The 144,179-nt window shown below is 42.9% G+C and overlaps 3 protein-coding genes across 13 annotated transcripts in view; 1 reads left to right on the forward strand and 2 right to left on the reverse strand.

Annotated features, from left to right (window-relative positions):
* The first annotated feature begins 8,168 nt into the window (after positions 1–8,168).
* TCERG1 (transcription elongation regulator 1) lies at positions 8,169–67,247 on the forward strand. 5 transcript variants are annotated; one of them, XR_004900497.1, is made up of 24 exons: positions 8,235–8,293; positions 14,250–14,475; positions 16,657–16,809; positions 17,803–18,214; positions 23,269–23,511; positions 28,590–28,652; positions 29,801–30,001; positions 30,738–30,850; positions 31,557–31,645; positions 38,616–38,776; positions 39,950–40,006; positions 40,161–40,227; positions 41,299–41,349; positions 42,733–42,868; positions 43,679–43,768; positions 51,497–51,615; positions 56,125–56,275; positions 59,735–59,899; positions 60,191–60,373; positions 62,663–62,842; positions 63,503–63,586; positions 64,897–64,997; positions 65,819–65,912; positions 66,180–66,227. XR_004900497.1 is itself a non-coding variant. In XM_036014335.1 (23 exons), exons 1-23 carry the CDS (start codon positions 8,235–8,237, stop codon positions 66,379–66,381), a joined length of 3,306 nt encoding a protein of 1,101 aa, XP_035870228.1. In that variant the 3' UTR covers positions 66,382–66,490. The 5 variants fall into 5 exon arrangements, 4 of the variants coding, with proteins under 4 accessions (XP_028382959.1, XP_028382958.1, XP_028382960.1 ...); XM_036014335.1 differs by lacking the exon at positions 65,819–65,912 and having other exon boundaries at positions 66,180–66,490; XM_028527158.2 differs by lacking the exons at positions 28,590–28,652; positions 65,819–65,912 and having other exon boundaries at positions 8,169–8,293; positions 66,180–66,490.
* GPR151 (G protein-coupled receptor 151) lies at positions 66,691–72,001 on the reverse strand. Its single transcript, XM_028527160.2, has one exon. The coding sequence runs from the start codon at positions 71,700–71,702 to the stop codon at positions 70,461–70,463; it is 1,242 nt and encodes a 413-aa protein (XP_028382961.1). The 5' UTR covers positions 71,703–72,001; the 3' UTR covers positions 66,691–70,460.
* Positions 72,002–128,871: 56,870 nt separating this feature from the next.
* The window catches only part of PPP2R2B (protein phosphatase 2 regulatory subunit Bbeta), a 484,254-nt gene continuing 468,946 nt past the window's right edge, over positions 128,872–144,179 (reverse strand). For all 7 annotated transcript variants that reach the window (XM_028527613.2, XM_028527615.2, XM_028527612.2 and 4 more), the window contains 3 exons: positions 139,780–139,949; positions 132,086–132,177; positions 128,872–129,596 (listed from right to left, as the gene is read on the reverse strand). In XM_028527613.2, coding sequence (XP_028383414.1) covers positions 129,317–129,596; positions 132,086–132,177; positions 139,780–139,949 — 542 coding nt within the window. In that variant the 3' untranslated portion in view covers positions 128,872–129,316. The remainder of the gene's footprint in view (positions 129,597–132,085; positions 132,178–139,779; positions 139,950–144,179) is intronic.

The raw sequence follows: 144,179 nt of genomic DNA on the forward strand, positions 1-144,179 counted from the left end.
GGAACAATAAATTGACATTTCTCTCTCTCTCAAATCAGTCAATAAATACAAATTTTAAAAAGATTATTCTTTTAAAAACTACCTATTCACTATAGGAGAGCAACACAAAATTTCCTAGGAATACCAGGGAGTTTAAAAAGGCGCATACCTTAAGGAAATAAGTAAACATCTAGAGGGTTACGTTGTCTCCTGTGTGGGTAATGGGAGGTAGGTCCCAGGACGGGAGCAGGACACAGATGGGGCTGTGTGGGAGTCAGGCTGGGCCAGGGCAATGCCATGGTGATGCACAGAAATGGGCGGGTTTGAGGTGCCTCTGGGAGGTGCTCTTTCAGCACCTGCTGATGGTGTGGATGTCGGAGACAGGGAGAGACAACGGGCTGCCAAGGCTCCAAGGGTGAGAAAATCAGCTCTGACATGGGGCTGAGGAGCGTCGGCAGCTGTGGGCTCTGTTCCCGGCCCCTCGCAGGCCAGCGGGTGAGGGCCATGCACTACCTGTGGGCCCGTGCTCACTCCCTCTCTGTGCAGTCTGGGTGATTACATCTGGCAGGTCTCAGGGAGGCATCCCTCATAAAAATGGCTGTAAAGCCTTTTGCTAATATGAAGCCTCCCATAAATGTCAAGTGGTGAGAATTACGGCCCCGCAGGCTCATAAAAGAGAGAGTGTGTCGTGGCCTGAGGAAGCCACAGTGACTGTGAGGGCACTGAGCTGTCTTTCCAAGCTGTATTTTAGTTTCAGGGAAGACGTGACCAGAGGAAGCAGAGGGCCCCCTGAGGCCAGAGTGGCTCAGAGCCTTTGTCGAAAGGCTCAGTTATCAAACCTGTCAGCAACGCTTCCCCTCACCTGGCCCAGGGCCGCTTCAAGGTGAAGTGGAACATATTCTCCATCTGCACTAACTCAGCCAGGAGGGGAGGAGTGGGGGTGTTAGGGAACCTGGCCTCCGGCAGCCGCTGAGTTCAGAGAATCAACAACAGGCTGTTTGCCACCTTTCGCCAGCCTTGACCCCACCTGCCAGCTAATTAGTACACAGCACCCAGGTGTGCTTCCCTGCTCACCATCTGCCTGGCAATCCTTTGATGTACCCCATATGTCTAACAGACTTGACCCCCAACTCCTTTTCTTTTTCCCCTTTCATCTCTCTCTAGTACGTATTCAACATACAAGTAAAAACCACTGGGATCGTATGACAAGTACGGCCTTGTGCTGGGGGTCCTGGAAACAGGGCTGAGGGACAGAGAAATAGGATATGAAGACCCTACTCAGAAAAAGCGACCCATCTAGCTGATGGTCAGCAGGATGGAAACTTCGGGGAGCACAGAGACGCTAGAAAAGTAGAACAATGACAGATGAAGGTGGCTTCAAGCCAGGCACCTATCAAGGCCGTGATCACAGGTGGCCTCCTGATAGCCTAAGGAGGTGAGAACTATTGCCATTCTCATTCTCAGAGGAGGAAGCTGAGGCTCAAGGAGGCCGTGACTTTTGCAGGGTGACACAGCTAGTGAGTGGTAGGGCCCTTTTGAAAACCAAGTCTGCCTGGCCCTGATCCTGCCTTCGCACGTCTCTGTCTCTTGCCTATCGGTGAGGATACGTGATTTCTCAAAGTAGGGAGTAGGGGTTTTTTTGCTCTCCTGTTTTGAGGCCATGCTGTCTTTTGTTTTTCTAAGTTCCTCTTTCCCTCCCTCTCTCTGTCTCCCTCTGTCCCTCTGTCCCTCTCTCTGTTTCTCACACGCACACACACACACACACACACACACAAATTGATCCATTACTCCCATCCTGATGCTTTGGACCTGCATGGCGCTTCAACATTGAGTAAAATGATGCCAATATTGTTACCTGTTCATTGAGAAAGCATTTTCAGGAGCAAATGCCAATAACCCAAACAACCTCCAATAAACCCCAATACTTGCTTAACCCCCTAAAACACCAATAAATTTCTGGATCAATTTTCCTTTTTATTATTGAATTTATTGGCATTTCATTGATTAATAAAACTAGATAGGTTTCAAGGGTAATTTTCTATATTATAATTGTTTCATGTTTGCTATTAATTTTTTTTATTTATTAAAATTATTTCTGACCAAATTAATTCTTCACTTAAATTTCAGGGTGAAGATGTGAGTCATCCAGAAGGTCTGTTTGCATCACATTTTACTGAGCTTTATGCTGTGTGAATTTCCTTTAGTGACTGTTATTGCTACCAAATCCCACTTTCCTGGGTCAAATTTTGCAGATTTGCATTTCAAAGTTTGATCTTCAGTCCATTTTTAGTGAATAACACATTTTACCACATGCAATCACAGCCATTTTCAGGTTTAACTTGCATTGGTTGTTTTTCCCAGAAATATTCATTGTGAGTTGGACCGCAAATTGATAGTTTGTTTCTTAGCTAACCAGTGAGAAAATGGAGAGCGTTTTGTGCAAAAGAGAGGGCTATGTAAAACACAGACAAAGATTCAGGTGTGGAGAGGTAAGAACAGCAAAAGGAGATCAAATAATGAGACGAAAAGTTATATTCACTGTAATGGGAACAGCTAATGTATATTGAGCACTTAACCTGAGTCCTGTTCTAAACACTACAAATGGGTTTATATTCATTTAACCCTCACAACAATTCTTTGCAGAGATATAATCATTATTTCCACTTTAAGATGGGAAACTGGCACAAAGGCTGGAAATAAATGGTTCCAAACACACGGTTGGTAAAGGCAGACCCAGGATTCAAACCCAGGGAGCCCGAGACCGAGAAGCTGCAGCTGTTTGTGTCTGTTGACAGGCAGTGCTGCCAAAGCGTCCTCTGGAACGAGGTGGTGAGGTGAGTCATAATGTCCTTCCTCTGTCCCGTGACTTGCTGCCACCTGAAATGCCCTCCCAGGCCAACTGTGCCTAACACCATGGTATGCGCCCTCTAGGGAGCCAGCCTGACCTCCAGGAGGTGCCTCCCCCCAACCCAGGCTGGATCTCTTGTCCCTGGGCTGGGCTTCTACCCATCAGAGCTAATCGTGGTTGGACATCTTATCATCTGAGCCTCAGTTTTTGCTTCCTAGTCTTCTGCATGAGATCACGAGCTCCTTCAGGGCACGAGCTGGGTGTTACAGGTCTACAAAAATTCTTGAATGATTATGTGTCATTTCACTAATAATGAATTCCATTAACAGCAATTTACTTTATCACGTGCTTTGGCCTAACAAGTTTTTCTGCATAAGGGGATTTGTGACCTTTCCTGGCAGCTCTAGAAACTTCCTAATTCAAAGCTCATTAAGTTTTGACGTTCGAAGGTGAGTGACTGGGATGTGGATTAGATCATTCTTCCGTTTCCATTTTGTCCTAAAAGTCCTATAGTAGCTGGTGATATGGAGTTAATTAGCAATGGGATCTGAATATGATAAGGGTAAATCAAAGTCCAAAAGCAGAATAAGTCTATCTAGAATACATGTCTGTGGTTATAGCTATAAACTTGATCTGTAATGTTAATAAATGATCCTTATGCTATTAACCCAAGCTGCCCAAGTCAAATTTTAGTGTTGCCTAAAACTCCCACCTGCTCTACACTTAAGTCCAATCAATCACTTAGTTTTGTTGATTCCGCCTTTTAGCTCCTGAACTGCCTCCTCTTCGCCAGTCTCACTGTCATTGTCTCAGCTCAAGGTCCCATTGGGGTCAGTCTTAATAGCGCTCTATTCTTTCCCTAAGTAAGCATCATTTTCACTGTAGTTAGAGAGATTGTTTGAAAAAGCAAAGCTGATCCTGTCACTCCCCACTTGAAATCCTTAAATAATAACGTATCACCTGGAGAATAAAATATAGCCCCATCCATTTTTCTGGGACCATCTCCTGCCTCTCCCCTGTACCTTAGTTGTAGAGTTCCTAATATGACTTCCAAAACAGCATCCCTAGTGCATCCTTTCCTGGCCCTTGTTTGCTTCCTCGGTTTCTACCTCCGCATTGGAGTCTCCTTTCAAATACGTTCATGCCTGCGTTTCTGCCTGAACTTCAAGCAGTATGGCACAAAGACTCAGAGTAAACGCTGTATTGTGGACCTGCCTGCCTACCATTTAGGTGGTAGGAGTTCAGGCAACTTGCTTTAGATTTCTAATCCCCAGTTACTTCATCTGTGAAGTGGGGATAATTAGTAGCTACCGTATATAACTGCCATGCATTAGATGAGAAGTTTCATGTAATTTGCCTGCTAATCACTTAGTAAATAAGTCTTGGCTAAGGTTTGGTTTGTCTACTTCCTCTTCTAGACTATGGACGCCATGACAGTGACTTTCGTGTCTTTAGCAACTCTGACATTTCCTGGCATGAAATGGGTGCTCATTTACTCTTTACTGGATGGACAAGGAAATGGATTTGCCAAATGAACAAATGAGTGATCTCTGAGCTCAAAATTAGAACACTTGGTCCGATACGTTTGTACAATGGAGAAGAGTTCAAGTAACTTCTAAAATGATGAGTTATTGCTATAGCAAGAAAAATGCATTACCTCACTCCAAGTCCTGAGACTGGTGTGGTGCTTTATGCCACACTGCAGGTGAGGAGTCTTGTAAATTTTAAGGACAGAGCTTTCCATTAAATTTAGCTGAGGTTCTAGTCCTGTCTCTGTCACTAGCTACATGTGTGGATTTTTATGAATTAATTGGAGACAAACTGATGACAGTTGCCAGAAAGCAGAATCTCAATGGATTGAGAAAAAGCCTCCAGAGAATGGCAGTTTTGCAGTTTATTTCACGCATCACAATCAAAGGAGGAGACCCAGGAGGGTCACTTGAAATCCAATGGTGGTAGATTAAGGGGGGCAGGAAATAGCAAAGTGGGGACATCTCTGGGGATAAAAAGGAAAGTGGAGAGATACATACTTCCGTTACACTGGTGGGCACGGGGCCACTAACGGTGAGCATAAAATATAACCCCATCCATTTTTCTAGGACCATCTCCTGCCTTTCCCCTGTACATTAGTTGTATAGTTCCTAGTATGAATTCCCAAATATCATCCCTAGTGCATCCTTTCCTCGTCCTTATTTGCTTCCTTGGTTTCTACCTCCACATTGGAGTCTCCTTCCAAATACATTCACGCCTGCCTTTCTGCCTGAATTTCAAGCAGTATGGCACAAAGACTCAAAGTAAATGCTGTATTGTGGGCCTGCCTGCCTACCATTTAGGTGGTAGAAGTGGTAGGAACGGCTGGTGGGGATGTTCCATGGAGAACAAGAGGGCAGCAAGGGGCTCCGTGGTCTGTACAGGGCCGGGAGGCTGTGCCCTGAGGGGTCTGGACCAAGGGAATGACCCTGACATCCCAAAGGCATGTTACCATTACTGTAGATGCAAAAAGTAGACAGGCTCATGTAAGGTAAAGATTGACCTTGGTCAAGAAAGATACCTGCTTAGGAAATCCCTGCTCGCCATGACCTGCTTGTAGTTAAGACATTTTAATTGGAAGCCATCCTCTGTGGTTACATTAGGTCTCTGAGATTGTAAGGCCCACCATGTGACTTCCCCCAAGCTGGTCGGGTTTAGAATGTGGCCCCAGGGTAGGAACTGTCAGAATTGAGTTGACTGCCCCGATGCCCTGCTAGTGCCTGAGGGTTGTCTGTTTGTGCGCCTCTGTCCCCTCCCACCACACACACAGGGGACATTAGATCTCAGGGCACCAATTTAAACTCCTACTCAAGGAGCGGGAAATTAAGCTCTACCATTTGGGGGAAAGAATACCAAAGAATTCATGAACATCTATTGAGGCCACCACAGTATTTTGTAGTTTTGGGTGGGGGGATTTTGAGACTATGCAATCTCCTGCTTCTCCTTCAAGTTTCACCCACTGAATTTAGCGTGCATCAGCAGACTTTGCTGCCCGAATAATCACGGTGATGTTTTCAGGGTGATTTTCTGTTTTCCTCACTCCTTCTACATTTATTCAAAACGGTATTTTTAGTGGGTATCTGTTTGTACCCCAGTGGGTTTTGTGACCTGGCTCCTCAACTTGGCTGACTTGGATAAGTCCTGTTCAGAGTATCTTTTCTTCTAGAATATACAGTCACAGGTTTCTTTTCTCTTTCCTTTTGTAGTCATCAGGTTTTCTATAAGTTTTGGCATTTAAGTACCATCATTGTCAGCTCTCCAACATAAGGTTGAACATGAAGTTTCGATTGTCAAGTCTGTTCTTTGTCCCAAGGGCAATGAGGAGCCATTGAAAGAATTTAAGTGGAGGGCATTTTAGAAGCTTCATTTCGATGCGTCACAGGCAGTGGAATAGGGTGGGCAGTGGTGGAAGCTAATCTGGGGGAAGGGCTGAATCACCCAGGTGTGGTTAGAGAAAACAGATGCTGTTGCCTTTCTCAACTGAGACTCTGAAAAGGTCAGCACTACTCTGTGACTTTACTCTGGTTACACAAAACTGGTGCAGGGATGGACATATGAATCCACACCAGCTAATGTGCTGGGCAGCCAGGGACCAATCAGATTTTCTTTCTGAAGAATTTGAACCTACAGGCAACCAGAGACTTGACAGTGATGTTGGGATACCACCAGGCAGGGAGGTGAGCCAGGGTGTTGAATTTGTATGTGTGGTGACTAGAGTGGGTGAGGGGAGGAAGCAGGTTTGCAGAAAGAAGAGGCTAGAGCAAATGGGCAAAGATACTCGGAAAGAAGATGGAGTGGAACAGGGAGGGCAGCTCCTTGGGTTCTTGAAGGTTTTCAGTCCCTGGAAAGTCAGGGCAATGAGCCTTCCTGTCCATAGATTAGTAGAATTATTTCCCTTGCAACCCCAAACATATCTTGACTAGAACCGATTTTCCGATTGCATGGATGATTGAATGGATGATTTCATCTCTATAAGTTAAAAAAAATGTGTGTGTCGGGGGTAGAGAATATTAATACTCTGTCTTCTGCTGTTCTGAACATGTGCACAATTACTGAGGACACATCTTTGGACATAATATATTCAAAAAGATGCACTTGCTTCTTCTCAGGCATTCTCAGCCTCGTCCTGACAGCCCAGATGCTGATATTACATAATGATTGACTATACAACAATGATTTCTGAGTTTCTTGTATCTTGAGATCCAATGGAGACGAGAACCTTTTGTGTAAATCAGGTCACAGGATGATGAAGTAACGGTTAAAAGGTAGATGAAATTGAGATGCTGGAAGAGCATTGCCTGCTGCCCTGAGATGTCTACATAGGGTATCAGGAGCATCGGGGAGACTTTACCCTCTAACTGTTGGTTTTGAGTAGAGCATAGTGGTTCCGAACATGGATTCTGCAGCCTGAGAGCATGGGTTTGGATTCCAGCTTTCCCACTGAATAGCCGTGTCAATCAGGGTGCATTACTTCAACTCAGTGTGCCTTTGTTACCTGTGACATAGAAATAATAACAATGCTTACTTCATAGGTTTTTTATAAAGGTTCAAATGTTTTAAGACACTTAACGTGCTTAAAACAGTGTCTTACAAATCAGAAAGAATCAATAAACGTTCCTTAATAAATGGGATGCTTATGTAGTATGTTCAGTGTACTAGGAACCCAACAAATTAGTTGCTAATATTTTCTAGAAACTGAAGAACAGATGCTTTAAACTTTAGGTTGTGAAGAGACTTGCCTTCCCCGATTTTATGCAGCAACTTATAACACTCACCAGCCTGACACTAATTATTTAATACAATTTGGAATATATTTTTTAGTTGATAATATATTATTTAATAACATGGCTATAATCTGGTGATGGTTCAAGACTCCTGATTCTGAAAAGCTGGAAAATAACTCTGTTCCACAGAAACTCTGTGATTGGTTGTAGCTCTACTCAGGTCGATTTTTGATTGGCTTATGCAATGGAAGTCTCTGACTAAGCTCATACCGCCAGCCTGTGGCCAACATGGCTTCACAATTGACCTTCCTAGAGGCTGGCAGACACGTGGCTACCACAGGCCAGGCAGTACGTGGGAGGACCTAGTTTTGCTTACCACAAGAGGGCGCCAGCGGTTCCTTGTTGCTGAAGTCTCATTTCCCATAAAGCCTCCGAGCGACCAATCAACTGGCTGTCTCCATACCGCTTTCAAAGTCGGCGGGCCCTTTCACCAATAGTAAGGCAGATGCCTCCCTCAGCTCGCGGATTGATGGAAAGCTTCACCATTCCTGTCACAGATCTCTGCTGTCTCCGCCTCTCTCGCACGAGATTGATGATCTGTCTGGCCAATAGAAGACGCCCGGTCGGCGGGTGGATGAACGCGGTTTTCTGTAATGGCGGAGCGTGGCGGGGACGGGGCCGACGGTGAGCGATTCAACCCAGGGGAGCTCAGGTAAAGGGCGCTGGTCTTCATTACTTCTCGGCATGCTGGACCCCCGGGGGTAGGCCTGTGGCGGAAATGCGGGGTGGAGGGTGGGTAGAGGAGCCGCGGCGGCTTGGGTCCAAGACCTCATGGGTTTGGAGAAGGGGGAAGGGGAAGGTGGCTTGAATGGGAGAGCCGGGCTAGGGTAGGGCCGCGGCCTCCTGTCCGTTTTCGGGGTACTTCTAGCGGTTTTGGAGGACCCAGCGCCGCTCGAGCCTGCAGCCCCTAGGCCGGACCGGGCGTTCCCGCCTTGGGGCCCCGCCTGGGCCGCATGCCGCCTCCGCCCCGGCCGACACGGCTGCGCGTCGCTACGGGCCCAGTTTTCCTCTAGGACGCCCCTCCACTCCGCAGTTAACTCCCCGGAACCCCTCGCCGCTCCTGGGGCAGCTCCACGCCCGCGCGGCCCTTTAGGGTCTTCACGTTTTCCCGGTTCCTTCTTCCCCGTATTGCTTGCTTTGCTTAACTTCTCGTGGCCTTTCTTTATTTCTCTTATCTTTTTATTCCCTTATCCTGTATTTGTGAATAATAACCATAGCAGAGGCCGTTAGTTGTGTACTTCCGTGTGCCAGTAAGCTCTTAGAGTTGTCTCGTTTAATCCTCACAACCGCCCTTTGGAGTAGTTACTTTTCCCAATTTGCAGGTTACAGGCCAGAGGCATTTTTTTTAGTTAAGTTACTTGCCCATGTAACAGGTGAGGAAACTGAGCCAGGTAGAGGTCGAGGAGGTAGACCAAGGTCGCAAAGGTGGAATGGGAGGTTTAGGAAGTGACTTGAACCCAGACAGACGGGCTCCTGAGCCCGCAATCGCTATTACGCCTTTGCCTTTCCTTTCTTCTTCTCCTGTCTCATTGCCTATGAATTTGTAACTAAGATTTGGTAAAGTAAAAGTGATGGAGAAATCTTTAGTCAAGTGGTTTTTGAGGAAAAAGAGGTACTAAGCTTTATTTGTATTTGATACATTCCCCCCCCCCCCGCCCTCCATTTGGAAAAATGTCATTTCAGTTGTTTAGCTCCCATTCTGAATTGTGCCACTGTCAGCATTAGAAAATGAAAAAGAGCAGTGTAGGTTATGAGCAGTCTATTACTGTCTAGAGTTCAGGATGAAATTGTGTTAGGAAATGGGTATTGCTTTTCAAAGTTTTAGAGTAAAAAATACGTCTTAGATTTTGAATTGTCACACACAAAGATCCTTACTTTGGCAGGAATAAAATCTTGTCTTATTTCAGAGATCATCTCAAATACTTTAAACCAAATATATATATTCACTTTGATAATGAGTGATCAAATGCATTGTCAAGGTTTTTCAATATTAGTGATGGAAGGTTTATTCCTGATTCTGATCTCAAGAGATGGTTACTTAATCTCTCATGGATTTATTTGGGAACATTACTTTGCATTTAAGAAAGTATCTTCAGCTTTACAATGAGTTTAAATTTTATTAACAGTTAATATGTTGATGCAAAACTGACTTGAATAGGGCTTTAAATTAGGTGATGTGTTGGAAAAAAATTTTATACCTAGCCCCTCGGGTTGGAAGTTGCTTTCAGATCATATTGTACAGACCTTTATTTTGGCACTTTTCATGATTTGAGATACATTGGCTGTTTATATGGTCTCTTTGATGGCAGAAATTGGGGCTTAGTTTTTGCATATGTATCCTGAAGATATTTGGTGGTGTGTCTGTCATTGTCCGACAAGTAAGGTTTTTGGTGGATATATGGTAATACACGAATATGGGCAACTTAAAGATGGTTCACTTATTAGACCCACATTTATTGGGTGCTATGTGACAGTCATTGACCTAGGTGCTGTCAGTAGAGCCTTGAACCAGACCAAAATCCTTTGTCCTCAAGGAACATCCATGCTAATTAAGACTCATCTAAGTTCTGAACTAAACTGACCTCATAAAAATGAGGAAATCAACCTGCAAGTGTGAAGTGACTATACAAGATCACTGAGTAATTGGCACAGTCTGGATTTGCCTCCCATGTATCAAATAGCTTCTTCCCATTTTGTTTCTCTTATTAAAGTATTTGCAGGCTTGTCTTCACCTTTGGGGGGGTGCATATCTGGATAGAGTACCTCTAGAGAAATAAATTTTGTTCTTGTAAAAAAAGAATTTGTGTTTCTATTTTTGCAAGCAGTCTTCTGTTTTCTGAAAAGGTCGAAAGTGGCAGGAATGCAAATAACCTGCAATAGACAATTTATTTGGAGATCCAAATGTCATTCATCCCTTTATGGTTGAGGGTCATTAAGATACTTTCTAGAATCCTGTTTGTATAGATCTTTTACTCAGTTTACCAGTACTGTCTTATGATGAGGTACTTGCAGTATAAATTTCCTCAACTGTGATACAAGAGAAAGTGTACTCTGGTGTTACCACTGACTAGATAACTTAAATTATTTTTCTGTGCTTTAGTTTCCTCTGTAAAATTGATTCTAAACCTACCTCATTATGTTGCTGTGAGGATTAAAATAGTACAAATAGTATCCATGTAACTGTGCTTGGTTTATAGGAAGTGCCAGTGTTCACTGTCATTACCCATCATCTTAGGCACTGGTATGCATCAGTGTATTAAGGGAAAACTACATACTAGTGGGTATAATACAAAAGTAAATAAGTGAGAGATTTCTTCATAGCATTTATCATAATTGAAAACTCAAATTGGGTAATGAGCCAGAGAGGGTCTGGGAGAAGGTGGAGGCAGGAAAGGAGGTAAGGTGCCATTTGAACTGAGACTGATGATAAAAAGGGGCCAGTTACATGAAGATCTGGGGGAAAGTATTCCAGGCAGAGCAAACAAGCTCAGAGGCTTGAAGGTAATGAATTTGAAGTATTTGATTAAAAAAAAGAAGAGTGGAATCTATAGAAAGTTCAACAAGAGGCAGGTTATGTAGAGCCTAATAATAATAATAATTATAGTCATGAGAATAATAGCTAATAGTATTACTAATACAATTAGCATGAATACCACTACTATAGTAACGTTATAGCAACAGTAGTAAAAGCTATACTTAGAGAGCACTAATGTGCTAAATGCTGTCCCAAGTGTTTTATTAGTTCATTTTTTTAAAAGATTTTATTTATTTTTAGACAGAGGGGAAGGGTGGGAGAAAGAGGGAGAAAAACATCAATGTGTGGCTGCCTCTCGTGTGCGCCCCTTACTGGGGAGCTGGACTGCAACCCAGGCATGTGCTCTGACTGGGAATGAACTGGCGACCCTTTGGTTCACAGGCTGGCACTCAATCCACTGAGCCACACCAGCCAGGGCAGCTTTGTTAGTTCATTTGATCCTTGCTGCAGCTCTGGTAGGTTGGTTGTGATGAGGTAGTGCGTATGAACAGCTCAGCACAGGTGCTGTACTATGTGGCATCGGAAGATGGCAATTTAAGTTGCTGACAGGAAATTACTTGCATTTTGTCGCTATTTTAGTGGCAGATTTTGAAAGCTATCTAGTCAAATTGACAACGAAGTGCCTTTTATAGGCAGGCACAGTGCTAGGTTTCTGAAAGTAGTGACTGTTAAAGTGGCTTACTGTGTGCCAGGTACTATCCGAAATGTTTTCACAGGGGTTCTGTCATTGAACAGGGATATGGGCTAGGTTTTATTTCTATTCCTCAGCTCATTTACATCTGAGCATACTCAGGCTCAGATTATGTAACCAGTCTGACAGCAAAAGGCAGAGCCCTGATGTGACTTTTTCATGATTTAGAGTGTACATGCTTAACTTCAAGCTATTAGTTAGGAAGTGTGGAGATTCGAAAGAGAAATACTGTAGATTTTTTGAAAGGGGAGAGGCAGACTCAAGAAATGTTAAGACTAAGTACATTGTTAACTCAAGGCTGAAACAGAGTATCTTCCCTTGCTAGGTAACTTTGTTTCTTCAGTAACAGTAGCCATGTGTCTTGGGAGTACATACAATTTGGAAAAGACAGAGTATTCTGACATAGCCCATATTCCTCTTTGCAGTGATTGTTTTTAACTCATACTTTCTAATTTTGTAGGGTTTTTTGCAAATTTGGTTAAATACAGTTGGTATATACAGTTCTAGATGTGTTTACAGCCCTATTCTAAAGGAAAATTGGATTTTATTAGGGTTTTTTTGTGTGTGTGTGTCTGAGAATTGAACTGTGATGTGGAAAATTTAGAACAAGTTAAAGAATAATCTGAAACAGAGGGTTGAAAATGTAGGAAAGTTGGAAGAGCCTGATGAGAAGAGAATATAAGAATGATTATCTTCAAACGTACATGAGGAACATAATTGTTAATCACTTCTTGAGACATGTAAACTTCATATAAAGGAGCGATTTGTAGTAGCTGCCAGGAAGACTGATAGGTGCTCAGTAAATTGACTGTGGCAAATTATAGTAAAAATAAGCTTTATAAGATTCTACCTACCCTATTTGTGAGTAGCATAGCTATCACCTCCATGAGTATTCGTTTGTTCATTCAACAAATACTTGCTGTGGCCTTCTCTGTGCAGACCTAACTATGTGCTGGAGATTTAAGGGAGAACAGGACGGACAGAATTCCTGCTCCAAAGGGGCTTGCTTATGTAGACAGCATGATGCAGTGTTTAAGAGCTGTAAGAGCTATTTGCCTGTGTTTGAATACTGGCTTTTCCACCGAACCAGCTTGGTGGCCTTGGGCAAGTTATTTGATTTCTGAGTGCCTTTAGTGTCTGTCATCTGTAAAACAAGGTTGATAATAGTGTCTCTCTCATAGGGTTGTTATGATGATTAAATGACTTAAAGAGAGCTCAGAGCACTGCCTTACACATAGTAATTACTGTTAAGACTGAACAGTTTTAATTTTTTTAGAAAGCACTTGTGAGAGGAGACAGATAAAAAATAACATGCGATATTACATATCTGCTTAAAGACCATGGAGAACATAAACTAGGGTATTTAACTAGAGATTAGAGGATGGGGTGGGGTGCTGTGAGAAAAAAACCTTTCTCTTTAGATAGAGAAATATAGTGATTTCTTAAGTTGCTAACTCCATCCCTGTAAAAACTTTGTATTTGGAAGTAATGTCAAACTTACAGAAAGTTGCAAAAAATAAAGATAGTACACTTAGTGTTAATGTTTTACCTTTTTTGCTTTATTATTTGCACGCACGCATGCTCTCTGTTACACTGAACTGTTTGAGGGTAAGATGCATATACCAAGGCCCTTTACTTTTAAATACTTAAGTATGTATTTTGCTTAATTACAGCGCAGTTACCAACTTGATAAGTTTACAGTGGTGCAGTGCTTTAACCTGTTGTTCATGTACCAGTGCTGTCCATCAATCCAGTATTTTTTCATAGCATTTCTTCCCTCTAGTACAGGATTTGGTCTAGAATTAATGTTGTATTGCCATGTCTCTTCAGCTCCTTTAATGTAGAACATTTCCACAGCTTGCCTTTGTCTTTTATGTATAACTTCTGTATTTCTGAACAACATAGCCTCTGCTCCCCCCTTTTCAATAGAACATTTCGTATTTTGTGTTTGTCTAATATTTTCTCATTATTAATTCGAGGTTACACATTCTTGCCTGAAATAGGTGATGTTGTGTCCCTCCCATTCAGATGATGTCCATCTATCTTTTTTAGATGGTGTTAATTTAGATCCCCTGGTCAAGGTGCTGCGCGATTTCCCTGTTACATAGGGGTTTTTTCCATCTTCCCTTGCAAATCATAACCAGCATGAGGGGAGACAGATTTTAAGACCATCCAGATATCCTCTTCATCCAGATTTCCTTCTAGATCTAGTGTCTATTGAGCATTCTTACTGATGCACTTTTTACCATGATGATTGCAAAAGAATGACTTTCCAACTATACTTGCTCCTAAGGGCCTATTAAATTTGATGTGATTAGAGATCAGTAGCTATATTTTTGTAATTTTGGGAAAGAAAAATTTATTCATTGTTTTCCACATTAGGATGGCTCAACAGCAGGCCTTGAGGTTTCGAGGCCCAGCTCCCCCACCAAATGCAGTGATGCGAGGCCCACCACCTCTCATGAGACCTCCTCCTCCGTTTGGCATGATGCGAGGCCCTCCCCCACCGCCGCGGCCCCCCTTTGGACGTCCTCCTTTTGATCCTAACATGCCGCCAATGCCTCCTCCGGGAGGGATTCCTCCACCCATGGGCCCACCACACCTTCAGGTAAAGGATGGAGAGGTTGCTCTACTTCATTGTTGTTAGTAACACTATTATATATCAGTTTTGCCTTAAAAACTGTGTTCTTAGTTTCACTTGATAGAAAAATGTAATCCATACATTAACGTGTTGCTCCAAAAGTAGTGGTAACCGTAATTTGAATAGGAATTTAGAATGGGAATTTAGATAGAAAAAGATAATACACAGGAAGGTAGTATTAAATAGAGTAATTCTTACCTGTCTTTATCCCTGGGAATTGTCTTTAGTAATTCATCTTCTCTATGGGAAATGAAATTTGAAATTTATTACTCTTTTAGTTATTGCTATTTATTTTCAATGATACATTTTGTCATTAAGTATAAATATATACGTGTATATATATTCTGAGTGATTCTTGCCACAAATGAAGCCTAGAATGGAACCTAGAACAACAAACACATTTTGTAAGAACATTGTTGGGGGGGGGTGTTTTCTAATTTTAGAAATAGAATTATTGTGAGATTTCTTTAAATAAAAACATGTCTGGCATTTTAACCTGAGGCATATACCCCTTTCTAGTGTAGAGTCAGTTCGGGTCTGAAATGAAGTCATGAAGGTGTCATCTTGCAGACGCCCCCTTCTGAGATTGTGATTTGGGGTGGGGGGTGGTTTAGGTGTGTACCTCAGTTTTCTCAGTTTATCCAGCCTTTACAATTCTGAAACCAAATAAATATACTGGCATTTGCTGCCTTTCATTAGCATAGTCAAGAAAACTTACTAAAAATGGCAAAAGATAATAAAGTACTACTTGAGTAATGTTAATTCTATTTAGATAGGGTAGTATTTATGGAAGAGACAGCGGTTTTAATACTTTGTTTAATAAATTTATTGACTTCCTTGTATAGCCCCTATCCCCTTAAACAGATTGTTTAAAAGTTTTATATTTTCTTGAAGCTTAGAATAAGAAATAGATTTTTGACCTGTTGACTCTGGTATAACTTGTTGCATATGAATTGATTCTAATTCGTACCTTTAAGAGTTAGAGCTACTTGCAGAATATTATAAAAATGCAGTGGACTAATGTAACCCTCTAATAGAAATATAACAGATGTGATGCTTTTCTGGTCTTGATAGATAATCGTGTGGCTTTACATTAAGTCCAAGAGATTTCCAGCTAATGTGCACAAGATGTGTTTGAGGGGATGTTTTAGAGAATGTGAGTCTGTGTGCTGATGCTTGAAAGATACTGAACTGACAAAAAACCTGAGTATGAGGAAGAAAATATTTTTAAGAAAATGAAGTACAGTTTCACATTATTAGCATAGTGTCAATTCTGTTATCCAGATTAAGGTGCTTTGGATAATTGAATTTTATTTTTACTTATATATTATAAAGGACATCTTTTAATTCCTGTTCAAAATCTGTTGTTACAATGTTAAACCACGTGTCTGCTTTAGTAAGTGAGGTGTAGCAGTTACAGTTGGATTGTGTGGCTCAGGGTCGTAGGTTGTGTCAGCAGTCACTAAAGAATGACTGAAGAGTTATCAGAGATAGGATTGAGTTAGTAATGACACCAGGAAAAAAAATTTTTAGGTAATATACACCATTTAAATTCTTATATTCCACTAAAAGTAAAATGGATAACTATTTTACTGTATCTTCTAAATTTAAGTGGTGCTTATGTCATTGCTGAACTATATATTATTGTTACTTGAAAAATAGAAAATTATGAATATTTTTCTATGTAACATGTTGTTTCTTGTAGGAACAGGAAGGATTAGGTATATCTGATTTTTTTTCTATGTTACTTGTCAAATTATGTTTCTTCTTTGGTTGGTTCCTATTGTAAGTGAAGTGTGGAGGCATTGGTGTGCCTGGTATTAAAAGGTACAAAAATCAATTTCTCTTGAAAGTAATCTAGTGCTTAGAATATGAAAATTCCCTTTGAAGTATAAAGAATGAAGCAAAATTCACCTGTAATGCTATTACCCAGAACTAACTACTGTAAGCTAATGTATTTCTTTTCAGTCTGTTTAGTAACCATTTTTACAGAGAAACTTCGCTTACACATAGTAGATGAATATATTTGAATGAACTAGCAGGCTAGTTCAGTTTCTCTTACAGTGCTTTACTTTTGGGTAGAATTTAGTAATTTGAAGGGGAAAAGATAAATGCAAGTTGACCTTGACTGTTCTTGTGAATTAACAGAGACCACCTTTCATGCCTCCACCCATGGGAACCATGCCTCCTCCTCCGGGCATGATGTTTCCACCCGGAATGCCGCCTGTGACTGCTCCTGGTACTCCAGCTCTGCCTCCGACTGAAGAGATATGGGTGGAAAACAAAACTCCAGATGGGAAGGTAAATTAGAAGATGTATTCAGGTTGTTATCTTCTTGGCAACAGAAGAGTAAGACTTAGAGAGTTCTGGCAGATTGAGATTAATGACTGACGGTATTCTTGCTGCCAATTATAATAAGAATGAGCCTGGGGTGAGCAGGGCGTGGGGTAGGACTTCAGGAAAGGCTCACTGGATTGGACTTCTGTGCAGAATGGAGTGCCTACGTATGTTTACCTGTGGTTTGGAAGCTTGTGCTTTAAATATGTGCCATGGGTCCCCAAACAACTCCTAGGTTTAGTGTTCACTAGGAGGACCCACAGGACTCAGCATGTTCGTTGTACCCACAGCTAAGACTGATTACAGTGAAAGGGTACAAAGCAAAGCCAGCCAAGAGGAAAAGGGGCATGGGGCGAAACCTGGAGGAAATGAAGCACAAGCTTCCAAGAATCCACTCCGGAGCATGTAGAGTGTGTATATTTTCTCCAGCTTGGAATTGTGACAAAATACATGGAGGACTGTCTACCAGAGAAGCTAGCCTCAGCTGGAGAGTCAGGAGTTGTCACTGGGGACTGGTGCCATCTGCCCAGCACATAACCAAAATTCTAAACTCCCAACGGGAAAGCAGATGTTTAGCATAAACTGCATTATCGTGTAAGCAGTTTGGGCACAGCAAGCTGTTCTTAACCAGTTAGGGAATGGTGGTAACCTTCCCAAAATCCAAGTTTCCAGGTGCCAGCCAAGAGTCAACTTTGCAAGCAGGGCTTTCTAAGGTTTGCAGTCAGACCTGCTATGTAACTTCTTTGCACAAAAATAATCTTGGTTTTCCTTTTTTTTTTGGTTTTCCTTTTTATGTGTGTGTTACCTACTGTCTCAGAATATCCGAACAGCCAATTTTGATGTGTTTTCTCTTAAGTTTCTTTTTCAATAACTTTTAAGACAAAATGTAGTTGCATTACTGTTTTTTAATGATAGTTGACAGATTCTATGATACCAGTGATTTTGCTTCCTCTACAGGTTTATTATTATAATGCTCGGACACGTGAATCTGCATGGAGCAAGCCAGATGGAGTTAAGGTTATTCAGCAGTCAGAACTGACACCTATGCTTGCAGCCCAGGCACAGGTTCAGGCCCAGGCCCAGGCCCAGGCTCAGGCTCAGGCCCAGGCTCAGGCTCAGGCCCAGGCCCAGGCACAGGCACAGGCTCAGGCACAGGCCCAGGCCCAGGCCCAGGCTCAGGCTCAGGCTCAGGCACAGGCTCAGGCACAGGCCCAGGCGCAAGTGCAGGTGCAAGCACAAGCAGTAGGAGCTTCCACCCCTACAACCAGTAGCCCAGCACCTGCAGTATCCACTTCAGCATCATCATCCACCCCATCCTCTACCACTTCTACCACGACAACTGCCTCTTCGGTTTCGCAGACAGTATCAAGTGAGTACCAGCCAGCATGTGTTTTCCTTTTTGGGGACTAGGGAAATGGATAAGTAGGGACTGCATTGCAAACTGATCCTAGTGTTTCATGTATTATCCTTGATATTTTAAAAACATTTTTGACCTAAGATGTTTGGGTTAAAGAAGAACAGAAATTTACATTATTAGAAGGGATTATGTGCCCAGTTGCAATTAATGAATCAAAACTGGGGAAGTGCAAGTTAATCTATTCAACTTGGTTAACAGTATTGCTGGGTGCTGTGGGCTTGGCAAAGTCAGTGGAAGTCTTGGTTCCTATCTTCTAGAACTTCCAGTCTTTCTAATTGAGGAGGCCAGCATAATGCCTGTAAAACAGAATATAGTGCGCAAAATTATACAGTTAAAATAGAAGATGTAACAATTCAAGAAAATGGAGAGACAAGGGGGTAAACTACATGGGTATTGAGGTTGATCATGAAGGATTTGTGGTAGAATTTGAATAGGTTCAAAAAGATGTTTCAAGTTGAGGGGGAGGAGCATTAACAAAGTTCAGGAAATGAGGATAAATGTAGTTTGTGGGATTGTTAAGGGGCTCTTTTGAGGTGGGAACGTATACATTGGCCAATAAATTGAATAAGAGTGAAATCAGGTTATGAAGTGTTTTAAAAACCAGGCAAATGGGTGACTCAGGCAGGTCTAGGGAGGCTGTAGAAATGCAGTATTCTGAAAGATGTTTTCCTGCTCAATTTTTGGGTAGTGTTGAAATTGGAAACTTACTAGGAAGTTTTCAGTAATCTTACATAGAAGTGGTTAGGTCCTAGAGTGGTATATAGGCAGTTGAAATGAGTTGAAAAAGAAGCAGTGAGAAAGGTAGGAGAATTTTCAGGTATAAAGTCACAGAGGCTCAAAGGTTAGATCTTATCTGAAAAGATGAGAGGTGATAAATAGAATACAGGGATGAAGAAAGAAGAATCTATTAGTTTGCTTAAAAGATTGTCATTAGTATTTACACTGCTATGTTTTATTTGTTGCTACTTACTCTACAGGTTGAAATTGAGCCCCAGAATATTTAAATAATGATGTTTTAAAGTTACTTACTAATTTTTAGAGAGAGGGGAAGGGAGGGAGAAAGAGGGAGAGAAACATTGATCTGCAACCCAGGCAGGCACCCTGACTGGGAACCAAACCGGTGACCTTTGGGTTTCCCGGCTGGCGCTTAATCCACTGAGCCACACCAGCCAGGCAGGGCTAAATAATGATTTAAAAGAATTTTTTAAATTCTCACCCAAGGATATTTTTTATTATTGATTTTATCTTTATTTTTTTTAAGATTTCATTTGAAAGGGAGGGAGAAAAGCATCAATGTGTGGTTGCCTCTCACGTGCCCCCTACTGGGGACTTGGTCTGCAACCCAGGCATGTGCCCTGACAGGGAATTGAACCAGCAACACTTTGGTTCTCAGGCGGGAACTTAGTCCACTGAGCCATACCAGCCAGGGCTTTATTATTGATTTTAGAGTGAGAGGAAAGGCAGGATGGGAGTGGAGGTGGCAGTAGGGGGAGAGAATCAATTTATGTGAGTGAGAAACATTCAATCAGTTGTCTCTTGTGTGCACCTCTGCCTGCAACCTGACCAGGAATCGAACCTACAACCTTTTGGTGCACAGGATGATGCTCAAACCAACTGAGCCACCCAGCCAGGGCTAAATAATGATTTTATTAATTTGGTGGTTTATGATACTATTACGTAAATACATACATATCCCCACAGGGTGATTATAATTTGGATTATTTTGCTGCATGGATAATAGAGATGGGAATAAGAATGAAAAGTGCCCCTTTCCCCAGGGACCTTGGATTTATTAGTGTAAATTACATTGTAAGGAATGTGTTATATGAGAAATTTAATCATAGTAGATTCAAATTTGACTTTATTGATACAAGAAGTAACCTAAGAAATAAGGTACATGTACTATGGAGACAGTTTTTTAAAGGCCCTACCTGATAATTTTTAGACAAAAATGTACATATTAGGGAAGATATAAATGCTTTACAAGTCTGTTTTCTTTTGTAGCTGAGGTAAACTCTGATATGGAAATGTAACAGTGAATTCTGATATGGAAGTCAGCAGCTAGCTGGTTGAGGGTCTTTGCCGTTTTATAGGTCAGTGCTTCTAAAACCTGCGTGACAAGGCCGGAAACTCGTGGTTTATGGGGTACCTGTGGTGGTAATGGGAGAGGGGAGATTAACAACAGCAGCATGGTTCTATGCGGAGGCTCTGTGTTACGTTTTGTTCCCTGCCTTCTCAGGAAGGAGAAATACCTTGTATTGAGGAAGGTGGGTATCCAAACACTTTATCCTATGTGTATTCCGTTTTTTGAATTTTTTTTGTTGATTTTAGAGAGAAAGAGGAAGGGAGAGATAAACATTGATTTGTTGTTCCACTTATTTATACATTCATTGGTTGATTCTTGTATGTGCCCTGACTGGGGATCAAGCCCACAACCTTGGCAGAACAGGATGATGCGCGAACCAACTGAGCTACCCGGCCAGGGCTAGTGTGTATTTCATTTCTATATCAGGGTGGTCTTTGGGCCCATCACTATCTTGGGATTGTCAGCTACTCTATTCAGAACTCCCATTTGTCATTTTTGCTCTGCCCTTCAGTGATTGGGAGGCCTTTATTCTAAGAACAGAATAGCAAAATTACGTTCTTTTCATTGCCTTTAAACATCAATTTTGATGTCTTTCTGAGTGTTCCTGACGTCTGTTTTTATTTCACTTGATTCAGTGTCATGCAGTATTGTCCTGCTACAGTCTTAATGTTTCTCCATCTGTTATAGTCACTTGTCTTTTTTAGTTGAGATCTGAGGCTGGGTTCGTAATGTATTTTGAGGCCTGGTGTTTCACTAGTTATTTTAGCAAATGGAATGAGTAGGAATGTACCCACTATAAAGTCCTAGCTGCCTTTTTCCCAGTTTCCATTTAATTCTTTTATTGCCTTTATCCTTTTCCTCTCCTGACTTATTTCTACTTATCAAATCAGAAAACCCTGTGTCAGCAAGAGAAATGGGTTGCGTGAATACTTTTTGCCATCCCCATTGGGTATTCCTTTCTACTTGAAATTTGATGCCTCTATGACTCATTTTGTTTTCCTGACCACAGTACTTTGTATCAAATTTTGGTAATTCCATCTAAATACTATTGCCATAATATCTTAAAAAATGTAATTCTGTGAACTGCAGTGTAGACCTGGGTAGATGGGGCTAAAAATTGAGGTATTTATATTTTTAACTCCAGATGAGCATAAACTCATTTAATCCTGTGCAAGTTTGTGAAGAATGCTGATAAATCCTACTTCTCAGGGAAGTTGGGAAGAATAACTAGATATTTCTCAGCCATTACTGTAGATTACAAATGCTAAATGGTATATGTATGGGACTGGGCAAATGTTGCATGTACTTTGTATTTTTCACATTGTTATAAAATTATATTAATATGATACTGTACCCTAAGGCTAGGTCTATGCTAGACCAACAATTCATTCCTGGGCCCCTGAAGATACTTGTTGGCCCTGCTGTCTATTTAGCCAAGGTGAGTCCCTTATTAACTAGTATGAAATTGCTCACATCTCCCAGCCTAAGTGAGTTTTTTTCATTATCAGGCACTGAAAAAAGATTCTGACAAATTTTGTCAGTTGGAGTACCGGGTGGTTTGTATTAAACAGTGTGTTTTCCCTTAGAATATAATTGGCACAAACATTGGGAAAGCACTGTTTTGTTTTATTTGGTAAATTCATTCTTAGTTCAATATAGGTAGAGTTTGACATTTTTCTTTACAACAAGGAAAAGATGATGTATTTCTTGCCAGTGAGTCACCAAAATGAACTTTGTTTTGGAATTATATGGGTTATGAATAAATAAAAAATGCTTTCTAATATTTGAGTACTGACACTTTAAAAAATTGAAATACAAATTTTATTTTTAGGTTACAATTTGATTTTAAATGTGATTACTAGATCAGGGCTGGAATATTTTATTTTCAATATTTAAAAATAATGTGTTAGCAGAACCAAATTATCCTGAATTCCTCATTCTCTTGTCTCTTATGCTGGCAACCTGGGCATTTCTTTTCTGTTTTTTTTTTTTTCCTTTTTTTAAGTAATTTTAGAGAAAACCAAGTTGTTTTGATTCCATTTGTTCCTATCCAGTCAGTCATTAGTTTTCTCTCTGTTCTCTTTTGCTTGGACAATTCCAGATATATTGAAATTGATTTTCCCACCTCTGTTCTTCCTCTTCTTCTTCCTATGCATCTGCCAAGTTAATTCAACAAATGAACACTGATTATTAGTCTTCAATACAGAAACCTTCAGGCAGCCTCCCTCACACTCCTTTTACATTAATGAAATCATACAAATAACATGTGAATGCATTCTTATTAAAAATGCAGACTAATGAAGCACATATAGTAAAAAAAGTAAAAGGCATACACAGATGTCATGAGTTAATATATTTTCGTGTGTATTCTTCTAGACCATTTTTCTACATTTACATGAGTTCCTTCCTTTCCCTACCCAGTAAAATACACACTCCTTAGTCTTCTGTTCAAGGCCTTCTCCTTGGTGCCTCTGGCCTACCTTTCCCTCCATAACTCACTGGTTCTGTGCCTAGTGTTTTCTGAACAGTTCCTTGTTCCCTGCTCTTTGCTTTTACTTACTTTTCCCACTGTGTGCTTATTTTCTCCTTTCACTTTGTCATTTTTCTTATTGAAATCTTAATCTTTCAAAGCCTACCATCACTGCATAAAATTTTCTGTACCCTGTCATAGTTAGAAATGGTCTTTGGGTCTTCGTTTACATTCCTGTACATTTATCCCATTTCACTTTGTATTTTAGTTGTTTTTTATATTTCATTTAACTATGTTCAAGCTTCTTGAAGACAGAGAGACCTTGTTACAAATCTCTTGCAGTGCATGGAATGGGCCCTTAAAATACTTACTGAATGAGTGAATGATGATTGACTCTAGTAAAATGGTTTATGAAGGAATGATACATATTTTTGTTCTATCTTTTATCAGCACCCACAACACAAGATCAGACTCCAAGTTCTGCTGTTTCAGTTGCCACGCCTACAGTTAGTGTTTCAACTCCTGCTCCTACAGCCACACCTGTGCAAACCGTTCCCCAGCCGCACCCCCAGACGTTACCTCCGGCTGTCCCTCATTCGGTGCCTCAGCCAGCGGCAGCAATACCTGCGTTTCCACCAGTAATGGTACCTCCGTTTCGTGTTCCTCTTCCTGGCATGCCAATTCCACTTCCAGGTAAACCAATAGGTTATAATAGTCTTTCCAGCTATGTTTTCATACTGTCAGTTTGTTCTCATGTGTCTGTTGCATTTGAAATTTGCCTTGAATCTCACCTGTTTGAAACGTTTTTTTGAACGATTCATGGCTAACTGGAGTATTTTCTCTTCAGTTTTGGTAAATGTCCTTTTTGTTGTTGTTTACATGTCTTAAAATTAGAGCCACATTTAAAGTTACACTCATTTTGAATAGTGGCCTCAAAGAATTAAAAGTGATTATCTTGTGTAAATATGTTCTAAATGCAATATTTTAAAGGGATTGAGTCTATGAAGTTGAGATCACAAGTCATTGATAGCTAACACAAGCTGAGTGGTTTATTACATACTGTGTATGGTTCTAATTACTTTACATGTAAGTCATTTAATTTTCACAAATGTCTTATGAGGTAGGTACGGAATCAGGTTAAATTACTTGTCCATGGTCACACAGCTCATAAGTGATGGTGCCGGGATTTGAGCCTGAGCACTTCAGATCCAAATACCATGCTGTTAATAACTAAATTATACTGGAATGAAAGTGTGAGCTATTAATTGCAAAAAAATTTATCTGAAACAAATTGCAAGTTTCCCTTGTAACAGTTGTGAAGTAAAGTACAACATGCACCATTTAAACATTTAGATAATTATGGTGAATTACTCTTTTTTATTTATTTTTTGTCTTAGGGGAAATCCTTACATCTAGGGAAGGAATTAAAAGATTGTGGAGTATAATTACTCTTGTAGGGATTAAGCAGTGATGATGTTGAGCAATCCTAATTGGACTGCATTTGCTGTTGTCACACATTTAATCCTTAATCCATGGTCTATTCCCCTAGTATTCTAGTTGAAAATATTGATACCTTAGGTCAAGTACACAGGGCTAGTTTGTAGCAAAGATGAACAGAACCTAGGCCTCTTGTCTTCCAATTTTACATTTCTCTCACTGTCTGGTATTGCCACTTTTGTACTAGTTTCTGTGTAAGAATAGGATTGTGATACTGCTGCTTTTTAGACTTAGACACATTTTAATTATCACTATTGCTCTAATTGTCTTTTTCTGTGAAGAGAATGCTTTTAGATGCTGTACCTTGCAGGAAAGAAACCTGCAAGGTATTCAAGAATTAGTGGGATTTTTTTGTAGAAAAACCTTTTACATGTTGCTGACATAGTGTTAGGTATTAAATACCCAATAAAAAGTTTAGAAAACCAAAAGTGTTTTCTCTGATAATAGGGATTGCCCTTTTTCTAAATTAAACATAAGACATGTACTTGGATACTTCCCTCTTTGGACATACTTTTTGTAGAAAACTAAGTGATACAGAATAGCTTGACATTCTTGAAAACATCCTGCCGTCATGGTCTGCTTTAGGGTCAGGGACAGTATTAAGACCAGATCCTAGATTCTGAGTGATGTGAAGGAGCTGGGGTTGTTAATTCTGTAGAGAGAAGATTGAGAGGTAGCATAGTGTTCTTGAAGTATTTGGAAGGCTGTCTATGAAAGGACTTATTTTGCTTTAGAGGTTTTTAAAATAGGACCAGTGAGTGAAAGGTACAGAATAGCAAAATTCATTTCTGTAGAAAGTGCAGTTTTGTCACAATAAAATTCATTCAACTACAGCTCCATTTTGATGTTGTGGTCTTTGTTCTGTGACCCTACCTATCAAATGTTAGAACAGGTGGTGGTGAGCATTGGACTGGATGGGGTGTTACATAGGAGGTTTGGAAGCAAAAGACATTTAATAAATGGCAGGCACTAATGACATTTTGTAGATCAGTTGGAAGAGAATTTGAGTTAGATAGGCTGTAAAATTTTGTCTAAGATAAGATTCTTTGGAAAGGGAGGTAGTGTTTTATAGAAAGAAATATTAATATTTGTATATAGTAAGCCATCTTTTATATTAATGTTCATTTTTTTCTCATTTTCCCTTTAATTTTGTCCTCCAAGGTGCTTTAGTGAAAAAGACTTGCTTCTCTCTTTTTCAAATCTTTGGTTTTATATACACTGAGATCTGTCTCTCGTATGTAATATTAATTATATTAATTTGGCATTAAGGTGAACAGGAGGGATTTAGATGCAGTTTATCTTGGAGCCTTAAATTCTTTTTGAAATAGCGATGTGTGTGGTTCTAATGGGTATGATTAAGGAAAGGATAGTCAAAAGCTGAAGAAAAGGCGTGAAAAAATTAGGTAAATATTGGCATAAGAGGTGGAAATGGGCCTAGTAAATTGGATTAGGATTATAGGATTTCTACCTCTATGAGTAGACTAGATTTTATAGTCTACTTATTGTCTATAATCTTAGAGTCTATAAATAGACTATAATTTGAGAATAGAGTTGTAGCTAAATTGAACAAATGCTCCCTTTAAAAAGATTAAAAACTTAAATATGTGGTTATTTTGTGAGTCTTCATGATATGCATGTAATAATCCCCCAAAGAGAAAACCTGAAGTTTATCTTTCAGCATAAGAAGAAACACACATGACCTTTCAGTGTGGTGTGTATTTGATACAAGAGCTCTGTGTTGCCCCAGTTGATAAACAATGACAGTTATGCCTAAATACAAAGAGATTTGATTTTCTTCTGCTGAAGTCATATAGTTAAAATTTCTTGGGGGGGGGGGGTTTATTTTGGAGAACAGTCTTTGAGGATAAAGTTTATCTATTGGGTTGGCCAAAATGTCCATCTGGTTTTTTCCCATAAAATAAAGGACACGTTTTTCATTTTCACCAATAACCTTTTTGATTTTGATATTTTGAGTATGTCACCTATCTCTTGCGTGGTATAATGTCGATTGCTTTTCATCAATGTCTTGCTTTGATCGTTATCAACTTCAACTGGCCTATCTGACCATGGAGCATCATCCAGTGCTAAATCTCCAGCGTGGAACTTCGAGAACCACTTTTGACACATTCAATAAGTCACAGCACCTTCTCCATACACTGCACAAATCTTTTTTGTGTTTCTGTTGCATTTTTACCTTGTTTGAAATAAAGCATAATATGCTGAAAATGTTGCTTTTCTCCCATCTTCAGTATTAAAATGGCTACACAAAAATTCACCAATTTTGATGTTTTTTTAAATGAATGCTGATGTGACAGCTGTCACAATACAGTCTAAAAAATTATTTCAAATGAAATTAAAGATAAGTAAGCACTACTACTGGAGCCATTGTACAGAAAAAACCAAATGAACTTTTTGGCCAACCCAATACAGGGTGTGGCAAAAGTAGGTTTACAGTTGTGAGTACATGAAACAGAGTTTATTTTTGTATTCATTAGTTATTGTATTACTTACTGGTATTACAACTGCGAACCTACTTTTGCCCTACCCTATTCTAGGCATTGAATTTCTAGTGCTGACTTAATAGGTTTAGTGGTCCTGCAGATGGCAGCATTTATACCAATTTAAACTTAATACATGCTGTAACTTCCTTAACTAAATGAATTTTCCATTGCTTTCTTTAAACATTATGAAAAATAGAACTATACATAAAACTTCACTTAGCATATGTTTATGATCCAGTCCTTTTGTTTTATTCTCAAAGTTAATAGAAAGTTCACTTTAATGTTCTTTATTTAAAATGGTAATAAAGAAAAAGGCCACTTTTAAAAAATTGGCAGTATTTTTGTGTGTGTGTGTGAGAATATAGGTACATTGTATACAAACCCCGGGGTTTAATTTTAATTTTTGTCTCTGAATTAGGAGACATTTCTTATACGTTAGTGAAGAAAAGAGTTTATAATTTTTAATTTTATTAGTACCAGTTTAGTTTAGGTTTAGTATTTTTAGCTGAAACAAATAGAAAATGAAATTTAATTCCCCACCCTTTTTCCTTCATCCTTCAGCAAAACCTTTAAATTTTTTCTTAAATTCACTCTTTAATTTTGAATTTCCTCAATCAGTCTTAGTTTTCAGCTTTTCCTTTCATTCACTTTTTATATCACCATTGCTATACATCATAATGATTCCTCATTCTAAGAACTGTACATCATTTCCATTCTTTTTTTCTTTATAATCCTTACCTGAGGATTTGTTTATTGAGAAAGGAGGAGGAAGCGGGGAGGGAGACAAAGAAGAGAGAGAGAGAGAGAGAGAGAGAGAGGGAGAGAGAGAGAGAGGGAGAGGGAGAGAAGGAAACATTTATCTGTTGCTTCCCTTACATGCACTGACCAGGGACTGAACCCCCAACCTAGGTATGTGCCCTGACTAGGAATCAGACCTGCAGCCTTTTTGGTATATGGGATGATGCTCCAACTATCTGAGCCATTGGCCAGGGCTCCATTCTTTAATACAAGTGCTACCTTTTAAGCTGGCTTAAATGATAGAGATTTCTGAAGCAAATCAGCCCATGTAGTCATTAATGAGATTAAAGGGCCATATTTTTCTTAAAAGTGTTTATCTGCTTTCACAGTTCCAAGCCCATGGCATTGAAATAGGGCAGACATCGAACATGAATATTTTGTCATTAGTTGAATGCTACCCTCCTCTTCATCTTTGCCCTTCTTTTATCTACATTGGAATATTTGGATCCATCTCAAACCTTTTTTTCTCCTTTTCCTCCCACCTTTTTGGTCCTATCTTATCTTTTCCTATTTCTGAATGATTGTGCTCCAGGCCTCAGCTTCTGCATGTAGTTCCTACATAGAAGAAGCACAGAGAAAGTGTCTTAGTGTCATGCTGCATCTGCCTTTCACTGGTGTCTAAGCAGCAGCAGCATGGGTTTGATGTCCTGTGAGAAAAGGTCCCAGTGAGAACTTGTTATGTGTATGTAATGAAGGGGCTTTTCTTTGCTGAATTTGAAATCTTGAGACTCCTTCAATATTACCAGAGTTGGTTTGATGAAAAGGTAATTGATGCTATCATTTAGAATTAGTTAACGTTGGATTTGGTGCCACTTCCCACAAAATGTCAAACAAAAAGAAATTTTATTTCATTCTTGGTCCTTTTCATTGGAAATAGCATTCTAAATTGTAGTGGTAAATTATTTTCCTGAATCCCAGTGGTAGCCGACGTACAATGGCAGCTTTCCAACGTATGCTTGCTTATCCATTTTACAGGTGTAGCAATGATGCAAATAGTCAGCTGCCCGTATGTAAAGACAGTCGCTACCACCAAGACCGGTAATTTTTAAAACCATCTTAGTTTGTTTTGTCTGTAAGTTGGCATGGTAGTGAATGTTGTTGTTTATCCTTTTATTTATTTATTTTTGCCCAAGTGAGTGGGTTTTTAAATATTTTTCTTTTTAATGGGCACTATAAATGCAGTTGTTCAATATTTGGCCAACACTTAATTTTCCCAATTGCCTGTAGTATTAGCTTCTTTGGTTCACAAAAGCAAATAAGGTCAGATCTCTTTATATCTTAATTTTTATAATAAGTGTAAACAACTTCATTCTCATATTCATAACATTTAATTTTATTTTTTGATGTGTGTTTTTAAGTTAAATATAAAAAATCATTTCCATGTGTAAAGTGCTGTGATTATTCTTGCATGCTAGTGAGTATATGTGTGTGAGTATTTGTGTGTATAGTATAAACTTATATTTTAAAGTTGCTGATGATAACGACCTAAAACTTAAATCTCGTAGGGGATTTGAGGTTTTTGGGTTTTTTTAATTGACATATTCTTATTTTATTTATGTAATAATTGGCTTTTTTAGCTATCTTGTAAAAAAATGTAAATCCTGGCTTACCTTTTGAAAAATAGAAGGAACTTTTTTCTTTTAGGGAAGGACTAAACTGATTTACAGAGTTTACATGGATGTCTGACTTAATCACTATTAAAAGTAGATTTAATAATAAACTCAGTCATTTACTTGAAAACTGATAATTTTATTCATACCCTTTTAGGTACCTTAGAACTAGAAAATAATTTTGCCTCAGGAAATACACTCAGTAAATAAATATGCTCATTGCCTTGATTTCATTACAATTTGAGAAATCCTTATAAAATATATTTCTGTGAATAAGTAGAGAATGCACTCTGCTTTTTGTAATTTATTATGTTAAGAGTTCATAGGTGTGACCCAAATTTCTGACTGTTCTTAAGGTACTTCTTGGGTTGAATGTATGAATCTAATTGAATTTAGGCATTAGAACTTAACCAGGGAAGTAGATTTGAGTAAATAAATCACATTTTACGTGACTTTTTTTTTGTCCCAACTGGTTCATTCATTACTATTTAATGGAAAAATTTAGCTTATACTTTAAAGCTTTATTTTGAATTGCAATTTGGTACTTGGTTCTAACTTTTTATTATTCTTTTTTAGGTGTATTGCCAGGAATGGCCCCTCCTATTGTACCCATGATACATCCCCAGGTTGCTATCGCAGCTTCACCTGCTACCTTAGCTGGAGCAACAGCAGTGTCTGAGTGGACCGAATATAAAACCGCAGATGGGAAAACATATTATTATAATAATAGAACATTAGAATCAACCTGGGAAAAACCCCAAGAACTAAAGGAAAAAGGTATAGTTTATTGACTTGTTGGCACATAGTATAAACAATAATGTTTAAATAGAAGGCTTTTTGAAATTCTGAGTTAATTTCTTGTTAACACAATTGAGGGATTTTTCTAATTACATAATTGGATTGTTTATTCCTATGTATTAATAAATACGTATTTACTTAGAAAGCCAGTTCATATACTTACATGTTTGTCCCATCATTTTTCCATCTGGAGAAATTAAATTATACACACATACAAATTATTGTTGTGAGGAATTGTATAATTCCTTGTTGTATAATTATTGGTATCCTTATTAAGATTTGATAGTACTGATCAGAAAGGAATGTGTGTATTATATATAATCTGAAATAAATTTAGGCCCTTAGCGTCTCGGATGAAGACTTGTAATTTTCTATGCCACAAAGTCTCCGTTTTTGTTCCTAAATATCTTAATATATTATCCCTTTTAGCAAAATGAATGATTACTGTGTACAAATGATACATGCATGAGCTGAAAGACTTTATGTCCCTCTTAAATCATCAGTTCTTTTTAGTGGCAGTTTACTGATTGGTAGAACAAGGTATTTGAAGTTGAGTCTTACATTATATTCAAGTTAATGATATTACAAGGGTGAACATTTTATTTTTGTGGTCAGTAACTTCTAGTTACAGAGTATCTTAACTGCTTAGTTTCTGAAAGCTTTTGGTAAATTACATAAAAAATATGGAGTGACATTATCTTAACTTTTTAAATAGAAAAATTAGAAGAGAAGATTAAAGAGCCAATGAAAGAACCTTCTGAAGAACCTTTGCCAATGGAGACAGAGGAGGAGGATCCTAAAGAAGAGCCAATGAAGGAGATCAAGGAGGTAAAGGGACACGTGGGAGCCAACTTTGATTGATGTGTACACAGTACTTGCAGCTGAGGATCCTCCTGCTGACATTGTTTTAGATGAAATTTTAGGGTTCTTTGAAGTTTGTAATTGAGTTTTTCTTTTGTAAGTTTCATGAAATTACTTCTTACAGTAAATCAAGGGCCCTAGAAAGGGTCTTAGACAGAGCTTGGGTATAATTTTCAACCTCCTGATTTACAGACTGGTACATGTTAAAATTATAAGTACAAATTCATATTTGGGGAATTTTGTCTGTCCTGGCATGGAATGAATGATCTCCATACAGCACTAAAAGAGCTCTGATTTTTGTAAGCTTCCTTCTTTCATTGAGGGAACAGTGGTAGTCATGTTTTATCAGTAAGGAAGTTAACAAAAAAAACAAATGACCTTTAATGGAGAGGTCTTCTTTGATTTTGTATACTGTATTTCCCATTTCTGTTTCTAAGCAAATGGTTACTGAATCTGGAAGAGAGGACCATCTGCTGTTGCCAGGATCTGCTGTTGTGGCATTTACCTTTGTCTAAAGTGCAAGGATTTAGAATACTCAGAGTCTCCCCTTCCTGTGCTAGCAAAAGACTTGTTGTTGGTTGCACTTTGAGGTATTTGCAGTGATACTTGTATTGATGGGATGTCTTGGTATACTGCTCAGATACTAATTAAATGGGAGTGATATTTCTCATAGGAGCCCAAAGAAGAGGAGATGACTGAAGAAGAAAAGGCCGCGCAGAAGGCCAAACCAGTAGCTACTACCCCTATTCCTGGCACGCCATGGTATGTATGTACTTAGTTTGATTAGGAAGTGTGTGTGTGTGTGTGTTTATTTATTTGCCATACTGTTTTGTTACACGGTTTATCCTATGAAAAGTACTTTTAAAAAGTATATGTCAGATAAATATTTTTATCTACTGAATATGTTGGTTTTTGTTTATTGTATTTTGGGTGTTCAGATCTAAAATCCAGTTGTTGTAGTGTCTTCCTTCATGGTGCTCTCTGTTAATGTTTCTTGTTCATAACTGTGGACTTGAATCACTGCGAGATTCTGAATCCACTGTTTGTTGTGTAACATTTTTAAAGTTTGCTTTTGTGTATATAACCACATGTGAATTTGTTTCTAGAACTGTGTAAAATTGTGTCTTTTTATCTAATTGTTTTATCTAATAATCTACTTTTTCTTCTTTAGCTTGGTTCTTCCTTTTATTTTTCTTCCCACATCAGTGCTTTCTCTTCTGTTCCTGCTGTAACTCATTTAATCCATCTGTAGTCCACACATTGCAATAAATTGATTTATAATCTGTAGCAGTGATTGTCAACCTTTTCATCTCGTGGCACACATACCCTAATTACTAATTACTCAAATTCTGCAGCACACTAAAAAATACATATTTTCTGCCGATCTGACAAAAAAATTTTTGTCAGATTGGCAGGTGTGATTTTGATTCATTCACACTAGATGGCTATTGTGTTGTCTCTTGTCCTTTTTTTCTGTGTGACGATCAAGTGAAAAGAGGTCCGTACCCCTGACTCGTCAGGTATTACATGTTTTAAAAAATCTTGCAGCACAACAGTTGAAAATTGCTGATCTACAGCTTCCCCTCCAACATGTTTTTCTTGTCTTTTCCTCCTTGTTTTTGGTATAGAAAAAGTAAGCATGTTTGTTCTATAGAGTCCCGCAGTGTGGATTTTATATTTGCGTCCCCATGGTATTGTTTGGTAGAGTCCTGCATTTCTGAATTTCCTCTAAACTAGCAAGCAGATACAGAGATGTGATCAGATTCGGGTGTGATCCTTTTGGCAAGACTAGTTCATAAGTGATGATGTGCCTTTCCCTCAGGGCGCATCTAGGTGTTTCTTTGATGTTAGCAGCCATTGCTTCTTATTGTGGCTTAGATCAGTGTGGTTTTCAATGAGGAGTAGTAAGTGTGCAGCTCCCCCTCCCTCCCTTCTCAGCGCCTCCATCAATGGATGTTTAGTAATGTCTAGAGACGTTTTTGCTTGTCATAACTTGGAAGGTGTTAATAGCATCTATTATCTAGTGGGTAGAGAGGCCAGAGATACTTCTAAACATCTACCATGCACAGGACCGCTCCCTACAAGAATTAATTACTTGGCCCAAAATGTCAGTGGTGCTGAACTCGAAAAACCTGGCCTAGATCCATTAAATCATTAAGGGTTGAAAGTGATAGTAATGTATTCCTATCATTCCTTTTCCATTTATTAACTAGAATGCTTAGAGATGCTTCTCCATATTAACATTGGTTACTTACAGGTACAAATTGCATAGGAAAGAATAGATATACCAGTTTTCAGAATAATGAGTTGATTTGACTGTTACAGAATCATAGATTTAAATATGTGTTTCCACCCATTGCAGTTATTATCCTTATTGGTGTTTACTTGTTCATCTTTGGCCAGGTATGAAGCCTGTTAAGGTTGACTCCTGAGGGTTTTGTTTTGTGTTGTTATAACCCTATGTTTGATACCGTCCTTGCTTTCTGCTCTTACAAGAAGCTCCTGGGTTATCTCATGAATTTCCCGTCTTGGACTTTGACTCAGCCATTTCTCCATGGAGCCCTGGTTTCTTTTTGTGGGAAGTGGCACTTACAGTTCTTAGTGTGGGATCTAGAGGGAGTCGTTACTACTGAATTAGTCGTTATTTTTGACCTCTTTGGTAGACAAAGATGGAAGACACATACTGCATTGAAAGATACATCATGAGTTCCTGTCGTTGCTTTCACTCAGGTTTACTATAAGATTCTTATGAAACATAACATCTATTTTTGTTCTATTTACTTACTTGCTTTTCACATACACAAGTCACAGAATAACAGTGCCAACAGTTCACTAACAGTGTCATCAGTAAAGACAGTTTTTGCTCTTTTCCCCAGTTATTTTTGTGTTTAGCGTATATTACTCTAGGGTTGCATGATAAGGTTGTGTTTTAAAGGCGTTGGGAAGAGTTATTTTCCATGTAGTTATTTCACCAACTTAATACACAGGCTCATTTAAAAAATAACTATGCAGAATAGTTACTTGAATCCAAAATCAAAGTGATGAAAAGTCTGTATTCAAAGAATATATCCCTAAGTTTCTTAATGATACATGGGAGACTTTTTTTCAATATTTTATTTATTTTTAGAGAGAGGAAAAGGGAAGGAGAGAAACATTAATGTGAGAGAGAAACATCGATTGGTTTCCTCTCAAGTGTGTCCCGACCAGGGACTAACCCTGCTCCCCAGGCCTGGGCCCCAACTGGGCACCAAACCAGTAGCCCTTCGCTTTGTGGAGCAATGCCCGGCCAACTGAGCCGCAGCGGTAAGGGTGATATATGGGAGACTTTTACAAGTATTACAATTTCTCCCTGTCTGTTGATTTTTTTTGACATCATACATAAATCTTATATTTTGATGAGGTCACATTTATTGATCTTTTTATTTATAGGTTCTAGGTTTTGTGTCTTTTTTAGGAAGCATTCACATTCCCTCTTCATCCCCTGAAAAATAACTATATGTTTTTAGGACTTCTACAATTCATCTGAATACAGTTCATCTTATACCACTTTGCTTTTAGTGCCTGTTTGCTCTAACTTAAACACCTGAAGAAGATTTTCCCTTTTAAGAAAAAAGGTGAAAAGCAAATAGCGTTCAGTAATTGTTTTGTAGTTCTTATGGAGGCAGGTAGAATGGCCCTGCCATGCTCTTTCCCTGGAAATACAGTCAGCATCAAGCTTCTATGGCTTCGAGCTGTGTTTGTGAACGCCTGTGCTTTCTCTCGGTTTGTTTTGTGCATGTGGCAAGACATGTCCTCGGGTATCAGAAAAGCCTAGGAGAGTTCATCAGGGTGTGACAGCATAAAACTGGGTGTAATTGTTTCACTCGTGGTAAACAAAATAAAGACATTGCGCATACCTTGAATTTTCGGTCTGGGAACGCTCAAATTTTTCCATAAATATGAATGGTATTTGCTGCTTTGCTTTACACAATTTCAGCTTAGGAAGCTTTCGTAGGAGTGTTCTACTTTCGAATAGCAGAGGAAACTTCTATATGAAAGATAACCACTTGTTCAAGTTATTTTCCAAATTCTGTCAATGAAGAAATGTGTTATCACTGTAACTTTAATTCCAAATTTACTATTTTCTGTTTCTTACAAAATGGGTAAGTGCTAACTTTAAGTGAAAAAGATTGTTTAGCGAAGGCAGGGTATACCACTTTATTTGGAGAGTATAATTTTTATTAGTATATCTCTTGATATCTTCAAATGACTTTCTTTAGAGATAAGCTAAATGTAAAGTGTGAAGTTTCGTATTTCCCTTACCTATATTGGTATTGTTTTGGCATCAAACAGCATTGCTTTTACCTTTTTTAAAGGGTCACAAACCAATTGTAATTTTTTCTCATTGCTTACTAAGATTACATCATACAGATTTAACCTGCATTTATTTTTATATTTTCATACAAAGTGTGGCCTGCCTGTATTGGCCATGTTTGTCTGTAGTCTGTGTTGGGTTTTAACTTACGAAAAATTTATCTTTGAACTTCTAGTCATTTTTGTACTTATAAGGAGTGGCACGGGCTCTTTATTTTTCTTCTTTGTAAGTTTCTATAGTTATTTTTGTTTTTGTAGGTTTTTACTCCAATATTTTATCACAAAGAAATTGAAACTTACAGAAACATTGAAAGGATGTTTCTAGAACAGTGAACACCATATATTGACCACCTAGATTATTCTGCAGTTAATATTGTATTGTATTTACTTGGTCATTTATCTTTATCCATCCCTAAATGCATCTCCCCATCAGTCTTATTTTTTTGATACATTAAAAGTTACACAGAGAGCATGAGTTAGAATAGCATGTTAAAGTAGTTACCACTGTTAATATAGATCAGGCATACTATAAAAATTTAGACTTAGTTTTCTTCCCCAGGAAACATAGGGAAACATGTAACAGGATGGCGTAAGTGTCTCAGGATGGTTCTGATGGAAACTCTTCGAGAGAATTCTGCATTGACTGTTTGGATGAAAATCTCTGACATTTGCTTCCCCCATTGCCCTTACTTTTAGAATTAAGTGCAGACAGAGGTCAGACTTAGAGCATTTTGTATTTTCTAGGATCAGGAAGCTGTAGTTTTTGGCTGGATTTCATGAACAAAAGTATCCAGTCTGTTTCCTCAAAAGATTTGGGTTTAGTACTATATTACGTGTGTACATATTTATTTTTATTTGTTTTACTGAGGTATAGTTGAAGTAAAATAAGCTACACATACTTAAAGTTTATTGCCACAGCCAGGATAAATATTGCCAGTATCCCCAAAAGTTCTCTCGTGTCCCTTTTGTAGTCCATCCCTCCCTCTTTTCCCATCCCTAAGCATTTCCCTGCTTTCTGTTATTATTGATTACTTTTGTATTTTCTATAATTTTGTATCAGGAATCATGTAGTACATAACTTTTTTAAAATGCTTTTTCCATATAGTTTCTTTTCTTAAAATATGACAGCTTTATTGAGATAATTCATATCTCATACAATTCACTTATTTAAAGTATACAGCTTAATGATTTTTTAAAATATTTTTTAAGATTTTATTTATTTATTTTTAGAGAGGAAAGGGGGGAGAGAGACAGACAGACAAACAGACAGACATCAATGTGCAGTTGCTGGGGGTCATGGCCTGCAACCCAGGCATGTACCTTGACTGGGAATCGAACCTGCGACACTTTGGTTCGCAGCCCACGCTCAATCCACTGAGCTATGCCAGCCAGGGCTAGCTTAATGATTTTTATTATAGTCACAGAGTTGTATAACTACCAAACTCCTCAGTGCTAGGCACTGATCTGCTTTCTGTCTAGATTTCTTTATTTTGGAATTTCATATAAATGGAATCATATAATATATAGTATATAATATATATTATAACATATAATATATATAATATATGATTCCATTTATATATTATAATATATAAATGGAATCATATAATTATAGCCTTTCATGACTGGCTTGTGTAATGTTTTTCATTGAACAATAGTAATTTTGAGGTTTCACCCATGTTATTGAATATCATTAGTTCATTTTTATTACTGAGCAGCATGCCTGTGTTTGGCTGTTCCATAGTGTATCCATTCACTGTTTGATGTATCTGTGGGCTTTTTCCAATATCCAGCCCCTTCATGCCTAGGTATTTGCCTATTTATAATAGCTCCCAAGTGGATATATCCCAAATTAATTACAACTAATGGACATTCTTGTACAAATCTCTGTGCCGACACATCTCTTTGTTTCTCTTAGGTAAATAACTAGGAATGTAATGCCTAGATTACTTGGTATATAGGCCTCACTTCCTAGGAAATTACCCAGTTGCTTTCGAAAGTGGTCCAACCATTTTGAAATTTCCCTCAGCGTTGTGTGAGTTCCAGTTGCACCATCCTGTTTGGGGTTCACTAAGCTCTAATATTTATGTCTTTTACCAAATCTGGAAGTTTTTTTTTCTTTTTTGGCCATTATGTCTTCAGATTTTTACTGCCTGGTATCCTGTCCTTTCTGGGATCCCAGTGCCATGTACCATGTATGTTAGGTGTTTTGATGTAGTCCCACAGGTTTCTGAGACTGTTCATCCCGGGCTGTGTGCATTCGCCCTGGTCTTCAGAGGAGATCGGCACAGATCTGTCTCCTGGGTCACTGATGTTCCCTGTGTCAGCACCATTCTGCTCCTGAGCCAGTCCAGAGAATTTAGTTTTAGTTGTACTTTTCATTTCTAAAATTTCTTTCTCTCTTTTTGTACATTTTCTGTTTCTTGTGCTGAGAACTCCTATCTTTTCATTAAGTTTGTTTTTTCTTTATCTCATGAAACCTAATTGTAACTGCTGCTTTAAATAAAGCCTTCGTCTTATTTCAATGATAGTGACTTTGATAATTTCAGCATCTGGGTTACCTTGGGCCTGGCAGCTGTTGATAAACTTGATTTTTCTTGCTGAAAAAGACCTGGTTTCTACGGGAGTTTCAGCTGCCTTGTACCATGCTGCTGTTATGTCCACTATGTGACCAAGAGCCGCCCGAAGGGCAGAGGTTTGAGGGGGAGAGGTGGGATGTGTACACCTTCATGATTGCTTTCTGGTTTTGGCTCTCCTCCATACTTCTTCTTTTTAAACTTGACAGAGGCCTCACATAATTGTGGTGTTTTTGTTTTTGTTTTTTTTTTCTGTTTGTCCGACTTGCTGGTTATAATGAACAGGAACAGTGGGCGACAGTGCCATAGCACAGTCAGCACTTTTCTTTAGTTTAAAACCAGATACGATCGGATACAAAGGCTCTGTAGAAGGTGGCATTTCAGTAATATTGGTTTGGTAAGAAAAATGAAGAAGTGTTATGTTATAGGGCGCTGTGGTGTGTTTTTGTAGTTTAGATCTGAGTAACTGCATTAGTTGTTGCCATGAAACATATCCTTCGATACTTTGAAATGTAGCGTTCTCAATTTGAGTGTGCCCGACTGAGTTCCTGAACATTTTAAACTCTGACCACAAATTGCTTTGCTTTTCCTGGTTTTCTCAATTTGTTAAGCTGCTCTTTTAATCTTAGCCAGTCCTCTCTCTTCTCCTAAAAGCCATGTTTGGTTCTCTAAGTCACTCCTAGTGACACAAGCATGTCCTTCCCCTGCGTCACCACCGTCCCCTTGGACAGGATGGCAGTGAAAGACCTGGCTGTAAAATGTGTTCCGTAACGTAAGGCAGTGATACTTGAACCACTTCCTAGGTGTGTCGTGTGGACTGGCGACGAGCGGGTCTTCTTCTATAACCCGACCACCCGGCTTTCCATGTGGGACCGGCCTGACGACCTCATTGGAAGGGCAGATGTTGACAAAATTATTCAGGAGCCCCCTCACAAAAGAGGAATGGAAGAAATGAGGAAGCTAAGTAAGTTTTAAATTAGGAATCTGTCCTCTGATATTAACATTGACTTACTATTTCAACAGAAAATAGGAGGCCATTAAGAAAAACTTTGTCTTCAAGGAACATAAGAAACTTGAGAAATGGAAATTAGACTGTTATGCTAGTTTGACTTCAGTAGTAGAAATATAAAAAATAGAGAATTCGGATGAAATTGTTTTGTGAAATATTTATATGTGTAGTTTTTTCCCTCTTGTGCTTGTCAGGATTTCATTTTGTGTAGGATGTGTCAGTCCCACTGGTGTTCTGTGATGACTGGTAACACTGTGATCCTCACTGAGCCTTTGAGCACCTTTTGTGACTCTCTGAAATAACCAAACTGTATGTTTTTTAAATATTGTTTACTAAAATATTCCAGAATACAAAAACAAGATTTTGTAAAAACACAGAAGCTTACTAGCTTTTTAAGCTAGGTGAAATTTAGGGATGGTATGCTTTATGCCTGGGTACATAGAACATGTGAACCTTATTAAGAGAGTACCTTGCATCTACCTCATGTTCCGACAGCATTCTAGTATATATAATGAAGACAAATATTAGTAAATAATTTTTATTGCAGACTTTTTATCAGTAGTTTGCTTTTGTATTGATATGATTGTGTTTGTAGGGAATCCCCCTGTGTAGTATAGAAGCATGATAAATGAATCATTTAATATTGTACATACTTCAAATGAAGTAAAGCTTTACTATGTGTCATTTATAATAATTGAGAAATCCTAATGGATTGTGCATATGTGGTACTAACATTTTCTGCTTACAAGTGATTTCTCAAACTTTGCCTACCTGGTGCTAAAAATACTAGGCCCTTGCTTTTCCCCTTCAGCAATATCTGCTGTATAGCTGTGATACTGATAATACTTTATAACCGTGGTATAGAGTCATGCCAAGGGAGTTTTAGGAATCTGTTTTCAAATATTCAGTCCACCTATTTAATAAATATGTGCGTCAAAGAATCATTTCAAAATGAATATTTAATGTAAAGGGAGGCTTAATAGAGGAGGTATAGAGTTACCATTCTTTATTTAATGTTTCAAAGAGGATTACATGTTGTGGGATGGATATTTTATATAAACAGTAACTTTTTAAGAAGACTGTGTAAGGTATAACTATTCTTCGTAATATTTGAAATGTCTTTGCCAGGGCACCCAACCCCAACGATGCTGTCCATCCAAAAGTGGCAGTTCTCTATGAGTGCAAGTAAGTGAACTAACTGTAAATTGCAGCTTTTTTGTAGTACCTGTAAAAGCAAGTGTTCTGGTAGTGGTTAGCAGAGGGAATCACACCTAAATATTTCGGTTGTTTGCTTGCTTATTTTTATTCTGACAGAGGTTAATTAGAATTTATCTTACAGTTAAAGAAGAACATGAATTAATGGAAGAACTTAATGAAGATGAACCGGTTAAAGCCAAAAAACGGAAGTAAGTAATACAGTTTATGTAATTCAGGTAGATTTTAAACGTTGATTAGATCATAGTGAGGCTGTGATTGGGGGCAAGTAACATGTATGATGTTAGGAGACAGGTGATGATTGCTCTCTTAGGCCTGATATTTAAAAGCTTTGCTTTAGAGTGTAGAAATGGTGTCCCTGCTGTTGCTAGATTTGCAAAATGATTTGGTAATTAAATTATGTATTATGAAGCCAAATGACATTTTAGGAATTAGTTGATAAATTATTTTCAGACATTCATTAGGCCTGGATTTTTTAAAAAGTAAGTTTTCTCCCTAATATAGATCCCAACAGACTCCATTCTTGGTAGCTTTTAAATAGAGACACACAGACTTCTCTCTTTTTACATACTTGTCACTTCCCTAGTCCTTGAATTTGTGGTCATTTTGCCTGGTGAAGAGAGAACCCACAAGCTTAGAAAGTATTCTGAGGGGAAGAGACTGCTATTAAGTGGAAGCATTAACTTGGCCAGTGCTATAGAGTTGGGTAAAATATGAGTGTTACTAGTTAGGAGGGGGTGGAAGGGTGGGGTAGACGGTATGTGTGTGAGAGCAGGGTGGGGAGAATGGGACCATCATTTAGCACTGTAAAAAGGAAGGTTTGAAGACATGGGACTGGTTTATCATAGTTCTTATCTGCAAAGGACAGATTGAATGCAGCCAAATTATGGCAAAGAAAAACCCAGTAAGACAACCCCTAACAAGGGTTTTGCTGTTTGTTTTTTTAATGTCTTTATTGGCCACAGTGTTAAAGAAATTAAAGTGTTAAAGAGTCACTCATAATCACCCATAGTAACACAGCTGCTTTCAATTTTCCAGTTAACTTTTTAGTTCTTGACCAAATGTATTTTTATTAATTGTAATCAACTGATTTTGTTTTTTTTAATCTAGAATAAGAAATTTGTTTTCTTAATTGTAAATGACTGTATTCATTCTGTTTATGTACCATAATTTTGGATGTTCTACAATGTTAAACTTTTAGGTTGTTTTTAATTGTTTGTTCTTATAGACAACTCTGTAAGGTTTTTAACTGCTTTTATCAGGAGAATGTCAAAGAAGCCCTTTATGTGGATTGCCCGAGCTTCTCTATTTAGGTACAAAGCTAAAAGCCTGTTTTTCCTGGCTTAGTTTTTCTTTATTTCTTTTATTGAGATAGATAGTGATAGTTTGTATTGTGACATTTTTATTTAGTATAATTCTATAAAGGTTATTTGTTTTTTATTATTTATATTTCTTGGATGTCTTTTAACTCTATTTAAATAGTATTTAAATAAGTTATTATAAGAGAGTATATTGTTTGGCAAATTGCTTTTACCTGTTTGTTTTGTGCACATCTTAGGTCACAGACTATCTCGCTAAGTTCCTGCAGGTCACGGATTATGTCTTCTGTTCTTTTTTTGTTTTGTTTTTGTTTTATTCTTATTCCTCAAATTGTTAATTATCTCTCACCATAATTGTCAGTTAGCCTTAGTTTCATTTAAATTTCCTGGGCTTCCTTCACTTTTGAGTTTTCTAATGTTCTGTGTTCCTAATTCCCTTAAGTTTATGAAGGTAATATGAACCACCTTTGTTTTTATACTTAGCAGATCATATTTAAGAAGGAATATCTGCTCAAACACAAACTATTATTGAATTAAAATTTTTTTGATTATTCACATAAACGGGCCTCCTTCATAGTGTAGATGTTTGAGAGGGCACCCAGTTTCATGTTCACAGTCTCACTTGAGCACCACACAGCAGCAGGGTTGCCCTTAGCCTCGAGGTGCATGTTTGGAGGAACAAGAAGTAGTTTAGTCATTGATGAACAGTTCTAATTCCACCTAACTACTCCGGGGCCTATGTTGCTCTCTGGGACCTGTTCTTCAACTTAACTCTCAACTTACCACCCAGAAAGTGAGTAAAGAAAATGTCAGGTAGGTAAGGTGTATATCACACACATCCATCCACTTGGCCAAATTTGCAGATATTTTAATTTTACTTCCAAAAGAAATATTTTAGATCACTAAGACCTATACCAGTTTTTTATTAGAGTTTTAAAATAGTTTATGCATTTATAATATAAAACATTTTGGACAATACTGTTTTTTCTATATCATTTCAAGCACTAAAAATTATATTCTGTGCTATTTAATTCTAACGCATAGAGTTTTACTGCAGTGTAAGATAAGTTGTTTTTTTTTTTGTTTTGTTTTATTTTTAAGGTAGTTCATTTTGTGTTATCTAGTGTCAGGGAGAGTAAAAGTATGTATTTTTTCCTACAATGTAGCCATTGTAACATCATTAGACGCTTATTATAACTTTATTATTATAAACTGAAAGTTGCTTATCCCTTAGAGTTCATTTGATACCCTCAATATAATTTGTTTTTGCCAAAAATATGCTGCTTAGTAGTGAGTCTTGAATATTCCGTTTAAGATTTTAGTAAGATTTTTAACTAATATTTTGTCAGTTGATGCCTTATACTTTATTTTTTATAGGCGAGACGATAATAAAGACATTGATTCAGACAAAGAAGCTGCAATGGAAGCTGAAATTAAAGCTGCCCGAGAAAGGGCCATTGTCCCTCTGGAGGCCCGAATGAAGCAGTTCAAGGACATGCTGCTAGAGAGAGGGGTCAGAAAACAATCTTTGGGGGAGATATTTCTGTTTTGTATAAGTAATATAAATATGTCTTGCTAAAAGGTCAAATCTAAGGTTAGTGCTCATGCTGTGGGGGGGAGGTAAGGGGAGCCTGTCAAATGACTTTATCTTTTCAGGCAGCCTTTTTCTTGCTAATTTTATCATGTTTAACTTAATGCCATTTACTATCCTTTTAAGTACAAATAACATTAACATTTATTGGGTCATTAAATTTTGGTGAGTAATGTAAGACGAATATTAACATTGCAGAATGACGGAGTACTTGGAATAGGTAAGGTATACATAATTCTTCCTTTAATATCTTAAGAATGGCTTTTGATTAAAGAACTGGTACTTCATGATCTTATTATTAATGAAGCTTAATTGAGAAGGAGTTTCTTTTGGTTATATTCACAGACTCATTTGAATAAGTAAAATTGTTCAATTTTAAATCACGATATTGTTCACAAGATTGGAGCAAGCATTGAAAATTAAAATACAGATCTTCAAGGCTTTTTCTGATGTACTGATTTTTGAAATGTCACACAGTAGTGGTTATTTTAATGAGTGATTAGGTGTGTGTTATTTCTACACAATATAGAAATGTTCAGAGCCAATTAGTGTGGAAATTTGCTGTTGCTCACCTCCCACTGCTTGTCATTTATTAGTGATGGAAACTTCAGGATGGTTTTTATGATGTCTCCTTTTAAGCAGATGTCCTATAGATTTCAAGCAAAATTATATGACCTTTATGTTTTTAGAGCCAACTTAATCATGAAGGGCAATGCATTTTTTATTTTAAAGGTGTCCGCATTTTCAACATGGGAGAAGGAGTTGCACAAGATAGTTTTTGATCCTCGATACTTACTTCTTAACCCTAAAGAGAGAAAACAGGTAAAAGGAAAATAACATTATGTAAGAAGTGTGTATCACTTGCCAGTATAAATTTTTCTTTCATTTTCCTAACACAGTGCTTTAAAAAACACAGTTATATCTTACAACCCAGCCATCCTTCCTCTGTGTGGACATTTCTGCTGCAGAAGTGTGTGGACATGTTTGCGTGTGTGGACAAAGCTCTTGCCTCATGAACATTTTATCCTCATGCCTTGTACACACTGAGATCATATCTAAGAAGGTTTCAGAATTCATTTCAAGTGCATTTATTAATTTGAAAATGATGCTTTGGGGTGGAAAAGCAGCAAAATATAGATGAGTAAAAAGGGAAAGAAGGCTACTTAAAATTCTACCTAACGGATAGAACCAGCATTGAACACGGGTTTATAGCCTTTCTGATGTGCGTGTGTGTGTTGAGGATAGAAAAGAGTCACAGCATATTACGTCCCTCACACATACACAAAGTCCGATATCTGAGTGGCATCTTTCAAAATGTCTTTTTGCCATAAGTTTAGAGAAACGGGTGCTTCGGGGTCTCTGCTGAGCTAGAGTTGCTTTGTTACCATTTATTCTTGTGATGATTCACTAACACATATCATCTCACGGTGATTGCTTCTTCCTCTAAAGCATTGCACACTTCCAACTTGTATAATTATTGAATTACCTGTTTTGCCTCTCCACTGGTCTCTGTAAAAAAAATGGTGAGTATGTTGGATCACTTGCTACAGAGCTGTTGAGCTACAAGATTTCATTTGGGAACAGTAGTGTCCATCTTCCATGTTTGTAATTTAATGGTTGGAATAATTCTGTACACAGTTTGTGTTATTCTGCATGTAAGCCTAATTGAGAGTTTTTATGAAAAGGGGAAATTTACAGTATGCCAGACATATATTTTAGTACTTGTAACAGAAATACATGATTTTCCAAATATCTTTTCATCATCTGCATTTCAAGCACAGTATTTAAAGAAGAAAAAAAACAAATGATTTGTGTGTGACTGTCTCATTCTCACCCGAGTTGATGGCCTTATCAAAACCTGTAAATCAACCTTAATTCCTTAGTTGTCCTCAAGGTACATTTCAAGTCTGTCAGCAAATCTCCCTCTAAAAACTTTTCTCAGTCCCACCCCTTCACTGTTTCCCACAAACACCCTAACTCAAGCCACCATGATCAGCTGTCGCCGCCTGTGGAGCCTCCGATTGATCTCCCCACTGCCTTCCGGTTTTGCTCCTCCATAGTCAAGTTCTTTGTCCGCACAGCTAGACTGATTTTGAATTTTAAGTGACAATTTAAGGCAGTGTTCCCTTGCTTAAAATCTGTGCAGCACTTCCATTGTGTTTAGGACAGAATGGAACTATATGGCTTGTAAGATTGTGCATACACTTATGCCTGCATACATTTTGAAGCCCTTTTCTTAAACTTACCTGTTCTAGCCAACTGGTCTTGATATGCCTTGGAGAAGGCACTCAGGCACATTCTGGTACTTTCTATTCTCTCTGCCTAGAATGTTTTCTCCCTCAGGTGTTTGCACTGCGAGCCTGTCATTTCATTCAGGTACTCAAATGCCTTTGGGTCAGCCTGTCTCTCTGCCTTCTTTACTATCTTCATAGCAGTCATAGCTCTCATTGTCTAAAATTACCTGTCTTTTCCTTCTGTAGAAGGTAAATTTTGTGAGGGGAGGAACTTTGTCTTATGCATTGCTTTAAGTGTAATTCCTAGAACAATGCTTAACCTAAATATTGAAGACTTTAAAATTTTTTATGATTTCACTTAAGAATATTTATGGCACTGAGTATTATAGTTTCTGACTGAGTGGAATTACAAGTAAATGTTGAGAACTAAAATCCTTCTGAAGTTTGGAAATGTTTTGAAGATTCTCATTTTTTTTTAGAGAGAGGGGAAGGGAGGGAGAAAGGGAGAAAAACAGTGTGTGAGAGAAACATCAATCAGTTGCCTCTTGTACACCCCAACTGGGGACCTGGCCCGCAACCCAGACATGTGCCCTGACTGGGAATTGAACCAGAGACCTGTCAGTTCTCAGGACCTTTTGGGTTGCAGGCCTGTGCTCAACTCACTGAGTCATACCAGCCAGGGCAGATTTGGAAATATTTTGTAAGATGATAGTGTTACCTCCTTACACTTAAATGGAGTGTTAAGCATTGTTCTATTTTGAATAAAAACTCTACGTAAAGGTTATCAGGCCTTTCAAGTAGAAGTTTTTTGTTACTGTATAACTTGAGTATAAGAAATGAGAGAAAGGAGAAGTTAACATTTGGGTTTAATACATATATTTTTCAGTACTTTGTGAAATATTCTCTTGGGAATATAAAATCAAGGAGAAGGTAATTGAGTACGAGATTACATATTTGCACATAACTTCATAAAAAATCTGAAATTTGTGCTTTGATTTTAAAAAGCTTAATTTTCACTGAAAATACCTCAATGTAAAATTACATCTTTCAGTCTTGTTCGTTATCTGTAGAATATATATAAATACACACACATCATAATAAAAGATGTATTTTATATAATTGTTACCATAAATTTTAACTTCTAATTTTTCTTACTGTTTTTGATAAAAGGTTACTTAAGGGATCAGAAACATTTTTATTTGTTAAGACAAATTAAAATGTGTGGCATTTTCCAAAATAACCAGGCCATTTCCATGCAGGATGTTAAGCTCTGATGTAGGGAGAAATTATGCTAACATTTAAAAAATTAAGTGTTTTCATATAGTGTACCTTATTCAGAGCTCTTTAAGATTGAGAGTGTTGCGGTATGGGAATACATTACCAATACACCAGTAATTACTCATGATTGTCAACTGTTTCATCTAGGCCACTGTTTACCTAATCAGTATCAAATTATAAATTGAGTTACATTGATGTGAAAATCAAATAATGGAGATCTGTTGGAAAGGAAAGACTTGCTCTATACACTGAATATGCAGACAACAGTGTGTACTTTCTTTCCCATACCAACCAGTTCTCTAAGCACTAGCCGGGTGTCCTGCCATTAAATTGAATTCTGACAGTTTACCAAAAGTAGGCATCAGGCCTCACAGACTAGGGGCTCAGTCCTCTTAAGAGTGATCCCACTTCAGACACTAGTGACAAATTGTAGGTCCCCGGCTTACCCACGCTTCTGTTTAACTCAGCTGTGTTTCCGGGGTTCCCATGACGCTCTCTTCAGGTTAATTTGCTGTGAGAACTCAGGGAAATGTTTCCTTTTGTTTACTGGATCATTTTACAGTGAAGGATATATGCTAAGGATACAGGATGAACGGCAGATGATGAGATACAAAGGACAAGGGCTGTCCATGTGGAGTTGAGGCATGCCCCACTCCCAGCATGTGGATGTGTTCATTGTCAGGAGGTCAGGAGCTCTCTGCATGCCTTTGGTTAGGATTTTTATGGAGGCTTCATTACACAGGCGTAATTGATTAAATCATTGGCCAGTGTGGATTAAGCTCAATCTCTAGCCCCTCCCCCTGCAGGTTGAGAGTGGACTGAAGGTTCCATCCCTCTGATTACATGGTCAGTACCAGCCCCTGTCCTGTGGTTATCTAAAGGCTTTCCCAAAATCACTTCATTGACATAAACTTGGCTGTGGTGGAAAGGGGTTTGTTATGAATAATGAAGGACTGTTTTTTTTCTCCCTTATTTCAGGACCAGGACAAAAAACCAGATCACCTAGGAAATTATAAGGCATTTTAGGAGCACTGGTCAGGAGCTCAGGCAGACCAAATCTATATATTTTCTTCTTATATCACAGTGTCACACCCATATTTTGTAAACTTATATTGTGAAGAAAAATATACATATAGAAAAGTTGGGAAATCATAAGGGTAATTTCACAAAGTGAGCATACCATGTAATTAATTACCAGGCTCAGGAAATGAAAGCAGTCGTACAAAATGACTGAGTTCTAGAGATCTGTACAGCATATTGCCTATAGTTGACAGTACTGTTTTGTACACTAAAAATTTTGCTGAGAGCATAGATCTTAAGTGTTCTTATCAAACACAGTAATAAAAAGGGCAGGAGGAACCTTTTGTAGGTGATGGGAATGTTCACGTGACAGCTTGTGGTGATGGTTTCACAGATGTGTATTTACTTCCAAACTCAGGTTAAATATGTATAGCTTTTTGTAGGTCAGTTATACTCAGTAAAGTGGCTTTAAGGAAAAGGAAGAAATGAAATATTACCAGCACCCCCGGGGCTGCATTCCTTGGAGGATTAAACAGTATATAGCTCTTTAGTATGTGTGTATGTATTTGATTATGCCTATAAAGTGAACTGAACTAGGAATTGTTTTTAAAACTTAACTTTTATAACATTCTGTTCATAAGTTCATGTTATAAGAAAATAACTGCTTAACATAGAGAACATAAAGCTAAGTGTTTTGGGAAGAATGAACACTAATTAGGAAGAACTTGGAAGTGTAGCAGAACTCCTAATTTTCTATGCGATGTTCTCCTCAGAGAATGATTCCTAACCTTGGTGTGAGATGTAAAGTTTTCTCCCGTTTCTCGAGAGAAACTTCTTAATACTTTTTTATAAGTGGGAAAGTATGTACTGAGAAAGGAGAGAGGAATTGGAAACAACTCTCCCTCTCGCATCAGCACGCAAATACTTCATGATTTCCTGCAGTGCTATATTTAGAAAGTATTGAAAATGACCTACCTGTCTAGCAGGGGACCGGTGAGATAATTACAGACATTTCTGTAAAGCTGTTGAAGATAGGTGGGTACATGTTAGACTGACCTGGGAAGGTGCCAGCAGTATTTTAAAGAAAACATTTTTTGTCTTTTCCAAAGATACACACATGTACATATTTAGAGAGCCAAATAATTCTGTAAGGTATGTTAGGAGAAATATTAAGAGTTTTGCCCCAATTTTATCTACCTGAAGACGTTCCAGAGCCTTCTGACTTCCGTCTGGACTGGTTTCCCTCTGCACCTGATACACAGCTGTCATTTTTGAGGATGACAGCATTTTACCATTATCTTGGGGGGATTTCCTTCATCTCTCTTGGTTGTTTTGTTTTGTTTTAAGAGGATAAGTAGGGGGAGTTTACCTGTTCCCTACATTGTAAGTCCTTTCTTTCTTGGATTACTCCCTTTTGATGTGTTCCATTCCTATAGGAGCTTCTTGAGAGAACGTGCATAGGAAATAAATGGTGGAGGCCTTACATACTTAAAAATGTGTTTCTTGTATCCTAATTTGAGATTGCTTGACTGGGTTGGAAATGTTTTCCTTCAGGATTTTGAAGCCATTGTTCTGCTTCTGGTTTTGGTGGTGTTTTCACTGGTTCTTTTGTGTATGGACCTGTTTGTTTATTGAGCCTGTTGGATCTTTCCTCAGTCCTCAGTGTTCTGAAGTTTCATGGTGCTTATGTGCCCTGGTGGAAAGGCCTGTTGTACTGGGCATATGCTGGCTCTTTGAATGTGGAAACACAATCTCTCAGTTTTGGGGAGATTTTCTTGCATTACTTTTTTGATTTGCTTCTAACTTTTATTTTTTTCATTCTGGGACAGATTTTGCCCTTCTGGGATGGTCCTCAGAGTTTCTTACCTTTCTTACTCTCTTACATATTGTTTGAACTTTGTGGATGATTTTCTCACCGTTTTTGTCTAATTCTTCAATTAGATTTTTTAATTCTGTTATGTTTTAGTTTCTAGGAGTTGTTTGTTGAGTGTTCTTGTTTTGTGGTTTCGCTCTCAGTTTTGTGAGATAGCTTGCAATTTTTTGCCTTCTTTTTTTAAAATATCATTTTCCTGCATAGTCTTTGTTTCTACCAAGGTGTTTCTGTTTTGGTTTCTATTGTTCAAGATGGAACGTTGCCCTAGAAGTCTTATCAGCCCTGACTGCTCAAGATTAGGAGTGAGGCGCTGAAGCGCCAGCTCGGCTCCTAATGTCTAGCTGGGTTCTTATGATTGGGGCTTTATTGTAGAGGAGTGGTTCTTGGCCAGCGGCAGTTTGGTTATGGTAGCAGAAGGGGTGCTGCCAAACATTATCCTACCCAAAATGTCAAAAATGTTGAGGTTGAGAATTCCTGCTCTAGGGTTTGTTAAGGATCCCCTGGAGCAAGTAATTTTTAGGCTGGTCAGATTCTGGGTAAGAGGCTTCCTCTGGTCGTGACAGCTGGAGTGACAATTTTTGCTGCTCTGATTCTGAGCTCAGGAGCTGTGTCGTAATATGTATTGAATATGTAAATGTTTCCTTAGTTCCCTATGTTCTCAGTTTCGTATGCTTCATTCCTAATTCATGTTCCTCCTGCGATCTCTTTCACAATTGTGTAACTGCACCCACAGACGTATGTAAAGGAGTGAACACTACTATGTTCACATGAAGCTGTATGGACACTGAAATTTGGGTTTCATATATCATGAAAAGTTCTATTTCTCTATTCAGCAACCCCTTAAGAAGGTCAAAGCTATTCTTGGTTTGTATAAAAACAGGCAGCAGGCCAGTTGGGCCAGCAGACCATGATTTGCCAACACTTGCTCTAGAGAATAAGCACTTACTTGCCTTTTACTGATGAAGTTCAGGAGTGGCAGTGCCCCCAGGTGCATAAACTTGGCAAAGGGGATCTAGGGATTGAACTGCTTCCTGAATAGCCTTATTGTAGCAGTTCCACGTTCTCACCTCTGTGGGTGTCTGGTGCCCCGAATCCCTGAGCTGTTGAGAGTTCTTTAATAATAATAATAAAAAGGGTTCCCTACCTCCCTCTCTTCCTTTTATTTCTTTTTAGAGCAATTATCCAGTGATTTTAATAAAAGTGGGTGGATACTTTAGAAGTTCTTGGTCTTTAAGAGAAACAATTTGTTTTTCATTAATTCCTTTGTTTTCATCACTGCTGGTTTAGGGTCAGCTTTCCCATGTCTGCCAAATCCTTTACAACTCGTCTGTCTGCTTTCCGTCTTCCAGAGCCCTGTTTCTCTTTTTTGCGTTTCCTTGTTCTTATTATAACTTTAAAAAAGAAACCCCTCTACCATCATTTTATTAGTGTTTGTAGAAGGCAGGAAATAGATGTGCATATTCAGTTAGCTTTGACTATAAATTATTAAGTGTGAAACCCCGGCCAGGTAGCTGATCCGGTCAGAGTGTCATCCTGATACGCCTAGGTTGCAGGTTTGATTCCTGGTCAGGGCACATACAAGAATCAACCAGTGAATGTACAGATGGGTATAACAAAAAAACAATGTGTGCCTGTCTGTCTTTTGCCCCTCTTCCTCTCAATAAATAAAAATAAAAATAAAAAGTGGAGAAAAATAGAATAGATGTAAAGCACGGTTATTTTGGTGAAAATTATGTCTTAAAGAGAAGCAGAGAAATAAAGTTAAATGTAGATTCCATACTATTAATGTTTTTTCTAGAAGGGATTTGATAGGATTGTGATTTCTCTTAAACATTTCTAAATTGCTTGAAATTTTTTAAATAAATGTATTCAATATGTAATCAGGAAAAATAAAAATTAAAGAGGCTTTTCACTTTTTTCTATTCTGGAAGCCTAAGCAGAAGGTTGTATGCTTTTATAATACTGTCGACGAGAGCTTTAAAGTGAGATTGCTATAGATAATCTGCATATAATGGAGTTGCCTATTCTTTTCTTATTATAGATTGGGCAGAGATGAGTTAGTATTTTTTTATAGATTCCATAGTATGGTAGTTAAATTACCTTTATGAATGACTAACTTGTCAAATTGGTTTATTTTTGTGACAGGTATTTGATCAGTATGTAAAGACCAGGGCAGAGGAAGAACGTAGGGAAAAGAAAAACAAAATTATGCAAGCCAAGGAAGATTTCAAAAAAATGATGGAAGAAGCAAAATTTAATCCAAGGTATGTGGTCCATTACTGCCCACTGTCAAACGATGTGTGTGTTTTCTCCTAAGGTCAGTTTAAAATGTGTATCCATGTATATGTATGTGTGTATGTGTAAATGTATATATGCATATATGTGAGCTATTTTGGAGGTTTGGATACGATCACTGATTTCTGCTTTTCTGATCTTCATCCCTGATCTGTGTCCTGTGGAGGAATCCCTGGTGCTCTGGGAGAGGCACTGCTTTTCCGAAGGAGACCTTTGTTTTAAATGTGTTCCTGTGGGAACAAGTTTTCATCCCTAGAAACCGGTAAATCATAGAAAAGGCTGTCCCTATCTTGTTAAAGTTTTACATATAATAAATTGCAGAGCAGGGAGGGATATTATTTTGATTGAAGTGGTGAAGGACCTTGCAGTTTTGTAAGTGTCTGGGTTATAGTTTTATCCAGTGTTTTTAATTGATTATTAATATGTAGTGAATAATGTAGTGGGCTGAAGAAAATGAGACATTTTAACTTATGTGCCTAGCATTATAATAACAATAACATCAGTTATTGGGTATTCTTTTGTGTGCACTTTAGGTGCATATGTATATATATCTTCAAGTGCTTGTGTGTGCACAGGCACATATATTATCTCATTCAATCTTTAAAACAGCCACAGTGATTTAGGTGCCCGTGTCATACCTCTTCTACAGAGAAGGGAAGTAAGACAGCAAATTAAGTAACTTGCACGCGTGAATGTGGGATTTCAGCCAAACTCCAGTATGACACAGGCGGTCCGGGCAGGAGAATCACTTTCTTATTTTTGCCTTAGTTGTAGTAGTAGGTGGTTGTGAACACCCCAGAACATGGAGAATTTCTAAAACTATAGTTGGGACTCATGGAGTCTGGGTTAAGTAACACTTTTTATAAGTTCATCTTGTTTTAAACGGTTCTTTTTGTCAGTGGAGCTATGTTGCTTGAGACAGTATCTTTGGTATTATAATTTTGTGTTTGAACTATGAAGAGAAACCTGCCGTGGCATTAATACAAATTTCAGAAAATAAAGCTAACAGAGGATTTGTGGCTATGAAGAATGTCATAGTTAGTCTTCAAGGGGTGATCGATTTTCAGACTCACCAGTGGGGCTCGGGCTTTTTCTTAATCCAGAGAGTGAGTTTGAGTTCATGGATGACAGTAGTTGACACTGGGTTGTAAAGGGCATTTTTAGAGGCAGTTGAGGAAATTTGAATATGGATTGTTATTACATGATATTAAAAAATTAGTATGCTTTTCCTGAGTGTTGTGGTTGTGGAGAAGTATTTACTCTCAGGAGATACACGCTGAAATATTTATAGATGAAGTCTCACGGTGCCTACATCTTATTTTCAAATGATTCAGCAAAATGTAAACTATCCCTTTCATGGATCTGGGAAGAATTGAGACTCTGAAGGTGTTTTCCTTTTGTGGATTTGACAGATTAAGTGTTGCTGTATCTCAGTACCATCCTGATGTTCTTTTGGAGCAACTCGACTTGTTAGAGCAATCTGAATTACACAGCTTACTCCAGAAAAGAAAGTCATCAGGCACATAACTAGAAGCCTTAGCGTTTGGGGCATTGTGCTGTTACGTGTTACTGTATCGATACATTTAATGCTAGCCTAGAGATTAGAACCAGTTTTGGTAAGTAGTGGAAAATAAGGAGAAATGACTGAAAATTGAGAAAATACTGTCCACTGATCTAAATTTCTTTTTGAATTGTGAAAAGACTACCATCACAGAAACTCCATAGTAGAGGGTATTTTGTTTTTTGTTTTTTTTTAAGATTGTATTTATTTTTAGAGAGAGGGAAAGAGAAAGAGATGGAGAGAAACATTAATGTGTGGTTGGCTCTCATATATCCACAACTGGGGACCTGGCCCTCAACCCAGGCATGTGCCCTGACTGGCAGTTGAACCAGTGACACTTTGATTTGCAGGCCGGCACTCAGTCCACTGAGCCACACGAGCCAGAGCCTCTTTAGTAGAGTTTATAGATGTAAAGCACTGGAACTTATTCCAAGGGAAAGAATGGGTGGGGAGAATTACTTTAACTTCAGTGTCTGTCTCTTCTTTGTCTTTTTTTTTTTTTTTAATACAATTTCAAGTCAACTCCTGATCATTGTATTTTTCCTAATTCTTTACCACCCACCAATATCTACCCCCCTCTTATACCCTCCCCCCAAAAAGGATTTTTATACCATAAACTCAAGTCTTTTATAATGTAGTACTTTTTGGAGTTAAAGGATGAGTCAGATAAAAACATCTCTATGGCAACTTAATGCTAAAATTTCATTTTAGTCTGTTCTGGTAAAATATTAATTATTTTACCTATTAAAAGTAATGTAAGTATAAAATAATTGAATTCACATTTTTACATGTTACTTTTACATTTTTAAAAAGGTTTTTTTTTAATCATAGTGTTGCTTTTTCTGTCCTAAAATTTTGAAAGCAAGGTGCTTGATTTATCATGAAAATAAAACAGATTGAATGGACTACATATGGTACCTTTTGTGGGATACACTTTTACCTTAGAGTTTCATTATGGTTACATATCCATTGTTCAAACCAGCTTTGTGATATATCCTGTTGTTTAAATTATTCATGTAATGAAATCAGAAACTGTGAGTAGTATCAGTCGCATATAAAAGATTATTAGACTCTGCCTTTGTTTAGCAAAGCTTAAAAATAGCCATTGTTACCTGTGAGCAGTGCTCCTAATCTCCAGTTGATGTTTTAAATTCTGAAGTTAACCAGCCGGTTTTTTCTTTATAATTAAAGCTTGTATAATTTGCTTTATTTTTTCCCCTCTGAAAACTATGGAAGTGTTTATTATATGAGTGAATTATCATTATATAAAGTAGAAGCCTCAGCCCTGGCTGGTATAGCTCAGTGGATTGAGCATGGGCCTGCAAACCAAAGGGTTACCTGTTGGATTCCCAGTCAGGGCACATGCCTGCGTTGCAGGCCAGGTCCCCAGTTGGGGACACATGATGGGCAACCACTCATTGATGTTTCTCTCCACCTCTTTCTCTTTCCCCTCTCTCTAAATAAATAAAAAATAAAAATCATAAAAAATAAAACAAAGTAGAAGCCTCAAATACTAAAATATATCCAAATGTATGAAAGTTTTATAAATGCTTTTATTCATAAGGAAAGTTTTTTTTTTTTTTATGTCTTCCCTCATTAGTTCTCATACACCTTGTCTTTGTATTTGGGCTGCTTGGTGTTTGCTGAGCTTTTTTTGATGTATACATTGATGTCTGTGTCCTCGTTTGATTAGATAATTGTTAACTGCTCTAACTTCTAGTTACTGATGCTTTACTCTCTTTATTCTTGGGTTAAGCCCATCAAGTGATTGTGTCAGTTTCTTTTTAATGTTTTCCATATCTGCTCAGACTGCCTATTTGTTCACTCACCATGTTTGCAGTTCTTTGAACCATTTTTTCTTTGATTTTTTCAATATAATTAAGTAGTTTTAAAGTATTTGCCCACAACAACACCTGAGTACCTTGGGTTTGATGCCTGTTGGTTTTTAAGCTTTTTTCTATGGATTATGTGTTTCTTTGTATGTTCAGTTATTTTTAATTGAATATTGGAAATTGAATAATTGGTAGAGACTCAAGTCTGTCATCTTCATCTGAAGAGTGAATTCACTCTTCAATTACTGTCTCATCACAGTAATTTTAGGTTTGATTTTATGTTTTATTAGTGTGGATCTCAGAAACTGGAGGGCATTTCTCTTAACTTTCCAACTTTGTCTCCCTTGTGGATCTTGGATCTTTGTTGTCCTAATACTGTCCCCCTCCCCCCAGCACTCCTCAGTCTCTAGTGTCTCTCCTTTGCTCCTAACCATGTAGCGACATGGTACAGGGACTGGCTTTTTTCTGCCTTTGTACAGCTCAGCCTTGCTCTGGACTCATTGGGAATCCTATGTGGCATCCTTCTTGGGCACCCTTTCTATAGCTTCTTTCTCCAGCATTTTAGCACCCAAACTCTGATCTTTGCTGCTTCTAGCTCATTGAGACCATTGTGCTCTGCTTTGGACACTAGTCCTCTGCACCTTGGGAAATTGTCCCAAGGCAAAGGGCAGTGTGGCTTACCTCAGTTTTACTCTACCTGTTTGTTGTCTACTGCTTGAACTCAGGTGCCTTATGTATTTTGTCCCGTTTTGTAGTTGCTTATGGAAGAAGAGCAAATTCAATAAGAGGTAGAAGCTGGACTCGGCTGCATCTCAGGATAGAGCTAGATGATCTCTTTAAGTCTCTTAAAGCAAATTGCATTTTTTGCTCTCCAGTGTGTGGATCCTCCCACCACCATTCTGATAGTGAACAAATCTCTAACCACATTACCTTTAGACTCCTTTCTGTAGCTCATTGTTGGCTGTTTAGCAGGGGTTGGGACTGTGTCTCTTTGGCACACAATCTTGCTGGAAAAATGACTGCGATGTCTTTCTGCAAGCAGAAATAGCTCTGCCAAAGCTAGCACACTTGCCATTTTGTTACAGAGCTACTTTTAGTGAATTTGCAGCCAAGCATGCTAAAGACTCGAGATTCAAAGCAATTGAAAAGATGAAAGATCGAGAAGCCTTGTTTAATGAATTTGTGGCAGCTGCACGGAAGAAAGAGAAAGAAGATTCGAAGACCAGAGGTGAGAAGGTAAGATGGTTTTGGTTCCAGTGGTAGGACTGATGGGAGTGGGAGAGGGAAGGGACTCAGCGGGTGCTGTGTTTCTGGCATCATCCATGAGTGTAAACAGCTGGAGCCACGTTTACTGTTTAGCCTTTTAAGTTAATTTTTATAATTGTTTATATGTATATATTCTGCCTCTTTGCTTCCATAATGCTTATCTTAGTAGCTTCACTAAACTACATAGGTTTGCTTTAAATTGTATTAATACTGAGCTGCCTGGTAAACCCAGAACTGGTTGTTGGGCCTGTCTGTTCACTAGCCAGCGAAGTGTCTGCTAAGATTTCAAGATTCTTTATAGGTGGTTACATTTAAGTTTCAAAAGCTTCTTTATCGTTTTTGCCCTCTAAAAGCATTTTAGTGACTTTTAATCTTTTAGTAAACATATCTTATGTATAAATTATTGCTTATCAGAATTAAAGGTCAGCGATTAAAGATTAATGAGATCTAAATGTCGTTTGCAGCAGTGTCAGGAGCGGAGAGGAGCTCACCGCTGAGGGGGCTGGCACAGGCGGGGGTGGCGGGGGGTGGTGGCACCAGTGGGTGTGGACCATCAACGCAGGCGGCCACTCTCCTTAGTGTCCCTGTTTGCTTGGTGATGGAGAAGAACCACCTCTGAAGCCTATTCATTCTTGACACTTAAAATTGCCTCCTGTTCTGGGAAGTTAGACTGTTACAAGTTCTATTAAATGTTAGGGAAGTAATACCACTTTTGTTGAGAAGAAAGCCTCTTTCATTGAAGAAAACAGCAGTGTTAGATGAAATAACTTGTCAGAAATACCTGAAATTTGGCCTCAAAAGATTTTTCCAGAATTATTTCAGTATTAACATTTTTGTGTGTGTAAACTGATTATGCTTTTCAGAGGAAATGTGCAAAATCATATTCTTATGTGGTATAGCAGTTGATGAGAGTTGTGCCCAGAATGTGTCAGTTAAAGTAAGAAATTGAATAGACATTACAACTAAATCAACCCTAATACATTCAGCTTTATTTTCTTTTGATTGTAAAATTTTAATTCTTTAAATTACAACTTTGGTTTTGTGCTGTTACTAAATTTTTTGAAAAAGTAAAACTTTCTCAGCCAATTTAAAGAATGCAAAATCAGTTATTAACTAGACCATGAAAGCATAAAACATCTTTAAGGGTTTAAATGTATTATAGTGTTTGGTTAATGAAGTTTGATCACATTCTTCATGACTTCCTCTGTATAATCTTATGAAGTATGTTGTATATGTTTTTTGTTGTTGCTTTAATCCCATGTTAACCTTATGATTGAAGAGTAAGATTGGTACCAGTATCATGCTGATATGTTGGAGTTCCTTTCCTTATTCTTGTGATTCTCTAATGGAATCAGTAGCTGCATAGTAAAAGTTCAAAGGTAATTACTTGCTGAATCCAAAGCCTGTAAAGGACATTGACTTTCAGTGAAATCCCTTTTTCTTTTTTCCTTTCAGTGGGGATTTTCAGGCTAAAGGGTGCATTTTCATGTAGCCTTCACTGGTAATTTTCCATTTTATGAAAAAATACCCGCAAAACTCTATTTTTACTAGACTGTTTATTTGCTAGAGTAGCTTCCATAAAGTTTTTACTAAAATTTTATTATAACCAGTTTTTATAAAATTGTGGTTCAAATAATTTACCTTTTGGAACAGCACATTTGAAGTTACACATTTTCTTCTTTCAAATTTTTTGCTGAACAACTTAAGTGTTTTTGTTATAGTACATAAGGCCAAGCAAACTATTTCTCCCTATTAAATTAAATAGGCCAGATGGTAAGGTACTTTCATATTTGGTAAAAAAGTTTTATTTAAAGTTTACTTTGACTATATACATCACACATTTTATGAACTTCGATAATTTTTATAAGTTTTGTATGTAATATTTGAAAATCATTTGGTTGATATAAATTCCTATGGCTTGGGAAGATTCCTATTTGATAAAGCTTGCAAGTTTTTATTTAGTATGAATTTTATAAATTTTGCCTTCTAGTTACCATGTGCGTTTAGGATTGGGTATTCATCTGTCAGGTACAAGGTAGAGAAGGTGAACAGTAAATTCGTTACACCACTGTATCAAGTAGTTTCTTTGTCACTGCCTGAAAATGCTGGGTTTATGCGTATTTCTCACTAATCCAAACAGAGTCAAGAGCCAGGTTGAGCAGCTCCACAGCTGATTAGCTCTTTGTCTTTTAAAAAATTCTCTAATGTAGAAACGGTTTGCTGGAACCTTACAAGGGTTTTCCAGAAAGGGTATTGACTTCCCTTTTAGTCCTCCAATAGGAGAAATGAGGTTATAGGATGAAATGAGACGGTTGGAATAGGCAGGAGGAATGATTCATTTATTTTGTGTGCACACACTTTAAATTCTGATTCCGTTCCTAATTTCTCTTTCCCTTGGTGAGGAGGGAAGGCAGCATTTTTAATCTCTGCGTGAAGAAGAGGCTCTTGACTTGGTCAGAAGAAATGACTTGGCTAATTGGGTGTCTTCCCAGGGAGGAATACAAACTTAGATGAGACTAAACTTTAAAACAGCTCCTCAAAAGTGCCAAAAATAAACGCTTCATTTATCCCTTCCTTTCCCTATTAAAAAAAAAACTTTATAAATACATTTTGGGAGAGGGTTTCTAAGTATTGTATATGTTGGTACTAAAGGATTAATCTTATTTAATGCTTCTGGTATAATATTACTAATTTGATACTTCGGTTGTTATGTATGTTATTTCATTAACATATTCTTAGTTATGTATTGGTAAAGGCAAATGTGTTTATGACTAAAAAGTACAGAAAATCTGAATGTAGTTTTTTTAGTAATTAATTATGACAAAGATAGAAATTCTGTAATTTTCTTATATATAAGGATAAACACATTGCTCTTTTTTGAAACTAAAATATAAAAATTTATTTTTTGTTTTTAGACATTTGACAGTAGTTTCAGATTTATAATGGTTAATAAGACTTGGTGCTCAACTATTTCTAAATTCCCCTATTAATTTCAACAAAAATTTTATTCATCTGCTTTTTTAAATAAATTATTCTTACTAGCTTTATATTAAAAGACTTTACTATCAGTTTATAAGCTGGGTTTTAGCTAAAAATAAATGCAAATTTATATTCCTTATGAAAACATGGTAGTTCTGAGATCATATGTTACAGACAACATAAACGTTTTTTATATATCTGAATAATTTCATTGGAGAGTATGATTTGTCTAGAATTTGGTATATATTTTAAGTGATAGCCCATATGTATGTTGATTTTTATATTTCTCATGAAAGAGCAATTCTAATACTGTTACTAGAATTTATTCTTATTTAAGTGTGCTTAAAAAGTTATGTTCATTTTTGAGGCAAGTGAACTTTGTTTTTAGTTGTAAGCATTTAGATATGAGAATTTCTCATTGTTTTTCCTTCATTCTGTTTTGAAATGTAGATTAAATCAGATTTCTTTGAACTATTATCTAATCATCACCTGGATAGTCAGTCTCGATGGAGCAAAGTAAAAGACAAAGTAGAAAGTGATCCAAGGTACAAAGCAGTGGATAGTTCATCAATGAGAGAAGACCTTTTCAAACAGTACATCGAAAAAATAGCCAAGGTAACCATTGTGTTTACTTGTACTGGAACCATGAAAGAATAAAATCCTTAATTGCATTAGAAAGGCATTTATTGCTGCTTGTGGGTTTGGTGGGAGGTTTGGGAATTTTCTTACTGATATTCTTAATATGGGAATCTCTAGTAGTTGATCTGAAAAGGAGGTGCAGTGTTTAGATATATAGTCTTCTTGGTAAAAAGTAGGTTTGAAATTTTGTATTTGGCAAACTGAGTTTTATTATGGAAACATTGTGATGCAATTGGTAAAAAGCATAACATAATTTCACTTTTACAGAATTTAGATTCAGAAAAAGAAAAGGAGCTTGAAAGACAAGCCCGCATTGAGGCCAGCCTTCGAGAACGAGAAAGAGAGGTTCAGAAGGCTCGATCAGAACAGACGAAAGAAATAGACCGAGAAAGGGAGCAGCACAAGCGGGAAGAAGCAATCCAGAATTTCAAAGCCCTTCTGTCTGACATGGTATATATGCAGAACTCTTCTACTGTCTTTGCTGCCGAGTCCTGGGTGTTAGAGATCTATTTCATTATCTCCTGGTGGACATCTTAGTATTCTTTAAATTGAGTGGTACAGTTTGTTTATTTATAAAGTATATTAAAACTGAGTACTTTGTATTATCCCTGTTGAAATAGGCAACTCCCTAGTAGGTGTTTAACATTTTCAGAAGTTAATGTTTTGTATATATGAAAAGTCCTAGTCTTTCAGTGTTGAAGCTCTATTTTTATTTTGATGGAAGTCACCCTAAATTATTATACACACAACAGGCCATAGTAAGAAACAGAGTGTTCTGGACCTAACTTGCCTTTTTGTTGATGGTTTGGGGTCATCACTGTGATGGCCACTTAGTGCGCATGGAGATGGTATGAGATGTAGGACTAGAGGTGTGCTGCTCCCAGGAGATAACCTGGGATTTTCTTGAAAATAGTTCCGTATTACCTGCAGGTGTTGAGGTATGTAGGGTGCGTTGTCCCTACAGTGAATGTCCCAGACTGTTCTGCTTATTTTTTCCCCTTTCTTGTTGCCATCTTTCCTACTGTTTCTTTTCTTTCTGTCAGTGGGACTTTTCAAATCACTTCTGTCAGGTCTTTAGATTTCTTCCCTTGCTTCTTCTCATCAGTTTTCAGTTTCCTCTCTCTTCTCTGGACAGATGGACTCGTTTCCTCATTTCCCTCTCTGCCTCTGCATCTCCGAAATCCATCTATCTTTCCCTCCCTCCTTCCCTCCCTCCCGCATGTGCGCGCGCCCTTCCTTCCTTCCTTCCTTCCTCCCCCCCCTTTCATTTATAAAGATTTTATTTATTTAATTTTAGAGAGAGGGGAAGGAGAGAAACATCAATGTGTGATTGCCTCTCATGCGCCCCCTCCTGGGGACCTGGCCCACAACCCAGGCACATGCCTTGACCAGGAATTGAACCAGCAACTCTTTGATTTGCAGGCGGCACTCAGTTCACTGAGCCACACCAGCCAGGGCTCAGATTCATCTTTACTGCAATCACAGGAATCTTTGTAAAAGGCAGATCTGATTTTGTGACTCTCCCCAGTGCTCGCAGAAGGTTAAGGTTCTCCTTACGCTTATGCTTAGGCCCACATTTTGCCTTCAGTCTCCTTAGCGTGATATAAAAGACTGTTCATTCCTTGACTCTCCTGCCTTCGTATTACCTTACCTACTTTGGTTTCCTCTCTTGTCCCCTAATTAGTCTCTAGCCTCGCCGAACTTAACCTTTAATGAACCATACTTCCATTTAAAGAATCCTGCTGTTGCTCCTTCTAGTCCCTCAGCTACAGTGCTTTTAAACTTCCCACCACAGTTGCAAACTTCCTCATTCTCCGACAGCAAACTCAAACGTCTTGTCTGTGAGACCGATCCCAGCCCATTGGGCAGATCTGATCTCACCGTTGCTTTTATTACCCTTGTGTTCAGCGTGTATCTCTGCAGTACTTACTAATGTCATTGCAGCTGCTGGCGTACAGTGCCTGTCTTCCCTAAAAAACCGAGCCCTTGGAAGGGAGGACTTGCTTTGTATTCCCAGTGCCAAGCACAGTATTTACCTGACACGTATTTAGATGCTTCATAAATACTGATTAAATAAATGTTTTTGTATTTTTCCTTTTTCTTGCTTTTCTATTCATCCTCACATTTCTTAGCATTGGCAGCAGTGACTTAACTGCTAATGCCGTTACCAACAATGCAGCTTACCTTTCTTCTGGTTGGTGAACCAGTAAACCTGTCTGGTTGTCTGTTTCTGGTCTCCTTAACCACGTCAATTCTTGCCTATACTTGGAAATGTCACTTCCAGTATATATTGTAGTTGATAAGCCCCTATTTGAGCTCAGGATTTATTGAGTGGGGGGTGTGTGTGTGTGTCTGTGCTCGTGCGCACGTGCTGCTTGGTGCTACAGTAAGCCATGTATTTCTTGTTTGATTTGTATCCATCTCTTGTAGTAGAAGTGGGTAAGGTGTTAAATAGAGTACCTGAGTACTATTAAAGTGATTAGAGACCACGGTTGGTGGAAGTTATCTTCTCTTCATCCTTCATCACCTCTGAACATATACTCAATAGGCTGGGTGCACTCTGAGAAATGATTTCTGGCTTTAAGGAGCGGATTTTTGGTGACTGCTTATTAACTGCTTAACTAAGGTGAAGTCACTAAAAACTTCTTTTATTAAATGTATCATTCCTAAACAAATAAGCCTTTCAATGTTGAAGCATGGAAACATAAATCTGGTGATAGACACGGCTCTCTGTTTCAGGTGCGTTCTTCAGATGTGTCGTGGTCCGACACGCGGAGGACTCTGCGGAAGGATCACCGCTGGGAGTCTGGGTCCCTGCTGGAAAGAGAGGAGAAGGAGAAGCTCTTTAACGAGCACATCGAAGCACTTACCAAAAAGAAGAGGGAGCACTTTAGGCAACTTCTGGACGAGACTTCTGCAGTAAGAGTCTCTTATTTTAATCTAGATGAATCTTTGTTAATAATTCCAAAAGGTAAACATTAGCGTGATTTTTAGTGTCTTAGTCTTTAGCTCCATTATTGGAATTCATGGGTTATGACACTTCTAGTAAAATGTCGATGATGTACTTACTATTTAAAGTTTATTTCTTTTTGTGGTTTTCAAGTTCATATCTGCTCCTGTGGCTACTATTCAGAATGTCCTTAGCATGTGTGATCAATCATCAGTCACTCCTTATATACTAAATTTATTAAATTCCTTCTTTTGCTCCATTTTCAATTTGGTGCAGAGCCCCTTATTTGTCATTATGTGCACTCTGTTGTCCAGGGTTTGCTCCTGTTTACCTGCTCTCTTTTGGTGCTGATTTCTTCCAAAGTTAGGACTTTGCACCTAGAGATACAGGGTTTGCAGGTGATTGTCTTAGGCTACTTTGAAAGTATGGCCATGAAAATAACTCTTGTGGAATCCAGCACAAACAAACTGCGTTAAAGCTGCTTCCCTGTCCCCAACTAGTCCACTTAGGCTTGACATTCCAGGAGACTGAGGGTCAGTGTGTAATGTTACATACCATGTGTGCTGCAGTTCAGCCCCTGGGTTAAAGTGTGCTGTGTTCATGCTTTTTATCACCTTGTCTTTTCAAAGATTACCTTAACATCCACATGGAAAGAAGTAAAAAAAATCATTAAGGAAGATCCTCGGTGCATTAAGTTCTCCTCCAGTGACAGGGTAAGACGATTTTGTCCTGAGGGGGTGTGTGTGTGTGTGTGTGTGTGTGTGTGTGAGAGAGAGAGAGAGAGAGACTGACTTTATAAATATTAATTAGGTGCTTATTTAGTATCACTAGTATACTGACCACAACTAAGCTGATGGTTTTATGTGAATAACCTTCAAGTGTATGAAAAATAAATCTGAGTTTTAAGTTTATATTTTTTCTTTTCTTGCACAATATATTAACAGGACAGCATAGCACAATGGAAACTTTAAAAAATTAATCCTTGGGGCCCTGGCTAGGTATCTCAGTTGGTTAGAGCATTTTCCCAATACATCAAGGTAGTGGGTTCAATCCCCAGTCAGGACACATGCAAGAAGCAACCAATGGAATGCATAAATAAGAACAACAAATTGATGTTTCTCTCTCCCTGCCTTACTCTCTCTTTAAAATTAATTTTAAAAATGTTTAAAAATTAATCTGTCCCGGCTGGTGTGGCTCAGTGGATTGAGTGCCAGCCTGCAAACCAAAGGGTCACCGGTTCGATTCCCAGTCAGGGCACATGCCTGGGTTGCAGGCCAGGTCTCCAGGTGGGGCCACGCCAGAGGCAACTGCACATTGATGTTTCTCTCCCTCTCTTTCTTCTACCTTTCCTCCCTCTCTAAAAATAAATGAAAATCTTTGGGGTTAAACTTAACCTGTGTTTGGGATTTTAGAGAGTCAATGAAGACATAGTTTTAATTTATGTTATAGCCAGGATCCACTAGATAGACATATTCAGGCAGGCAGTTATCAAAGCGCCTGACTTAAGCTGCACTTGTAGAACACCGTAATGTGATCTCTGGTTCTTACGTGTTCCTAAGACCTTGGAGTAGAGGAACCTCAGTTACCTGAGGTTTGTGAGCTGAACCCTGTTCTGGTGCTCTCTGACTCCTGTGTAGGAATCAGACTGTTAGTGAATGAAACAGTGAATGGTGTCAGAAAGTGTAGTTTACTACAGTCCCTTGTATCCCATCATTCTCTTTTCCTGGTTGGTTTCTCTAGCAGAGCCCAGAAACCCCTAGATCTGCTATTCTTATTAAGTTGTATTTTAGACATATGTGTGGACCACAGAGTGTACGAGGCTGGGTAGCGTGGTGGACTGAGCTGAGAGATCCAGTCCCAGTTTCTAACTTTTCTGATTGTTTAGAATTGATAATAAAGTCTCCTTTTTTTTTAGCCCAGAGAGTTTCTTCCCTAACAATTACTAGAAAATAAATGTACCTTATTGCCTTTTTCCCTCTAATCTTACTGTTGTTTTTTGGATTTTTTTTTTTTTTTTTTGCAGAAAAAACAAAGGGAGTTTGAAGAATACATCAGAGACAAGTACATCACTGCCAAAGCCGACTTCAGGACGCTTTTGAAAGAGACCAAATTTATAACATATAGGTGTGTGCCGTGAAACGTTCCATGTCGGCAGTTGTTGTCTTTACTAGTCCTCACTCTAACGGCCAGAGCATACTATGCATTCACACACATGTTGACATTATTAATTTTTAAGAATAAGAAGCAGCCAACTATTATCAAAGGCCAAAGACAGCCAGCCCATCTCTGCCTTACTTTTTTTTTTTTTTTTTTAAAGAAAGGGCCCAGATGTCGATTCTTATTTTGTGTTACCCATCCATTCACTTTTTAAAACAGACTTTTATTTTTACTTCACTGCTTTTTCAGGAGTCCCCCAACTATATAAGAATTGTATTTCATGCAGAGACTTTTAAAATAATCCTGCACTACTCTAGATAATCCTTCAATTATCTTTGACTCCTCTGAAGACTATTCAGTGTTGCTGAACCATTCTCAGGCTTGAAATCGTCTTATTTAAGCTCAGTAAAAACATTTTTTCTCAGAGGAAAGCAGTTTGCTGGATACTTTAAAAACACTTAAATCATAAGATCAGAGCTTTAGAACCAGATTTCTCTGTAGCATGCCCAGAGTGCCCCCAGCCCCAACGATCTGGTGTTAGAACAGTCTGGCGTTGTTAGTAATCTGCGCAGGAAACCGTGGTTGTTTCGTGCTCCAGCATTTCTTCCTTAAAAGAGAAATCTGAAACATCTTAATGAAGGGTATGTGCACGGGAGGATAGATAGTGCTGAGGGTGTGGTTTTTAGGTATTTTGTCATTGGATTTTTTGGTCAGGATCCTTAATGTTTTGCATCAGCTTGGGCTTTTAAATTAGATGTGAAGTAAGACTTCTTTCTACATTTTTATAGTTAATTTAGTGAAAGATGTGAAAGTGAAAGCTTGTGAAAGATGCTGGGATTGGCAGCCCCGCAGACTGAAGTCCTCTGTTCATCCACAGAACAGGTACAGCACGGGCAAGATTTACCCACCCACCCTCAGCCCTGATCTGGAGGGACCACCAGTAGGGGCGGGAGGGTAATGCAGCTTCTGAGGCCCTTTCACTCCTTGGAGTCTTTGCTGAGGTGACTTACAAAGGTGACCACTGCAGTGAAATTTTTCTTAAAAAAAAAAATGGAAACACAATTAGGAACTAGATGGACATTTCCAGCTCATAACTGAAAGACCTATGAACAGCAGTCAGTAATTCTTGGACTTCTTTTCTTATTTCAGATCCAAAAAGCTCATCCAGGAATCTGATCAGCACCTGAAAGACGTAGAGAAAATTTTGCAGAACGACAAACGGTATCTGGTACTAGACTGTGTGCCAGAGGAGAGGCGGAAACTGATCGTGGCCTACGTGGATGACCTCGACCGCCGGGGCCCTCCCCCGCCTCCCACTGCGTCCGAGCCCACCAGACGGTCAACGAAATAATTCTGCACACTCTGCCACAGGGGTATCTATTCATTCAAAATGCTTGCATGAGCCAACTTTCAGGTTTTTACATGTATGTGCATTAGTCAAACTATTGCAAAACCATCTGCTGAACAGGAGGAGGAGCATTCGTGAACAGTTGCTGACAGAGAACACTTGGAAATATTTATGCTTTTCTTTGTGTGGCATGACTGACATACATACTCAAATGTAGGCTGTCTCTAGTAAGTCTCCAATCTTGAAGCTAAAAATCATCCTTTTATGAGGTGTGGAAGTCAGTGACTTTTGGTGACATTCTTTCTAGCAGTGTTATACATTGAAGACATAGGAGCATTTGTGGTTTGAACTTGCAAGATACAAATATACCACAGACTCCAAGAAAACCTAAGTTGGGGTTTGGTTTGTTTTGATTTTGTTTTTTAAAGCGGGTAAAAGAGAAAACACTGAAAATTGAATTCTTTTCTTCCAGAGGTTAAGATTATTATAATGGACATACTTTTACCTTTGTCTGTAAAGAACACTTTAGTTTTATTTGTTCACTTACGTGCTTTGATTATCCCCTCTGAATTGTAGGCCAAGTCTTGTTTAGCATAAGAGAAGATTTATTTAGTAATTTCTTCTCAGGTGTGGAACCACAGTCATAATTTAACATGTTGGCCAGAAGAGAGAACTGCTGGTTAAACATGCTCACTGTTCAGTGATCTCTATCAATATTCTGGATTAGACAGCAGATTACCTTTCTGGGTGTTCCCTGTAAACTATACTCCTGTTTGAATGTTAAACTTTTGTTTCTAAAGTTTAATTTTAAGATGTTTGAATGTTCAGTTTATGTATTTGAACTACAATAAACCAACCCTTTTTATATATGTGGATTGTATATGATTATGCTACATAGTTTATAAAAACTTCTTTTAAACCTGTTCTTAGAAGCAGCAGCAAATGTAATTTGGTACAAAAAAAAAGTTGACTTTAAGTCTTGAATATCACATAGTTTTGAAAGGCTTGACTGGACTAAATTATTTGCAGTACAAAAGGGATGGGATGTGTAAAGAACCATTTTGGTGCTCAGTCTCTTAGCTGTTTTTTGTTTTCTTGTTTTTGCCTTTTACATTAACACTGACAGTTAATGCTGCTTTCTTTGTTTTGGCATCCTTTCGAGGTGTCATGCACACCGTGCCGTGGAACTTACCCTTTAATCCCCAGTTGTTCTTTGTAGCTTTACCTCCCCAGTTTAGAAAGATCCTTCTATTTCATTCCTTCATAGGTTTCTAGTTTCAGTACCCCATAAAGAAAATGTTTAGAAAAATAAATGTCAATAGGATAGTCTATTTTCTCTGTTAATCTTACACAAATTGTGATTGTAACAAAACCTAAAAAGAGGGAATACCACCAGATCTGTCACGTGCACAGATACACACCACCCACATACACAAACACGTTCACATCTCTGTTACTGAGTGCTCAGCTTAAATACGCGATATGCCTCAGAACTCGGGTGAACTCTGTATGGGGTGACCTGGACGTGATTGCTTCACTAAGGCCTTAACCTGTACAACTGCTAGTCAGCAGGGTTGTTTCCTTCTTTTCCCCCTTCTCTGTTTTTAAAGTTTATTTATATAAATTCATTGAATGATTCTTACGTCTTATGAGGAGTGAAATGGAAGTGTTTGACAAAAGGAACACAACTGTCACAGAAACATGACTGTCTCGCAAAGGGGGAGCTTCTGGAGCAGTCGGTTCTTTTGAGTCCCACGTGGTGCCGTGTGCCCGTTCACGGCATTCCCTTGCTCGCAGTAGAGACGTGGGGAGAAAATGGTTTGGAGATTCCGGGTTTCCTGCTGTTACTACAAAGTATTTGGGGTTGATGGCTCATGCAAGTTGCAGATCACACTCTTTTCATGCAGATTTCTTTAGGAGATCAGGTTGTGACTCTGTGCATCCAGCTTTTAATGAAAGGGTTGTTGAAATTACACTGTTTCAGTCCTGCGTCTTGATTTGCTGCTTATCAGCAGACACTTGACAAATCAATGAGTCAGTTTCCGGGACCTCCGCACAAAGCCTCCTTGTGCCAAACGATGATTTTGAAAGGAGCATTCAAGACAGACTTGACTTCTCCAAAACTGTCTGAAGCGAAACAGTTTTTATTTGTTTGTAAGTTAAGAGATCAAACACTGGAATCTTGCATCCTACATTTACTATATGTAATATACATAAAAACCTTTAATTCAAATAGTTCATCACAGACAGGTGTTAAAGGTAATCCCTTTGTGTAACAACTATCTTATCACAAAAACAGTATTTTGGATACTCCGGTTAAATTGTACTTTATGTGATCATGTGAGCCTCAGAATAAAATTTGTAATGAACTGAGTTAAAACAGCCCCTATCTTCTGTGTTAAACAAACCATGACCATTTGTAAAAATAAAAACCCTAACATCCAGACTGAACATTTTTTTAAAAATTCCATCCACAGCAATTTTATATTTTAAATTATTCATCACTTGCCTTAAAGACAATTTTTCTCCCCTGAGAGAATCCTTCAGTGAAAATACCTCAGAAGTTCCACTGCAGAGTAATTGAGAACCATGGATAAATGTCCTTATTATATGTTACAGGGAAAGAAATATATCATAATCATGTTTATGGGAGGTGCTTTAACTTGCTATAAAATGAACAGTTACTGCCTATTCAAGTTATACTGGTAATATGTTTAGGAACACAGAATTGGATTTTATTGCTTCCCTTTCTACATTGCCCATCCCCCTTTTTCTCTTGCTACTTGTAATTGTATCACTTAAAACCTCAAACCTCTGAGGGCTTTTAAAAGTTGAGTGGGGTTCAAGTTCAACGTTAAGGTTACATTTAATGCTACCTAACAAGAAAGTTCATTTGTATCCCCCTTTTGTAATTAATTATATTTGATGTTTGCCTTCGGTAATGAATGCCTGTATCATTAGCCATAGGTTATAGTTTATCTTGAGAGAAAGGAGATACTGGGAGGAGCAGACTCATTTCAGCTTGTGGGAGAGCTGAACACAGCTCTTCCCCAAACACAGTTCTCCCAAACACAGGAGACAGAAGGGTAGTTTTTTAGGTTCTCTTTCCATGTCAGAATAGAGAATGTCACGCATGGTAAGCTGCTCAGATCCTTAGAAACTGAAGACTCACTGAGGTGGCATTAAAGAGCTCAGTGAAGCAGCTTTCGGCATAAGGCAAAGTTTGAATTTACTAAAACTTGGCCCAAATAAGCTGTGATTTGAAATTAGCCCAGAACTAGAATAAGGTGATATTTCTTATTCTGCCATCTTCAGTCCTACACATTCTGTGGAGATTTTCATCAAGTCAATTTACTTATTTTAAGCAAAAGAAGATGGCTCAATTGAAATGTATTCATTACTATGTTAAAGATAAAAAACCTCAGCCCTGGCTGATGTGACTCAGTAGATTGAAAGCCAGCCTGTGAACCAGGGGGTCACGGGTTCAATTTCTGGTCAGGCACATGCCTGGGTTTCAGCCATGCCTGGGCACATGCCAGGGTCCCCAGTAGGGGGCGCACGAGAGGCAACCACACACTAATGTTTCTCTCCTTCCCTCCCCCTCTCTAAAAATAATTAAAATCTTTAAACAAATAACCTCATTGTGTGGACATAGATTTTGAGCTTTGGTTATGTGGAATAAAGTTTGATAGATAAAGTCAAGGCTAGCAGGCTCAGGAAGAAGCTAAAGGTAAGAGGGTTCAGCTTCTGACAATAAGCTCCACTCCAGCCGGTACATACAGGGCAAAGAGCAGCCCATGGAACAGCCACTGTGAACAAGGACGGACTAGCCCGGCTTGAGTGCCTGTGGCACGAACATATAGCGCAGCCCTTTGGGCAGCCTGGTTTTAATTCTGAAACACAATCACTGCTCCTGATGTGACATTCTACTTACCAAATTGCACATTTTGAAAATGCAGGCTCTGAAGCAAGTTTTGTAACTCCTAAAGGGAATGATTTTGTTGTACATGATAACGTCAGCCACATTTGATAAGCAGCAATACAATAACAATAATCACAATTTGTTTTGCTCTGAAACTTAATTACTTAGCACACCCTCCTGTCTCTTGATCTTCGTGTTCCCAGGGAACAGGGTCATTGTCTTGCACACAAGGGGCCGTGTCCCTCTCGTGCCAAAACTGCTCTACGTCGGGGAGGACGGGGATCTCTGCCTTCCCACTTCCCTCTCTTTCTGGGATGGATACTGGGGACTCGGGGGAGGGCACGTGGTCGGGAAAGACCTCTGAGGGACCAGCTGGTGCTTCCTGGGACTCGGAGACAGCCAGATGCTTTTTGGTTATCATCCATTTCCATAAGTCTTTCAAGACGTCCTTGGACTCCTCCGACATCGCTAGAAAAATGAGAGGATTTGCTGAGGAGATGGAGAACGTCAGGACTTGAGACAGGGCTACGAAACCTTGTGGTGGGGCCAGGCCTCCGGCCCTCAGGTGCCACACCCACAGCCACGCTACCCACCCAGGGAGCCACAGCACAGCAGAGGTGACGGCGATGCTCACCAGCATCCCTGTGAGCTGCTTCGAGCGCCTCTGGTTTCTAAGATTTTGAGTCTTAGTTCCTCGTTTTTGACACTGGCCATAAGCTCTCCAGAAATAAAAGCTGGCGAAGAGGAACGGGAGGCAAAATACTAGGAGAGGGTAGAGCTTCCCAAACATTGACATGAGCTCTTCGGCCACGGTGGGCACGTCCACAAGGCACATTTCCACACCTGCGTGAAGCCTGGTGGTGCTAAAGAAGCATTCTGGCAGGGACAGCAGGCTAGCCACAGCCCAGATGGCCACCAGCACTGACCAGATGGTACAGCTGGGGATACTTACTTGCTTGGCCGGGTCACTTGCATACATGAAGCATCCTTTGGCCACTGCAACGATGGTCAGGCTCTTGGCTGCCATGCACGTGTGGATGAACCAGTCGGAGGATTTGCAGACAAACCAGCCTAGATCCCAAACACCTCTGGAGTATGCTGTAGCTCGAAGAGGTGCAGAAAACAGCAGGAGAGAGAGGTCCGCCAGGCTGAGGTTCAGAATCAGGGAGTGGATCAGGGACGGCTTTCCTTTCCAGGCGCTGTGAAGAAGGATGCCAATCACGCACAGGTTCCCCACGAAGCCCACCAGGCAGACAGCCACCAAGAGAGCTGGGACCACAGTCCTCCAGTCCTTGGAGTCAGAGGGTAGGTACCCTCCAGCAAAGTGGAGGTGAGCAAGGGACACGTTCATGGTGCTGGAGTTGGAGGCTGCAAAGGTGGCTGCCAGAATCGCCTTTTCCATCCTACCTCCTTCCAGGGGTCAGCCTTTTTGTCTTTTTCGCCTTGGCTGTTTTGCATAGGAAGGAAATACACTGTCTTCAGTGTCAAACACCACCGCTGGACCGTCCCCTTGCCTATTTTCTGAGAGCAGAATGTGGAAGGAGGTCAACTGCTAAGCTCTTCTCAGCTGCACGGAAAATCCATGGACTGCACTGAAGGACAGGCAGCAGGGGCACATGGTTGCTGCTCATTAGCAAGTCTAATATCAAAGTGTCAGCCCCATGGAGAAAAAAACCAATATGCCCATAAATGATAAATGAGGAGAGCATAACATGTAAGTGGGTTAGGTTCCTGGGGGGTCAGCAGAGCCAGTCAAGGCAATTATTTTCAACCAGCTATTTCTGAAATCTTGACTGCAGTCTGTAATTCAGTAAACACCACATCCTGGAAACTTAGGCACCAGAATCACCCCGGGAGTTTGATTCAGCGGAGCTGGTGTAGGTTACCGCACATCCCTTTGCTCTTAGAATGCTGAGCAGCCCTTCAGTAGAGGGAGTATTCTGTTCTGAGACTGATTGAAAAAAAAAATGATGGAACCAGGGAGAGAGTGTAGCTTAGAAGGACCAAGCCCCAAAGGACAGTGCTGGGTAGGAAGGGAGGGCAGATGAGGGCTGCAGGGAGAAGGGGAGGCGTGGAACGCTGGGACTCAGAATTTGCTGCCCTTGACGCCCGGCGTCCCTGGCTCAGACGTGGGCCCCCACACTCACACTAAGACCCCAGCAACGGGACAGCCACCACCCCAAATGCCTCGGCTGGGTCCCAGGCTGCTGCTCCTGATAGGGACACGGCCCATAGTGATAATGGCAACAGGTAGCTCCTGGAAACTCAGAAGCACTGATAAAACAATGGCAAATCTCAGCTGTAGTCATTTTTTTTTTTTAAATTTCAAGTTACAGGAGCCTCAGCCTCCTTAATTTTCAAAAGACCCCAGACAAAGCAAATTGGTAGCCAAGCTTTTAAGTGGCTTCTGATCAAAGCAGAGCTGCGTGTGACCTCTTACCAGGGCTGGGCAAAGTTTACCCTATACCTGAGCTCCAGGAAGGGGTGACTGATAGAGGCTGATAGAGGCAAGCCTCAGAGGTAGATGGGGTTCAATTCCAGGCCACCGCAATAACATATTGCCACAGAGAGTCGTCACCTTTTTGCTGGTGGAGGGTCTTGGCTTTCAATTTGTAAAGGATGCAACATCTGTGGAGTGCAATAAGAGGGGGTACACCCGTAATACCATGATAGATTGTGTGAGTTCTAAGTGCCACCCTCCCTGCTAAGTGTTCTTGGGACAAACAGAGAGGGTACTGTTAATGACCCTGCTAGAGGCGACGACATCAAGCCACAGAGAGCTGAAAGGCCTGCCCGTGGGTCTGAAGACCACACAGCCAGCAGATGACAGAGTTGGGAGGGGACCCTCGTGGGTCCGCCCCCAGAGTTGGTATCCATAGCAGTCTGCTATCTGGCCCCAGTAAGGGTGCTGTGAGCTACTGACCCCTAAGCACTGCGATTGTGAGACTAGGTTTCAGCTGAGCAAGTGTATGTCAAGCCCTTTGGCACCGAATACAAAGCCCTGAGCCCCTTCCTCTTTGTCACGCACAACAGCGCCTGGGAGTCCAGTGTGGTAGAGAGTCCATTTCCTTGGGGAGCTACAGTTCAGTTGAGGAGATAACCAGTCAAGAAAGGTCAGTGACAACACTACAAGCGTCCTGGCTGATGATGCCCGGACGAGGGGCACCTGGAGCAACCCGAGCACCAGTAAGGAAGAGTCAGGCAAAGGCTTCCTTGGAGAACGAAATCCGAGCTGGGGCCTCGCCCTGCACCTGCCTGCTCATCTCCGGAGGAGCCTTTCGGGAGCTGGACTCGGTACCCTTATATGCCACACCCGGGCAGACAGCTGCTTCTCATCAGGCACTTGAGCATGGCTTACTTCAGGTCTCCCGGAGCTGACCTCTCCTTCCGCCTCCAGGTTGTCAGGCTCCGCACATGGCAGGTGAAGCCCAGGCTGGCGGAGCGATCCGCGGGGCCTCGCCGACCAGCTGCGGTGCATCAGTGAGCTGAGCACGTGGGCTCCGTCCGCACAGGCCCGGCCTAAGTCAGCCCTCACTCTCACTCCCGAATGGACGGAAGGCCGCGTCGCAGGGTCGGTGTTTCCTTCTGCGCCCATGACCTTGCTCTTGCAGGAGTCCTTTCTCCCGTCCTCTGGTTGTGCTCTGTCTTGGACTCCCATTATCCTGTTTCGGTGGACTGTCTTTTGCTGTGGCGCTTTCTCGAGTGGCGTGTCCCATTATTTGGCATCCGGTGCCGTGGAGTGTCATTCCAGGCTGCAGGTGCTAGCTAAGTGACAGTCCCTTGCTAAGGTAAGTGCCAAGGAGGTCCGGCTGGGTCTCCATGGCCCTTCTGACAAGACAGCCTCCGTCCTCTCCTCCCTCCCCCTTCTCCCGTTAAGACCACTGTAGGAGAGATGGAAGGAGACTGCCCTTCCTCACAAAGTGGTTACCAAGTCTTGAAACGGGTGATTCTTTTGCCCTGTTATTTAATGTCCGTGACCGTGTACGGTGTGTTCGTGTACGCTCCAGGCTTCATGCCCATCCTGTGTGTTTCCAATGCCACAGACTGGGAGCCAGAGCTGAGCCTCGTCCCTGCAAGATGAGGCTGTCGGGTCTGAAAGGGGACTTCCCGTGTTGTCTGGGTGGAACCTTTATTTTGCAGGTGTGACAGGCGCTCAGAAAGTGTAAGTGGCTTGTCCGCCATTACTGGTTCCTTGGGCGCAGGACTCCAGCTGGGCCCCAGGGGCCTCAGAGACCAGGGTGGGGCTTTTTGCTCTTCACGCCGTTTTGCACCTTTTTCCTGCCTGGGCTGTTGCCTTTGTAGCAACCTCATGTTTAGACATGGGTGTGAAGGCCCTTTGCAAAGCAAGAGGTTGATGGGAATATGAGGGGTGGCTGCATTTTGTCAACCTAGGTAGAACTTGCAACTTTCTTGAAAAAGAAAATCACTCATGGTCCTATCAAACACAGCTGTGGTTGATATTGTGCTGTTATTTCCTTTCACCTGTTCTTCCTTTTGCAAGAATTGTTGTTTACTTTGTTGTGATGCGGATTACAGTGGCAGCTGTGAGTTTTGTCGTAGTGTGATGAGAGGCCCTGGTCAGCCGGAGATGCTGGAGAGAACTCCCGGGGGCGGATTTCACCGCCATGACCGCGGCAGTGGTTGCTATTTTGTGGGGGCACATTGTCCTGAGAGAACAGGCTTTCCGCAAGGGAAGGGCTGAAATATCTAGGGGGGCCCCCGTAAACTCAAGCTTTGGACGTGATCAGCCCTTTCTGGGCTCCAGCTGTTTTGTTTTGCGGGCTGCCGTTTGCTGTGGGACCTACTAAACAACAGGTGCCATCATTTAGACGAAAACCCAGGTGTCGAATCAAAATTCCACTGCCATAATCCCCTTGCAAAATAATCTTCCCCACATTCTTTCAAAAATATCTTTATTGATATATAATTCACGTACCATACAATTCGCCCATTTAAAGTAGCCAAATCAGTGGTTTGGGGTATTTAATCTTTCCACAGTCTTGCCCGTCCTGAGTGTAGTGATGTCATGCTCTCGGTCCAGTGCAGACTAGAGCTGGTTCTATGCCTCCCAAGTCCAGCAGGTGGCGCCGCACGTCCACACGGGATTCAAACGTCCCCGGACCGGAGGAGCCCTGGGAAGGAACGCTGAGCGTTCCTGAGAATGGTGGTGAAGGGATGGCTGGGTGGCTTGCGGAGAAACCAGAGTACGTTGCCACCCCCGAGGCCCAGACTTTGCCTTCCTTTTTCAAACGGGAGAGGCAGCCCTTGTGGTCTGTAGGTTTCACCCTTCATGGTAATTCTTGGGAGGAGAAAAGTTTAAAAATTTGTTTTCAATCCTTCCCCCATAACAAAATGCTCTCTTTGAAAGGCAAGCTGTTTGGATGGAAGGGAAGGCAGGCGACGCATATTTCAGCCTGTGCACAATGTTTGCCAATCAGCCTTTCTGCCGAATGCATTAAAACAAACAAAATTGAACACTTTTCAGTCCTTCATTACAAATCCTTGTCGAAAGTTCAGGGAATTCTAAAACTTTTCTCCTAAAACTACTCTATGCACCGTTGCTCAGGAGCTGTAATTGAGAAGTTTGGGTTTTTCTCACAAAGTAGGTCTATAATTTTTACCCTCATAAAATTTTTAAGCTTTAGGTAGAGGAGACAGACGATAGTGTCCTTGTTTTGTAGCAGAAGCCGAAGCACCCAGAGGCTGGACTTTCGGGTGGTCCCACAGCCAATTGGGTGCCAACCCGATCCCAGCCCTGGGTCCCGGCTCTGCTCCCGCCCTTGCCACCTGCTCAGCCTCCTAGAGCTGGTTTCAGGTGTCCTGAGTTCGCTTCCCTTGCTGCTCGAAGAAATGCCACCAATTTAGTAGCTGAAAGCAACACACATCCTGTTACCCTCCTGGGGATCAACAATCCTAAAATCAAGGTGTCCGCCCAGCTGCATGCCTTCGGGAGGCTTTAGGGTGAGCCCACTTCCTGCCTTTGCTAGCTGCTAAAGGCTCCCACATTCCTTGACTCGCGGTTCCTTCCACCACCTACAACGCTGGCATCGTGGCCCCCCTCCCCACCTCTGCTTCCGTCATCACATCTCCCCCTTGACCCTGCTGCCTCCCTCTCATAAAGGGCCCTTATGGTTACATGGGGCCCAAGGGGCGATCCAGGATGACCTCCCATCTCAGGATCCTTGTCTTAATCCCATTTGCGCACGTCCTTTGGCCACGTAAGGCCAACGTGCACAGGCTCCCGGGGTTAGGGCATGGCCCCCTTGGAGGGAGGGACTAGCACCCTGTCTTCTTCGTGTTCTAAAAAAGTTTGGTGGTGGTGAATTTGGGAAGTGCTGGACTAAACAAAAGTAGAAGAGGATTTCTCTGCACCTCAAACATAATTAATGTAGCTTACATTTGTCGAGATGTTAATATTTGCAAAGCATGGCTTCCAGTGGAAAATTTTGCACGTGCCGGCTCGTGTCACGCTCACAGCAATGAGGAGCTCTCTTTCCGTTTATCCGATGAAGAAAATGAGATTCAAAGTCAAGGAACCTGCCCGAGGCCACACCGCTGCGAAGCGGCCGTGCTGGGATTCAAACCTGGGTTTACCTGATGTTGGAGTCCAAGTCCTAGAGATGCGTGACATCCGTGTTCCTGTGTAGGGCAGGGGGCTTGGGGTGCACAGCCGTTCAGATGAGTGCAGCCGGGGTCACGGCATTCTGCGAGGCTAGTGTTCTTCAGAAAACTATGGACTTGGGGTGGTGAACACACAATGCCACATACAGATGATGTGTTAATGGAATCGTACCCCTGAAACCTATGTAGCTTTACTAGCCAGTCACCCCAGTGAATCCCGTAAAAAAGAGAACTTTATGAAGTGACCCAGTCGGTGCCCTGTATGTCGGTGCTATCTGCTAGAGTGCTGTGTGACGGCGACAGGGTTCCCGAACCCTCGCCATCCCAGCAAGGGAGCCTCGAGCCCCTGGGGCTACCGACCACCTGACCACTTCACATGGGGTTAGGACAACTCAGACTTTTAAATTTTATTTAATTTGAATCATTTAAATGGAAATGGCCCCATGTCCCACGGGGATAGTGGCTCCCCGCTGGGCAGCACAGCTCTTCCCCCTTCCCAACCGATGTGTGAGCCTAGCCCAGGCCCGTTCGGTCACTCTGCTTTTGAGTGTTTACTGTGTTTGACAATGCACTGCTACAATTGTCATTCAAAGGATGGTTATTAAAAGCTTTAGAAAATGCTTCTGAAAAGGATGCACCTTTGTCATGGGAGATAACGTACAACAGCACGCTAGGCGTCATGGGAGTTGCCGGGCGGAATGTGTGGGGTGTTGGGTGTCAGGCGTGGGGGGAGCTCTCGGGGGCGTTGGGTACAGTCTGACACCCTGTGCTAAGGAGAGCTGTCCGGGCTGGAGAACACTTCTTCGCTCCTTTAACAAGAATTTTAGGCCGTTTTAGAAACTGGAGGAAATCAAGGAAGTGGGACTAAGGACCCACCAAGTCTTCCAAGCCACTGTTTGGGGAAACAGTATGTGCTTCGGTGAGAAAACATCATCTATGACGTTGCATAAAGCCATCCCCCTGGAACTGTGAAAGCAAGTACCAGGTGAAGGTTACGGCCAGCGGTGTTCCCACGCTCATGAAATCTGAGGCGGAAGATCAGTGCCTGCCGCGGGTCGAAGGGATGCCTCTGTGTTTGAAGCCGTGCTGGGTGGAATCACTTTCCAAACACCCTCTGCTCCCCCATCCCTTATTGCTGAGGCCCTCGAGGTACCTCCCTGAAACTCTAGGGTCCACCAATCACAAGGGAGTCTAGAAAGTAGTTTCAGAACTCAGGGGCAGGGGCATTTCTGGGTTTCTCAGAAAAGGGGAGAGGTGATACCCCCCAGGCAGCTCTATATGTGTTTTCAAATACTCTCCGTATGTGTGTATAATACTGAAAAGATCCTGCCAGACGCCATTGTCAATTTGCCTTGTCTTTTCATATTATGTTACAAGTAACTCTTCTGGGTTATCGGCAGATCTGCGTCTTTAAATGGCTGTGAGCGTTCTCTGTTATGTTTGCACAGGACAGGGGGTAGCCTGGGAAGAAGGGGGTTCCTTAGGATGTCACATCACTGGGCAAGGCCATTCCTGTCAACCTGGGGTGTGTTCACTGCTCAGGACCAGCCTTAGCAATCATTTTTTAGGAACAGCCATCCTTGCCCATGCACGCCGGCTGACGCTGCGGGTAATCGAGCTGGCGTTCAATCCGCTGCAGCCTTTTGTAGTCCTGTGTTATGTGGGCTCAGGGATGACAGGGCTAATTGAACTGTGTGAAGTCCTTGAGTGCTTCACGTGCCAATGTCAAGGTCTTTTCCCTGCCTGTAACTGATTTAAGGTCACAAGACTAGTAAGTGACAGTCCTGAAATTTGAACCCTGGCTGTCTGGCTCTGGCACTTGAGCTCCAAAGCATTGACCTGCCCCCAAAATAGGCTTTCGTTCTGGTAACTGTGATGCTAGGTGGTGGGGTATCCTGGAGAGGGGGGCCCAGCCCCAGTGGGTGGTGGCAGAGGGCACAATAGCCACTGTCTATGTTTCCGGTGTGGCTGTTTCTCCTGTGATAGTGACTAGAGCCCAGCAGCTCCTCACTGGGGTCGTATAATAAGCCCTGCTTACATAGAAATAATAGTTCGGTGACCCCCTTCTGTTTATCTCTTTATGTATGTTTACAAAAATTGTATACATTGTGTAATTTTAAATGGGGTTCTACTAGGTTCCATCACAAATGAATCCACTTCCTTTTCTACTGTGTGATGGGTGAAGCTGGTGGCCCAGAGACTTTGTTGCAGGGTAGGGTGGGGGGGTATGTGCAGGTGGCCCACGGGGAAGGTGAGGCAGAGCTCTCCTCGAAGTGCCGTGGATAAATGTCATAGAGTACCCAGTGACAGCGTGCCTTTCCAATTAGTATCTGATCTGTTTCCTGGAATCAGACAAGTCCTGAATTTTATTCTTGTTTTTCATCAACAGTTTTTGTTTGCCGTAATGCCTCCACTAAGGCCAAATCATTTTTTTAAAAATTTCATTTTGACAGGCTTAAAAGTGTCTCTTGCTATTTCATCTATGTTATGTTTGAGAACTGTACTTCTGGTCACCACCCGCAATTTTATTTTCCCAGTTACCACCCATTTTTAATAACAGGTTCCTGTATTCACACAATGGCAGGACTCTGATTTATAAAGACTTTGTCTCTGAGCCCAGACAGTCGCTTAGCAGGTAGCGCCCCCTGGTGACAGCTGAAGATACCAGTCGTTCAGTGGGTGGACGTGACTCACAAGCAAAAATACAGGTCGAATTTTATTGGGAATAGTCCCAGTAGGGACTATTGTTGAATGGGGTGTGGATAAAAATACTTTTTATTAGGAAAAGGATATTTGAGTACAGATAGAGGAAAATGAACACATAGATAGAGGTGGTTAAAATGCTTGTGAGGGGATCAAGGACTAACCTGGATCAAGGACTAGCAGCGTGGGCATTGCCCGGGGGCTTGTTAGAAATGCAGAGTCCCCGGTCCCACCCCAGGGTCAGAACCTGCATGTAACGAGAACCTCAGACAATTGGTCCATCTGCCCAGGAGAGTGAGAAATGCTGGTGTACAGTGAGGAACAGTGGAAGTGTTTGCCTCATGGGTTTAAAACTTAGAACGGGGTTAGAACCCCAGCTCTGTCGCTCACTGGCTGTGCGAACCTGCCCGGGTAACGTTCCTGAGCCTCAGTTTTCTCATCTGGAATCGGTCCCACAGAGGACTATCTAAGGCAGTGGTCACCGCTATCGTCGCTAACGTTTCACTAATGTTTAACGAGGGCTCGCCACAGTCCAGACGCCCGTTTCATTAATTCATTAGTGGGGTAACAAAGGCTACTGGCTGGGCAAACAGGAAACGCTCATCAAATTAAAAAAAAGGGATGGTTGTGATGACTATAGTCACTATAGAACCTGGCCTTTGAACAGGTTGGGTGGAAGGGGACACCCTCAGTGGAGACTGCAGATCTGGCGAGTGGAGGCGGCGACGCTGGAGCCTGCGGGAACTTTCAGGGCTGAATTCTGAACCCTGGACCCACTCTTTGGATTAGTGATGCAAGAAGAATTATTTAAGGCAAAATCAGTTTTCAGAGAGGTTGCTTAATATTGTAAACAACAGGAAAACTGTTTAAAACAGGGGTTCTCCAACTTTTTGAGGACCCCCAAAGAGCTTTTTGTTTTCATTATATCTATCAATATCCACCTTCTTTGAAACTAAACCTGAGAAAAATTAAAAGATTAATTTAGTTTTAAATAACAACAATCAACCCACTCCATGATAGGCTAAGTAATATTTTTAATTAGCTACGGCTGCTTTTATTTTATTTTTTAATTGTATTTTTCCATTACCATGTATCCTCCTTATAGCCCTCTCCCCCAATAAGTAGTATTTTATAAGAAATAACCACACTTTTTAAAAATTTTTTTTAAAGATTTTTTAAAAATTTATTTTTAGAGAGGGAAGGGGGGAGAAAGAGAGAGAGAGAGAAACATCAATGTGCGGTTGCTGGGGGTTATGGCCTGCAACCCAGGCATGTACCCTGACTGGGAATCGAACCTGCAACACTTTGGTTCGCAGCCTGTGCTCAATCCACAGAGCTACGCCAGCCAGGGCTAGAAATAACCACACTTTTTAAAACAAAAAAGTGTGTGCGATGAGTGGTATGGTTTTATGTTTCTGCAAACCTCTCCAGTGCTCGGCTGGAGAGACTACAGCTGGACTCTCTGTCTGCTTCTGCACTCCATCCGCTGAAGTACCACTCACCAGGCAGCTTCTGGAAAGCCCCACTGTACACCCGTGAGAGAAATAGAGACTGGGAAAAGGCAAATAACATTTTAGTGTCGTTAGAAAATAGTTTTGATCTTGTGCGCCCCCTGAGAGGGCCTCAGGGACTCCCAGGAAACCGGTGGCTTAAAAGATTAAAGCACATTCACTGTAAGCAAATATGTACGGGTGAAGACAAACTGTTTATTCTTCTGCATTGATTAGTTGCTTAAACGGACGGTGCTCTGTGGGATTCCAAGGTGTGCTTGGTATGCATGACACAGAGTTTCCGTAAGAATTCTAATGCTCAGTTTTTGCTAATTTGTACTGGTTTTACCCACCTGTGTGTTTAATTGTATTTCCATAGGAGTCTTTGATGAGGTGCACTTGGCAATGACCTTTCGATTTCCAGTTCAGCTGCAAAAAAGTTGGGCATTTTGCATTCTTGGGCTGTTGCTGCTGCTAGCTGGGAATGTGGAGATTAAGTTGCAGGTGCCACCAAAGCCTTTCGTGGCTTTCATGTCCGATTTCATCTGCTGGAGAGAAGAGAATGGAGGTAGTAATAATAATAATATAATAATAAAGCAGTCTCTCTATTTGAATGTGTATGGTGTTGGAGTGAGCTGTGAAATCTTCCCATGCAGACTGGGAATGCCCGGAAAGGTGGTGGCTCCCCTCTGCCGGGAGTTTGCATTTTGCAGTGGCTCAGTGGCAGAACGACTTGTCTTGGGCTCCCATGATGGCCACTGTGAACACCACGTGGTGACAGGAAGTTTAGCATCCCAGCCTTTGGGATGTCTGAGTGCAGTGCAGCTCATGGAAACTTCGGGAACAAATTATAAGCTTTAGTCAAATTCAGAAATATGGTGAAAAATGATTTCCTAAACTATTTTTTTGGAAAAAAGTAAAGCTTTGTTATGTCAGTGAAGCAATTCTAAATTTCCTTTACAATTAAATCTCAACCGTCGTGAATAAACTCTGTATTAGACATTTGGCATTCTTGCTCACTTTTTAAGTGGTGTTCTGTTAAAGTCAAGCTCAGTTTTCATTTCTTGAATACATATCATCTGATACTGGGGGGAATCTGGGTAAACAGAATTTTGATTTTGAGTGGCTGTCCTGTTTGCAGGTGATTAAAAAAGCTGGAATAATTTGGTAGTTTTGTGCAGTTGCATAGAATGGCCAGCAGAGGGCGATGGAATAAAGTATTTTGTAGCTGATCACACAAGTGCTGGGTAACGTGTGTGGATTCACTTAAAGAGATCGTGGGGGGCAGTGGAGGACTCCATGAGCTGGGAGGGGTTCTGGGTCTGCTTGAAGGACCAGCTTGCATGCCCTTGGTTCTGGCGGATGGCTGTTTTGTGAAAGAAAGCCCCAGTGTTACCAGGTCCTCTGCTCCCCCCACCCCACACCTCCCGGCCCCCTGCCGCCCCCAAGAGAAGGCATTCCAGATTCTCTGTACACTGCTGTGATTTGAAATATTGCTTAACTTCTTTTAAGGCATTGTTCAGCACTCCTGCCCTCCTCCAAGCCACATTGTGTGAACTTGGCCTGTGGTCTGCCCACACCTATAGCATCCCAGGACTGTAAACGGCCAAGACTATTTGTTTCTTTTTATAAAAGGAAGTTGCTCTAGTATTTCCTTAAAAGGGAGGAGAGTGGAATATAAAACACCAAGGCAGAGTGGCTTTAACATTTCAAGGGAAAAAATCTCCTTTGCGATGAAGCAAGATGATGACACATTTTTGTTTTGAATTTCTTTGGTAGAAGTTTGCCTGCCTGTCCGACAATTCTCCTCCAAAACAAATTACATTTTGGAGTATTTATACGCAGTGTCTGTAGTGAGTGTTCATAATAAGCCCACTGCTGTGGGAATGACCACACACTCCAGGTTTCACAGGATTGTTTGACTTTTGAATATTCGGCCTCGTTTCCTTGGGAGTGCCTCCATGCTTGTCAGTGTGGTGTCTCGTCTTCTGATCTGGGAAACGTGGTGACCTCTGGCTGGTGACCCAGAGCCTACCCTTAGGCGCTGGTGCCACACTGCTGAGTACTGAAATACTCTGCATTCACTCTGGCCCCACTGGCTGTCCCTTTTTTTAAAAAAAATTACTTCATTATTGTTCAATGACAGTTGTCTCACTTTCTCCCCACCACTCCCCCCCACCCCAGGCAAACCCACCTCCCTCCCTTGCTTCCACCCTCCCCCTTGGTTTCGTCCATGTGTCCTTTATAGTAGTTCCTGAAAACCCTTCCCCCCCACTGTCCCCTCCCCCCTCCCCTCTGGCTATTGTTAGATTGCCCTTAATTTCAATGTCTCTGCTTATATTTTGTTTGCTTTTTTCTTTTGTTGATTATGTTCCAGTTAAAGGTGAGATCATACAATATTTGAAAGTCCTAGAGGAAAACATCGGCAGGAAAATCTCAGACATTCCACACAGCAACATCTCCTCTGATATGCCCCCTAAAGCAAGGGACATAAAGGAAAGAATAAACAAATGGGACCTCATCAAATTAAAAAGCTTCTGCATGGTTAAAGAAAACAGCATTCAAATGAAAACAGGCTGTTCGGTTTTTATTCTCTGCACAGCAACCTGAGCTGTCTCTCAAACACTCAGATTTGATCACGGTTTTCCTGCTTCTGTGTGCTTCCCTTTCACTCTTATTGCTCCTTGGGTTAAGATAGAACTCTCCACAGGCCGGCCTGTGCCCATTTCTCTCGATTTATCCTAACCACCTCCTTCTCTTGCACTCCAAGCACCCTGGCTTTGTAATGACCACACTTTCCTCACCTCAAGCTCTGGAACAAAACTATTGATAGGGGAGTCAAGACTTGGAAAATTTTAGCTTAAGGTAAAAAGTTCCTGCAACATTCCTGTCCTGGGCAGTTAGCTGTTTCCAGGGGAGGGTGGTCATCTGTCTCTCCCTGGAACACAAAGGCCCAGGTGCCTCCAACTTGTCCCTAGGCGGTGATCTCTAGCAGCACCCCAGGGGGTCAGCTGTTTTCCCAGGAGCCAGGATGGGCATTATCTGTAGTTCCTGAAACAAAAGCTTTAACATACAAATTACTTGCTAGGCGTATAACTTTTTACCTTAAGCTAAAATTTTCTAAGTCTTGACTCCCCTGTCAATAGGACAAAAAAGTTTTTGGTAGTAATGTTGGCTTTCATAGTTATCTTCCAAGGCTTGTAGACCTGTAACTTTGAAGCTATTGTACTTACAAGGAAAAACAGCATTTTTAAAAAAAATTTATTTTAGTTGTTCAAATACAGTTTTCTCCCTTTTACTCCCAATCCACCACCCCTCCCAACCCTCCCCACTTCCCTTCCATTACCACCCTCCCCCTAATTTTTGTCCATGTGTCCTTTAAGTTTGTTCCCGTGAACCCTTCCCAATGTCCCCTGAAATTCCCTCTTCTCTCCCCTCTGGTCACCGTCAGCCTGTTCTCTATTTCAGTGTCTTTGGTTATAGTTTGCTTGTTTCTTTGTTTTGTTGATTAGGTTCCTGTTAATGGTGAGATCATATGGTATTTTTCCTTCACTGCCTAGTTTGTTTCGCTTAGCATAATGCTTTCCAGCTCCATCCATGCTGTTGCAAAGGGGAGGAGCTCCTTCTTTCTTTCTGCTGCATAGAATTCCATTGTGTAAATATACCATAGTTTTTTGATCCATTCATTTACTGATGGGCATCTAGGTTGCTTCCAGCACTTGGCTATTGTAAATTGTGCTGCTATGAACATCGGGGTGCAAAGGTTCTTTTGGATTGGTGTTTTAGTGTTCTTAGGATATAGTCCCAGCAGTGGAATTGTTGGGTCAAAAGGCAGATCCATTTTGAGGTTTCTGAGGAAGTTCCATACTGCTTTCCATAGTGGTTGTACCAGTCTGCAGTCCCACCAACAGTGCACTAGGGTCCCCTTTTCTCCACACCCTCTCCAACACTTGCTATTTGTTGATTTGTTTATGATGGCCATTCTGACTGGTGTGAAGTGGTATCTCATTGTGGTTTTGATTTGCACCTCTCTGATAGCTAGCGATATTGAACATTGAAAACAGCATTTTTAAAGATGTTTGTTGAAGAATATTGATCACCAAATGATCACAGGCAAATTTTGCTTATTGATATTCTTATAATTAACCCAAGCAATGTATTTAAAAGGAACATCAAACAACACCCCAATGTAGTGTGAACGTCACACCCACCTGCCTGCTTCTGGCAGCCTAGATCGGCCACGCCCCATAGTGCTCTCCTCCGGGAACGAAATGCGCTGTTTTGTGCTGTCTGACAGGGAATGCGGCTGTGCCACTGAGCGACGGAACAGTCCATTTCGTTTAGTTTAAATGAAAATAGGCGCATGTGGCTATTGGCTGCTGCTACAGTCTGAGCGTTTATGCCCCTACCCCGCCCTCCAATTCCTGTGCTGAAACCCTGACACCTGGGTGGATGGTGTTGGGAGGTGGGGCTCAGGGAGGTGAAGGGGTGATGTGGGCAGAGCCCTCACGGATGGAGCTGGTGCTCTTACAGAGACCACCCTGCTCGCTCGGCAGCCCCTTCTGACATGGGAGGGCAGCGTGAGAAGTCTGGGACCAGGAGGAGGGCCCTTGCTTGACCACACCGGCACCCGGATCTTGGACTTCCCGGCCTGCAGACCTGTGGGAAATACAGTTCTGTTGTTTGTAAGCCTCCCAGTCTGTGACAGGCCTAACTCAGACCCGCTGGGGGTTCAGTTTCAGACCCTCACAATGAAGTGGGTTGTAATCTTTTTTTGCTGGTGTAGGCTCTTACCTTCAATTTGTAAAAAGCACGACATCTGTGAAGCACAATAAAGCAAAAGCCCAGTAAAACAAGGTCACAGACCTAGGCAGGGCTAGGAGGAACGGAAAATCACCAGGTAGGAAAACTGTACCATGGGAAACCATAGCCTGGGAAAATGCTGCCTAGGAAACTGCCTGCCTACCTACCCAGGACAGACAGATGCCCGGCTAAGACTGGGGTCTGGGGTCGGCCTATACGGCATAACAGGATGCAGCTTTAACTTGAGCCTAACAAGATGTATCGAGAACAGTAATGGTCAGCAGAAATGGCACCCAGCAACCTGCTCCAGCCAATCAGACTCTGACACCCCAACCAGTTACCCTTTGAGGGTTTTTGCACTTAGAAACCCTGCCCTGAGACAACTGAGCAAGTCTTAACCTCCCTTGGTTGGCTCCCCAACCTCCCTCGGTTGGCCCCACTTTCTCCGCTTTCCCCCGCAAGTCCCAATCTCCCGTGGTTGGCTCCACTTTTCCCCTTATTCCCCACTAACAGACTCTGCTCCTTAGCTCGCTGCCTCCGTCTCATTTCTTGAGTGACTCCAACCTAACACCAGGATGCCTGTATTTTGTTACAGAAGTCTGAATGGACTGAGACAGCCAACAGATACAGATTACTTGGTTATTAAGAAGGTGTATGAAAAACTATCCTTCTTCAGAATTTGTCTTTTGCAAGTAAAAAACACATGGGTGATTCTAACAGATTGTTTTGCAAAGTACCACGTGAACTTTATTTTTTCCCTAGTGTCTATGAACACACCAGGCCCTACTGCCCGGAATATTATTCTTTCCCAAGCGAACTCCTCCTCATCCTTTAGATCTTTATTCAAGCGTGGCTTCCCCCAGAAAACCTTCCCTGATATTTTGTATGAGATCAAGTGTCCTGTTAGCTGCACGGGTCCCTCTCCATCACTAAAGCAGATGTGCTGTAGGGAGTGACGCGCAGGCAAGGTGGGTCACGCCAGACCTGTGGCAGGGGCCACAGGGAGTGGAGGCATGGCAGTGGCTGTGGGAAGAATGGGGAGGGGATCGGACCCTCTGGAGGGGGGGAGAGGGAGGGGGTTTAAATAGGAGGAGGGCAGTCCTTGGCTGTGGCGAGGGGTGGGAGTGACAGGTGGGTGCGGGCGCAGGGACGCTCTTCCATTTGGAGGTGGCAGCTCCTGTTTCCGTGGTTGGGGCCTGTACGCAGCAGGGGACAGAGGGCGGAAAGGCTGAGAATCAGGATAAATCCTGGCGCTCTGAAACAGCCGAGTCACTGGGTCTGGTCTAAAGCCTATGTGAAATTAGGGGTGCTGATCAATGACACCCACTCCCCCAGGCTTGACAGGAGTTGGTGGCGGGGCTCTGGAGGGTCAGGGTTTGGCCCAATCTGGAAACAAGTGCGGACAGATATGCTGACGTCAGGGAAGGTCGCTCTCTGCTTGTGCCCCATTGCTGGCTCGTCTGAGGCTTTTTGCTGATCTTGCAAATAACCTGAAGTTGCTGAGTGTGAGTTGAATATAGACTTAAAATCGTAGTGACATACCCCACATTCTGGTCCACCTGCTATGTGAGGGGGTCCCATAAGACCAGCAGAATACGTCCATCAAGCCTTCTTCCTGGGCCCTTGGCTGACGCAGGATGGGACTGGACGGTGTCACTCCTCCCACACAGCATCACCTCTGGCATCTCCCTCCTGACTTAGAAATTGTGGTCACAAAAGAGAGAATCCTCCAGCAGGCACAGCGACTGAACTAGCCCTTACGGACTGGGGCCTGAGAACCCAATGCCTGCAAAGCCCTGAGGTATCTGAACTGGGTGTGTCCTTATCAGGAAGGAACCTGGTTTTGCCTGCGGGTGGTTTTTGGTGGTCAGTGGCCAGGTGCAGTGGCCCTGAAGGCACCATCCAGCGGATGGTCAGGGTGCCCCCTGGGGCGGTGATTGCTGAGGTGGCCCAGGCCTCACGTGCCTGGTGAAAGGCAGCTCCAGAGCACCAGGGGCCCCGAGCCCCGCTAAGAGTCTTCATCAGACTCTCAGTCTTTTTAATTTAACATGGATGTTTTCCCTTTATTTTAAAATCTATTTTTAGATGCACAAATGCATGGATGAACTCTAAAAATTTAAATATGAAAGAGTTGTATTTTCCTTGCACTTCTCTCTGTAATTGCATTTCTTCCCTCCTCTCCCCAGAGATGATCACTGAAATTAGTTTCATGTGTATCTTTGCAGACGGTTGGATTTTCCCACTGTATGATTTAGGATTAGATCTGGCTGCCTAGGATAGGAAAACCTCAATAGCTTAAACACATTAGAAACTTCTTTCTCATTTAAGGAAACAGTCCTGGCTGTACACAGCCCAGGGCTGGCATGGTGGCTCCGTGAGGTCATCAGGGATCTAGGCACCAGCATGCCATCCTCTGTCCACTATCTCCATCTTCAAGGTCACCTCTGGGTCCAATATGGCTGCAGAAGCACCAGCCATTCCCTTATCCCACGGCAGACATAGAATGAAGGAAGTCTCATCTGTATCCACTTCTGATTATATCTCATTGCCCAGAATTTACTCAGAAGGCTGTACTTAGCTTTGGTAGATGCTGGGAACTGGAGTCTCTCAGTTCAATCTGTTATTACAATACAACAAATAAAATCATGGCTGTATTATTAAATAGCAGGGGAACCAGGGAGAAGGCATCTAGCAATTTCTGCCATGCAAATGTGTGTATAAAAGCATGTTGCATTATTTTTGATATACCACACATAACACTTTGTAACTTTTCCCCCTAGTATATATACCATATGTTTTAGAGATCTTAGCATGTTGCTACATATAATTTTACTGCATTTCACTCACTGTTGCATAGTATTCCATGTTTTGCAAATACTCCAATTTTTCCATGGGCAATCACTGTTATAAACAGTTGTGTGATGAACACCCTTGGGTGAAGTTTCTTGTGTGCACTTGGGTGTTATCTTAGTCTGTTCAGGCTGCTGTAACAAAATACCATCAGAAATTTATTCCTTACAGTGTTAGAGGCTGAAAGTCCAAGATCAGGGAGCCAGCAGGGTCAAGTTCTGGTGAGAATCCTCTTCCAGGTTGCAGACTGCTGACTTGTCCCTGTGTCCTCACTTGCTGGAAGGGGCTGGTGAGCTCTGCGAGATCTTTTATAAGGGCGCTAATCCCATTCATGGGGGCCCCACCCTCACGACCTCATCACCTCCCAAAGGCCCCCTGGGCTCCCACCTAAGACCATCGCTTTGGGCTTTAAGATTCCAAAGTGAATTTTGCGGGGACTTAAACATTCAGATCATAGCAGGTGTCATATTCCAGAAGAGATATTGATTAGTGAAACTGGTAGGTTGAAGTTTATGTACATTCAAAAGGTATCAGATATGGCCAAGATTGCCTGTAAACTTTTAAGTATACAGGGTGGGGCAAAAGTAGGTATACAGTTGTGAGTATGTGAACCACAGAGATTATTCTTGTATTATTATATTTATTATTGTATGATTTTCCATACAAACCACTGCCAACCTACTTTTCCCCACCCTGTATGAGAGTTCTGTCTCACCTAGCTTTGCCTACACTTGATGCATAGTTTACTGTGAACTTCTGAGCCCCTGTCCTGGCTCCAAAGAAATGCCTGCTGGGACTAAAGTGTTTGTCGCCAGATCTGTTAAGTAATTTTTCCACCAACCTTGCCTCTAGTGTTGAATATCCATGTGTGTTTTATATCCACTTCTCGGTCATCCGTGGAGCAGGCTTTGTGTCAATCAGAGAGAAGAACTGTGTGTCCTGAGGGCCATTGCTCAGAGCTGACATTTGTTGAGCACTTACTATATGCTTGTCATGCTCACATCCACATATCTTTTCATGTGTTGTCACTGACCTCCGCAGCTAGGTACCACCCTCCCACTCCCATAGATGGAGAAGCAGACACATGAAGTAGGTGACGGAGACTGGCCAGGGTTGCACAGGGAGAGCTGGGATCCATATAGGCTGAGGTCTCTTACCCCTTCTGAAGTGTTGCATATGCTGGTGGTAGCTACACATTTTAAACACAAACCATTACTGAGTCCTTCCCTACACAGAGCACTCTGAGAATGAGGTGTGTGGACTTGGGAGCAGGGAAAGGGATCCAAGAATGAGTGGAGAGGGGTTAAAAAGATCTTATGTGCAGCCCAGTCATTGCCTTCAGAGCCCAACTCCAAGCTGGAGAGAAAGTGTGTAGGACTCACCTAGTACTTATGGTAGCTCTAGTCACTAATGACCTTGTAATTTGTAATGAACCCAATGTGCTATGGGGATTCCTGGGATGGGCAGGGTCCCTTGGCATGCGCAGAGGTGGACTGGGGCAACTTACGGAGAACTGTGGCTGAAGCCACCATCTGCAAGAGCCTGCTAATGGGTCCCCCCCTTTCCACCTTTGTCCTGTGTGGCACCCAGGGCAAATAATTAATTAGTTAATTAATTATTTTAATCCCTCACCTGAGGACACGCTTATTTTTTTTCTTTTGGGTGGGTTGGGGTGGATAGACAAAGAGAGAAAGAGAGGAACATTGATGTGAGAGAGAAACATCCATTGGTTGCCTCTTCCATGCATGCGTCCAGGGATGGAACCCACAACCCAGGCACGTGCCCCTACCCGGAATCGAACTGCAAACTTTCAGTGTACCAGTGATGCTCCAACCATCTGAGCCACACCAATCAGGCCAAGGCGATCTTTGAAAAGCAAAAATCAGTTTGTGTCACTGCGCCCCAACTACACTGATCTCGCTGAACTGTTGGTTCAATGTTCTATCTGGGTGCATTCCCTCACCTGCCCCTGTCATCCCTGCCACAGTCACCAGCCACTCCCCCACTGACCTCCGCTCGCCCCTGTGGGTACTCACCGGGACATCCTCCCGCGTCCTAACTGTGTTTGCTGTGCTTCTGCCCCACCAGGTGGAGTCCCTGTCCACCGGGCATCCTGCCTGGAACGGGGTCTGGCACTATAAACAGTTGTTGCCTGAATGATGCATGCGCGGGCTCTGGCTGACTGAGGTTTAGTTTCCTTGTATGCTGCTCCCTTCCCTCTGCGGTGTAGAGGGAAATGAGCATGGACTGAGCAACTGCTCTGCAGCAAACCTGGTGCTAACTTCTTGACCTGTGTGACCTAATGTGAAGCTCACTACGATACTGCTAAGAAAAACGGTTGTTCCCATCGTGCAGACGGGAAACAACCTTGGTTTGCCTTGGGAAACCAAGGTAATCGGCATAGTCAGGACGTGAGCTTGGATTTGTGCCTCAAACGCGCATGCCCTTCCCACTGCCCGAGGACTCAATGTTGCTAGCAGTTTTCTACGCCTGTGACTCTATGCGGCCAAGTTCTTTAAAGATCCACGTGCAAATAATACCCTAAATAAACAATACGGGGGTGGGGTAGGCTGAGTGTGTCATCAGGCCAAATCCTGAAAAGCATTTGGCACAACTTTATCCCACTTTTGGCAAAATGAAATTACTCTCTTCTCCCTGGGGTGTGGGCCACAGTCAATCAGATTTATTTTTTGAGATTTTATTTATTAGTTTTTAGATAGGGGAAGGGAAGGAGAGAGGGAGAGAAACATCAGTGTGTGGTTGCCTCTCATGCGCCCCCTACCGGGGACCCAACCAACAACCCCGGCTCGTTCCCTGACTGGGAATCGCATCAGTGGCCCTTCGTTTGTAGGCCAGTGCTCAATTCACTGAGCCACACCAGCCAGGGCTCTATCAGATATTTTTACCCTTTAAAGAAAAAGCAAGCAAAGCCATTGTCTGTTTTCTTGGTTTCTTCAGAGTCAGTGGCACGGTGTCTGTCCTGCTCAGCTCCCAGGTTGCCCTGTTGTGCCGCTAACTTATATTTTCTAAGGCTGGCCCAGCTGGGCAGGAGACCATACGCGCTATGTTGGTGTATTTAAAAAGTGGGCGATTCATTTGTTAGATGAATACAGCAATTATTAATTTCAGTTTATCCTGTTATTGGGAACAGCTGTTCATTAGCGTTTATTTAACTGCAAATTTTAGAGCCAAACTAATTACCTCCAGCACACAGTGGTGCAGTATCCTGTATGGAAAAGCGCTTTCACTGCCCAGCAGGCCAGAATCTAAAAATAGCAAGCTCTCCAGGGTGCTATTCTGCAGGCGACCAGGTGGGGGCTCTCCTCCATTGGAGTTCAGACGGCATGCCACAGACCTGTCTCCAGGACCAAAAAATGCTTCAATAAAATGAATGAAATGGAGAGGTCTAAAAACTCACATAACTGTATTGGTCTATAATTACTTCTGCACTTTTGAACGATATATAGTTAAGAGAAACCTTTTTTTTTTTTCCAGTAGAAAGGACTATTCCAGGCACGGTGATAAATGGCCTCTGACCCTTGGCCTTAAATTCCAGGAGACAGTCAGGAGTGGTGGGGACTGCAGCAAACCTGAGTGTGCGTTGGAGGTGAGGTAGAGAGAGGGGTGAGGAGGTGGCAGCTGGTGAGGAGCCACCAGCAATTGGGAATGTGGGCCCCAACTGGTCAGCTCTCCTAATTTTTCAAGAGAAACCAGATATGTGGATTTTTACGTGAAACCTCCCACATCTTAAACGTTAGCTCCAATGTTAAAAGAACACATAACATATATAATAAGACATCTGTGGCTCGTGGTTACCCCCTGGTGACTTCTGGAATAAGGGTTTCCTAAGATCTGTTTTCTCTGTGGGTCACACTCAGGGGGCTGGTGAAGAGACTTGTCTTCTGAGATTAAATCAAATTTATTTAATTTATCTACTTTATTTGGTTTTCCATACTTTCTTTGGTCCATAAAATTGTCTCTTATTAAAAATGTTTTATCTTAAGTAAAATTTTTAAACTGGTGTTTCATTTTCCTTGTTTGGCTTTTTAAAAAATGCTCACTTTAGTATATGTTTATAGATTTTAGAGAGAAAGGGGAGGGGAGAGGGAGAGACAGAGCGGGGGGAGAGAGAGAGAGAGAAAGAGAAACATCGACGTGAGGGAGAACCGTTGGTCAGCGGCCTCCCAGAGGCACCCAGACTGGGGATGGAACCTGCAGCCTAGGCATGTGCCCTGACTGGGAATTGACCCCACAGTCTTTTGACGTATGGGAGGATGTCCCAACCAAATAAGCCACCGGCCAGGGCTCCTTGTTTCCAGAATGAAAGAGTTGGGTTTCAGTTTCTGTGAGGTCTAAATCTGACTTTTATGATCCACAAATTTAAGGTGACTTCAAACTATGCAAAAAACATGAATCCTAGATGGGGTCTTAAAATATTAAAGCAAGTTTCATGTAGGAGCCATTTTGCTTTCAATCTTTTCGCTCGCTCTCTGAAATAGACAAATTCCCTTTGCCCGAGACCAGAGGCTCTTAGGTTGCAGTGTGTGCAAGCATCACCTGGGCCCCTGTCACACAGCAGGGGTCCGTGCCCCTGAGATCCTGCCCGTGTGTGTGTGTGTGTGTGTGTGTGTGGCATCTGATGGAGGCACCCCCGGGGGTCCTATGCAGGGAGCCCCTGAAGCACACTGTGAGATGCTGCGCTAGGTCCGTGTTTTGTACTGAATGCCTGTTTCCATCACCTTCTGTGTTCCCACTGATGTCCTCCATCACAGGGACAGAAGGTTAAAAACCACATTCTCCTAACTCTTTGTCATTAGGATTCTGAATGCAATAGGCTCTGGCAGGTGATATTCTTGATATTTTTAAGGTAGAAGGCAGGCAAAGGCCATTCTCCCCCACCCCCTGCACCCAGGACTTTTCTGCTGCAAATATATGTGAATGTTGGCAGCAGCTGAACTCATGTTCACTGTTTATTCTTAGCTTCATGGGCTGAGGAAGCTGCGGCTTCAGCAGTGATGGTAGCCATGGAAACAGCAATAGCCTGACATCTCACTGGCAGTAATAGTTCCTGTCCCCCCAGATTGTGGCTGTGGGAGCTTATAATGTTGAGGTCGGAACCTGCTTCAGTCAGGAAAGGCAAGGTTCTGCTGGGGTAACAAATAACCTCAAAATCTCAAGTGGTTCGTATCAACACAGGCTCATTTCCTGCCTGTGCTGCGTGCACGCTGTGGATTGCCGAGGGGCCGAGCTTGGCGTCTCCTCCTCACTCTAGGGTCTAGGCTGCTGGAACAGCCATACACGCATCTTTGCTGGCTGCCCTGGCTGGAGGACTATCACGCTAGCACTTACATGCTCTGACTTGGAAGCAATACATGTTATTGGCCAGAACTCATCACAAGTCGCACCTAACCACAAAGGGGTTAGGAGTGTTCCCAGAAGGTGGAGATCTGGAAATTCTTGGTGAACAGCACTTAGGATGCCCACAGAAGCCTGGAGACCACCCTGCAAATTCCATCGGCTAACTCTTCTGGTGATTTGGCAAGCACCTAATCCCTGAGTTAAATCCCACTCTTCTCAAGATAGCTAGAGTGCATTTTGTGTCCTGCACTCAACTCTGACCAGTATCTAAATGTTGTTTCAGACTTATTTGATCTCTTTCTCCCCTCCTCTCCCTCTCACCCCTGCTGCATTCTCCCTCTCTACAAACACACAAAAACACACACATGCACACACACAATCTTGAAAATGCTTAACCCCATGGTGTTCTCATGCATGGAGACTTCACCCTAACCTTTTCTCTGTGTTCCCGTAACTATGGGGTATATGCCACCCATCACAACCCTGCATCTCCATGCACCTTCCTCTCTGTCCGTGAGCTTCCCATGACGTCACTCTGCGGAGATGCTGCACTCTCTCTGGCCGGGCAGTGTTGTATAATAGTTAGACTTTTGTCTTTCAAGGACAAAATCTTGGTAGTTGCTAGTATGTCTACTACCAGCTCTTTTACGCTCACTAACAGGAGCTACACAAAAAGTTGAAGTTTAAAAAACCCTGATCTAGTTCACTAGCCGACTTCTGAAATCCCTTAACTTATAACCTGGTCTCTGAAATGATGGAGCATCTTCAAGGAAGAGCTATTCATACCCACCCAAAGTAGCAAAGAGACTCAAGAGAGTGAATGTTGATCTAGAAGCACCTTTCTGAGGTTGATTTCTAGATTAATAGGTCTTGCTGAATTGTACTCATTTGCCTCTAGATACACCCTTACCAACAAATTAAATAAACCTTCCCCATTTTCCTCAAAGCTCAGAACTCTTTCCTCCCTCCCTTCTCTCTCTGAAAAGGGCTACCATTTTGCTGAACAAGTTTCATATTGTGACTTACGGGGAGTGGGCTGCGTGGAAAGAAGAAAAAAATACAGTAGAATGACAGCAAACTCACAGTTATTAACAACCACACCTGAAACAAAAGCAAACACAAACTAAGCAAACAGGTAGAACAGGAACAGAACCACACACATGGAGATCACATGGAGGGTTAGCAACAGGGGATTGGGAGGAGGAGAGAGGGGGAAAAGGTACAGAGAATAAGTAACCTAGATGGTAGGTAGGAAATAGACAGGGGGAGGGCAAGAATAGTACGGGAAATGTAGAAGCCAAGAACTTATAAGTATGACACATGGACATGAACTAAAGGGGGGGAATTCAGGTGGGAAGGGGTGTGCAGGGTAGAGGGGAGTGAAGGGGGGAAAATGGGACAACTGTAATGGCGTAATCATATATATATACACCATATATATATATATGGTATTGTGTGTATATATTTAAAGACACATTCCTGAACTCTGTTGCCTGCCCTGGGTCCAGGGTGACAGGAGTTGGCCGACTCGATCGATTCCTCGCCTACAACCAGCCTGGGAACTGTTTCTCTGTCTTCATTTCCTCCGTTACATCCACTTCCCACACTGCAGCTGTATCTCTTCCCTTTCCGCCAATCCAATTTCTGCTTCCCCTGAAGGCCCAGTGAAAACACTGTCTTCCTTTCCCTCTTTTTAAGACAACTTTTAAAGAGAAGTTTTAGGTTTACAGCCACATTGGGAGGAAGGTACAGAGATTTCCCACATACCCTCTGCCCTAACGTAGGCATAGCCTTCCGCATTTTTAACATCACTCCCCGGAATGGTACATCTTCCGCCAGTGACGAGCCCACAACGACACACCGTAATCACTCGACGTCTGCAGGTCATCTCAGAGCTCACTGTCGGTGCCGTGCGCGCCGTGGGTTCGGAGAACTGTGTAAGCCTGTATCCATCCTGACACCACGCAGTCTTTACTGCCTTGAAAATGCTCAGCGCTCTGCCTGTTCACACCCCCGCCTCCCCCACAACCACTGATACTTTTATTACATCCATAGTTTGCCTTCTCCAGAATGTTATATTGTCGGAATCGTATAGTATGATTTTTCAAAAGAGCAGCCTTTTTGGAGTGTTTCTTTCACTTATTAACATGTATGTAAGGTTCCTCCGTGTCTTTTCATAGCTTGAGAGCTCATTTCTCTTAGTCACAAATAATGTGTCATTGTCTGGCTACAGCAGTTTGTTCGTGCATTCACCTACTGCAAGACCCCTTGGCTCGTCCCATGGTTGGAGGTCACACTGAAGCTGCTGTGAGCATGGAGTGCAGGTCTGTGTGGAGAGCAGTTTTCACCTCCTTTGGGAAAAATAGCAAGGGGCGTGCTTGCTGGGTCATATGATAAAAATGCTTAATTTTGTAATAACTGTCTTCTTTGCAACTCTGGAAACTGTCTCCCCCAGTGGCCGTCCCATTTCGCATCCCCTCCCGCAACAGGTGAGCACTCCTGTTGCTCCTCATCCTCGTTAGCATTTGATGTTGTTGGTTGTCTGGGTTTTGGCCCTTCTCATAGGTGTGTGGTGAACCCTATCTTTCTTGACCCAGATAATGAGTCTTAGTCGTTTTTGTTTCCCACACAATGTGGAGTCCATAATATTTGCTAAATAAATGCTGAATGGCTGAAAGAATATGCCTGCTCGGATAGCACCGAACAGCCTAGATATTTAAATAAAAACTACTTATGCATTTGTCTTATCTTCAGAAGTAGGTTGGGTACCATGGAGGGCAGGGATGAACCGGCCCTGTTCTCATTTGTATAACCTTCATTGTCTCACTCACAGAGGCTTAAACAATAGGGTCTGACTTGAGAATTTTTGTCCTTTGGATGGTGGGCATGCCAGGGGCAGGTCCAGTCTGGGCCTGTTTCCCAGCCTGTTATTCACAATGACATTCAGAGACCTTCGAACTTCCCAGGAAGGAGTGGGGCGGGGTGAGCTGGATGATGGCCTGACAGACGTCCTCCTTCCCACAGGCCCCCTCCCGCTCCTCCTCGGTGCCCGTTCATGTTCTTTGGGTCTCAGCTTGTTTGCCACACGTCCACACCTGGGTCACGTACCCCTCTGATAGCACTGATGACTCTTACCACTTTGTGTTTCTTTATACAGATGGCCCCTTGTTCGTCCCCTAGCCTGGGAACTCCCCAGGTCCCTCACGGCTCCTCATTGTGACCCCAGGACTCAGCACCGTGTCTGACCTCTAGCAGACACTGACTCGAGATGGCTCGGGTGAGGAATGGCCACCCAGCATGTTGGCTTTTAAGTACATTTTGAGAAGTTACTCCCCATTCTTTAGCGTCACCGCTGTCATACCTGGGGTTCCAACTCGACTGTTCCAGGACTGGTGAAAGATTTGGCGTGGAGGGGAGGCAGAATGGGGTATTTCTAAAGAATTAGATATGCCAGATGATAGTAACCTTAAGCCCCATACTAAATGTTCTATTAATTTTACTAAATTTTACCCGATACCAATATAGTATTTTTTTCTTTTACTGGGATGGTCCTCTGAGCCTTCCGGGGCCTCAGGTTCATCATTTGCATACCAACCTTCACCTTGACTGTGAGGAAGGGTCAAGCAATACCATGTCAGCTTAGAACTGCCTGAGGTAACCCACACTACTCATTTCAAGAGAACAGTTGTCTGCCTCCGCAATGTCAGAATGACTCAGGGCCACGGTTTCCAAGGTACTCTTCCACTTTTAATTGTGGCTCTCGGCCACTGACTGATACGACTTGCCCCTAATATGGTGAGAGCTCTGCCCTTTAACAAAAATCCCCACTGCACACGACAGAGGGATGCAAAGGATTAATTGCTGTATCAGGCTTCATTGTCTGCAGCTACACAGGGCTAATATTTAGACTCAGCCATATTTTGGATACAAACAATATGCAGGCCTGCCTGTGTCCTTTTTAAATGACAAGCTTGGGCCTCCACTTTAACCTCAAGAGGACCACAGATCTATCTTTTCTACACCTGGGCCTTGAGGCAAGCCACTATAATGGAGGAACCCTCTTGCGTAGGAGCCTGCCTGTGGGGTGGTGAAATCTGGAGAGTGGAGGGGAGGCCCTGGCATGACAGCGCTAGTTTTGCTGCAAGGCAGGTGATGGTCCCCAGTGTCCTGGCTGACAGCAAAGTTGAGGGCAATTCACCGGTGGCCTTGATATTTTTAGGTGTCATTCCTCAGAGGCATTGGTGTATACATTCAGCGTCTTCCCTGCCACCCTCTCCCTCATCACAGATTCATCTAAGATGAGTCTATTTTTATCATCTGCCTGTATCAGCCCCAGTGGCCAGAGTGGTTGTTGCTAAAAATACTCCCAATTACAGCAATAATAATAGCTGCCAGGTATTGGCCATCTGCTCCGTTCTGGTAGGTTGCTAAGGGCTTTCTGTGCATTCTGTCATTTATTCTTCACAACCGTCCTGTTGTCATAGGTATTTCTCCTTTAGGGGAGAGGTGCCCTGTGTGTGTCTTCATGGGACTCTGGGGTGCCACACCTCCCCTCTCCCTGCCTCCAGCAGACAGGTCAGCAAGGAGACACTCACACTGGATAGTCTGGGTGGGAGCAAGAGACAGGAGGGCAGAGACGGGAGTAGTGGCCAGTGAGCTCCTGCCAGTAGTGCTGTGGACAGACTGTGCATTTTCAGAGCCCTGGGAGCCCTGCTGGCCCTCCAGGTGCGCACACCTGTGCTGCCATAGATTCTAACACATTCTTCCTGCTTGCAATCAAGCATCCTGTCACATCTGTGAACTAAGTACTGCAATTATCCCTATTTTACCGGAGAGGAGACTCAAACTCATATAAATTAAGTAACTTGGTCAAGGTCATGTCCAAGTACATTGCAGAGCTGGAGCTCAGTTTCACAGCCCTCAGAAGCGACAGGACTCTGACCTCTGCTGGCCTGCTCCATAAGATGTGGTCACAGCACCTGAGGAAGACACTGGAATGGCCTGTTTTTCAGAAAAGCCATGACTAGGTGTTTCCTGCATATAAGAAGATAAAAGCTGCCTTAATTGTCTTTACGTGGGTTCATCTATTAGATTATTCCCTCTCTCTTTTTCCCCCACTTTTCCACTTTTAATACACCCCAGGATTGAAAACCCACGGGCGATTTTAAATTAAACACTCCTTTTTTCTTTCTTAAAATCTAAAGCCCCAATTAAGAGAACAAAACCACAAATGAATAATAAAACTTCATTTCCTGAGCCCCATGAGAGGAAGCAGCCATGAAGACTGGCACGCTGGGGACAAATTCCGTGCATTTGTCAGTAAGTGGGGCTGCATAGGCTAAGAGGCCTCAGCTTGGGGACGAGAGGCCTGGCTGCATTAGGCTGCGCAAAAGCAAATTCATTACCAAGAGTCAGTGAGAGGTAGCCCCACGGTGCCCCGTGCCGGCTGCCAGTCCGCAGGAGCAGCTGGACGCGTGCGTTTACCTGGGGACTGAGTTCTGCAGAATGGTGGCTGGGAAGGGCTGGGGCTGAGTGGAGACTCCCAGGAAAATAGGACCATGCAGCCCCTCCAAGGCGGGGGGAATCTAAGACCAGCGTTTCTCAGGCTCTCGGGATGTGTTGATGATGACTGTATTAGGAGCTTGATTAAAAAAGAAAAAGGACTATTTATTTATTTATTTTTTTGGCGGGGGGGGGGGGGGGGGGGGGGAAGGGAGAGAAACATTGATTGGTTGCCTCTCGCATGCAACCTGGCCAGGGAATGAACCTACAGCCCAGCCATGTGTCCTGATTGGAATCAGACCGGTGACCTTCCACTTTGCAGGATGATGCCCAACCAACTGAACCACACCAGTCAGGGATCAAAGCAACTTTTTTAAAAAAGATTTTATTTACTTATATTTAGAGAGGGGGGAAGGGAGGAAGAAAGGGAGGGAAACATCAGTGTGTGGTTACCTCTCAAGTGCCCCACCCTGGGGACCTGGCCCACAACCCAGGCATGTGCCCTGACTGGGAATCGATCCGGCAACCCTTTGGTTCACAGGCCAGTGCTCAATCCACTGAGCCACATCAGCCAGGGCTCAAAGCAACTTTTTGATACAGGGAGTATCAATCCTATTTTTTAGGTGAGGAAATTGGGATTCAGAAAAGTCAGTTGCTGAAGGTCATATTGGGACGAATAAGTAGGACTTGAACCCAAGTTTTACTCCAGAGCTTTGGGACTGAGTAAAGCTGGCTGTAAATCTCCTCCTCTCACTATCTGTATGACATCTGACAAGTGACCTCTCTGAGTGCCCATTTCTCTGTTTGTTACATGGAGTTGTAAGTAAGTTGTCATAAGACATAATAGGATTGCACCAATATGTGACCCAATAGGGGGCCCATGCTGACAATCAATGGTCATTGGTGTTGCTGTTATTATTTTAATTTGTGTTGCCTCTGAGTGTTATTCATTCCTTTGTTTGCGTCTCCCTATGCATATGAAGGACTGCAGAGCTCCCACTTCCAAGCTCCGAGTTTCCAAAGACGGTCGTTCCAATTCATGGGCACTTAGAGTGCCCTCCTGTGTTGATGCTGGGGACCTGGGTGCTGCCGGGCATGCATGCGGGAATGGACTGTATCAGTTATGGAACCCTATCCCTTCTTTTTTATTGCATGCCATAGAAAATATAATTCAAGCAAACTTGAACAAAAATGTCTGAGTTCAAGAGTGGGTTGGCTTCCGACTCTGTGTGAGCCTGTGATCCAGGCTCAAATGATATAGTCAGGCTCTGGGGTGTGTGTGTGTGTCTCTGTCTCTGTCTCTCTTTCTCTCTCTCTCTCTCACACACACACACACACACACACACACTCCACTCCCCACCGCCCCTCCCCCCGCCTTCTTTTGCTGTGGTATGTCAGTCAGTAGATGAGTTCTCTGTCAGGGTGGTAGCAATTCCAATTCTAGTCTCCTCAGGTTCATGTCCTGGGGAACAGTGAGAGGCCCCTTGAAAGTCCCAGGATTTGCTCTGAACCTTCTGAGTCAAGTGCCCCACTGCTGAGCCCAAGGGGACAGTTGCATTGATTGGCTTTACAGAGGTGGGGTCCCCCAAAGGACTGCACCAAGGGCGGGCTCCCTGTGACCTGAAGCAGCTGGGGCCATTGAAAGAACGGGGACGATGCTGGGCAGCAAAGGCAACACATTGGCAACAAGAGCACAGCCTTAGTCCTTCAGGTGCTTCTGGCCCAGAGCAGGGTCAGCAGACGTTTTCTGGAAAGGGCCAGAGAGTAAACATTGTAGGTTTTGTGGGCCGTGTGGCCACTACTCAGCTCTGCCACTGCAGTGGGAAACAGGCAACGAGCCCGGCTGCACTCCAGTGAAACTCTATTGACGGACACTGACTTGAATTTTATATATTTTTCATGGGTCCTGGAATTCCTTCTTTTGATTTTCTTCAATTGGTGAAAAACATTCCCAGCATGCAGGCACACACAAACAGGCAGCAGGATGGATTCGGCCAACCCCTGGTCTGCAGGAATGAAAACAAACACTCTGTCCCCAGCCCTTGGATTTTTTTCTCATGGTCATGCTGATCTCCTGTGACACCCAGAGAAGGGAGCAGCAGGGCAGTCCGGGGCGGTGGGGGTGGGGGGTGAGTGGTGAGGGGTGATACTCAGCTCCAAGGGCCTGAGAGCAACTTTGTATTTACCTGGTTGTTTGGCCACCCCAGCAAACGGCCTCTGCTTTGGGAGTCCTGCAGGACTCTTCGGCCACTCCCCAGCCATGTTCCCACTTTCCAGTGAGTCTTCTGAGCAGCAGCGGGAGGCAGGGAGAAGGCAAGGACCCTTGGGTCTACTCTAACTTTAACTGTCATGGAAGCACAATTCCTCTTCTTCGGCGAGAGGACAGCAACATGTTCCATTAAGAGAATTCTGAGCTTTTTCTCTTTTACATGCGTGAGCTTGGTAGCAGCAAAGTGAAACAGAGTGGAGATGCCGAGGAGACCCGCATGTAAGACTGCACCCTGGCTTTGCAGTGGTTTTCCTTCTCCAGTCAAGTTTGAAACATCAAGATAACATCTGGATTTATTCATAAAACTGAATTTATTCTAAAGGATATTTTTTATCCTAGACTGTCCTTTCTACCTTTGTTATCTTTGTTTTATAAATAATAATAAAGGTAGGGATCATTCTTTTCTTTAAGGCAACAAGGTAAAAAAAGAAAGAAAAAGAAAAAAGCCCAAACCAAAAAGCAACAAAACAAAACCCAAAACATATAGGGTCTCCATTTTGGGGTTAGGTGGGTAAATTTCATGAAACTCAGAGGTCTCAAAAGTTCAAATGTCTAAAATAAGAGAGGGGCTCCACATTCCTTAGGCCATCTGTCTCCTTCTAAATAAAAATTTTGAGCAGGAAAGCCTACCTTGTGTATATTTATTTATAAATTGCATATCTCTTACTGATTCCATATACATTAAATATTAGTAAAAGCATAAATGCTTATTTTTATTAAAGTAAATATTTCAATACTTCAGTGGGCCAATTTGCATATCCAAGAGGCCATTGGTTTAATATAAAAGAAAAGAACTTGTAATTTATTTAACAAAGAACCTCTGTGCTTTAAAGAGAGCCTGAGGAAACACCTCCCCTGGGCTGCCTCCTTTGCTGTCCGTGGGTGGCCTTCCGGTCACTCACGACCCTCTGGCACCTGTGCAAAATGATGTCTGTCCAGTCATTTTTCTGGAGTTTGGGTTCATCCCTTGAACCAGACTCTCAAAGATTAAGATCTGCAAACACACTAATCTGATCCATCTGGTCCACACAGCAGAACAGAGAGCGAGTTGCCGGGTGGGTCACGGCAGAGTCCTCAGAACCAATGTGGAAGTGGTGTCTGCTGACCCCCTGGGGTTGCCCGTGGGGCTGCACAGATCTCCCTCCGGTGTCATCATTCGGGTGTTAGGGCTTCACAAACAGAACCATACAGTCCATTCCCTCAATGGCAAGGTTGATTTTCTTCACTTTTTAAGTGCTAGCAATACTCACTGAAGAAAGACTTACATATTGTAAAGCTTAATGGATTCTGACAAGTATATGTCTGTGTAACCATCACCCTGATTAAGCTATAGAACTTGCCGTCAACTCAGCAGCTCCTCCTTCTCCTTGGAGGCAATCCCTGTTGCAATTTCCATCAATAAAGGTATTTTTTCTACTTTTGAGGATCATATCAATGGAATAACATGGTATACACTTCTTTCTTTAGTGACTGATTTTTTTCATTCACTATAATGTTTTGATATTCATCCTAGCTGATACCTCTAGTAGTTCTTTTTTTATTGCTGGGAGGTATTCTATTTTGTAAATATGCCACAGCTCAACCATCCTCCTGCTAATTGATACTTGGCTTATTTTCATCTTTGGCTATTATGCATAATGAGGCTATCAGTGTTCATGTGCATGTTTTTTAGGACATATGCACTCATTTCTTTTAGGAATATACTCAGGAGTGAAACTCTTGGGTCACAAAGTAGGAAGTTGCCAAACTGTGTTCAGTTGTGATTGTACCATTTTATATTCCTACCAGAAGAATGTGAGTGTTTCAGTTGTTCTGTATCCTTGTCCACACATGGTATTGTCTGTCTTTTAAAATTTAGCCACTTTAGTGGATGTGTTGTGATCTTCTCCTTTCCTCTCTCCATTTAGCACTTCTGAACTTGAGATGCTTTATAGAGTTGATATAAAAAGAAACTTACCAGGCTGAGGAATGAGTGACCAATCAGAAGTTGTTGTTGACTTTTTAAATTCAAACTTAGTGTTCATAGAAGAAGGGAATCTGTTCATAATTGCCAACTTGCCTGCAAGATGTGTTGGGTAGCACTATTTAAGGTATTCTAAATTAAATGTGGATATCTCTTCTTGCTTAAAATGTCTTCAGAAAAATCATACTATCATGCAACATTGAAACAGAAGTTATTGTATATACAGATTGCCACACATTGCAACTAAAGGCAGAATTTCTAAATGTCTCAGAATAGATGAAAGAGTTTTCTAAGCTCTGAGAGACTGTATGACAATTAATTTACTTGAATTTTCTCTGACTTTAGAGGGAAGCTATTTATGTAGGGCTGTAATGTACAGCAGGCAAGTATAGTTAATAATACCACATTATACATTTGAAAGTTGCTAAAAGAGTACCTCTTAAAAGTTCTCATCATAAGAAAATAAAAATTCTGTAACTCTGTAGAAAAAAGAGAAGCTATTTAACTTTCAGTGACATGTATTTCAGCTAAGGAAAAGAGAAATAATGAGTTCAGCCAGAATGAAAATAAAACCTTATTATTCTTAGAGTTTTTCCTTGAAAGTATTGTTTTGAAGATTTTATTTATTTACTTTTAGCGAGGGGAAGGGAGGGAGAAAGAGAGGGAGAGAAACATCCATGTGTAGTTGCCTCTCAAGCACCCCCTACTGGGGACCTGGCCCGCAACCCAGGCATGTGCCCTGACTGAGAATAGATCCAGTGACCCTTTGGTTCGCAGTCTGGAGCTCAGTCCACCGAGCCATACCAGCCAGGGCTCCTCAAGAGTATTTAAAAAAATTTTTAATTTACATGGTTTCAAATTCAAGAGTTACATAAATAAGCAGTGAAGCATCTCTCATCTTACCCTGCCCTCCTCCGTGGAAGCAGCCAGTGTGAGCAGTTTGCTGTGTGAACTTTCGATGTTCTATACAAAACCAAGCAAACATATTTATCTTCTCTCCCTAGTACCTATCCTCTGTCTCTTCTTTTTCTTAAAACAAAACAAAACAAAACAAAACAAAACAAAACACATGAGGCATGCTGTTTAGTACTCTGCTTTTTTTTTCACTTCATCCACTTTGATTTACTTTGAATTTTCACTCCTAAAGTAGTGTCAAAGGGGTCAGGATGACAGGTATGAGACAGGGAAGCCAAGTGCCGCTGCCATGCCAACAAGACGGCCCAAGGCCAAGAACGATTCAGAGGAACCTTCCGTCTCTGGAAGGTGCTGAGTCTCAAACACTGCTTGAAGGGGCTCAAGGAGAAAGAGGTCTATTGTCCCTGAGGAGAGGTATACAGTTAGCAGTAAGTTGAAAATCACGTACCTGTAGTTTTTCTAATTTCTTGAAATGTCACTTTGCTGGAAGATGAAATACTAGGAGCCTTTTCTTGGCGCAGTATCTCAATGCTCTCTGTCTCCAGTGCACTGGTCCTGGAGCCCCTTGAGAAACTGGTGCACACTGTGGGAATTTTGTCCCACAAAGTTCTCTGTAGGTGCAGATAAACTTGACTGTGACTTTAGGGGCTCCTAGACTACCTGAAGCTCATTGGTGGAAGTTTCCTAAAGCCAAGTCAGCTGGGATTTGGCTGGGGGAAAAAGGAAGTTTGTGTCGTGTTGTTTGACAGTCCCTCGGGACCATGAGCACTGAGCCTGTCATTTTAGAGTCTTCAGGAACCGTAGTAAATTACAAAAGTTGATTGCAACTTTGGGGGGGGCACATTTCAGAATTCACAAGCTTACAGATGATTTCCTTCCACTGTTCCTCCCCCCTCCCCACACCATGTGTTTGAGTTTAGCCACTCAGAAATGCCGTGCAGTAATGGAGCTGTTAACAGCGGGGGCTTCGTGTCAGAACGCCAGGACGCGGGGCCGCAAGATGCAAACTCTGTTCGGCCGCTCACTGGCGCAGGAAAACTGACTGTTTCTTAGCCTCACTTTTCCCATTTATTTGTGAAGCAGGGCTAACAGTGCACCTCACGGCATGGGTGAGGGTTACACGCGATAGTGAGTGAAAAGCTAGACACACAGAGTCTGGCATGAGTGAGAGCTCAGACAATATTCTCTCTCAATTCTGCCCTAATGACTGAGGTTCTTAATGGTTTGGAATTGTATCAGGTGACTCTCTGGGAACCAGTGTCACCCCAATAAATTCAATGAAAAAGTGGACGTAGAAAAAAGATGACTCCCCATCATGTTCTCCCTGTTTTAAGGGATCTGATCACCTTGAAACTAATTGAGAAGTTCAAAACCACAGATTGGCAAGCGGCAAAACCGTAGTGAGAAACATGTGGTTGGAGTGCTCTCGGCCACTTGGGGAAACGGGTTTTCTAGGGATGCCAGAAATGCTGAATAAAGTTCGTGGAACAGAATAATTATTGTAACAGTAATCACAGTGTCTTGTATTTATACTCGTTGGTCTTCTCACTGCTAAGAAACTTTTTATTATCAATACTATTAAATAAATAGGTTAAATGGATCTCGTTTACACAAGCAAACTCAAACTCCCTAAAACGATAATGTCTGCTTGTCCCCAAGTTGGCCTCATGATCCTTGAGAATTAAAAGGAGCCTGAGGAATATTCCTCAAAACCTAATTTTGAGGGATTTATTCATATTCACATAAGACTTACTGAAAATACCATCTTTCCCAAATTTGGTATATTCTCCCTGTCTTTTTAATTCCAAACCCAAAACTCACCCTGCGGTAATTTATTTACTTATTTTTTTAACCTGAGCAGAGAGCAGCCTATCAGGCCCTCTGAGAACTAAGCAGGCTTTTGCCAAGTGCAGGTCATATATGTGTGTGTGTGTGTGTGTGTGTGTGTATTTATCTCTGTGTATATGTATCCATGTGTGTATGTATCTCTGTGTATCTATGTTTACATGTGTGTATCTCTGTGTGTGTGTGTTTCTGCATCTGTATTGTGTCCCCATCATCTTGTAACTGAGAAAGGACACTAAGACATAAAGACACAGGAAGTCCGTTCATCATTGAGTCTGCCTCTGCCTGAATAGTGGCTCCCCAGGGAGTCTTAGCAAGGTGCTGCTAAGTCCAGGTTCGTCTCCCCACCTCCAGCTATCCTGGGAATACCACAGTTTGAGGCTGTTTTATCACCTTCCCCCCTAGACTCTGCAGGACCCGCCCTCCCTCCTTCATCTCTGGGCCCATCAGGAATGTGGGGAAAGGAAGCACTAAAATAGATTCATAGCTCTATGATCACATCCGTCTTCATACATGTTGGATATTATGTCAATTACTCATCACTCAGCGATATCATTGCAGGGAAAAATCACATTAAGAGGAGCCAGGAAAACTAAAGGTTATAAATTTCAGCCAGGTGGAGTCCCTAGCATCTCTGGATCCAGAGCCAGCTCCTCTGTGGTCTCGCTGGAATCAGGAGCGCAGACCTTCTTGAGAGACATTTCTTCTCCAGGCGCCCCGCCCCACCCCAGGCACAGATTCCGCCTCCTAGCGGCGAAGAAGAGCAGTACATCTGTACACACAACATTCCCAGGTTTCCTCTGAATTCTGACTTCGCCTCCAGTGTGCTGTCTGAAAAATGCACTTTTCTCATTTGACTGGGCAATGAAGCATTTCCCCCTGCAGCCTCAGAGGATGCCAAACATGGGTGTCTGAGAAGTGGGCAAATGCCACGAGGCAAATATAACTCAAGCCAGCATCCAAAGTGGTTGACGGAGAGAATGTGGGCGTGAGCGCCAGGACGGTGCCACCAGGACACGACTCAACCTTTCCAGACTCGCCTTTCCTCATTGACTTTAGAGATAGCATCCACGTCAGTGGTGGCTGTGAAGATCACAGAATTCTGAGTCCCCAGACCTCAGGGAGCGGCCATTTCTTCATGATGCACGTTGTGGGAGGGCCACCGAGCCTTCCTTCAGAGCTTTTGAAGGTTCACCGCAGTGAAGCGATGGCCGGCTTCTCCCAGGGCCTGGACTGCCAGGTGCACGCTTCCTTCTGGACTCCTTCCCACCGCTAAACGGAGCTCCCTGATTTTATCACCTCGAAGAACCTCTACCACGGGGACCATCTCTCCCTCCTTCCACCCAGTAACTCTCCTTGAGCTCCTCCTTTGTGCTGAGGAGGAGCAGCTGGGAGCAAGAGGAAGGGCCGTGCTCTCATGGAGCCCCCACCGCAGCAGGAATGGCAGACCTCCGCCTCCCTGGACATGAAGCTTCTCAGCTGGTTCTGAACAGCGGGGGCTTCTTCGGAGGGAATTCCAGGGGCCCCTAGGGGTGTGCACAGACGGGGACCTGCCATCTGCCCACAAACCGGATTGGTGAATGGTGGTCAGGAGGACCTGTGTGAACTGTGCCTCACCCCATGGTTCTCCTGGTCACCGCACCTGGGGCCTGGAGAACGGTGTTGTCGGAATCAGCCGAAGAGTGTGGGGCTGGGAGGCTGGGAAAGATAGAATTGAAAACTAAGACAAAAAAGCAACGGAAATGAGATAAATGATGAAATCGTCATCTTTTAAAAATGATGAAAACTCAGACTCTTTTGAGGGGTAAGCAGACAAGCTCTTTGGATAAAAACCGTCTGGCAGGTTGGGTGTCACTTTCTCACGCTCCGGGAAAACTTCTTCCGGAGGTCTGGTCTGTGACACGGTGACAGCGGGAAAGAGTCGATAATCTCAGAAGAGGATTCTGGTTTATTCTTATACTTGACCACCAAGAGAGGCCTGGCCACGGGGGAGATGATTTTTTTCTTTTTCAGGTTTTAAGCTTGAACTCTTAAGCCTCTTACTGATCTGCAACTCACTCTCTTCTCGCTCCAGGGGTGTGTTTCGAGTCAACAGGTGGAGCAGGGGAGAGGGCCACCCCTCCTCCTTGCAGCCAGTGGCCCACAGAGGAAGGCAGAGTGACCTGACATCTCTAGAGCCACCATTTACTTTATGCTTCATAGAGTCTTAGGGTGTCTGCAGAACATTTGAGCTCAGGGGTACACTCACTTACATCCAAAGGCTTTCCAGCTTGCCAGAAACTATACTTCAAAATTCATAGACCTTTTTTGTAGTATTTTCTGTATGGCACTGTGCTTTTGTGGTATGCTTTTATAAGCTGTAATCTAGTAGGTGTGACTTTATCTACAGGTAGTTGGTCCAGGCATCAGGAGAGGGAAGCAGGGAGGATTCCTGGCTCTGGAAGATTGGGGGAGAGACCACCAGGGGCTGGGGTAGGCTGGGACCACTTCACTGAGGAGAAGAGGCATGAGCTGAACCATTTTTGATTACCTTGAATAACTTTTAAAAATTAATTCACATGTTAAACGTTTAAATACTACAAAGAGGTACTCAGTAAATAATAAATCTTTCTGCTCTTGGACCCTGCTACCCTAGTTTTATTTCCTGTAGGCAGCTAGTGTTTTCCACATCCTTCCAGAGTATTGCATGCTTACACACACACATGCACAGGGTGTCTTCTTCCTCCTCTTTCTGAAACACAAATGCACTACATTTACTGCTCCTCATCTATCCCCCCATTCAACGTTTGACTGCTGGTCATGTTTCCACAGAGGCCGGGCTGCTCTGCTCTGGTCACACCCTCTGCATGTCCGTTATAGGCAGGTATCATAAACGATCTTCCAGTTACCTCTCGATGGGCATTGATGTCTCTCCCAGTCCTTCACTAAAAATGGTGCTGTTATAAATATCACGGAGCATATGTCTTCGTGTACCCATGCAAGTATATCCACATAACATATACCAGTAGAAGTAAAGTTTATGGGTCAAAGGGAATGAAAGTTTTAAGTTTTGACAGAATCAAGTGATACACTGGTGTTATATTTCTTTCCCTAGGTCTACCCCTGTTTGCACTGGCCTTGCAGAAATGGATACGATAATGAGGGGTGTGAGCGTGATATCCAGAAGGGAACAATCTGAGTAAAGCCTTAGACTTAGGCATGGATATACTGTGTTGGAGAACACGGAGAGCCCAGCCACATCAACAACGATGGTGCCTTGAACTGCTGGAGTTCTCTGGGTGCACTCTCACTTAATCCTCAGAGCAGCTCCGGAAGTCGGGTTCCCTTGTCATTGTCATTGGGTAGATGAGGGCAGTGCGTCTCAGAGGTCAAGCAGTTCTCCAAGGTCAGGCACCCTGTGAAGTGGCAGAAACTGGGACTGTGCAACTCTGGAGCACAGGCTCCTGCACACTTGGCAATGTTGCTTGTGCATGTGTGTATGTGTGTACACACACGTGTGCGTGTTCATGGGAGACTCGAGAGTGCATCAGACTGTTTCTAGTGTTCTACCGGATACTGAGATCTTGTTTCACATACAGAAACTTTGAGGTCGCCTCACTTCCTGTTCTGCCCTGCCCACGACGCCCCTCTGCCACAACCTGCCTGGTGTTTCAGTCGTCTGGAGTTGCCTGATGCTAGAAGTCACTAGAAGTGACTCAGAGTTGACTCTGGCCTGTGCTTGATTCCATGACTTAGGAGAACGTCCTTTCACACATTGAATTGAAATCTGCCTTTCTTCAACTTTTACTAACTTAATGTTCGTTCTGACTCTTTGAGTCAAGCAGAATGAGGTGAGGTTCTTATGTGAGTCCTTTCGCTCTCTCCCTGAAGAGGAAAAGGCAGGTAGATTGTCACTCAGTGCAAAAATAGGGCATTTGCGTAGGTTTTGGTTTCGGCAGTTGTTCAGCCTCTGGGTTTGGTTCCACACATGAACGCCTGGCTGGGCAGAGCCTGTCCTCGGTGTCAGTCCTCCCAGGGTCCAGGGCTTGGCCTCACCCTGACCAGAGATGCTCTGTCTCCTGCTGGGCAACACCTGGAACTGGTATCCTGGAGGGGCTGGAGTACTCACTTTCAGACTTTTCTCTGAAATGTGGGGCCACGAAGGGCCCATGCACCCCAGGAAAGAAGTCTACAGCAGCCCCAGGGCCTGATACCAGCCTGGGGCAGAGGGGGCATTTGTTGAATGTGGGGCTCACCTGGGGACCAAATGGACCCTTGAGGGGAGTTGCCAGTAGTTGCTCCATTGGGTGGTGGCTGTGGCGGGCATTAGGCCTGTCTGTCATGAACCTTCAGTGTCCTATCCTCCCCATGGGGATGCCACGCAGGCTGGGGGGAGGAACGGCTGACAATGGGGTCACCGCTGAGAGGAGCTCCCGGGCTCTGCCAGTGAATTCTGAGATGTGGATGGAGCATTCCATGGCCGGCCCAGCCTTGGACCACAGGGAAACCTTGCTTCTGTTCCTGCCTGCCCCAAATCCACCTGCTGCGGGCGTCAGGTGGTTTGGAAAAATATTTTATTTCTTCCAAGCAGTTGCCGCTAACAGTTTTATGAAGTAGATGTGTGGACATTCTAGTGGAAAGGTGGAGGGTGAAGGCTCCACGTTGTTGCACCTGTGGGAGACACGCTTAATTTGTTTTTTTGTTGTTGTTGCCTTTGGCAACTGGATTTATTTGTAATCAGTTTTTCACAATTTCAATTCTACTCTTTTAAAAGAGTGGATCTGAAGAATCCAAATATTTCATTAATGTTAGAATTCCAAATAATTTCACTTCTGCATATAACTGTCTGAATTTCATTTGATGGGTTTAATAAAAGATAGGATGGCATCATGGACAAATGAGAGTCTTTCCCTTACTACCAGGTGACCTTAGTGACTACCTTGACTTCTCTCAGCCTCAGTCTCCTTACTATGCCCCAGGGTTATTGTATGACTCTAATAAAAAGAAAATGTATTTGACAGAACTATGGACCATTGAAAGCACTATAGAAATCTACACAGTTTCATGGTGGCCATTGCAAATCCATGACACATCTTTTGGTACAAAAATTGCAAATGTAGTCGAAGGAACCTCCCTTCTGCCGTTCTCCACGCCGTCACTGCACTCCTGTCAACCATCAGACTTGATTTATAAGCCCCAGTTTTCTTCTTTTTTTTCCAATGAGGGTAATACTATCTACAGCCCAGCGGTGTCCAACCTGCAGCCCGCAGGCCTCGTACAGCCCAGGATGGCTGTGCATGTGGCCCACACAAAATTGTAAATTTACCTACAACATTATGAGATTTTTTTTGTGATTACATGTCACAATGCATTTAATGTGTGGCCCAGGACAACTCCTCTTCTTCCAGTGTGGTGCAGAGATGCCAAAAGGTCGGGCACCCCAAAACATGGTGGTGATACTTGTTTGTGTGTCATCTGACACACGACTGACATTCACTGACATTCATTTACTCATGTTATTAGTGCTATTTGGTCAACCTGTAACTCTCAGATGAATAGCACATGGTGGGCTGGCAGAGAGCTACTTTTATTAAAGTCAGTGAAAATAGTAATTGTTCTAGTGTACTTTTATTTCATAGGTAGCATACAGGTAAAACCAATAAAAATTATCTTAGATCGCTGAGAATTCTAGAACAGTGGGGTTGGTATGGATAGTTTAGCTTTCACGGCCCAAGAGTCACCATTCCATAAATCTGTTCTTCACCTTGGCACCCAGTGCTCGTGCGCTCACCTTGTTCATGACTTGGGTGTCGGGTGCTCAGCCCGGAGCTGCTTATGGAGGGTTAAATTCAGAACCTGCCTGCCCACAAGGCCCCGAAGATGGATGACTTCAGTCACCTGAAAGTGTTATCAGAAAGCATGTGCACTAACCTATTCAGAGAGGGAGAGGGAGGGGGAGGACCGTCTGCCCTGGAGAGAGAGGGAGGGCATGGCTTCGTGGCAGGGTGCTGATGGATGGGGTGGCCCCTGTAAACAAGGATTCGAGCCCCGGGCTCTTCTGGCTGTGGGAAATCGCAAACAGATGTACAATGACTCACTCACTCACTGTTCAACCCAAGTCCATGCCATTTGTACATTTGACGGGATTTTATGAGACATTTTACAGCCCTTCCCTGTCACTGCTTAGGGAAATAACGTCATAATCTCCAGCCTTCTTTCTTGTTCCCCTTTGTTAGACGCTTGCTGCAAAAAGAGCTTTTGTGTGGCCAAAAGCACTTGGCTACTGTTGGCTTCTCCTGAGGAACACAGGCAGGCCTCCCTGAGCAGGAGGCCTTTGCATCGGATTTACAGAAGGACACGTGCATTTGAAGGGATTTTGTGGCCCTCTCTGCTAGGAAGTGAGCATGACTGAGCCTGACTGTTCTGGGTGACCCAAAAGATACTCATTTGTTGAGGCCCAGCAGCTTCGTGTTCCACTCATTTCCATGGGCATTAAGATATGGGTTTTGGAGGAATACTTATTTACATCCACTGCCTTTACGTCTTTCCCACTGCGCCTTCGGCGAGTTAAGGAGCCTCTCTGACCACCCCCCCCATCTATAATACAGGGATAACAACACCTCCCCCCAGGGTTGTTGTGCTTACAATATTTAGCAGGCCTGGCACAGGGGTCGCCTTCAATAAATGACATTTATCATCACTCTCAGTCTTTTGTCTCTGCCTCACCTTCCTCCTTCCCTTAGCTGGTAGTTTGGAGTGGCTGGTCTGTTTTCCTTGCCATATACCATTTCCTTCTTTGCATGTCTGACTCTCGGGAATGACCTGGTTTATTGATTTGTTGGTTAAGTTGTCCGTTGTCTCCCTCCTGCTGTGGTGTGGGCTCCGTGAGGTGAGCTTGTGGTACATGGGCTCGCACGGTGTGCCCTCCGGGAGGGTGTGCAATAGGTGTCAATCGACTCACTCTCATCTATTTCAGCCATTTCTTTTCTCGGCCTTCTCGATGATTCCTAGGTAAAGAACCTTCTTATTTTAGCCCTGGCTGGTGTGGCTCAGTGGATTAAACACTGGCTTGCAAACCAAAGGGTCACTGGTTTGATTCTCAGTCAGGGCACATGCCTGGGTTGCAGGCCAGGTCCCTGGTGGGGGATGTGCAAGAAGCAATCACACATTGATGTTTCTCTCTCTCTTTCAATCTCCCTTCCCCTCTTTCTAAAAATAAGTAAATAAAATCTAAAAAAAGAAGAACCTTCTTATTTTAGAACTAAATGTCTAGTCGGGGACAAGAAGGGAAAGGGGACTGTGCCTGTGGGTTGGCTGATGGACTCTCAGGTTGGAATTTATCAGGAAGTTGGGATGAAGACTAGGAGGGATTTGTTCCCTCAGAGACTGGTATGAATATACTCATCAGGATTCTAGTTTCACGGCCCCCAAAATCGCCTGAGCAAGCTTCAACAAAACTCACCAGTCATGAGGACTCAGGAATGTGTTTTGGAATCTAAGGGTGTGGATGTCACCGGGTCTCAGGCGTGGGCCGGAGGCAGGGACTCCCTCACGGACATCTGCCCCTGACTTTTTTTTCTTATCTGCGGATCTACCTTGCCTCTCTGAAATCCAGTGTTTCTCAAACTATCTGCTAAAACACAGTAGCAGTGTTTATACCAAAATGAAATAAACCCTAATTTTTAGTATTAGAGTCCACAGTCATGGAATTACTCTGTCAAAGTGCTTTAAGAATTCTCAAGGGCCTTTACTTTTTATTTTTCATTCCTCGTGGACATGTAAGTAGGCTCGGCTGTCGTTCACCTGGCAACCATAAAGCTCTGCCCCTCCCCTCAGCCTTCAGGTTTGCCTGCATCTGTAAGAAACCAGACCTGGGTTCTCTGAGCCTGCAAGTGTGGGTCAAGCTTTGCTTGAGGGTGTTGTACTATGCTCTGGGCTATGCAGCTGTGGCCACCAGGTGGGGGCAGAGAGTGAAACCGTGGTACCCACCCTTGTGAGTGGCCCCAGCGTTTGTTAGGTATTAATGAGACCTCCACGTGATTCTGATGCGTGGTCCAGTTTGAAAGACCACTGTTCCAGACAGTTCATAGATGGCTGTAGAATTACTAGGGAATTCTTTCTTAGCAGACAGATGGTAACTCCACTTCTTTGAAAAGAAGGAATGCATTGGTAATTTTTCGAGGAGGTAGTACTAGTATTCCCACCGCGGGTTAAGAATGTGGGAAGTATGGAATATTGCTAGCAATAAGCTAATTAAATTTTAAAGAAAAAAAAGAAAGTACCCAGGTTCTCGGCTCATTTGCATTATGAATTCAGAAAGCTCTCTTTCTATGAATGTAAAACAAATCAAGTTAATTATGCCATTGTTTTTTCTGCACTGTAGATTAAGGACCTTACATCCATCAGTGACACTGTGCATTTTAAAGTCTATTAATTTTATCACTTCCTGAGTTAGAGGAGAGACTTGTTCCTCAGCAGCCTTTGCTGACTTCACTTGTGCAGCCAGCGTTTATTGACCCTTCCAAGAGAAAAGGCACTTGGCAAAGAAAAATGGAACGTGGGAGGATTTCAAGATTTTTTTTTGGCAGTTTAAAGTATATGGGTTTGAAATGAATAAAGACTCATAAATGAGAAGCTAGATATGGAGACCACACATCTAAAAATATATAGGTATTTTGGCAAATTTCCTTCTGTGTCACAAGCAGACACTTAGGAAATATTTACAGAGCTTGCCAGTATCTCGAGAGAGCAGGTCCTAGAATTCGTGACCTAATGCAGGGCTACAGAGGTTTTATTTCACACAGTGTATTTAATGGATTAGTAGAGACCGCTTGGGTCCTGTTTTGTCAGGGGACCATGTCTGTCTGCATCAGCCTGGGCCACCATAACAAGATGCCACGGACTGGCTGGCTTAAAGAACAGGAGTTTATTTCCCACAGTTACGGAGACTAGAAGTCCCAGATCAGGGTGCTGCAGGGTCAGCGTCCAGTGAGAACTCTCTCCTTGATTTGCAGACAGCCGCCTGCGCACTGCGTCCTCTCATGGCCTTTGGTGGATGTGCGCAGATGGGGATGAAGGCAGGAAGCAAGCTCTTCGACACCTCCCCTCACACAGGCACTAATGCCATCGCGAGGGCCATCCCGCACTCGTGACCTCAGCTAACCCTAATCGCCTCCCAAAGGCTCCATCTTCAAATGCCACCTTACTGAGGGGGTTGGGGCTTCAACATACACATTTGGGGGCAGGGGACATAATTCAGGCCATGGCAACGTCTCGGCTTAGTGAGGGAGGTGACTGTGTTCGATCGGTGATGTGTGTGATGGGTGCAGCAATGGTGTGTTCGGTCATTGTCATCCCTATCATGATTTCCTTTATTTTGTCCAATGAGGCGATTTCAGTTACCAGAGAAAACCAGCTCAAGTCATTTTAAGCAAAAAAGGAAAGTAATTACCTATTTTAACTGAATAGCTTGGGCTAAGGGCTTTGGGGCTGTTTTGATCCAGGGCTCCAACGACACAAGACTGGGTTTCTTTCTTGGCACCGCAGATGATGGTGATGATAAAGGAGTTCACACACTCAGCAGCTCAGTGGACCAGGCACCGCTTTAAGCACTTTCCATCCATTCACTAATTCACTTAGTCCTCATAATGAGCCTATGGTGTAGGTGGTATTATTATTTTCACTTACAGATGAGGAGAGTGAGGCATTGAGAGATTAAGTATCTTGTCCAGGGCTGTGCGAGTGACAGAGCTGAGGTGAGCTTTCTGGAGTCCAAGCTCTAGACCCGCAGTTGGCAAACTCGGGCCTGTGGGCCCAATGCTGCGTCCACCTATTTTCATAAATACGGTCTTCCTGGAACCCCGTATCACTTATGTGTGTATTATCCATTGATGTTTTCACACCACAGTGACAGAGTAGAGTAGGTATGACAGAGACCGGACCATCTGCAAACCTACCATACTCACTCGCTGGCCCTTTGTAGGAAGCGTTGCCTGACTGCCGCCCGAAACCGCTCTGCTCTGCTGCGCACTGTCATCTCAGGCTTCAGATGGTGCTGTGAGAAGGCTGTAGCTGCTCCTATTTCTAATCCCTTTTCATTCCTATTCACCAAGAAAGAGCAATTCCAATTCCCTCACAGTTCAAGCAAAGCCCTAGAATCAAGCCTTGAGGGCCCTGAAAGGCGTGAGTTAGGTCTTCTATGAACTGTGGCGGGGGATCGTAGACTTGGCCCAGGTGCCATGGGTGGAGCTAGTGGTGAGGTCACTTTCTCACTCTTTTTTAATTGAATTTATCCGGGTGACACTACTTTATAAAATTATGTAGGCTTAAGGTGCACAGTTCTAGAATATTTCACCTGTATACTGTATTGTATGTACACCATGCCGAATCATGTTCTCTTCCCAGCTTCTTTGCCTTGTCCCGCAGCAAATACAGAATTAACACAATGATTGCTTGATGATTCATCATCATTATAAACACACTGTCTTGTGCTGTGATTCAGAGGTGCCTTCCAGGGCTCCTGTGTGCAATCACGCCCGTTTTACCAACATGAAAGAGCCTCGTACCATCAGGGGGTGAAGTCCCTCTCTTAGCCTTAAAACAACCTTTTAGATTTTGTTTATCTTTTAGAGAGAAGGGAAAGGAGGGAGAAAGCGAGGGAGAGAAACACTGATGTGAAAGAGAAACGTCAGTCAGTTGCCTCTCATATGGGGACCGAACCGTCAACTCAGGCGCGTGCCCTGATGGGGAATCAAACTGGTGACCCTTTGTTTTGTGGGATGACGTCCAACCCCCTGAGACACACTGGTCAGAGCAGAAAAAATGTATTTAAAAATGTGAACTATCTCACTCAGAAAACTGAATAGACCAAATGCAGAACTTAGTGAATTATTATCAAGGGAAGTACTTTAAAACGCTAAGTTGATTTTGTGCCTGCTTCCCTAAACACAGCCATTATCTTTGATTTCATAGGAACTGTTTCCTCGTTTTTCTTTATAGTTTTACCACCTAAGTGGGCATCCTGAACATCATAGTTCAGTTTTACCTGATGTAAACTTTATGGCTTTGCAATCATGAAGCAGCTATTCTTTTGCCTGGTTTCTTTAACTCAACCACCTATTTGTAAAATTCATCCATGTTGTTGTCCACAGTTGTAGCTCATTCATTTTTGCCGTTAGAGTTCCATTTTGTGAGAGGAACGTATTGTTTTGTTCTGTTGGTGGGCATTTGTGGTATTTTCTAATTTTAGCATTTATGAATAGTGTTGCTGGGAACTCTGTTCTTGGGGTACAAGTGCACAAATTTGTTGGGCACATAGAAGTGGGGTATGTGGCTGGGTCATAGGTATAAACATCTCCAGTGTTAGTGGATAGCGCCGCACTGTTTTTTAAAGTGATGGGTTTATAGTCTCACCGGCAGTATACGAGAGTACCAGTTGTGCTGTGTCTTTGCCAACACTTGTTAGTGTCAGTCCTACTAATTTCATTCATTTTGGGGCTACATAGTACTATTTACATTTCCCCAATTACTAAATAGAGCACATTTTTTATGTTCATTGATTTTTCTGAATATCTTCTTTTGTGAATTGCCTTGGAGCCTATCACCTACTTTCTACTGGCTTTCTTTTTTGTTTGTTTGTTTTTAAAATGTAGATTTATGGGAACTATATTTTTCAGTGGAGGACTCTACTCCCTTATCCCCATGGTATCCTTTGCCCTTGCTGCTTCTTATGACTCCAATGCTTCCTTCTATATTGTATGGGGTGTCCCCCACCCCTCCATCTGCTCCAAAGGACATTGCTCCCCAGGGCTCTCCAGAGCCTCACTCTATGTGTACCCTCGTAATCCCCTCTGTACAGGCCAGGACACATGATGGCTAATTCTCCATCCTATTTAGTGACATCTCTGTCACTGTTTTTTTTCTTTTAATCCTTATGCCTGCTGGGGAGCTTTCTCCACCTGGCAGCCCCACTGGCTCCTTGAACTCATTGTGTCCAAAATTAGCCCCCTGATCGTTTTTCCTCCCCCTAAACAAGCCATTTTCAACTGGTGTGCCACAGCCCACTGACATGCTGTAAGAATTTTAAAAACATGCAGTACCTAGCTGTTTAGTCAGGGCACTGACCTCTTTTCCCTCAGATTGTCAAATAAAAAAAAAAAAAGGACAACAGCCAACACAATAGCTATCTGGTGTGAGTGAGTCAAAATTATACCTACTTTTTTGTCATATTGCCAAAAATGTATTTTTTGGTGTGCTGCAGAATTTTAGCACTTGGTTCATGTGTGCCGTGAGGTGTAAGAGGTTGAAAATCGCTGGTCTAAACCCTTTTCCTGTCCTGGTAGTCTTCATCCCTGTTCCTGGCATCGCTGATCAGCTCCACCATCACCAGGGTGTACCTTCACAGACTCCTCTTCCTGCTCTCACCGGGTCATTCTCCCAGGTGTACTGGACTGAAGTTCTGCAGTGTTTCCTTCATCCCCATCTCAGGTCCTCATCTTCTCTTCCCTGGACCACTCCAACAGCTTCTTGAGTGGACTGCCCACTCTCGATCTTGTCTACTTCAAAGGTGTCATTTACACAGTGGCCAGGGAGAGTCTTCAAAAATGTAATCCTCACTATGTCAGTTTTCTCCTTAAAAATCTTCCAGTGCTATTCCAGTGATGTCTAAACTCTCTGAATGGCCCTCTGCTCCCTTACCAGCAGTCGAGCCAGTCCTGACTGAGTCTGTCAGCAAGATCAAACTGCTGGTTTGATCGGAGACAGGGGAGGGGCAACTTCCCAGCCACGCCCCTTTGCTGATGTCCGTGCTCACGTGGACGGACCCAGTGCTCCTTTATGACTGAACTCATTTCATCCCCCCGGGAGATTAGATGCTCTAACTCCATACACCTATAATAACTGATGTGTACCTCGGCCATTGCATTAACTGCATTAGCGGATTGAAATCCCCTGTTGGAATTGTTTTTATTGTTAGACTGCATTCCTGAAGGACAGGGCTTTCTTTGCCTCGTTCATCTATGTAGCTAACGAGTGGCTCATGATCACATATGAATAGCTGTTGGGCAAAGAGATCTGTAGGAAGGTAAATAATCAGCAGCATTTAATCTTGTGGGTCGGTGATATTGAATGTGCCGAATGAAGTCATGGGCCACCTGTGAGCATCTGTGCCCATGCAGATGCCAGTGAGTGTTGGCATGAGGCAGCCCTCCCAGCCCCTTGCAGAACTGTCTTTGGTACCGTAGACAGAAATGCTGAGTGCTCTTTGACCTGACATTAACACTTCTTATCAAGACCTCCAACCTAGAAACCACTGGTTTTTAGGCACATTGGAAAAATTGGGGGGAAAAAACCCCAACAATGAATGAAGGCAAATTTTAGAGATTTGAAACTCTTGGTCTCAGAGTAACTCTCTGTGTAACCTTGGGCAGATGGCACCACCTGTCTGGTCGTGAAGGTGCTTGAATCAGTTCAAATGGCCCCACAAAGAATAATGTTCAATTACTGCTCATCACCAGGGCAGTTATTCCACCCAAAGTGTCCCTGTGACTCAGCAGTGTAATGAGCAGGTGAGAAAGGAAGTCATTACAATCTTATGTGGCGCCATATAACTTTATTATCAATGGAGCCAGCGGAGTGTTAATTTGTAGATGGATCCCCAGTCCAGGTGTAAAATGCAATGAGAAATTTACAACCTTTGTTCCAGGTTGTTTCCTTAAGCAGCTGGGGGAGCAGCCGTGATTCAGACAGAAGGAGTCACAGATTCAGAGATGATTTGCTGAGGAAAGAGGGTCTGTGAGCAGGATGTTGAGGCTTCGTGTGTGTGTGTGTGTGTGAGTGTGTGTGCACATGATGTCACGTTAAGAAGAATCCATCATGCATTTAATGCTGGAGAACAGGGGAAAGCTATAATTGCTGCCATTCTTGTAGGCCCCTCCCAATGTCCCTCCTGAGATGCCAGCTGAGACGGATGGAGTCAGTTAACTGTCCCCGTGCTGGCCCAGGGAAGAGCCACTTGGAGCTGTGTTCCATCCCTGAAATGGCATTCTTTTTGTACACTGGAGAAGTTCCCTTTTGCACTGAGCTTTCTTGCTCCATGCTGAACATTTTCTGAGTTTTTATGGCATTTGTCACATCTTCAGTGAATATACCCGTCTTTGAATGTTAGTTGACTTCTTTCATCAAGGTGCATTACAAATACAGCTAATTAACCTTTCTGCCTTTTCCAAAAGAATATGAAAAGTAGGAGCAATATCCCTCGTCTTGCCAGGGAGGAAGTGAGGGGCTGAAGACTAAAGCCTCTCATTAAATAAATGCACTGTGGAATTAGGGAAACAGCCGCGGTGTCCTGGCCCCACCTTCTCCCTGCCAGAGTCTGGCCGTAGGCTGAGAGCCGTGTGACAGTGGACTCAGCAGCAGCACTGGGTGGTGGCTGGTGTGCCATGTGGCCCACCCCCTCCCCCAGCTGCAAAGGGGGGGGGGGTTTACCGTGCAGTTGTCTGCTGTTCTCTTTGATAAATTCAGCTAGCTCTTCATAAGCCACCTGCACTCAGAGTTGGAAATTGTCACCTTAGATGAAATATGACTTTCAATTATGCCCTAGTCAGAGAAGCTGAGATGGGAAAGCTAAACTGGGGGGAGTCGAGTTTCTTTTCACTAGAATGACTTGTGCATGTAGAACACAATCCATCACCCACCCCTCACACATTCCCCACCAACCTGGATATGTGTGGGGGCCCACCCACCCCACTCTGATTTGCTGTGATATCCCTCAGCCGCCCATAGAGCTTGCCCTTCTATATGGCGGACGCCCTGGCAAGTGAAAATGCCAATCTTCTTGCATCCCTGTCCTGCTATATTAGGCCTGGGCTCCACTTCGAGCGATTTCTTAGGGGAACTGGCTTGCTTTCCCCAAAGAACATCCAGGGGATGGCTTGTCTCGCCTCTTGCTTTCAAGTGGGAAGGTTGAAAATAATGGCTCTTGTCACTCCCCTTAGCCTTGTTATGGGGAATATTTAGTGCTGGAGCGAGATGTGGGGGTAATATCTTGGATGTGATAATGTTGCTCCTTGCATCAGTGAACATGGTATTGATTGTAAGCTGTCAGCCTTTCTGCATGCTTTGCAGGGTCCCAGAAGACTAACTACTGCTGGGAGGGTAATGCATCAGGCAGGGACACGTGCTCTATTAGCTACGGCTGCAACCTGAGCTCTGTCGCTTGCTCTTAACATATCTTGGCTCACTGGCTCTCCATTTTTTTTCTGTTTAATTCCTTGACTCCTCTGGGCAGCCCTGTGATGCCATGTAGCCGGTTCCCTGTAACTCAAACTCCCCATAACATCCTGCTCATCTTATAAGCTTCCTGAGGGCAGAGGCTGTGCCTGTCTTCCTGACTCATTTATTTGTTCATTCCTTCAACAAATATTTACTGAGCACCTACTATGAGCCAGGCATTTTTCTATGCTCTGGGGATACAAGAGTGGATTAAATGCCTCAGGCCTCATGGAACTAAGGGTGGTCAGGGAAGGCTTCTCAGAGGTGACACTTGAGCCAAGTTCATTGATACATCCTTTTGTACCTGGACCATACCTATGTACTGAGTTATGGGAACCGTAATTTTTCAATCGAGTGGCTCATAGGCTGGTTCACACATCAGAGAATCCCTGATGTGTGAACCTCACTAAGGCCATGCATTATTATTTCTCATATCATGTATTATTGTCCCTTTACATTATGCACCCTTACATCTCTTGGTCTGCATTCTTTTTTTTTTAACTAGTTGTTTGAGGATATCGTACATTTCTTAAACATACCAGGTGCTTTTTTGCTTTTTCACTTTTTCATTTATGGTCTTGGTGCCTGGCACGCTCTTTTCCTTCCTCATCACCCAGATGACTCACTTGTTACTTTGTATTTGGGGTTTTACCTCCCGGAGGAGGTGGTGCCTCTTGCTGCTCTCCTGCCCTGACGCGGCCGTCACAGCGCTCATCGTGCCGATGTACACCGCCAGGAGAACACAAGCATGCAACGTGCACCGAGTGTTTCTGGTTGGCCACTCACCATTCTAAGAGCTTTATTGTATTAAATCATTCAACCTTCACAGCAATTTTATGCGATAGGTGCCATTTTTATCCTTATTTTTACCAGTGAGGAAATCGGGAGTCAGAGAGGTTAGATTTCAATCCAGGCAGATACCCCGGGCTCTGCACCATCACATTCTACTGCCAACGTCACCTGCAAGGCTGCCTGTATCCCCCAGGGCAGTGTAAGCCCTATGAGGACAGGGACTGTCCCTGCTTCCCCCGACCACCCTGGCACAGGCTTGGCAGGTAGTACATGGTAAATCATTAAATGTTTATTGAGTGAATGAAGGAATGAATGAATGCATTTATGAATATCACCCAGCTGAACAATTGTTTAGATGCCAAAACACTGCCCTTCCTTCACCAAGGAGGCAGCTCCATTCTCTTACTTCTGCTCTGGCCTCCCTGGGATTCTCTTTGTCCCCCACAAGCATTTACTGCTCTGGGTGGAAGGGAGTGGTATTACTAGCCAACCAGAGCAAGTATATTAAAGCAGGGTCCCACTTCCCTGTGGTGTCTGGGTTTTGGCACAAGGCTGAGTTCTGCAGAAACACTCTGTCTACTCTCGCTTCAAGCAAACCCAGCAGACCAAGGAGTTCTGAGATGGGTCAGCTGGAAGGGCTGCGGTAGCAGCTGTCCATCTAAGAGACCAAGGTTAACTTCTCAGGACCTCAGGTTAGGGAGTGCATTGGGAAAATCTCACAGTGACCAAGTCCCTGGTTCTGGCCCGGCAGTGATCATAATTTTGACAGTGTCCAGATAGGCAGGAATCGGCGTAGATGGCAGATCACCTTGTTTGGCCACCAGCAGTTTAACGAGTGGGGCACAGAAGATCTAAGTTGGGGGATGGTTAGACGGTGATAATAAGATCAGGGTCAGGGATGGGAGACCTCTGTGAGCTACTTGACTTCGCTGTCTGCTTTGGTGACGGACCAAATTTGTACTTCTGGTCAGCTGTCAGGCAACACTTGGTCACAGAGAGACTTTGTTTGTGAGGATCCTCACTAGTGGGAAGGGACAAGGTAGCTGTGCACTGCCAATCACTGTGATGGGAGAAGCACAAGACCTGGGAGAGGACAGACCTAGATCAAACCTATGTTTGTGTCACCGCAACTGTGTCATTTAACCCCTTTGAGTCTGTTTCTCAGCTATAAAAATGGAATATTTACACATCAGATGATTGTAACGATTTTAAAAAGTGCCTAACCCAATGCCTGTCACATAACAAGTATATATGGTGTTCTTTTATTTTTTCCTATTTATTTCCTATTTAAATACAGCACCTGGATATGGGGGCTTCATCAATATTTGTTGTTGGGTGAACGAAAGAGGGGCCAGGCCAGTTCAGGCAAACTGAAAGGTGTTTCTGATCGAATCCGAGGAGCATTCATTCCGGGCTGCCGCGCCGTGTCCATCCCCACCGCAGGCCCTCAGGTGGGACGCCCTCTACTGGAGACGCCGCAGCATGCTCGGTCTCTTGGGTGACCTGCCTGAGACTGCCTAGATGTGGCTCATTCTGAGAAACCTTCCTTCAGTCCTGATTCACCATTTCTTTCCTTGTACTGTTTCTGCACTCCGCACAGACCTCATTGTTCTGAAAATATACTTACAACAGACAGGCTCTTACATGGCTGCCGGCTCCTGGGGGCTGGGCGGGGGCGCGGCAGCTCTTACACTTCAGTAGCTCCAGCCCCGGCCTAGTGCCTGGCCGCCTGACACCCACCAGGCCCTCCACGGACATGTGGTGCTGATGGACTTAGGGTCGTGTCCGGGACTGGTTTTCTAATCAGGAACTTTCACTTCTGCCCTGTCTCACTCTCTTTCTCTCTAGCTGTATTTATATTTATTTTTCTTTCTGTCTGTAAAATGTGAGGTGGAGGATAGAAGGTAAGAGTTTTGATCAAAATGTCTGGCTCTGTCACTTGTGAACAGTGTAAACTTAGTCAAGTTATAGAATTCCTCTCAGTTTGGTTATCTGGAGAATGGGAACAATCATAGTACCGGCATCTGGAGTTTTGAGGGTAAATGAATTAATGTATGTGAGACTTGTGGAGACAAAGCCTGGCCCATAATAAGTGCTCAATACGTGCTCTACTATTGCATGTTGGAAACAGCACTTTAAGACCTCTAGAGTCAGAACCTTGAGCTGGAGCTCCTGGTCTCGTGTCTTACTGGCCACGTGCCCTTGGCCAGGTTGCCCATGTGAGTGTATTTCCTCATTTGCAAGGTGGGACTAGGGCTCGCATTGACCTCATGGGGTGAAGGAAAGCAGATCATGAGGAATCACTAATAGATCCTCAGTGAGTGTTGTTGCTGCTATTATTTTATGGTGCTTTAAACTTATCGAAGCAGTTGTGAGTTGTGACCCTCATGATAATTCTGCGAGCCTAGGACAGACAGCTTTCTGACCATCTGATAGGTGACACAACCAATGTAGGGACTGAGTGGCTCGCCCACGTTTCTTAGTGACGTAGCAGCGGTGCCAGGAGCGGGACCCCTGTTTTCTAGCTCCTAGTCCCACGTTCTTTCCATCGACAAGGCCAGCTCCTTCCATGGAAAGCGGCTCCTGAGACTTGACCTAGAGTCCAGGGGGACGAGGTGGTGCATCAAGAATCAGGCTGCCGTGCAACTGTTCCCGGTGGTGAACTGGGGGACTGTTGTGTGTTGGGGGGCGTTGTTTAGAATGCACCAGCCTCTTCTCCACCTGTCCATGCCGGGAGGGGGCAGATTAGGAAGGGGTCCTTTGTTCTGGTTGTGGACTCGAACGTCACCCAACACCTTGTCATAGGCCTTTTAGGGCTCTCTGGGGCCCTGCAGGTGGTCTGCAGAGGGACTGAAAAAGCAATTGGGGTGATGGTGGGAGGGTTGGAGGGAAGTTTTGGGCAATTTCTTTGCAAACTTGAAGGAAGGAAAATGATGACCTCCTATGTTCTCGGCTATTGAATATTCCAGGGTTTAACTTTTATCATCATGGGCCCTGGAATGTTCAAACGGAACACACTGGGGATGGCTGACTTCTTCCATCAGGTCACTGAGCTAAAAGAATTTTAGCTTCATCTTTGCTCTCCACCTGATGATTGCTGGGCCTTGCACACGCTGGTTACATGCTGATGTGGTTAATCCTGAGGCCAACGAGAGGTTTAGAGGTGCATTTTTTTCCCCAATAGGAAAGGCAGGAGGCAGATGTTAAGGGGTTAAGAAGCAAATGGGTTCCTGCCACCGACTCACTGTGTAAGCTCCCTTCTTCGTGCTGGCTTGTGGTCTTCTTTGCCTCTTCCAACTCTTCTTCCTTCTCCGAATGAGAAAGCACACGTGTTTGCCCCAGTGCAGATTTCTAGTTGCTTGTTTTTGAATGCCGGAGACTGACTGAGTGATTGCTGTGTTTAGGGTGATTCTTTTTTTTAGCTGATACATTTTATTGTCGGACTTTCTTTGCACCAACAACGATTTCACGTAGCTGTCTGTAAGGGATAAGGCAATGTTTTTTCTTGGTGGGTGGACTTAGTTGGCCTCAGTTTTTACAAGTTTTCCAGATAAAAATAAAATGCCAAGACCAGATTAGTGTTCTTTTGGTCATAAATGCTGATTTAGCAGTGCCTTTTTCAAGCCACCATTATAAACTTGGGATAAAATATGCGTGTTTGATTAAAGCCTCAGCATTTCACATCAGGGTCCTTTAAGGATTCACTCATGTGTTCTACATTTCAGCAGCACAGCATCTCCCCTCAAAGGGTGATTTTAATAAAATCCCAGGGAGCTGTGATGCCCGTCCCTTGCAGTTGAGTGATATCCTCTGGGTAAGCCGATGGCTTGTACGGAGCAGCAGGCCTTGGAGGACATGGCAGCGTGGGCTTCTTAGAATCCAACAAGCTGTTGAAAAGGTGGCAAGTCAGCTTCCAAGTAGCTGCTAGTGTCAGCTGGGAAAGGGACTGACTTCTAGATGCCACCCACTAAGCAAATCAGCAGCACTGGGCGGAAGGAGATGATGACTGTGAAGGGCCCTGGGCGGTCCCTGGCACAGAGCAGGGAACTCGTGCAACGTGGGGGTGGCTACCGCTGGCTGGGGCCTGAGCGCCTTGGTTCCGGTATGTCCTTTGTACAGGGTAAAGGCGACGGGGCTATTCTGGGGTCTCTGGCAAATTCTTCCCACTCTGGATCTCCCTGTACATCTATGTGCTGAGGGTGGTGGACTAGTGTAGGGGCTTTTCTTGGGGGCTCACAGACAGGCTGCAGGGCGCCTGTGGAGCCGTTAAATCCTGGCCACTCTCGTTCATGTATGTGTTCTGGGGAGCATTCTTGACTCCAGTATGTGAAGGACCACTGTCCACTGAGACTCTCTGACGCCTGCGTAACTTACAAGATCTGTGATGTCAGCTCTCTAGGGTCCCGTCTGAGAAGTGGGCCGCTGGTGTTCACAAAGTGAGCATAGGTGGTGCACAGGTGCACGCTCGTTATATGCATGGGTATGTGTTTATTTTAGTGTTAGAAGCAATAATTGGGACATTAAAACTGGTATTTCCTAAATAGTGGGTTTTTTTTTTTTTTTGGAGGAGGCAAAAGGTGCCCTGGATAAATGTTAAGTGAGCAATTTGACATTTGCTCATTTGTACAAAGGTGGGTTGATGGTCAAGTTTGAGAAACCACGATTGGACCCAATCCCCCACCTGGTACCCCAGGAGCTGAATCTCAGAGGAGCAGAGCAAAGGCCACTGAGGGAGGTGACAGGGAACTTAGGACAACGACCCCCTGGTCTTCATGTATCCTGGTATCACAGCTCTCTCCGAGTCAGAGAAGTTTCTCTCTCGGGTCTCCCCCAGGAACGCGGCCCCAGTCAGGCCGACAACCCTGCTCAGAGAGGCTGCCTGGGCTGCCCACAGGCATGGCTGGCACAGAGGGTCTCTCTGCAGGGAAGATGAGAAATGCTGGGAAGAAAGTCCTGTCTTCAGCTGCATGCCACTTCCATTTTGAGATGTACTTTTTCATATTTTAATGTTTCTGAAATTGGGCGGCATCTTACAAAATTGTGTTCACTAGAGTAGATAGTTACTTCCTTGCCCCAAAGCCGTTATTAAATGGTTAGTAGCTGAGCATTGGAATATGGTTCTTTTACTATTTTTTCTCTCTTCCTAAACAAATTACACTTGAAAGCTAGGACTTGTAATAAATATACAAACCGAAAGAAAAATCTCTCTTAAAAAGAAAAATTCTCATTTCAAGCAATTTCCCTACCCACTAAACGGAAGTTCAGGGAAAGGAGGCACCATGACAGGTACCGGGGACACCGAGCCCAGACCGAGCTTTCTGGTACCTCCCCCCTCCTCCTCACGGCTCCCCTTTGAATTCACTGTGTCACCTCCTTAGAGGCGTGACAGTAGAATCTTCTGGAAGTGTGAAGTCTGAATCTTCAACTTGGGGGAAGGATGAACCAGCCTCCAGAGGTTCAAGCACACTTTACCCCAACATCAAAGCTTCCCTTTCCCCCCCAACCATATTCCACTTTTGCAGGAAGAGAGCCCTCTGGTCTGTTTTTCTAGATGGCAAGCTTGGGGAGCTTACAAGTGCTTGACTGGACTTTACAAATCAGCATTTTCATTGGCTGTGTTTGTTCTAGCTATAGTGGGGATGGGCGGATTGTTACTTTTGGTTACCAAACCCAGCAAGAGGGGAGGGGCCTGCAGAGGAGACACACCCAAAAAGGGCAGGCCAGCCTCGCTCAGGGGGCTGGATAATACACAACTGGGACTCGACCTGTAAAAGTCAGTGGAATAAATAAGCTGGAAAAGGGTGCAGAGAAAAAGTGAGGGGATGTGTAGTAAGTAGAGGGTTATAGGGAGCCATTTACAATGACAAAAAGCAAGAGTAACAGAGCAGCAGATGGAACCCGGCCCCGCGTGGCCTTGCCAAGCTCCCTCTGCGAAGCGCCGTGTGGGAAGGGGTCTCCTTCTGTCCCCTGGAGTGTTCCCGGTGTTTCCTAGCCAAGTTCTCCGGCTGTTTCTATGGTGCTTTCAAAAAAAACAACAGTGCAGCCGTGTTGATGTGGTCTTTCCTTTCTCATTCTGCATGCCCTTCACAGCCTCTCGAGATACATCTCTTTGGCTCAGATGAAACTGTTAAAAAGAAAATGGCAAGCCAAAAAAAGTCCTCTGGGGCAGGAGATGCTGAGCTCTGGTTTTCCACAAAACAAGGAGCATTTCTTTAAGAGTAGAGTAAACGGTGTTTATTTTTTTTGTTGAATTTTTCAATCAAAGGGAATTGCTTAATTAAAAAAAAATCTCTTTTTGCTTTAAATACTACAGACAACCTCATTTCATCTCAGCAGACACCTAGAAACAAAACACTGGACCCACCAGAGAAAACGGGGCAATAAAAGCATGAGAAATTCAGGTCAACTATGGAAGAATTACTGTTAGCCGGCAGCTCTCAATTCTAAACAGAAGTGTCCCGGGACCTATTGGCTTGGACCAAAGTTTCTTGGAACTGGGGATCTGGGAAAGTTGGACTCCTTTTAATTCTATCCCACTTGCTTTCTGTGTAGGGAAATTAAAGTCAATGCATCAAATGAAGACCCAAAGAAACATTTAAAAACATGTTGGACTAGTATCAGTATGTGAGATTATTAAGGAATAATAACTTGTCCTCCTAGTTAACCTTGTCCTGGAATATATATAGGTTATTTGTGGCCGCCACTGCTATAATATTTTCTGAAGGATGCCAAGCTGTATGCAAGATCTTTTTGCTAAAGTCCAGGCTGTCGACACTGATCTCATCTTTCCTCCGCTTGCCCCCCACGCACACTTTCCGTGGCTTCAGGATTGCTCGAGGCTTGCTGTTTTCCCTCGAGGCCTCCAGGGTGACATCGCGCTTGGTGTTTCGGTCGAACATCCTGAAGAAGTTGTTGTAGGAGCCGGTCATGATGACGCTGTAAGGCAGAGAGGGAACAGGAAGCTGCTGAGTGCTATGGGGAAGGGCAGCAGCACGCCCCTGTGGTGTCAGCAAACGCTGCTGCTCTGTGCCTGCTTATGGCACCGTATGTGTTATTAAACACGAATAACCAAACAGATTCTATAGTGGGACTTCTGACTTCCTTTGGAGTCAGAGCGACAAGCCCTTGGGCTGGGCTTGGAAGCAAGGATCCTGATGACCCTGCTTGTTAATTACTTTTGTTCTGTGGATCCCTTCTGGTTCCCGGCTCACTAAAGGAGTAGTTTGAAGGATCCCTGCCCCACCTACCCAATGCAGGGGGTTGTGCGGCTGAAGCAAGGTTAGGGAAGCAGGAGAACCTTGGAAACAATGACGCATTGTGTGTGTGTGTGTGTGTGTGTGTGTGTGTGTGTTTCAGGCTGACCACCACAGCATTCTGGCCAGCACCCGGGACAAAGGCTGGCAGTATGGCTCGCTGCCCTGGGCACGTCCTCCCCCTGCTAAGCACCGGCTCTGAATTTGGCCTTTTTAGAAAATTTATCTGAAAAATGAATGTCATCATGGTCTCATTTGGGAAGACAGTAACTAAATTCACATTTTGAAAAGATTTGGGATGGGGAAGTAAGATTTCCTAGTGGACTGATGGATGATTTCTGCATTATGCAAAAGTTATCCATTCTCGGGCGTATCTACAATTGGTCAGGAGAGCAGTGACTGCCAAGAGCCTCTGGAGGCAAGGGACTGAAGCATGAATGGTGACAGGCTGCAGGGAGGTGGTGCTCCTGGTGGCTGCCCTCCGAGGAGCTGCTGAAGCTCTGACAGGCTGGTTAGAATGGCGGAGCCCGGCATCTCATCACTTTCTGTGACTTGTGTATGTGACAAGACTGGACCACAGGGACGGGGTAAGCCCTGGGGCACCCCGTCGACTGTGCCAAGCAAAGTCATCAAGGGCTGGATGTTGTTGCTCTGGCCCAGGAAGCCGCTGCGTCTGTGTCGCAGAGGGAGCTGTTACTGCCGTGTCGGGGGGGGGGGGGGGGGGGGGGGGGGGCGGGGAGGGGGGGGGCTGGGTGCTTTACCCCGACACTCACTCCAACTTCCGTTATCTGCTGGAGGAGATTTACATATGAGAACTGAGGAGCCTGGTGCAGTGTCACCCTGCTAGTGAGCGACAGAGTCGGGCCTGAGCCACCTGGCCTCCCTGCTTCCCACAGTCAGGGCCTGGCTTGCTCTTAAACAGTAAGAAAAAGTCTTTGTAGGGAAAATAAATGTCCTCGACCTTATCTGACCCAAGAATAACGTTTTCCAATTGTGATGTTATGGACAGAAAGTCCATCTTAAGGGTTCAAACTCAAAACTTGTTACTGTTGTCCCTACTGCTGACCGTATACGAGCCTGGGCAGGTTATTGCGCCTCGTCGAGCCTCAGTTTCCTCACCTGTAAAATGGGATGATGGCAACAGCTCTGTCGGATCACTGGCAGGATTAACTAACAATGTGCATGAAGGTGCTGGTACATAATAGGGGCTTAATAAGTGCAGTGTTTGAATCTAGGCTAAGACAGAGGGGGAGTGAGAGCAATGACCACACACATAATAGTATCTATATAATTAGCAATAAATAATTAAATAACGGGGCTGGAGCTAGCTTCTTTTCCCTGTGGGGGCTTCTGTTCACACATCACAATTGCTTTGCTCCCCCCTTCCCCAGACTGTACTGACTGGGTGGTGTGACTGGGGTCCTCTGCCATGTGATGATTCCTCCCAGGCCTGCTGAGTGGAGGGCTCCTTGGTTCACGGCAGAGAACACAAAACAAGGGGCTGAGACAGCGTGCGCTCACTAAAGGCGCGGACCTCTGAGTGCTTTGCCACCACTGAGTCTCTGTGCTTCCAAGCGCTGCTGTATTGGTGGGGCCGCCACCATCAGGGACCAGCCCCTGGTAGCCCGTGCCGAGTTCTCCAGGAAGTCAGACAACCATCTGTATTTGTCACACTCAAAATGAACTATTGGGAGGTAATATGATGTATCGTTGAAATCAAAGGCCTTAAAACAGGCATAAATCACGTTGAGGGAATGTGATAGATGAGGCCGTCTAGAATTCGGCTAATGAACCACTGGGGCCTTTGGCCAAGCCTACGCTCACGGCTTTAAGAAATAATTTTTGATCTAGAAAATCTGCAGCCGTGTGAACTCTGCATGCTGGAAGTTGCTGGTGGATTATTGCTGGTCCCCATTTGAGGCGTGTTGGCCTGGCTCACTCCGGCGCTGTCCTGTGTGCACAACATGGGATTTCTCTTTGAGGTCAAGTGGTCAGCTGCACTTGTACCCTGTCCTTCTTCCCAGGCCTGACCACAGGGCCATCCAGTGACCATACGAGGTGTCCCTGCCGGGCCTTAGCACCTGACCTTGACATCCCTTTGGCTGCCGCCCAGGGCCTCTGCCAGGAGAGGCCCCACCTTCGGGAGGCTTCCAGCCACAGAGCCCTTCTTACCTGTCAGAGCCATTCCAAACACACTCGAACTTATCAAAAATGCAGTCGTTTTCATAGAGGGAGCACAGTTTGCTGCGGAGGTAGTCATGAACCTGAGGAAGAAATACATCAACAGGGTCAGTTATTTTAGAAAATGATGATTTCTGTGAATATGCCCTCTTTTAACGTGAGATGTGAATTCGTTCAGTGTAAATGTGCCTCGATCCAGATGGTCCCCATCTGAATCCAGGCTCGGCCCTTTCCAGCTGTGGGGTGCTAGGGTGGCTGGGAAGCTGCTTACACGGCTAGATGACTCAAACAAGCGTGCACAGGTGCCCAGTGGCCCGGAGCAGGGCCCATCAAGGGGCAGATTCCTATCGTAAACAGGTGTCAGAGGACGCCATTGAGACAACAAGCATGTACCGAGCGACTGCTGTGTGCTTGGGATGGAGCAGTGAACAAGACACCTTGCGTGCTCCCCAGTGTGGGGCAGATGACCAGGTCACATGGGCCCCTTGTTCTGAGGACAGGGAGGAGACTTCTCGCAGAGCACCCCCGAATCTGCTGTGCTGTGACACGTCAGAGTGTGAGGGCAAAGGCGGGCAGCCCGGGGATGACCCGGATGGTAGGTGATCGCTCGGACCAGGGCGAGAGCTGTGGCGGCGGGAAGTGATCGGATTCTTGGCATGTCTGAGGGAGAACTGAGAGGACTTGTGGATGGATCAACTATGGAATGAGGAGAGAAAAACAGGAGTCAAGGATGGCTCGTGGATCTTTCTCTGGAGCAGGTGGAAGGTGGAGTTGCCACGCTCATGTCCGGGTCAGATGATTGGGAGGTGTCTGTGCGAGTGGGCCGTGGAGTGCATGCTGATGTGGGGGGTGCTGTCCCAGGGCAAGTGGCAGCTCTCCCTTGGCTGTTTCTATTTTTCAACGAAATATGGAGCAAGCTTATCTGCTGAGAGATGGGGGAGGGGACAGGATGGTTGGGAAACAGCACAGAATTGCTAGGGGGCACAGAGGGCCCCTTGAAATGGCTGGGTATGAATTTTAATGAGACTGGTTAGCATGGCTGGGTGTTTTTCCCCAGCTACAGTTAAGCAACTCAGGTGTGGATGCTGAGTAGGCAGCTGAGTAAGGCTCAGAGGGCGGTACCCTGGGCTCAGTTTTCCTCTGAGGCTAAGCCTTCCTGAGCCCAGTAGGAAGGAGTGGTAATAAGAAGTGAACACAGTATGCTCGCTTGTTGTTATTAGCCAGGTTCTTTATCCATACAATCTCATTTCATCTCTAAGACCATCTTAGGATGCAGGGACTGTCATTCGCATCATTTTAATGGAGCGCTAACTGCTGGGTATGACGTCATGTGGCCAAGATCACACAGGAAAGGAAATGACAGAATGGGAACCGAACGCTGGTGTTCGGGTTCTGGAGCACCCACTCTTGATGGCTCTAGCAGTCTGCCTCCCCCGCTTGTTCTGCCTCATGAGCCTTGCCTTCCAGGGGGCCTCAGTCCTGCACAGAAGCTACGGTAATGAACTGAGATGAGGCCAAGAGGGAGACAGAACTGGGGGAAGGTACAGGGATGTTAGGAAAAGCCTTGTTTCACTTTGTTTTGATTTAGAGTGACGGTTCAATCTCCCTTTTCTTGCAGCCGGGGCCCCCTCTCCTCTCTCAGTTCGAGTTTGCTGGATGCGGACCTCACAGGCTCAGATGTGTGCTTAATACTGGACGAAGAAGGTAAGGCTCATTCCATGTTGCATCACATGTTTGGGGTATTTGAAGGCTGAGTGGTTGGACAGTGTATTTCTAACTCTGCAAATTAATCTCCTCCACTTGGCTCTCTTGTTCCCCCATGGTTCTGGGCCTTGCCAGGGCATCTGCTCCAGTGCTGTGGTGACAAGGACATCGTCTGTGACAGGGCTGCTGGTGGGGGAAGGGGGGTGCAGGGGTGAGGTTGTGTTCTGTGCTTCCTCTCTCTGCTATGAATGAATTCGCTCTCCTTCCTTTCCTACCACCTTTTGGGCATCCCGGAGGTGGTTCAGAAGGCCATTTCTGTTTGTAGGGGTGAAAACCTTGGGTGGTTGTTAAGAGCCACTCAAGTGGGCGGATGCTGGTCTTGACCAGGGGCCATATAGTAAATATATACGCTTTGTGGGCCATCTGGCCCCTGTTACAACCCTTCAGCTCTGCCCTTGTGATGGACAAGTCGTCACAGGTAATACAGTACTACATAAACAAGTGAGCAGGGGTTGTGTTCCAGTAAAACTTTATTTATGACAAAGGGTGGCTACAGACAGGACTGGCCTCTGGGTCACAGTGCTGTTTGCCCTGGTCTTGACTGTTCTGCTCCCCACCTGCCGTACACCCCCAAGCAGCAGACTTTTCTCGGGAGAAGGTGATGGAGTTGAGGCATGAGCCTTTCTTCTGGTGGTTGGAAGGTGCTGACCTCAAAAATTTGTCTCATTTCTAGAAAGAAAACCTGATTCTGGCCTTTTCCTGCCTCTGTCACCAACTTGCTTCTGGACTGTGTGTAACAGAGGTGGAGAGGGAGGGCAATGGGAGGGGAAGGAGGCCAGGGGGCACTGGATGCCAAACGAGGCACCCGGGGCCTCCAGCTCTCCTGTTGAGGGAGCAGACGAGCAACATAGATTCTTATCCTCCTCTCCCTCTCTCCCTTCCTCTCACCTGGCACAGGGCCCTTTTAAGGCAAGGCACACAGGTGAGTAGTCTAAGGAGGCAGAAATAAGTTGTGAAAACCCTTGGTTAAGCAGGTTTCTATGATGCAGCACTTCTCAGAGACCCACAGTGGTCCAAGAATTGTAAAATGTGAGAGAGGGATAGAATGTTCTTTGACTTCATGATGATCACCCAGCTTTCTTTTTTGGAGAAGCACCAAATAATGTATTAAAATAATTAGGATTCTGACAAGGCCAGGCCCAGGCTGCCCTCTTCATGGTGAACCTCTCCTGCTCCCTCACCTTTCATCTTTAGCGTCGTGTTCATAGAAACCCCACAGGTGAGCAGTGTCAAAATGTGCCTGCTTTGGAAGCGTGGGCCTATTAGCAGGAGCCACACCTACCAAGAACTCCATAAATAATTTTTTTTAAATGTATTTTTCAATGACAGTTGGCATGCAATATTACATTAGTTCCAGGTGTACAACATTGTGATTAGACATTTACATGCCTTACGAAATGATCACCCTGGTAAGTCTGGTACCCATCTGACACCACACGTAGTCATTGCAATACTGCTGACTGTATTTCCTATGCTGTTCTTTACGACCCTGTGACTATCCATAAATGCCTGAAGGATGAAAGTCAGGAAGGATTCAGGGGAAAACCTGGTCTGAACCATGATTTCCTCCTCCCCGGCACTGAAGTTCTGGGAAGCTCCTGCCTGCCCCCCATCGAGGACCCTGAAGGTAAAGAACGTTTACTATGAAGGTACGCTGTGTTTATGTCCTCTTATTAAGTAAACGAGATGCACCTGTCTCTGTCAGAGGTGAGAATAAGGTTAAGACACATGAGAAACATCTAGAAAACATCAGGGCAACAGTGAACTTAAAACACATCCTACTTGATGCTTCTCCCTTCATGTTCCAAATGTTCTTTCTTTTCTGTGTTCCTATTTGCTCGTGTTTGGCCTTTTAGACTAAGTTGAGTCTCACCACACAGTGGTTCTCAGTTATGTACTTAATCATGAGGCTCGCAAGACTCAGCCCTATTGGTTGGTTCTTATATTTCAGGGGTTGACAAACTTTTCCCATCAAGGGTCAGAGAGTAAGGATTTTAAGTTTTGTGGGACACACGGCCTCTGTCACAGCCACGTGACTTTGCCCCTGTGGCACACAGCAGCACAAGGTGTGGCTGTGTTTCAATCAAACTTTATTTACAAAATGGTGGAGGGGGCTGGATTGGGCCCGTAAGTCACCAGTTGCAGCCCCTGTTCTAGAGGAAACCTTACAAAGAGCTAGTGATATTTAAGTCCACAGCTTCTTATTTGTCGAAACAATGCCAAGCTCAGCCGACATGTGCAGACACCTAGCAGGAGCATTCCCCATCTCCCAGCCGGGGCAGGCGTCAGTAATTCACGATGGGACTCCTGCCCACGGGACCAGGCCTCACAGTCTCAGTGTTCTGGTCAGTCAGTCAGCATTGTTTACCACCTTTCCTACAGTACATAAATTTAACTAACTTGCTTTAACATATGACATCTAAAGTTAAAATCTGGTGATATTTCATTTCAATACATGTGCTCTGATACCTATTTCTTAGCATGCGGCAAAGTAGATTTTCAAGTCTACCGCTAGCTCCAAGTGGTTTAAGAAACATGATCTTAAAATGTTGATTATTCCAAATTCCTGCTAGGTAGCTGTGTTCTAAAAGCCCTCCCCTAAAATGAAAGGACCAGTTGTGCTCACCACCCTGTCACCTGAATCTACTTTCCCCTAATCAAGGCTCTCCAGCAGGCCACCCTCTGCCACCTGCACACCAGTTCCCGCCGCCTTTGCTTTCTTGTGTGACCACTGGATGCTCAGTCTGTGCTGCTGGAAGACGACCCTCACGGTGGCCGCAGCCCGGGGTGAAGATGAAGGAGGGTGAGTGAGGGCTTGGGGCTGTGGGGTTGGACCCTTAAATCTCAGTATGCTTTGGGGGACAGTCAGATCCCCAGTATACAGGGGATGCTCTTTGAACCTCGGGGTAACCAATCTACGTCAACTACATATGTGGTCTTGAATCCTGGCTCCTAGACCTCTTGACAGCTGCCTCTGGAACTCGAGCATCGAAGCCCTTGCTGTCCTCAACCTCCACTCTGCGCTTTTCCTTCTCCTGATTGAAAGATCTGCTTTTCCTGAGGCCACTCACATGGTGACTGCGCTTTTGTTCTCCTTCACAGGGTGGGCTCCTTGGTCTTCTAGAAAATTGTTCCTGCCTATAGTCCTCAGCCAACAAACTTGGCTTCCTGATACCCGTCCTTTTTACAGTCACCAAAAACTCTGAGTCCCTCTGCTCATTCCTTGGAGCAATTCTAGCACCTCGCTCTCTCTCCTGTCACTATTCCTGCCATCATTCTTTAGTGACTCAAACACCCTGTTCTCACGGTTACTTGGCCTCATTATTTTCAGTGAATTTTGTCCTGCTTGTAACTGTGTATCCCTTTAACAAGTAATTCTCTATTGCTACTCCCTGATTTACTAATTCTTCAAATCCACTGATCTGGCCACTTTCCTCTGTTATTTTTCTCCTTACCTACCTTAGCTTCAGTGGTCCATCATTCCAATCACTCCGTATTATATACCTTCAACAAGCTTGCCTTTCTCTTTCTTTCCATTGTACTCATTTGGCAAAACCCCATCACTGGTTAAATCTAACTTCCTGCCCTTCCCTACCTGCACCACGCACGTGAATGAGGCTGGGAAGAATCACACAATCTCACTTTAGGTCAATAATATGAAGCTCAAGTGGAGCCCTGGGCAACCCTACATTTCCCTAGTCAATTCACTCTTTGATGAGTGTTTTAAACTTTTTTTTTTCTCCTCACCCAGCTGACGACCTTCTTTATTTTACTGAGAAAATCAACATAAGAAGAAACTGTCTATGGCAACACCCATCACATCATTCACAAGGCTTCTGCACCTGTAACTACACACTCTCCTTCCTTTGATGGAGGAATTGTCCATCAACCTAAGTAAGGCTGATTCTGCAATGGACTTGTTTCCCTCACGGACTGTTCCTTTAGCCGTCTCCCTCTCCACTGGCTGCTGCTTATCAGCATAAAACTTCCTTAAAGCCATATCCCACTTTTTTCTGTTCCTCTTCAGAACAAAATTTCTTAAGAGTTACCTGCACTCACTATGTTTATATCTTCTATTCACAGTCTGTCTTGACCCCACTCCCGATAGACATCCGTCCATCACCTCACCTCCACCTCTTTCACTCAGGTTACCAAGAATCTCAACAGTAGCTAAATCCAATGGTCAAGTCTCAATCCTTTATTTCATTCAGCAACAGCGCTTGGCAGTTGATGAGTCCCTGCTCCTTGGGACAAGGACATTCCTCTTAATTTTTGTCTTACCTGACTGGCCAGTTCTTCCCAAGCTCCCGTGACAAATCCACTCCTCTACCCAGCGTGGAAACACTGGGGTGCTAGGACACAGTCCCAGACCTGTTCTCTTCTCTCAGCGAGCTCTATCCAGACCCACACCGAGTTGTCTACTTCCCCTTTCTGGTTGTTGAGCCAATTAAACATGTCCAAAACCAGGCTCTTAATGTCTTCATCCATGGAATGGCAACTCAGCTTCACTCAAGACAAACTCCTTGGGAGTGATTTTTGGTACTGCTTTTCCTCGTACATCTCGCATTAAATCTTATTTGCCTTACCTTGGAAATATATCAGGACTCTGGGCATCTCCACTGCTAATACTGTCATCTAAGCTACTGACATGGACACTCCTTGTCGAACACTGCAACAACTTCCTAACTATTCTCTCTCCTCCCCTATTGCCCTTATAGTCTCTCCTCCTTAGCACAGCCAGACTATTTACTTTAAAATGTTAGTCAATGATAAAAATGTTCCAGCATTGGATAGTGGTGATGGTTTCACAACTTTGGGCATGGATTGTACACTACAAAAGGGTAAATGTTATCGTATATGCATTAGATCTCAAAAATGTAAACCAAATTCCTCTGTCTAGAATTTCCCTAGTTTTTTTCTTCTAACCCAAGACATCTTAAAATAAGACTAGTTTATTCCTGCCTCTTGACCTTTGCTTTCATTGTACGCTCACCTGGAATTAGCTTCTTCAAATCCTTTCCACCTAATCTTCCTCTTTAAAAAACAAGCCCAGCATTCTAAACCCCTTCTCCTTTTGTCAGTAAGTCTACAAACCACCTGGGTGATTCTTAAGCCCAAAACCTTCATGAAGTCTTTCTGACTCCTTCCCCCACCCCCAAGCAGTTAGCAAACCTCCTAGACTCTCCAATCACCCTCCTTCTCTCCATCCACCATTCTAGCACAACTGGTCACCATCACCCCTTCTCTAAATTCCTTCAACCTGTTTGGCAAATCACACTGTGAAACTCATGGTAAAAACAAAAATTCCTAATACCATTTCCTGTGTAGGACTTAATAGCTCTCCATTGTATTCAGCCCGAAGACAGACAAACTAACCTAACCTACTGCCCAGGGCCTCCGTCTGCAAGCCCTTCCTCCTTCTGGCCCTCGGTTCTATGTTCCAGGAGTAAAGAACTCCTTTCTGAACACACCACGTTTCTCTTGATTCCAGGCCTGTCAACATACTATTGCAAGAGTACAACTCTGCTGGCTAGTTCACGGTTGTCAAGACTTGGCTGAAGGGTCACTTCCTCAGGAAAGCCTATCTCACCACAGTGGTCCTCAGTGTCATCTTTTATCACTGCACGTTCAGTGCCCTGCTGGTCACCTCCCTTCTCTACCAGACTGTCAGCTCCAGGACAGAAGGACCACATCTATCTGGCTCCCCTCTGAGTCCATGGTATCCACCGCATAGCAAGTGCTCAGGTGATAAGGGTTAAGCTCTAGCCCCTCCCTATGTGCCCTCGTCTTAAACCCAATGGCACCCACAGGCTGTACCATTTTGGGTTTTCTGTGTTGTAATGAGCCTTTGCAGGCAGAGGCTGACTTGGAAGCCCACAGAGGAAGTGTGCAATACACCCATGGGTGGGGGTGGTCTGTACCTGGTAAGTCTCGATGGGGCGGCTTTCCATGTTGAGATCCCAGACTTTCACGGTCAGATAGTCCCTGGTCATGATATACCTCCCACTGTGGCTGAACTTCACATCCGAAATGGAAGAGATAATTTCAGAGAAAAACGACCTGTTGCTTGGATCTTCCGGCTCTTCAAAAACTGCAGAACCAAAGCAAAACAAGACGAATTGAGTGCATGCTTATCAACAGACTCTAATGTGTTTGAGCCAGCTAGAAAGCTGGCGGTCCAACTTGGAGTGGGGCTGGTATCCGCAGTATGTGAGTTGCTCACAGAGAGCCATCAGCAGGAAAAGCTATTTCTGGTTTCTGTATTCTCTGTTCCATCCATTCATGTGGTGCTGACCATTTCTAAGCTCCAGGTCTATGACCTAACTCGGTTTCACAGTTAGTTCCCCTGGTTTCTGGGTGTCACTATACACGCCAAAACCCGGAATCACCTTAGATGCTTGAATACAATTTGTATACCACCAAATGTACTCATTTAAAGCTGATATAGTTCACTGGTTTTTAGGATAACCACATAACCATGCAACCACCACCACACTCTAAATTTAGAATATCTTCATCCACCCCCTCAAAAAAGCCCCATACCCATCAGCAGGTCCCCCCACTCCCTAGCCCTACAGCCCTCAGCCACCACTAATCTACTTTCTGGTTCTGCGACATTACCTGCTCTGGACATTTCACATCAAGTGGTCTTTTGTGCCTGGCTTCTGTTTTCAAGGTCCAGCCCCGTTGTAGCGTGTGTCAGTGCCACATTCCTGTTAACGGCTGAGTCACACTCCATTGTACGGATATGCCACAGTCTCTTTACCAATTCATCAGTTTACAGACACGTGGGTTGTTTCTACTTTTTGGCTACTGTGAATATTCACGTACAAGCTTTTGTGTGGGTATATGCTTTTGTCTCTCCTGGATCACAGTGTTGAACAATGGGGCTTGACTGCCGTGTACTAGTTGTGGGACCTTGGGCGAGTTCCTTAACTGTACTGTGCCTCGGTGTCATCAGCAAACTGTGGCTAAAATGTCTTTTGCATACTGGGTGGGGCCAAAGTAGGTTTACAGTTGTCTTATGGAAAATACAACAACAACAACAATACAAGAATAAAGTATGTTTTGTACACTCACAACTGTAAAAGTCTACGTTGGCCCGATCCAGTACAGCGTCCACGTGCTCTGATACTTCCCCTCTCTCTCAGTAGCTTCAGCTCTGTGGTCTGACATTGAGCCTGTCATAAGCTGCATTTCCCTGTCTTTCCACCTTGACTTTGACTTCTTTGGTTCAAACTGAAGGTATAGAATATATCTTGATGTTTCCATTTCTGTGCTCTGCCTGATCATTCCCCTTCTTCATCAAATTCTGCTCTATTCAAATGCTCATCTTTTACATATTATTTTAGCCCCAAATGATCTTTTCTTTTTTCTGAAGCCCCATCATACTTAGTCTGGCTCCTTCATTTAGCGTGTGCTCAGGGACTCTCACAATGAACCTGTAATTTCTCACATCATTGTTTAATAATCCATGGCTTTGTCTCATCTCAACTAGGATGTGAGCTGGAAGGTAGGATTTTGGTTTTCCTTATCTTTGAACTGAGACTCTTATGCACAAATATTTAATAAATATTTGTTGCTTGATTGGAACCAAAGCTAGATAAATTAATGAATTCTTTGCCTCCTGAGTGCAGAACATATATGATGTCAATATTCATTTTGGACCCCCAACTATGGCAACTGAGAATGGTCTGCTTAGTAAGTGTTTGGTCCAGCCTAAGACCGTGACACCAAACCCGCCTGCAGATTCCCGCGTGAGCTCGTCCTCCAGAGCTTCCCCTCTCCTGCCTGCTCAGTGCGCACTCCTGGTCACGAAGTCCATGCAGAAAACCTTAGAATACAGAGTCCTCTTTCAAATCATGCTAAATTAAGCCACCATCCAAGCCAAAAACACTTCTTTTCACAGAACCATTCAAGAGAACAAAACAACTGATCAATCAGAATTGAACTTGAGAATTAAAGAAACCCACTGAAACAGAAAAACAGGAGCTCATTCTAGTCTCTGACCCAGTGTCTCAGTCAGTGGCCTTATCTTTTGTATTCTGATCAAGGGTTGATGAAGGCCCCGCCCTGGATTCTGATGGAATCCTCATAGTTGAGAACTACGTTTTCACATTCATTTGGATTTAAGGCGATCTCATTAGGACTGGGGACTTGGAAACACCAAGCACACCCCATGCAAAGCACGTCTTAAGAGAGAGGCTTGGTCACCTGGCATAGGAGCAGCAAGGATGGCTTGAGGCAGCAAGTGGGAGGGGCTTAAGCTGCTCTGGAGTGCCTCAGTTCCTGCCTGTCACTTACCAGCGGTTGACCTTTTCTTTACCACCCTGAAATGTAGTTTTCCCAGCTGTAGAAAGGGGGCGCATGTGGCCTGGCACATATGCTTGGCACATGGTTGGTTCTCAACAAATGTCAGTTGCTCTTTTGACCATCACTAGCACGCACTGCTTTTGTATTGGCCAGTCCCATTTCACTCATCAGGAATCTTGAGACTTTGGGACCTAAGACTGCAGAACCTGTGGACTATTTAAATCACATAAAGAATGTTTATAAGGAGTCTCTTCTCCAAACACTCGACCTATAGGGGGCCAATGTAGCAACATTGCAAAGCCTCAAAATGTCACTCCCTCCCCGAATATGGAGGTGAAATAAGATTAATTCTTTAATAACTCCATCACACATTATACATATTCTGTCCTCTGCCCCACATAGGATAACACACCAGCACAGCACCTTGTAGTTCATGACACGTCTATGCCTATCAAAGTTTTAATATAAACTCCATGAATTCTCTTCATTCATTTAGCAACATTTAGTAGTGTTAATAATCATTGTACTATCTATGTGAAGCTTATTATATTCTAGGCCATGTACTTTACATATTCTATCTCATTTAATCCTTGTAACAATACTATTGAATGGGATTGATAGTTTATTTTACAGATGTGGAAAACTAAGGCACAGAGAGGTTTTGTAACCTGCCCAAGGACACACAGCTAGAGCCGTGTTTTGAATTAAGGTCTGACTTCAAAGTCTTTGTCCTTAATCATGATGGAATTCTGCTTTTTACCAGGGAGACCTTATTTTAGGAGCTCTAAGAAGAATCCAGAGTAGAATCTACATGGAACTGTGGAATTGTAAAGCTGGGAAGGCTCCACATGACTAGTTCTACGCTGTCCTTTTTATACCCAGTCCACTTCAGACACCTAAGGAGCGTGGTTTCTGCACCAAGTGCTCACGAGTCTGAGCCCTTCAACAGCACTGGCAGGTGCAAGTGGGAACCCCAGGACTCTGCAGGACCCTGCGGAGCCTCTCACCCCTCAGCTCTAACCCTTGTGGCCTTTAGCAATGAGACCACCTTTCCTCTCACTGTCCCTCTTCCTCAGTTTATATGAATAGACACTTACTGCATTTTCTTGATTTGTCTTCCCTAATAGAATGTAAACTCTACAGGGGCAGGATTTTTTCTTTCTGGTCTATTTTGTTCTGCTATATTCCCTGGAACAGAGGAGGTGCTCAGTATATGTTACATGAATAAATATTTACAGCCATTTTAATTTTAAATGAAAATAATACCAAGACACATCATAATTAACAGGCCAAAGGTTAAAGATAGAGAGAGAATCCTAAAAGCAGCAGAAGAGCAGACAGTTACCTAAAAAGGAGTGCCCATAAGACAGACTGTCAGCTGATTTCACAAAAGAAACTTTGCAGGCTAGAAGGGACTGGTAAGAAGTATTCAAAGTGATGAAAAGCAAGGACCTACAACTTAGAACACTACTCTACCCAGCAAAGCTATCGTTTAGAATGGAAGGGCAGATAAAGTGCTTCCCAGACAAGGTAAGGCTAAAAGAGTTCATCATCACCACACCATTAGTACATGAAATATTAAAAGGACTTAAGAAAAAGATCAAAACTATGAACATTAAAATGGCAATAAATTCACAACTATCAACAATTGAATTTAAAAAACTAAGCAACACACAGAACAGTAATAGAATCATAGATATGGAGATCATTTGGAGGGTTATCATTTGGGAGGGGGAAAGAGTAGAATGGGGGAAGAGGTATGGGGAATTGGAAGTACAAATTGGTAGGTTCAGGATAGACGGGGGGATGTTAAGAACAGTATAGGAAATGGGAGAAGCCAAAGAACTTATATACACGATCCATGGACATGAACTAAGGGGGGGATGCTGGAGGGAATGGGGGTACTGGATGGAGAGGGACAAAGGAGGAAAATTGGGACAACTGTAATAGCATAATAAAACATTAAAAATAACTATTAAAAAGTAATACCTCTCATGATTAAATAGCT

This window comes from Phyllostomus discolor, chromosome 13 (genome assembly GCF_004126475.2).
Source record: "Phyllostomus discolor isolate MPI-MPIP mPhyDis1 chromosome 13, mPhyDis1.pri.v3, whole genome shotgun sequence".
In the NCBI taxonomy this organism is placed as follows: domain Eukaryota; kingdom Metazoa; phylum Chordata; class Mammalia; order Chiroptera; family Phyllostomidae; genus Phyllostomus; species Phyllostomus discolor.

Bases quoted from the DNA above. Each gene is read 5' to 3' on its own strand.
- TCERG1 (XM_036014335.1), top strand. From the start codon at position 8,235: ATGGCGGAGCGTGGCGGGGACGGGGCCGACGGTGAGCGATTCAACCCA. The intron at 30,851-31,556 runs GTAAAGGGACAC...TATTTCTCATAG, and splicing joins CAATGAAGGAGATCAAGGAG to GAGCCCAAAGAAGAGGAGAT. The intron at 51,616-56,124 runs GTATGTGGTCCA...ATTTTGTTACAG, and splicing joins GAAGCAAAATTTAATCCAAG to AGCTACTTTTAGTGAATTTG.
- GPR151 (XM_028527160.2), bottom strand. From the start codon at position 71,702: ATGGAAAAGGCGATTCTGGCAGCCACCTTTGCAGCCTCCAACTCCAGC.